At 43.5% G+C, this 144179-nt stretch overlaps 1 protein-coding gene across 6 annotated transcripts; it reads left to right on the top strand.

Annotated features, from left to right (window-relative positions):
• The first annotated feature begins 52863 nt into the window (after nt 1–52863).
• On the top strand, nt 52864–131828 carry CHST3 (carbohydrate sulfotransferase 3). Of its 6 annotated transcripts, XM_058188501.1 has the most exons (3): nt 52864–53328; nt 114438–114715; nt 123573–131828. In XM_058188501.1, exons 2-3 carry the CDS (start codon nt 114579–114581, stop codon nt 124810–124812), a joined length of 1377 nt encoding a protein of 458 aa, XP_058044484.1. In that variant the 5' UTR covers nt 52864–53328; nt 114438–114578; the 3' UTR covers nt 124813–131828. The 6 variants fall into 6 exon arrangements, with proteins under 6 accessions (XP_058044484.1, XP_058044486.1, XP_058044488.1 ...); XM_058188503.1 differs by lacking the exons at nt 52864–53328; nt 114438–114715 and adding an exon at nt 117167–117359; XM_058188505.1 differs by lacking the exons at nt 52864–53328; nt 114438–114715 and adding an exon at nt 118043–118262.
• The last annotated feature ends 12351 nt before the right edge of the window (nt 131829–144179 follow it).

The following is a 144179-nucleotide window of genomic DNA, read 5'->3' as shown; positions in this document are numbered from 1 at the left end:
CAAGTCTGGTGGCATAAGGTATTTTCACTTCTGCAATATAATGTAAATATGTACAGAAATAATCTGAATTAATGGATGTTTACGGTTGAAAGTTCCCTTATTCGTTCTCATTTCTCTCTGAGCTTCTGTTTACGTAAAAGAAATGATTGCTTTTATACTGAAATGTTAATAATGTGGATTCCAAATGTATTTAATGCCTTGCTAGCTTGTCACATCATAAAGGGATTCTATCGGGCACAAGCAACTAGAGCCAATCATAAATAAGTAAACAACACGATCCTCTTCTACCTGTGTTCTAAGAATTTCCCCAGACTGCTTGCCTTTCTCTGGAAAGGACCAGATAAGGCAAATTACCACACCAAGCAAGAAGAGGATCTTCTGCGCACTAATTCCAGTCGTGCCTTCTATAATTTTGTCAACAACAAGCTTAAAGACTCTAGATCCATGCCACCACTAAAAGATTTTAACGGCACTGAATACAATAACAAAGTAACTAAAGCAAACCTCTTTAACAAATTCTTTGGTTCAGTTTTTGTCAACAGTGATGGCAAATATCCCACATTCCCAAATCGTACAAGCAACGAGTATGACGACTTAACAAATATAGATTTTACTGAAGAAAATGTTGGCAAAGCTCTTTGTAACTTGAAACCATCTCTATCCATTGGACCTGATGGACTTTGTGCTTATTTCTTAAAAAAACTCTCTAGTAATTTAGCAGAACCCCTAAGTATAATCTTCAATAAAACTTTCGCAACCAGTTCCCTTCCCAATCTCTGGTCACTAGCCACAGTTATTCCAGTTTTCAAAAAAGGCGACCCCAGCTTAGTTGATCATTATAGACCAATCTCCCTTTGCTGCGTCGCCGCAAAGTAATGGAATCCATCATCAACCAATCCATTACTTTACACTTAGAAATACATAACCTTCTCTCAAATAAACAATTTGGCTTCAGGAAAAAATTATCATGTAATTTACAACTTCTCCACTGTAAAAACCTATGGACTACAAATCTTGATCTAGGTAAATCAATAGATGCAATATACATAGACTTCTGTAAAGCTTTTGACTCAGTAGTACATGATAAACTTCTCCTAAAATTAAAATCCTATGGCATTTCAGGACCCTTACACAACTGGATATCTGCTTTTCTGTCAAACAGACAACAAATAGTTAAAATTGGTAATGCTCTATCAAATCCTGTTCCTGTCAAGAGTGGTGTTCCTCAAGGTAGTGTTCTTGGACCAACTCTCTTTATAATATACATAAATGATCTTTGTGATCATATCTCAAGTAACTGTGTTCTCTTTGCTGATGATGTCAAACTTTTCAACACCACTGACAATACATCCACAATTCAAAAGGACCTTGATCATCTAACTGCTTGGTCTAAAATTTGGCAACTACAAATCTCAACCAGTAAATGCTCAGTCCTTCATATTGGAAGAAAGAACCCAATCACAAAGTACATGCTTGATGGGCATTACCTCACAGATGACCCCCACCCTGTCAAAGACCTTGGAGTTTTTATATCTAACGATCTAAGTGCCAAAGCCCACTGCAACTATATAGCAAAAAAGGCTCTAAGAGTTGTTAACTTAATTCTACGTAGCTTCTTTTCATAAAACACCACGCTACTGACCAGAGCATATAAAACATTTGCTAAGCCAATTCTTGATTACTGCTCGCCTGTCTGGAACCCATACCATATATCTGATATCAACACAATTGAGCGTGTCCAAAGGTATTTTACAAGAAGAGTTCTCCACTCCTCCGAAACCAATAAAATACCTTATTCCACCAGACTTGATATCCTGGGTCTAGAAAACTTGGAACTTCGTCGCCTTCGACAGGACCTGGGTTTAGCTCATAAAATCATCCGTTGTAATGTCCTTCCTGTTAATGACTTTTTTAGTTTCAATAACAATATCACAAGAGCTACCAACAGATTTAAACTCAATGTCAACCGCTCCAGTTTAGATTGCAGAAAACACGATTTCTGTAACAGAATTATATATGCTTGGAATGCATTACCTGACTCTGTGGTTTCTTCTCATAACCCCAAAAGTTTTACTCTAAATCTATCCGCGGTTGACCTCACCACTTTCCTAAGAGGACTCTAAGGGGCGTGCATAAGAGCACAAATGTGCTTACCATTCCTGTCCTATTGTTTCTTCCCCTATATATATATGTGTTTATAGTACCTTGTTTCTCCTCATATATATGTTTATATATTATATAATCCTCTATGTTATACTTGTATATATTGTTACGACGAATAAATAAAATAAATAAATAAAATAAATAAATAAAATAAGGCTTCGTGAATCTTGGGAAAGGCCACGTTTATGCTACTTACAAGGCTGTGCAATGATTCCAAGCTAGGTCCTTGTTTGACTCCTCCTTCCAGCCTAGCTGGCTGTTTCCCAACAGGTCCTTTTCTATAAGGCGTGATGCATGTTTTCAGGAGTTCCTGTTTATAAATACAAACATACCTACCTACCTATCTACCTACCTACCTACATACATACATACATACATATGTAGGTCTTGGCATATTCGGGTCTTTTCCTGTATAAGGTTGAGAGTATCTTGGCGACGTTTCGACGAGGTCTCAGTCATCATCTTCAAGCTGGTGCTTTCGGCTTTGTGCTTGTGCTCACACAAGCACACAAGCACGAAGCCGAAAGCACCAGCCTGAAGATGATGAATGAGACCTCGTTGAAACGTCACCAAGATACTCTCAACCTTACATGGGAAAAGACCCAAATATGCCAAGACCTATACCTGTGAAAACCTATGAAAACACACACACACACACACACACACACACACACACACACACACACATATATTTCTGACTGTAATATTTAGAACAACCATTAAAAGGCAGAAAATAGCTAGACTTGCTCTCCACTCAGTAGTCGGATTTTGTTGTGGCTCCAACCCCCGAACCTGGCCCCATGCCCGAAAGTGACTCCGAGAGTGAGGGGGAAGGGCCGGTAAGGCTTACCTCAGAAGCACCGATTCCTTTGGCCCGGCTCCAGGAGCCAGATCCAGGCAAGTCAGAGGATATAATGAGGCTGACATCCCCTGATTCCTCTCTTCCTCAGGCTACGCCTTCAGATGCAGCTGATAATCATACTGATCAAGCCTGGATCGACCCACGCTTCAGAAGATTAGAGAGGCGGCGTCATCAAAGGGAAGGGTGGGGCAGGAGCCCCACCCCACAGGATATATAAGGAGCTTTGGGACTGCTCTCAGTTCTACGGGAAGCAAATTAGCTGAACCGTGTCGAAGTGAGCTGAAGTCTTAATCTGTTTGAACTTTTTGGCAGGCAGCTGCATTTTCTCGGCCAGGACTGATAGGAGCCGTGAACCCACTGGCTGTAGGCCAGCTCGTTACTCCAGAGTGAGGACGGAGACAGAACAGATTTAGCCAGTTGGCACCTGTTCAGGGAAACTGATTGTTAAATTCCCCCCGCCCCATGCTATCAAAGTGGATCCTGGGCGCTGCACTGTGCTGCAATGGAGAAATGGGAAATGGAGCAGCTGGCATGAGGGAAGGAGGAGGTCACTTTCCCTCTTTCTTCTCCCTGCTCCTCTTCCTTCCCTTGTGCCGGTCGCTCCGTTTCCCATTTCTCCATTGCAGTGCAGTGCCCAGGATCGACTTTGATAGCAGGGGAGGGGGGGTAATTTAACAACCAGTTCACCCAGGGTCAGGTTGGCTGTCACGGGAGGCTCGTCCCGCATCTGCGGTGGAGCTGGAGGACGGGGATGGGCCACGCCTCCCATTACAGCCAACCTGACCCTGGGCGAGCTGGTTGTTAAATTATTTGAATCCCGCCATTGTCTCCACTCCACCCTATTCTGGATCATTTGCATTTTTGCAAGCCAGGTATAGTAGCCTTGCTGTAGGGTTTTTTTTGACAGTTTGTACCGTAGAAGTGGTTTGCCATTGGTCCCTTCTAGGTTGTTTGAATTTCTAAAGTCCATTTTCTTTGTCCTAATGTCAGCTCCCATACGATAGACATAAAACTATTTTTTTGAATAAGTTTTTTAAGAAACCATGGATGTTTTTGTCCCTAATACAAGGCATGTGGATTATAAATTGATAGCTCATTTTTCTGGGTTCATACCAGGGGTGAAATCCAGCAGGTTCTGACAGGTTCTGGAGAACCGGTAGTGGAAATTTTGAGCAGTTCGGAGAACCAGTAGCGGAAATTTTGAGTAGTTTGGAGAACCGGCAAATATCACCTCTGGCTGGCCCCAGAGTAGGGTGGGAATGGAGATTTTGCAATATCCTTCCTCAGGAGTGGGGAGGGAATGGGGATTTTGCAACATCCTTCCCCTGGAGTGGGGTGGAAATGGAGACTCTGCAGTATCCTTCCCTTGCCATGCCCACCAAGCCAGACCCCGCCCACCAAGCCACACCCACAGAACCAGTAGTTAAAAAATTTGGATTTTACCACTGGTTCATACAACACAATGAGTACCAAGGTACGATATCAATGTAGTTCAGTGCTTTTAGTTATGGAGTTTATTACCACAAAACATAATAATGGCTACTGGCTTGGATGCATTTAAAAGGAGTTTGCTAAATCCATTGCGGGCCATCTATCAATGGCTCTTAGTATTGAGAAGTCAATGTTATCTCTAAATTGCATGCAGCATAACCCCAAATACCAATTGCAAGGGAAACATAGGGGAAGATGGGGTTGTCCCTAACTCCTACTTGTGGGTTTCTCAGAGTCATCTGTTTAGTGCTTGTGAGAAATCAGATGTTGGATTAATCATCCAAAGATGATCCAGCACAGCTCCTAATCCTCTTAACTTCTGAGTTTTAGAAAGCTTTGGGGAAGCTGAAGTGAAAGAGGAACCAAAAATAATTTGCAGAATAAGTTAAAATGTTAAAATAAGTTAAATGTTTAAATGTTTAAAGAAGTTGAAACTAGTAAACACCGCAGGGTAACTAAAGTCAAAGCTCCAGTTCAGACTGTTATGGAACAGATTCAAACTCATCAGCGACTCTTGCCTGATCTAATCCAGGGATGAAATCCAGCAGGTCCTGACCGGTAGTGGAAATTATGAGCAGTTCGGAGAACCAGTAGCGGAAATTTTGAGTAGTTCGGAGAACCGGCAAATACCACCTCTGGCTGGCCCCAGAGTGGGGTGGGAATGGGGATTTTGCAATATCCTTCTGCCAGGAGTGGGAGGAAATGGGGATTTTGCAGTAGCCTTCCCCTGCCATGCCCACCAAGCCACACCCACAGAACCGGTAGTAAAAAAAATTGCATTTCACCACTGATCTAATCTATGATCTCCATGCAAAACCCAAACATATGAATGCAATCTTCCCTTATCTAATGCTTCCAATGTGATGACTACATTATCCTTAATCAGCAAGAACATTGGGGCAAATGGACTGGGATAGGGCTGTTTAATACCCTAAAAATCTGGGAGCAAATGATTTCTCACTTCATCCTATGTTGTTTTGTTATTCACTGAATTTATTGATCTGAATTTATTGATCTGGATATTTGCAGCCCAGCTATGGCAGACCTACTTACATTTTATCAGAATGCTAATATATATTCCAGGACCACCAGCTTCAGACAGCTATAATCCAGGTAACCATTATATTGCCTTAACAAGTTCAGGTTTTTCTGTAATCTCTTTGCTGCCATGTAGCGGCCATCTAAATTTTGGTAGCTCTAGTGGGAAGACTGAATAGTCAGGAGGAAAGGCCACTATCAAGGAAATGGTCAGATAAGAGAGTCCTGAGTCTGGCTCAAGAAAAAAAGGAGAAAATGCCCCAGACAAACCCCTCCCTAGCTCATGTGGAGATAAAAGAAGGAAGGTGACTTGCAAATATTCCATTGTTTTAGCTGTTACAAAAAAAGTAGTACTAAGCTCACATTAGTATATCTTTATTTTATTTTGCTGTCAGTAGCTTTAATGGATGCATTTCAGGTTCCCCCCCCCCCAATTCATTTCAGTGGCACAATTGCTACATGCTGTTTGGGGAAGTGTTCAAAACTAATTGGCTGAGCTTCCTGTGGCTGGTTAACATTTCTTTTGTGGTCTCCTTCACAAAAGGATGAGTCACCTCAGAACTTTTTTTGTTTTTTTGAAGGTGTAAGTTCAAAGGCAAAATCCATGTCTTATGTTTTGAAAGGGCTTAAGGCATTTTTCACTTCTGAAACTCTCTCCAAGCTTCTCCACAGTGTTCTTGGTTCCACACCCTTTTGAAATTATTAATAATAAATTAGTATTGGGACGCGGTGGCTCAGGGGCTAAGACGCTGAGTTTGTCGATCGAAAGGTCGGCAGTTCAGCGGTTCGAATCCCTGGTGCTGCTGTGTAACGGGATGAGCTCCCGTTACTTGTCCCAGCTTCTGCCAACCTAGCAGTTCGAAAGCACGTAAAAAAATGCAAGTAGAAAAAATAGGGACCACCTTTGGTGGGAAGGTAACAGCGTTCCGTATGCCTTTGGCATTAAGTCATGCCAGCCACATGACCACAGAGACATCTTCGGACAGCGCGGGCTCTTCGGCTTTGAAACGGAGATGAGCACCGCCCCCTAGAGTTGGGAATGACTAGCACATATGTGCGAGGGGAACCCTTACCTTTACCTTTAATGTATCCTTACTAAGACTACACCTGGAATACCGCATCCAGTTTTGCTTACAAAGAAGACGTTGAGACTTTAGAAAAAGTACAAAGAAGAGCAACTAAGATGATTAAGGGCATGGAGACAAAAATATGAAAAACGGTTGCAGGAATTGTGTACGGCTAGTCAGGAGAGAAGGACTAGTGGAACTCATGGTGGACATGAAAGGGGAGACTGCAGTCCTTCCTTTCAGGACTAGCACAATCTTCCTTTTTGTACCTGCCGAAATTCAGGGTGGGCTCTTTTGTGATGAAGGTTACAAATCAATTGCAATCAGTTCTCCCTCTTCCTCACACGCCAAGAGTTTGTGTGAATTATTCACCAGGTCGGCCAGCTTCCAACCAAAATCCACTGGTCTCTCTTGCTCAGCAGAGGGAGACAGAGGCATAGTTTTCTGTCTGTTGCAAAGTATTTTTTTTCTTTCTATTCAATCCTCAGGAAACCTCATTATGCCTTGCAGCATCTTCTGAAGAAGCAACAAGGGGGAAGAAAAGACAAATGATCATCGTATTAGTTAAAATCTAATCTATTTAGACCCGTTCCAGTCCGGCTTTCGGCCCGGGTACAGCACGGAGACGGCTTTGGTCGCGTTGGTGGATGATCTCTGGAGGGCCAAGGACAGGGGTTATTCCTCTGCCTTGGTCTTATTAGACCTCTCAGCGGCTTTTGATACCATCGACCATGGTATCTTGCTGCACCGGTTGGAGGGATTGGGGGTGGGAGGCACCGTTCATCGGTGGTTCTCCTCCTATCTCTCTGATCGGTTGCAGACGGTGTTGACAGGGGGGCAGAGTTTGGCCCCGAGGCGCCTCACTTGTGGGGTGCCGCAGGGGTCAATTCTCTCGCCCCTCCTGTTCAACATCTATATGAAGCCGCTGGGTGAGATCATCAGTGGCTTCGGTGTGAGGTACCAGCTGTACGCTGACGATACTCAGCTGTACTTTTCCACACCGGGCCACCCCAACGAAGCTATCGAAGTGCTGTCCCGGTGCCTGGAAGCTGTATGGGTCTGGATGGGGAGAAACAGGCTCAAGCTCAATCCCTCCAAGACAGAGTGGCTGTGGATGCCAGCATCCTGGTACAGTCAGCTGCAGCCGCGGGTGACTGTTGGAGGCGAGTCATTGGCCCCAATGGAGAGGGTGCGCAACTTGGGCGTTCTCCTGGATGGACGGCTGTCCTTTGAAGACCATTTGACGGCCATCTCCGGGAGAGCTTTTTACCAGGTTCGCCTGGTTCGCCAGTTGCGCCCCTTTCTAGACCGGGATGCCCTATGCACGGTCACTTACGCTCTCATGACATCTCGTCTGGATTACTGCAATGCTCTCTACATGGGGCTCCCCTTGAGGAGCACCCGGAGACTCCAGTTAGTTCAGAATGCGGCTGCGCGGGTGATAGAGGGAGCCCCTCGTGGCTCCCATGTGACACCTCTCCTGCGCAGACTGCACTGGCTACCTGTGGCCTTCCGGGTGCGCTTCAAGGTTTTGGTAATTATCTTCAAAGCGCTCCATGGCATAGGGCTGGGTTACTTACGGGACCGTCTGCTGCCACCGATTGCCTCTCACCAACCCGTGCGCTCTCACAGGGAGGGACTCCTCAGGGTGCCGTCAGCCAGGCAGTGCCGACTGGCGACACCCAGGGGAAGGGCCTTTTCTGTGGGGGCTCCCACCCTCTGGAACGAACTTCCCCCAGGACTTCGCCAACTTCCTGACCTTCGAACCTTCCGCCGCGAGCTTAAGACACATCTATTTATTTGCGCAGGACTGGACTAGAATTTTTAAATTTTGAATTTGGTTTTAATGGGGTTTTATTATTTGTATTTCTATTTTAAATATTCGGCCTTATTTAATAAGTTTTTAAATTGTTGTTTTATCCTGTATTTATACGTATGTTTTATTTTGGCTGTAAACCGCCCTGAGTCCCTAGGGAGATAGGGCGGTATAAAAATGCGAAAAATAAATAAATAAATAAATAAATAAATAAATAAATAAATAAATAAATGGAAGGAAGGAGATAAATTCTACTTTTTATCTCCTCTTTTTCCAAACTGGAAAGGTAGGGACTGGCTCCCTTTACAGTATATTAAATCTTTGTTTTCCCTCTCATTGATGCCAGTTACAAGAATTTTTGGCTTTTCCAGTTATTATTGTTTATTTATTTATCGAGTATGTATTAGATAATATACTGTATATAAGCATGAATTGAATACATAAAGTGAATACAATTAAAGGGAACATTAGGACAGGGACAGTAGGCACGCTGGGGCTCTTATGCATGTGCTGTGACCCAGGCCCAAGTAGGTAGTAGGAAACTCAGTCCGTGAGAAAACAAACTTTATTCGAACAGCTGAGAATTACATCATTCCCAGCATAGTTCAACTAAATTATAACAAATTCCTCCCAACACAAATTCCTCAGTCATATGGCAAACCTTGGTCCAATTAGGCAAACTGCCAAAGGCCTTTCTTGGCAAATGTTCAGAAGTCACAAAAATAAATGCAAGATGAAGCAGAAGACGCAGCTACTAATGCTGTTTTCCGGCAAAGCCCAAATGCCGTTACTGGTCTGTTTTAAGCCTTATGGGAGGGGCCAATCATCTCTTGGCCCTACTCTCGAGTTGTCCTTTTTGCTTGAGCTGCTCTTGCCTTCTGGCAGCTCTTCTCATGCCTGCATTAGGAACAGGCTCCTCCTGTTCCTCTGCCTCACTACTATCAGTCTCTGGAGGCTCTGGAGTCCGCACCTCACTCCCCGATGGCCCTGGCCTCACCTCAGCCTCATCGCTGTCCGACTCCATTGCCAGCTCCGCAGGCTGGTGGACCACAATAGCATGCCCCTTACAGACCTCTTAGGAATGGGGTGAAGTCAACAGTAGCCAGTCTAAGGTTAAATTTTGGGGGGTTTTGGGATGAAACCACAGAGTCAGGTAGTGCATTCCAGGCATTGACCACTCTGTTGTGAAGTCATATTTTCTGCAATTGAGTTTGGAGTGGTTCACTTTAAGTTTGTATCTATTGTGTGCTCGTGTATTGTTGTGGTTGAAGCCGAAGTAGTCATTGACAGGTAGGACATTGTAGCAGATGACTTAAGCATACCGAAGGCAGCGTAGTTCTAAATTTTCTAAACCCAAAATTTCAAGTCTGGTGGCATAATGTGAGCGGAGGAGTGGAGGACCCTTCTTGTGAAATATTTCTGGACACGTTCAATTGTATTAATGTCCGATATGCAGTGCGGGTTCCAGACAGACGAGCTGTATTCGAGAATTGGTCTAGCAAATATTTTGTATGCTCTGGTAGTGTAATATTACTAGAGAAGAAGCTACGCAAGATTAGGTTTACAATCCTTAATGCCTTTTCGGTGATGTTGTTACAGTGGGCTTTGGCACTTAGATCATTTGATATGAGTACTCCAAGGCCCTTGACAGAGTGAGGGTCTACAGGTAGTGTTAGATTCGGGCAATAACGAGGCAGGAGACCAGGATAGTGACAACAGCTCTTTACTATATGGTGAACCCAGCAGCTCGGGCTGGGAAAAACCTCTCTTTAAATACAGTTTAGCCGGAGGCTTCAACCAATCAGCAACGTGCTTTTTTCCCGCCAAAACATTTAAAGATACATTACACTCCTTCCCTCCCAGAAAACACTTTACCATTATTTACATGGGATTTACATATTATTTTTCAACGTAATCACGCAAGTAAACTGGGCGTCTCCTGACTCTTTCGGACCTGCGCAATTCATTCTCTGGGAGTGAGTCGAGCTGGCCGGAGGGACTGTCTGTTCCTCTCAGCTCCTCCTCTAGGCCATCCGGCCCTGGATTATTTGCAGAGTCGTCCCTGCTGTTTTCTGGCGGAACCTGTTGGCGTCGCTGGACCTCCTGGAAGTCAGATAAGTCCTGCGTTTGCCCCGGGTTTGAGTCAGCTGTGGATTCAAACATTGTATAGTCAGGGCCTGTTTCGTCTAATTCGTTTCGGTTATTTGGTCTATGTGGCGCTTCCATACCCGGCCATCCTTTATCTCCACTAGATATGATTTGGGACCTGTTATTTCTAGGATTTTTCCTGCTAACCAGGTCGGGCCTCGCTATAGTTGTGTGCCCACACTCGGTCGCCTATTGCCATCCCTCTTGTTTTACCGAGCCCTTTGTAACCGTCTGGTGTGTAGTTTGGGTTTAAACGGTCTAGTGGGCACCTGAGCTTCCGACCCATTAATAACTCTGCTGGGCTTCTGCCAGTTGTGACACAGGGGTTCTGTGTTGGACTGCCAGGAAAGGTATCGATTTTTGTTTGCCAGTCGCCTGGCTTGATTCTGGACAATGCTTCTTTTGCGCTCCGACGAACGTTCTGCAAGGCCATTCGTCGCAGGGTGGAAAGGCGCCGAGAGGACATGCCGGATGCCCTCTTCTGCCAAGTACCCTCAAACTGGGTTGCCGTGAATTGCGGGCGTTATCGGATACTAACGTGTCGGGCAACCCATGGGTTACAAATAGGTGCCGGGACTGAGATCACGGCTCGGCTGTCATGGATCTCATGAGAATGATTTCCAGCCATTTGAGTAGGCATCGACTACTACCAGAAAGGTTTGGCCGTGGAAGGGGGCAAAATCGATATGGATCCTAGACCAGGGCCCTGGGGTCTCTCCATTCCCGAATCGGGGCCGTTGGGGTAGCGGTCTGGACTCCTGGCAGGCCTGGCATTTCCCTACCCTCTCAGCAATTTCCGAGTCCATTAAGGGCCACCACACATAGCTTCTCGCTAGACCCTTCATCCTCACGATCCCTGGGTGACCTTCGTGAAGGAGATCCAACACCTTTTCCTCAATTTCTCCTGGGATCACCACTATCCCCCATAGCAGGCACCCCTTGAGCCGAAAGTTCCCACGTTTTTTACAAACTCTTTAAAACGCTCGCGCGCAGCGGCCACCTCTTTGTACCCAACCAATTACAGTTCATTGTAATGTCCTTATACGGCCCGAGCCACCTCTTTGGATGTGACTGGGCCAGAGTCCAAAGAGTCAATTAGCAGAACTGGTATTCCTGGAGTGGGGTCTTCAATAGTCTCTGGTAACGGGCATCTGCTCAGTGCGTCTGCATGCCCCTAAACCTTTCCTGGCCGGTGTAGCAATTTGTAAGAATCGCTGCCAGGAAGATAGTCCATCGGGTCAGTCTTGGCGAAAGTGCCAGGCGTTGGGCGTCGCCTGCCAGCAGGCCTAGCAAGGTCTATGGTCCGTGATGATTTCAAAATCACGACCAAATACATACTCATGGAATTTCTTTACCCCTGCGACTATAGCCAAGGCTTCCTTATCAAGCTGGCTGTAATTCCTTTCAGTTGATGACATGGTTCGGGAGTAGTATGCAATGGGGCTTCTGTGCCATTAGGTAACCTGTGGCTGAGCACAGCCCCCACCCATAGGGAGATGCATCGCAGCTTAACACTAGAGGTAGTGTGCCATTGTACTGGATAAGGAGGCTATCACCGTTAGGAGATTCTTTACCCTTCGAATGCCCTAGCTTCCACTTTCCCCAAGACCATGCAGCCGTCTTAGCTAATAATTTATGCAGCGGCTCTACTGTTGCCTTATTCCTTAAGAATACTGCGTAGAAGTTGACCAGACCCAAGAATGCCTGTAACTCCATTTTGTTCTTGGCACCGGGCCTTCCTGATGGCCCGTACCTTGCTCTCAGTGGGTGAATCCCTTCCTGTCTATCCGGTAGCCCAGGAATTCCACAGACTCAACCCCGATCTGGCATTTGTTTAGTTTAACTGTGAGACCGGCAGACCGGAAAATGCCCAAAACTTTTGCAGCCTCGCCCCTAATTCCTCTAGATTTTCAGCGGATACCAGTACATCGTCAAAGTATGGTACCACCCTGGTAGGCCCTGCAATAGCCGCTCCATTAGGTTCTGAAATAACCTGGAGCCACGCTTAACCCCAAACTGTAATCGGGTACACTTAAAAGCCCTCTGTGAGTCCACAATTGTCTGCGCTTGGCTGTGCTGCTATCTACGGGCAGCTGTTGGTAGGCTTGGGCCAGGTCTAGCTTGGCAAAAACTTGCCCTTGCCCCATTGAGTGCAGTAAGTGCTGTACCACCGGGAACGGGTAAGCACTCTTTGCAACGCTTTGTTAAGCGTTGCCTTGTAGTCAGCACAAATCCGGACCGATCCGTCCGGTTTGACTGGGGTGACTATAGGGGTCTCCCACTTAGCATGGTCAACTGGCACTAGAATTGCCTGGTTTACTAGCTTGTCCAGTTCCCGGTCAATCCTGGGCTTTAGGGCGACGGACTCCTAGCCTTTAGACGGATAGGGCAACTTGGGGTCTAAGTTAAGGATAGGGGTCCCCTTGTACTTGCCCAGGCAGTCTTTGAAAACGTCCCCAAATTCTTCGTGAGTGCGTCTTTGAGGTCGACTTCGTTTCTGAAGATTCTGGTCACTCCCATGCCCAATGCTCTGAACCAGTCCAGTCCCAACAAACTTGGCAGGGTTCCATCGACGATGGTGATGGGCAGAGTTTTCTTGTAGTGTCCATACTCGACGTGGACGGACGTTACCCCTCGAACAGGGATGCGATTCCCTGGTAGTCCTGTACTTTTAGTCTTTGTGGTTGCAGCTTGCGCTTTGCGATGGCGGGTAAGGCTCTCACGAGTTGTCCCAGGACATGATCGTGATCGATGAGCCGGTGTCCACCTCAAGTCGGCACGGCACCCCTCAATCTTTGCTTTGTGAAGATTTTTTCTAGGCGTGTTGATGCGTGACCCACTCCACGACAGTTTGATTTAATTCGCGCCTTTTTAAACTGACCACTCATGGGCGCTTCGCGTTCCCGCTCTGATTGGCCGGTTTGAATTTTTGGCGGGAAGGTTGGGAGCTCGACAGACCTGTGCTAGGTGCCCTTCCTTTCGCATCGCCGACAGTTGCATCTTTAAATCTGCATTGTGCGTTGGTGTTGCCCTCCGCAACTCGCGCAGTCGCCGGTCGCCTTTCTCCGGCCTCCGGTGGAAGACTCCTTCCTCATCCTCATCCTCCGATTCGCCTGGACCTCTCTTCATTGTGGACCGGGGTTGATTTCGCACCAGCCGTTGGTGTGACCTGCTTTTATAATGTTTCCGCGCTTGGGTGACATCTCGTGAGCCCTGGCTTCATCCAGGGCGTTTGCCATAGCGTAGGTTGCTTTTAGCCAGCAGCCGCCTCGCAAACGGATGTCCCTGACCCCGCGGATGAGTTGCTCCAGCAATGCCTCGTCCAAGTCTCGATACTCACAATGTTTTGAGGCTTTTCAGGGCTGCCATGTATGCTGATGGACTCGCCTTCTTGTCTGCGCTCCCAATTCAAACATACTTGGATGGCATCGGTGCAAATGTGCTTTCAGCAGAGTCTGCAGAGTTTGCCACGGTACCGACTGTACCGGCGTTGGCTCAGCCAGGATTCTGCGTGTCGAAACTTCTGGACCGCAGTGGCTCAGGAAATAGGCTCGCTTCCTGTTGTCGGAAACTCCTTGAAGTTCGCTTTGCTTCGAGGAAACACTGCGAGCCATGTATGACCCCATTTCTCCTTAGCTGGGTCGAATGGCGCTGTGTGTAGCCGGACATCGCTGCTTTCCGCCTTGTTTTGCTGGGTTCGCCTTCCTGGTGAGTTCAGCTCTTTCCTGGCGCTCCTAGCCTCGAGATCCCACCTTCGTCGCCAGTGTTAGATTCGGGCAATAACGAGGCAGGAGACCAGGATAGTGACAACAGCTCTTTACTATATGGTGAACCTAGCAGCTCGGGCTGGGAAAAACCTCTCTTTAAATACAGTTTAGCCGGAGGCTTCAACCAATCAGCAACGTGCTTTTTTCCCGCCAAAACATTTAAAGATACATTACAGGTAGTTCTCATTTTATAACCATAACTGAGCCCAAAATTATGGTTCCTGTTAGATCTGATGATAGAAGAGACGGACACAGCTCTTTCAATAATAACGGCTCTTTATTAGTAGACCAGTACAACCCAACAGAGTGCTAGCTTGGCAGTGTCCTCTTTGAGGGCTGCCAGACAGCTTAACCAATGAACTTTAAGTATTTTCCCGCCTTTTTGGAGGACCTGAGTGAAAACTATAGCATACTCCTTTTAAGTTACATAATAGTTCCCATGGCAGACATTTAGGAAGTTAGCACCCACCCCTTCCTAGGAAAATGAGATATTTTAGGAAATATTAAAAGGGCAGAATATTTCACCTAAAATGGAGGAGAAACTCAGCCCCCCCCCACCTTTGTCAATGGGCCATTAAGGCCTGGGCTAGTCTAGTCTACATAACAAAGATCTACCTCCTTCAAGCAGAGCCATAGTAGGAATTATCAAAAGCCGTTTCATTACATCATCACCCAGCAAGAGTCAACCAAGCCTGGGACTCAGAAGACAACCTACAAAGTTACCCCTGCATGGCTCCATGGAAGTCTGACAACCAATCAGAACACAAGCTCAAATTCAAAGCCCAACCGAGGGCATAAAACCCAGGCACTCTCAGCATCTCTGCCCTTTTTCTGCTCAGGAACTCAAACCATGTGATCCTGTTCATCAATAAACCTTCTTTCCAAGCAACTTCCATGAATCCAGTGTCTTTTCCCCCACTTGGAACTGAACCCAGATGGACATTTCTTCCAACCTAACCATAACTGAACCCAAAATTATGGTTCTCATGGCAGTCATTAAGCAGTGACCGCACCCAATTTTACAACGTTTTTGCATCAGTTGTTAAGTAATGTGGCGTTCATTGAGTAAACCTGGTTTTCCCAGTTGGTCTTTTTTTGCTGGAAACCAGCAAAGAACCTCGCCAAATTGTAGTCATGTGATTACTGCAAACAAATGCCAGCAAATGCGAGCCAGTGGCCAAATGTCAAAAATGCAATCATGTGACTGGTATGTGTATGTGTGTGCATGCATTTGTATGTGTGACCATCAGAACTTTGATAACGGGTCATAAGTAGCTCTGTGGAGGTCTCGTGTAACTTTAAACAGTTGCTAAGTGAGGACTGCAAGGGTGGCTTAGTGGGCAAGACGCTGAGCTTGTCAATTGAAAGGTCGGCAGTTCAGCGGTTTGAATCCCTAGTACTGCCGTGTAATGGGGTGAGCTCCCGTTACTTGTCCCAGCTTCTGCCAACCTAGCAGTTTGAAAGCACGTAAAAAATGCAAGTAGAAAAATAAGGACCACCTTTGGTGGGAAGGTAACAGTGTTCCATGCGCCTTTGGTGTTGAGTCATGCCGGCCACATGACCACGGAGACATCTTCTGATAGCGCTGGCTTTTTGGGTTTGAAACGGAGATGAGCACTGCCCCCTAGAGTTGGGAACCACTAGTATGTATGTGCGACATGAATCTTTACCTTTACCTTAAGTGAGGACTACCAGTACTTTAAAAAGAATGAGAGAACAAAGATGGATCCCGAAGCTGCCTAGTTATTGTGATCATCTGAAAAACACATGTGCCACCTGAATATCCTTTCCCCAGTTAGATATAGTGCAGTTCTATTTATTTTAAGGGATGCGGTGGCTTAGTGGCTAAGATACTGAGCTTGTCGAATGAAAGGTCGGCAGTTCAGCGGTTTGAATCCCTGGTGCTGCCGTGTAACAGGGTGAGCTCCCGTTACTTGCCTCAGCTTCTGCCAACCTAGCAGTTCGAAAGCATGCAAAAAATGCAAGTAGAGAAATAGGGACCACCTTTGGTGGGAAGGTAACAATGTTCAATGTGCCTCTGGCATTGAGTCATGCCGGCCACATGACCACAGAGATGTCTTCGGACAGCGCTGGCTCTTCGGCTTTGAAACAGAGATGAGCACCGCCTCCTAGAGTCGGGAATGACTAGCACATATGTGCGAAGGGGAACCTTTACCTTATTTTCAAGTGTCTATATATATATCTATGGATATAAGTATATCTCGGCATATAAATTAAGACTAAATGGCAACTTAACAATGCGAAACAGTACTTTCTTTTCAGTGATGCCCAGGAAGCCTTGTTTAAGAGTCCACATCCAATTTCTGAGATGAGAACTAAGCAACAACATTAAAGGCTGTTCTGCTAATTGATTTTCACTAGATAGAAATTTCTCCATCACAGGTTAAGCCTTCCAAAACAAGTACTTCATGCTGTTCAGAAGCCCATCTGAAAACACCTCTTAAAGTAGGCAGGTTTACGTGGCTATTTTGAAAGCTGCTCCCAGCTATCTCCACCTAAAGGGACAAGGATGGACCAGACACTATATATCTCTTCTTTGCCATGGTCTACTGAAAAATAGAAAGGGACATGGTGGCTCAGGGGCTAGGACGTTGAGCTTGTCGATCGAAAGGCCAGCAGTTCAGCGGTTCGAATCCCTAGTGCTGTGTAATGGGGTGAGCTCCTGTTACTTGTCCCAGCTTCTGCCAGCCTAGCAGTTCGAAAGCACGTAAAAAATGCAAATAGAAAAAATAGGGACCACCTTTGGTGGGAAGGTAATGTCATGTCCCACTCCTCCGCTGACGGCCGGGTCAGGGAAATCCGAATCAGGCGTGCCTCTGCAGCTCTGCCGAAGTCCTCGCAAAGTTCTCAGGGCAGGCAGGAGACCAGAAAGTGACTTCAGCAAGATATGTTTAGACTTTGCCTGACTCAGAGACTGCCAGAAAGCAGATCCTTCATATAGGCCATGGGGTGTGGCTCCATGACTCAGCACTTATCCAGGCCTGCCCCTCCCTTCCTTCTGTTGCCTCCGCCTATCAAGTCTTCTGATGCGAGGGTCACTCCAGTCGGCAGCTGTTGGTAATAGACCTTCCTCAGGCTCACATGCTGTGGAGGAGGGGGAGGGGTCTAGTTGCTCCGTTTGCCTGGGCATGGAGCCAGAGCTGGGGGCTGGAGGTATTTTTATATATATAACTTTTTTCTAACATTACAAACAGAAAAAAAAATACATTATTCCACCCTTGTGCTATACATAAAAAAGGAAGATTTGGGTCTTCGGATATGTCCTCATGATTGCCAAAATCCACGTTCTTGAGGTACAGGTACCGAGGCGTCCAATTTTCCAAGCCCATAGTCCACGAATGGTTTCCAAATCTTCCAGAAAATATCTTCTTTATACACACCACTTATAATTTTAATATCACAGGTCATTTTATCATTTAAAGCTAATTTCCACATTTCAGAATTCCACTCTTCTATTCTAAAAATCACATCTAGTTTCCAATATCTAGCTATTATAATTCTACCTATTATAAGGATTAAAGAGCATAATTACAAAGTTGTTTGGAAATGGTATTTGACTCCAGTAAGATTGTCACAAATGGATAAAAAAATTAGTAAAAAATGTAGGAGATGTGATATGGAATTGGGGACTTATGAACATATGTGGTACAAATGTGATAAGGTTAAAAAGTTTTGGCAACAATTGGAGAAAATGATATTTGAAATGATGGGGAAAGTAATAACATTGAGAGTGGAAACTATATTATTGTTGGTAATTAAGGAAATAGAATTAACAAAATATGAAAAAGAATTGATTAGAATTATGATTATAATAGGGCTGGAGGTATTTCTTCCTCTTCAGCCTGTCTGGGCATGGAGCCAGGGCTGGGGCCGGGAGGCATACTAGGACATTCTTCAGCGTTCGGAAGCAGATAAGAAGACCCCAGCTGCGGTGAGAGCGGGCAAGATACAACAGGTAACAGCATTCCATGGCATTGAGTCATTTTTCTATCTGTATTTTTCAAACCAATTTAACCCTAATTTTCAATAATTTCTTTATTCCTCCTTTCATTTTCCATAACTTTTATCCAATCTCTAATAATTTCTATATTTTCCTCTTTAATCACTTCATTACGTTTTATATTATTTTTAATCGCCAAATTCCAATTGTCTCCCCAAAAGATTATATCCGAATTAAAATTTTAACAAATTTATTCCACATTTTACTTAATCCTTTAACCAATAACTTCTAATTACACATTTTGAGTTTGCTTTATCTAATAACCACCTTGATCCAAATTTCTCTATATCCCTTAACTCTAAGTCTCTCCAATAGTTATCTTCACCTTTAAATATTTTTACCACTATCCGGATACCATACGCACAGTAATAATTAAATAATTTGGGGATTCCTAATCCACCTTCCTTTTGATTTTGATACCACATTTTCTTCACTAATCTAGGTCTTTTGCCACCATTACAAAATTTATCCAATTTTTTCTGATATCCTTCAATATCTTTCTCTGTCAAATTTAGCGGTAGCATCTCGAATAAAAAGTTGAACTTGGGCAGCAACATCATCTTACACATTGCAATTCTACCAAACCAAGACAACTTTAACATTTTATATTTGTCTATCTTCTTCTCAATTTCATTAATCACCACATCATAATTAAGTTTTTTCAATTCTTTAACCTTGAGTGAAAGCACTATACCCAAATATTTCAATGTATTTTTAATCCTTATCCCAAATTGCTCTTGCATATTCTCACACTCATTACCATTACTATCCATCAATAATTCTGACTTTGACCAATTTACTTTCAGACCTGTCATTTCCTCAAATTCTATCAAATGCTTATATATCTTTTTCAGGTCTTTCTCTACATTTTTCAAAATAATTAAAGTATCATCCGCATACAAATTTATCTTATACCCCTTATATCCTTCTAATTCTTCATCTTTTTCTATCATTTTTGTCAATATTTCCATAGCCAATAAAAATAATGTTGGGGACAAGGGACATCCTTGTCTCGTACCTGCTTCTAATTTTATCTCTTCAGTTAATATTCCATTCACCTTCACTCTTGCACTGCTTTTTTGATACAATTTTGAAATAACATGTATAAACTTATTACCAAAGCCTAAAGCCTCCACAATTACTTTAATAGTTTCCCATTGTACGGAATCAAAAGCTTTAAAAATATCCAATGATACTATACCAATTTTATCACCATTATATTCAGCTACATCTATAATATTTAATACTCTTCTAACAATATCACTCATGTATCTACCCTTCACAAAACCTACTTGGTTATAGCTTATATATCTATCTATAAATCTATTTAATCTATTACTTATAATAGCAGTAAATATCTTTGCATCCTGATTAATTAAAGAAATGGGCCGATAGGACTCAATCCTTTCTAAATCTTTATCTGGCTTAGGAATTAGGGATATCACCGTTCTATTCCATGACGAAGGTACTTCTCCACCATGTAATATTCCATTGAATAATTTTTGCAATCTTGGTATTATTAATTCTTTAAATTCTTTATAGAACTCAGCAGGTAATCCATCCTCAGGAGACTTCTTCGGAGAGCGCTGGCTCTTCGGCTTTGAAACAGAGATGAGCAACACCCCTTAGAGTCGGCAACAACTAGCACGTATGTGCGAGGGGAACCTTTACCTTTTTACTGTTAAATATCCTCCCAAACTGAACATCCATTATCATATTTCCAAGAGAAATCTCAGGGTTTGTTTCTCGAACAGAAGATTATTGTCACCGAGCAAACCTCATTTGCTTTGAAATGGAGTTTTACAAAGACTGGGCTCCAGCACAAGAAACTCCCAGAAGAACATCTGAAATTCCAGTTTTTTTCTTCTTTTGTTGAGGCGTGTCTAATTCTGAGGCTGCTCTGGACAAATCCCTGCAATTTTCATGGCGAGGTTGTTCTCAGAAGTGGTTAACCATTGCCCCCTTTCTAGGGCTGAGAGAAAGTGACTGGGTCAAGATCATCCTGCTGGCTTCGTGCCTAGGTGGGACTAGAACTCATGGTCTCCTGGTTTCTAACCTGATGCCTCAATCACCACACCAAACTGGCTCTCAAAATTCCATGAAGCACATGCAAAATCAGAACAGCTCCAGTACTTGATTCCTGCCCCATTATATTTATGTGTTTGTGTCTGTATCTTTAATTAGAATAGAATAACAAGAGTTGGAAGGGACCTTGGAGGTCTTCTAGTCCAACCCCCTGCTTAGGCAGGAAACCCTACAGTATAGCATTTCAGACAAATGGTTATCCAATCTCTTCTTTAAAACTTCCAACGTTGGAGCATTCACAACTTCTGGAGGCAAGTTTTTTCCACTGGCTAATTGTTCTAACTGTCAGGAAATTTCTCCTTAGTTCTAAGTTGCTTCTCTCCTTGATTAGTTTCCACCCATTGCTCCTTGTCCTGCCCTTAGGCCAGTGGTGGGTTGCCCTCGGTTTGCTCCGGTTCTGTAGAGCCGGTAGTAAAAATCTTCTGGCATTCGGAGAACCGGTAGTAATGGCTGGCTGGCCACATTCCCGAACCGGTTCCCCGATCATCAGAGGTTTGTGGGTTTTTTATTTTTAAAAGCCTTTTTTCTTCAGCCAAAAAAAGGCTTTAAAAAAAAAAAACAACCCTCTGATGATCGCGTGGCTGAGCAGGGATCATCAGAACCCTTTAAAAGGTTTTGGGGGTTTTTTTCGGCCACAGAGGTTGTTAAAACAAAAGGTTTTAAAAGGCTCCTCTGGCTATCCCAGCGGAGTTAAGAGTTTCTGGGCTGCGATTAAGCAACTTCAGCTGGGATCCTCAGAGGAGCCTTTTAAAAACTTTTTTTCCTCTGTCCCACCCAATCCCCCTCCTCACTTACTTTATTACAGCTTCTTTCGGGCTAGCAACTAAATCAGCTAGCAACTCAAAATGCCTGCTTGGAATCCATCTGCTCAGTCAGCAACTGCTTTGCTGGCTGAAGAACTCTGGGAGTTGAAGTCCACAAACCTTAAAGTTACTAAGGTTGGAAACCCCTGATCTAAAAAATATAAATTAAATAAAATAATAAAATATTTGTGCAGCTTTCTGAGATTTGGTGTGTTTCTGTAGTATTTCACTCTAACTACACAAACACACAGAATCTCACAAAGCTGTATGTGGCATTTTGTGTGTGTATGTGTGTGTGTGTGAGTAAGTTGTGTTGTGTTGTGTGTGTGTAAAGAGTGAAAGTTGGTTTTTGAGCTTTTTGTGGCTTTGTGAGGTTCCTGCTTGTAGCAGGGGCCATTTTGGGTGAAGTGTAGCTGATTTTATTTATTTATTTAATTAATTTTGTCATAACAATATACACAAGCATCACACAAAAAGATTACATAATATGTAAACATATATATGATGAGAAACAAAGAAGTATAAGCATATATATATAGGGAAAGAAGCAATAGGACAGGAACGGTAGGCACGTTTGTGCTCTTATGCACGCCCCTTAAAGTCCTCTTAGGAATGGGGTGAGGTCAACAGTGGATAGATTTTGGTTAAAGCTTTTGGGGTTATGAGAAGAGACCACGGAGTCGGGTAATGCATTCCAAGCACAGACAATTTTACATTTCGTGTGAGTCAGTTGTGTTGTGTGTGTCTAATGTGTGAAAGTTGGTTTTTGGTACCTCTTATTGTTTTGTATACTTTATTATTTTTATTATTTATTGTTATTGGCCACGCCCACCCAGTCACATGACCAAGCCACACCCAGTGTCACATGATCATCAAGCCACACCCACAAAATAAGCCACGCCCACAGAACCGGTAGTAAAAGTTTTTAGAACCCACCCCTGCCTCAGGTGCTTTGGAGAATAGCCCGACTCCCTTTTCTTTGTGGCAGCCCCTGAGATATCGGAACACTGCTATCATGTCACCCCTAGTCCTTCTTTCCATTAAACTAGTTATACCCAATTCCAGCAATCATTCTTTATATGTTTTAGCCTCCAGTCCCCTAATCATTCTTTATATGTTTTAGCCTCCAGTCCCCTAATCATTCTTTATATGTTTTAGCCTCCAGTCCCCTAATCATCTTTATTGCTCTTCTCTGCACTTTTTCTCTCTCTGTGCATGCATGTATGTGTGTGTATATAGCAATGGTAGTTTTTTACTACCGGTTCTGTGGGTGTGGCTTGGTGGGCATGGCAGGGAAAGGATACTGCAAAATCTCCATTCCCACCCCACTCTGGGGCCAGCCAGAGGTGGTATTTGCCGGTTCTCCGAACTACTCAAAATTTCTGCTACTGGTTCTCCAGAACGAGTCAGAACCTGCTGGATTTCACGCCTGGTGTCTAGACAGATTGGGCTTTGTTCCTCATGAAATTCCATTTCTTTCTGATACCATTTTGGTAAGCAATGCTGATCTGTTGATTCAGGCAAAGTATTAATAGCTCAGTGATTAATGATAGTTCAAAAGCCTAGCAGGATTCCCTTTCAAGATTTCAGCAGTTCTATTCAATCTAAAATGTCAAATAAGCATAAATAGAAGCTTGATACATTGACTTTTGCCTTCAGCCTCTCTTTTAAGCTGCATCATGTCCAGCATTTACAACACTCAAAAGCCATTTCTCCACAGCATAATTTTAACCGGTGGTGTGTACTTTCTTCAGTTTCTATGGCTACCTCCCCTTAAAAATTGTCGCCTTTCCATTCCATTTATTATCCCACATAGGAAAAGGTCTTTCAATAATATAGTGAAACTTCAATTTTAATGGGGCATTCAATGGATTGAATGGACCATTCATTTCTCCCGAAGACCCTTTACATACAAAGCTATATCATTCATGTCAATTTTCATAATTTGTAGCAATTTACCTTCTCAAGCCAGTGAGGTAAAGTGACATGAATGGTGTCATTTTCATAATAACATCATAATCAGTGGTGGGATTCAATTTTTTTAACAACCAATTCTGTGGGCGTGGCTTATTTTGGGGCATGGCTAGCTGGTCATGTGACTGGGTGGCGTGGCTGGCTGGTCATGTGACTGGGTGGGCGTGGCTGGCCAGCCATGTGACCAGATGGGCGTGGCTGGCTGGTCATGTGACTGGGTGGGTGTGGCTATGGGCATAGAAACTACTCAGAGGGCTAAAAAAAGTCATTTTTGACCAATCCTCACACTTTTGACCGGTCCTCGCACTTATAACCATCCTCACATTAATGCCCATTGCAGCATTTTTAGCAACCATGTCACTCATTTCACAACTGCTTCTCTTCACCATGGTTACAAGATAGGGCGCAAAATGTAAAATGTGAGGACAGTTGTAGGTGTGAGGACCGGTCAAAAGTGTGAGGACAGGTCAAAAATAACTTTTTCAGCCCTCTGAGAAGTCCCTATGCACAAAATGCTGCAAACAGGCATAAATGATGACCAAGTCATAAATGCGAGGTCTGTTCAAAGGTGTCAGAAATCACTTTTTTCAGCCCTCTCGGTAGTCCCTATGCACATAAAAATGCTGCAACAGGCATAAATGATGACCAGTCATAAGTGTGAGGACTGGTTAAAAGTGTGAGAACCTGTCAGAAATCACTTTTTTCAGTGCATAGGGACTACCGAGAGGGCTGAAAAAAGTGATTTCTGATAGGTTCTGACACCTTTGAACAGACCTCCCATTTATGACCATCTTCACATTTATGCCTGTTGCAGCATTCTTAACTGTGTCACTCATTTCACAACTGCTTCTCTTCACTACGGTTACAAGATAGGGTGCAAAACGTAAAATGTGAGGACAGTCGTAAGTGCGAGGACTGGTCAAAAGTGCAAGGACAGGTCAAAAATAACTTTTTCAGGCCTCTGAGAAGTCCCTATGCACAAAATGCTGCAACAGGCATAATGATGACCAAGTCATAAATGCGAGGTCTGTTCAAAGGTGCCAGAAATCACTTTTTTCAGCCCTCTCGGTAGTCCCTATGCTGCAACAGGCATAAATGATGACCGGTCATAAGTGTGAGGACTGGTTAGTGTGAGAATAGTCAGAAATCACTTTTTCAGTGCATAGACCACCGAGAGGGCTGAAAAAGTGATTTCTGATAGGTTCTGACACCTTGAACAGACCTCATTTATGACCATCTTCACATTTATGCCTGTTGCAGCATTCTTAACGTCACTCATTTCACAACCGCTTCTCTTCACTACGGTTACAAGATAGGGTGCAAACGAAATGTGAGGACAGTCGAAAAGTAGGACTGGTCAAAAGTGCAAGGACAGGTCAAAAATAACTTTTTCAGCCCTCTGAGTAGTCCCTTGCACATAGGGACAACCCAGAGGGCTGAAAAAAGTGATTTCTGACAGGTCCTCGCATTTTTGACCAGTCCTCATACTTATGACCGGTCATCATTTATGCCTGTTGCAGCATTTTTAATAGCCATGTCACTCTTGTCACAACTGCGGTGCTTCATGTGACCAGGTGGGCATGGCCAGGTGGTCATGTAACATAGCTTCTTTGCCCTAATGACAGTTTGCTGCACTGTTCATAAGTGTGAAAAACGGTCATAAGTCACTTTTTCAGTGCCATACTTATTAAACCAATTATCAGAACAAATCCATTCTCCCTCCCTCTTTCTCTCCATCTTTCTCCCCCCTTTCTCTCAATCTTTCTCTCCTTAATCTCTCCTTCTCCCTCCTTCTCTTTCTCTCCATCTTTCTCCCCCCCTTTCTCTCCTTCATCTTTCTCCCCCTTCTATCCTTCATCTCTCTTTCTCTCCTTCATCTTCTGCCCCCCTCTTTCTCTCCATCACTCTTTCTCCAAATGGGGTAGGGTAGGCTGGCCCTGCCCTGGTATTCTAACATTTCTTTCCTGAGAATTTCCTGTATATGAATCCTGTTGTGGAGTCTCATAAAATGACACTGTTTTCCCAATCAAGTAGTTATGTACGATTTTTTATTTAAAATGCATCACAGTAATTGTCAATTACACCTGCCCAGAGAGTCATCTCAGTTCTTCCACAATTGGGATAGAGTTATCATACTGATTTATGCTTTGTTGTCTTTGCAGTAATTGGTAAATTAGCCATTAGCTCTTGGGTATAAAAACATATCTCAGAATTATGGCTGCATTATAACCAAAAATCTATGCTGCTCCTGAAAAAAATTACCTTTAAAATTGGAGGGCGAGAGGTTGCATGTCCCATCTTACATTTGCTGGCAATATGGTAATTCTATTCTTCGTTTTGGGGGAAAAGATTGTCTTCAAGGTTTTTTTCTTTTCATTTAGCCATGGTATGAATGGGAATTGGAAAAGAGCAGTATATTTTTGATGCATACTTAAAACAGTTGAGCAAATGAACTCAAAATTAGGAGTGCACTATAGGCGTTTGAGAATGAGCTGTGTCAACTTTGACACAGAAAGGATGGCAGTAAGAGCAATTTTATTCAGCTCAATATGATAGAAAAATAGAAAGATGGATGGATGGATGGATGGATGGATGGAGATAGATAGAATAGAATAGAATAGAATAGAATAGAATAGAATAGAATAGAATAGAATTTATTGGCCAAGTGTGATTGGACACACAAGGAATTTGTCTTGGTGCATATGCTCTCAGTGTACATAAAAGAAAAGATATGTTCATCAAGGTACAACATTTACAACACAATTGATGGTCAATATATCAATATAAATCATAAGGATTGCCAGCAAAAAAATAGTCATACAGTCATAAGTGGAAAGAGATTGGTGATGGGAACTATGAAACGATTAATAGTAGTGCAGATTCAGTAAATAGTCTGACAGTGTTGAGGGAATTATTTGTTTAGCAGAGTGATGGCCTTCGGGAAAAAACTGTTCTTGTGTCTAGATAGATAGAAAGAAAGAAAGATAGATAGATAGATAGATGATAGATAGATAGATATTATCAATATGATGCCCAGTGATATTTTGGATAAAGCTCAACAAGGTGTCCATTTACTGTCTGGTTCATGTACTGTCTGGTTCCGTTCTGCAACCCAACAAGAAAAACACAGACTTCAGAGGATAATTAGAACTGCAGAAAAAATAATTGTTACCAACCTGCCTTCCATTGAGGACCTGTATACTGCACGAATCAAGAAGAGAGCCGTGAAAATATTTGCAGATCCCTCGCATCCTGGACATAAACTGTTTCAACTCCTACCCTCAAAACGACACTATAGAGCACTGCACACCAGAACAACTAGATACAAGAACAGTTTTTTCCCGAAGGCCATCACTCTGCTAAACAAATAATTCCATCAACACTGTCAGACTATTTACTGAATCTGCACTACTATTAATCGTTTCATAGTTCCCATCACCAATCTCTTTCCACTTATGACTGTACGACTATAACTTGTTGCTGGCAATCCTAATGATTTATATTGATATATTGACCATCAATTGTGTTGTAAATGTTGTACCTTGATGAACGTATCTTTTCTTTTCTTTTATGTACACTGAGAGCATATGCACCAAGACAAATTCCTTGTGTGTCCAATCACACTTGGCCAATAAAATTCTATTCTATTCTATTATTTAGGATATATCCCAGAGGCTGGATTCATTTCTGTATACAGGGGCTATATTAATAAACCAGGATCCAAAGTCTGCAAGGACTGTTGGCAGGCCTTCTGTCTTGCAGCCCCTTTGTTGCAACTTTAGATGCTAGTTTATTAGTACAGCCGTCGTATTAAGTGACAGAGCCAGTGAGAACAAGGCTAAAACATTCAATCTTTTGCAGAGAGCTGGATTTTGGGCAGAAGGTGAAAAAATAGCTGTAGGGAGTCAAGTGTCGGCTGAATAAAACTATCCAGCGAGGTGCTTCAATGGGCTGGCCAGTGAGACGCTTGGATGCAGGCAGGCTTCGGCCGGCAGCTGCTTGGCGCTCGGATCGGGAGTGCAGTGAGGTGCATAGATGGGGGGAGAGTGGGCAGCTGCCCCCCCCCTCCGATCTATGCACCTCTGCCCTCTGGCTATTTTACACTACCACTTTCATTATCCCAGATTATTAACCATGCTTGTCAAATGCATCAAGTTTGACTATCCCAGCCTAGTCAATTCAAATTGTAAGAAAATACATGAAAAAAGTGGGAGGTTTATTTATTTTATTTATTTTATTTATTTATTTAATTTTTATACCGCCCTTCTCCCGAAGGACTCAGGGCGGTGTACAGGCAAATAAAAGCAGACAAGACAGTATTATATAAATGCAAATTAAAAAACAAAAACAAAAAACGTGTCTATCAAAATACGCCAGATTTACCCCCAATGGTTGAAAAGGAAGTTCTGAAGGCACTGGGTAACTGGGACCTACTCAACTCGGCGAAAGATCACACCGAGCCTCCCTACGGATGAAGGAAGAAGAAGGCCGGCCAGAAGGGAGCCCTTTGGTTACCTGCGTCCGACTCTCCTCCCTGAAGCAGGGCTGGCGGCGCTCCTGAGTGGCCCAGCCCTCTAGCACGAGGGTCCGAGGCCGGGCTGGGCCGTGGGCGGAGGCGATGGAAGGCTATGCTGGGACGATTTCCCGCGCCGCCTGCCTTCGACCATGGAGCCATAGCAGCCGCAGCCCCCTGCTGCCATTGTTGCTGCCGCCGCCGCACCCACTTGGCTTCTTGGCGGCAACAATGGAGAACTGGGACCGCTGATGGGCACTGGGTAACTGGGACCTACTCAACTCGGCGAAAGATCACACCGAGCCTCCCTACGGATGAAGGAAGAAGAAGGCCGGCAAGAAGGGAGACCTTTGGTTACCTGCGTCCTGACTCTCCTCCCTGAAGCAGGGCTGGCGGCGCCTGAGTGGCCCAGCCCTCTAGCACGAGGGTCCGAGGCCGGGCTGGGCCGTGGGCGGAGGCGATGGAAGCTATGCTGGGACGATTTCGCGCCGCCTGCCTTCGACCATGGAGCCATAGCAGCCGCAGCCCCTGCTGCCATTGTTGCTGCCGCCGCCGCACCCACTTGGCTTCTTGGCGGCAACAATGGAGAACTGGGACCGCTGATGGGCACTGGGTAACTGGGACCGCTGATGGGCACTGGGTAACTGGGACCGCTGATGGGCACTGGGTAACTGGGACCGCTGATGGGCACTGGGTAACTGGGACCGCTGATGGGCACTGGGTAACTGGGACCGCTGATGGGCACTGGGTAACTGGGACCGCTGATGGGCACTGGGTAACTGGGACCTACTCAACTCGGCGAAAGATCACACCGAGCCTCCCTACGGATGAAGGAAGAAGAAGGCCGGCCAGAAGGGAGCCCTTTGGTTACCTGCGTCCGACTCTCCTCCCTGAAGCAGGGCTGGCGGCGCTCCTGAGTGGCCCAGCCCTCTAGCACGAGGGTCCGAGGCCGGGCTGGGCCGTGGGCGGAGGCGGAGGCGATGGAAAGCTATGCTGGGACGATTTCCCGCGCCGCCTGCCTTCGACCATGGAGCCATAGCAGCCGCAGCCCCCTGCTGCCGTTGTTGCTGCCGCTGCCGCCGCACCCACTTGGCTTCTTGGCGGCAACAATGGAGCTGGAACTGGGACCGCTGATGGGCACTGGGTAACTGGGACCTACTCAACTCGGCGAAAGATCACACTGAGCCTCCCTACGGATGAAGGAAGAAGAAGGCCGGCCAGAAGGGAGCCCTTTGGTTACCTGCGTCTGACTCTCCTCCCTGAAGCAGGGCTGGCGGCGCTCCTGAGTGGCCCGGCCCTCTAGCACGAGGGTCCGAGGCCGGGCTGGGCCGTGGGCGGAGGCGATGGAAGGCTATGCTGGGACGATTTCCTGCGCCGCCTGCCTTCGCGGAGCCTGCCTTCGACCATGGAGCCATAGCAGCCGCAGCCCCCTGCTGCCATTGTTGCTGCCGCTGCCGCCGCACCCACTTGGCTTCTTGGCGGCAACAATGGAGCTGGAACTGGCCGCCGGGCAGCCGGCGCAACAGTATCCCCACCACCCCCAGGCCCTGTCGGGCGGAGGTCCCTGCCCAGAGATGCTGCAAGTGGCCGAGGAGGCTTTCCGAGGCAGCTGCCTACCCCCCGATCTTTGCACCTCACTGCGCTCCCGATCCGAGCACCAGGCGGCTGCCGGCCGAAGCCTGCCTGCATGCAAGCGTCTCTCTTGCCTCTCTAGCCAGCCTGGCTGGCTAGAGAGGCAAGAGAGACGCTTGCATGCGGGCAGGCAGAATCCCATCACTGAACATAATGCATATGCATACATCCAGTGGTGGCATTCAGCCGATTCGGACCGGTTTGGGCAAACCGGCAGTGGAGACCTGCGGGTGGGCCAGCCCACCTGCCCTGACACTATGCCATCCTATTTAGCCACGTTTTCTAAGCCGCGCGTATGCATGTAAGCCACGCGCACGAGCAAAGCACATGCGCAGAAGGCCACGTGCATGTGTGGAAGGCGCGCACTCACATTTTCGGTGTGCGGCGAACCGGTAGTAAAGTTATATAAAACCCAACTCTGCATACATCATGGTGAATAAGGCAAAGTTATCAATAAATTTAAGTGCCTCTATTGACTATTTAGATGCAACTCACACATCTCAGAGCTGTCAGAATAATGTTCTCCATTGTATCCAAAACTTTGTAAGTGCTCTATTAAATTGAAATATTACTATACTGTTTATGCTCCTCCCTTTTCTGAATGGAAAGCTATTCCAGAGAGTAGTCTCCTTTTGGAGGAGGGTGCAAGAGAAAGTGCAACATTCATATAATATTTGGATTATTGTAACACTCTAGCTTTTTTAGTAGAATGACTCTTTCCAAGGGTAGATCAGAGTAGACCCCTTCTTGAGTGTAATAAGGCGGTGGATATCATCAGAATTGAGACTAGAGTCGCTCAGAGATTATAGTTTGGGAATGTTTATGTATGTTACTTTTCAGTTCTGCGGGTATCATCTTGACAGGTCACGTTCATCACTCAACAAGGCAACAATATGCATCTCGTGTTCAAGAGCTGTTCAAGAGCACCCAGTAGAGTCGTCAGTGCCTGTATTGTTTTACAAACACACACATTCTTTACATTTTCCACACACCCATCATCTACGAGTCTACATATGTTCTGTTTCAGGCAGAGAAGTAGGAGAGCCATGGTAACCTTTGGTAGGAAAACTTAAAAAGCAGAAGTCTGCTAACAGTTTTTCTGACTAAATTTTTTTTTATTAAAAAGCACATGTACTTTCTTTTTTTCTTTTTTCTTTTTCTTTGAAAAAGTTTTACAAAAATTTTTTTTCAACAATTATCTCCACCCCCTCCCCACCCTCCTCCCTTCGACCCTTCCCCCCACCCCCGAGACTTCCCAGAGCAAAATACAGGGTATTACATCTAACAATCATAAGCTAAAATACAACAATAAACCATCCTTTCCTCTTTGCAACCTTAACTCCCCTTTCCCATTTAAACAAATACACTAATACAGTACAATTTCTACAATCACTCATAAGCTATTTGATACTTTTTAGTCTGATATTTGTTTTGAATATAATCAATCCAACTTCTCCATTCCAATATATATCTTTCTTGTGAATAGTCTTTCAAATACGCTGAAATTTTTGCCATTTCTGCTAAATTCGATACGTTAAGTGTCCATTCTTCAATTGTAGGCAAATCTTCTTTCTTCCAGTATTGTGCAACCAATAGTCTCGCTGCTGATATTAAATTTAAAATCAGTTTAGTCTCTATTACTGTACAGTCTGTAATTATACCCAATAAAAATAATTGTGGTGTAAACTTTATCTTCTTACACATGTACTTTCATGAGCTACAGCTCGTTAAAGCGTATGCATTTTAATACGAATGGTTAGTACGAAACGGTGCTACTGGAATCCTAATTCTCTCTCTGGAAAGAGGTCTATTTCTGCAAAGCCCACCTCAATCTTTAGTTAGTCTTTAAGATGTCGTAAGGCCGCCTTGGATTTGCTGCAACACATTTAGGTGGCTCTCTTTCGGAGAATTTTAAAAGTGGATATTTTAAATTTGTATCTATTTTTGTACTGTGCTTCTCAGAAAATAAGACCGAGTCTTATTTTCTTTTAGAGTTGAAAATAAGCACTCCAGCTTATTTTTGAGGTAGTCTTACTTTTTTTGAGGTGCAGCAGGCCTCCATTCTGAACTTTCAGCGTTCGGAATGGAGGCTTTTTGGTGAACAGGAGGAAAATGGGGAGGGGGTTTTTCCTGCCTGCCATTCTTCCCTCAGTCTGTGCTGAGTTTGAGGAATAGATGACAGGCAGGAAAATCCCCCCTCCCCATTTTCCTCCCATTCCCAAGAAAGCCTCCCCCGAGCCTCCCAAAAAAGAGGGAAAAAGCAAAGCAGCTGGCCACGGAGCTGCTGGCTTCGGGGAAGTGGCCCAACAAGCAGAAGCGCTGAGCCCAGAAAGAGAACGGCAAAAGCGTTATTTGCGCTGCCCCAAGGGGTCAGCAGGTTGCAGCCAGACAGTTGCCCTCTCCCCTCCGCACTTGCACCCGCACCCGCACCGCCACTTGTTCTGGCTACACCCATCCTCCCAGGCTTATTTTTGGGATGGGGTGATATTAGGCCCACCCCCACAAAATTAGGGTTGGGCTTATTATTGGGGTGGCTCGTATTTTTGGAGAAATGCTGTATAAATTAGCATATGCAGATTTAATGCAAACCTGTTGTATCTGCGGGCCCCGAACCTGGCCTCCTGGCAGAGAGTGACTCAGCGAGTGAGGGGGAAGAGCCGACAGGGCTTCCCGCTGCAGGACCTTCCTCTCTGGCTTTGCTCCAGGTTCCAGAGGCAGGCCAGGTGGAGGAGGAGGAGCTGAAACGGCCTCTTTCCCCCGACCCCTCCTTTTCCCTGGCAACACCCCAAGAGCCAGCTGAGGAGAATCAATCTTGGCTAGATGCAAGGCAGCGACACCAAGGGAAACATGCACAGCAAAGGAAAGGGAGGGGCCGGCTCAGGGAGTGCTGAGTCACGAAGCCACACCCCACAGGGTATAAAAGTGGGTGGAGCTGCCATTGGGCTTCATGACGGACAAAAAACTGACTTTTGGAAACTTTGGATGCTTTATTGCGAGACTAAGGAATTGGCTTCTGGGTTTCTGTTTATTTCTGAACTCTGGGTTGCTCCAGCAATGGACCGCAGTTGCACTGAAGAGATAGGAGGACTTGGCAGGCGATCGCAGGTTCGTTGCCAGAACTGATATCTGTGGTAGGAATAAATTGCTGGTAAATATAGTCAGCTCGCGTGTCTTTTGGGTTGTGGTTGAGGGGGACAGAACAAAACCTTTCCCTTTTTTGTTGCATTTTTTGAGTGCCCAGCATGAGAGAAAAATGCAGAGAGAGGAAAGTTCCTGCTCCATTGTATCATGGTCATCGTCACCAACCTGAATTTTTTTTATTCCTGCCATGGACAGGAATGTCAATGCCTGCAAGCTGGGGCAGTGGGTTATATGTTGGGATTCCTTCTCTTGGCTCTGCAATCAAAACAAGGCATTCTGACAGTGGTGAAATCTGAACCAGTTTATTACCGGTTCGGTTGCTGCGCATGCGCCAAATGTGAGGTGCGTGCACGTGCACATGTAGTGCATGCCAGAAGGAGGCATGGGAAGGAAGGTAAGTAGAACAGCACATGGGGGGGGGAGTGATCAGCTGTGGCGAGCGATCGTCTGAGCCTTTTTTAAAACTTTTTTTAAAGCATTTTTAAACTACCTATTTGAGCGAATAGGTAGTAAAAAATGCTTTTAAAAGGTTAAAAAAAAAAGGTTCCAAAGATCACGAGTCACAGCTGTGATTGTCGGAACCTTTTTTTAACTTTTTTAAAATGCTGTTTCCAGAGAGTAAAAAATAGTAAAAAAATGCCTAAAAAGCAAAAGAAAAAAGAAAAAAGTTTCAACGATTGCGCGTCGCTCAGCTGATCGTCTGAACTTTTTTTTTTTTTTACATTTTTTACTACCAGTTCAGCGAACCGGTAGTCTTTTTTACTACCCGTTTGGGCGAATCAGACCGAACCGGTAGTCTTTTTTACTACCCGTTTGGGCGAATCAGACCGAACCGGTAGCATTTCATCCCTGCATTCTGGACATTTGTATGTGTATTAAACACATTCACAATATATTGTGGAACCCATACCATGTATGGAACCCATACCATATATCCGATATCAATACTGTTGAGCGTGTCCAAAGGTATTTTACGAGAAGAGTTCTTCTCCGAAACCAATAAAATACCTTATTCCACCAGACTTGATATCCTGGGTCTAGAAAACTTGGAACTTCGTCGCCTTCGACAGGACCTGGGTTTAGCTTATAGAATCATCCGTTGTAATGTCCTTCCTGCCAATGACTACTTCAGTTTCAACTATAACAACACAAGAGCTACCAACAGATTCAAACTTAATGTCAACCGCACCAGTTTAGATTGCAGAAAACACGATTTCTGTAACAGAATTATCTATGCTTGGAATGCATTACCTGACTTTGTGGTCTCATCTCATAACCCCAAAAGTTTTATTAAAAATCTATGCACTGTTGACCTCACCACATTTCTAAGAGGACTCTAAGGGGCGTGCATAAGAGCACAAATGTGCCTACCGTTCCTGTCCTATTGTTTCTTCCCCTATATATAGTATATATATATATACTACCTTGTTTCTCCCCATATATATGTTTATATGTTATATAATCTTTTGTGTTATGCTTGTTATCCTTGTGTATATTGTTATGACAAAATTAAATAAATAAAAAATAAAAATAAATATTGCTGTCAGGTTAAATTAACATTGAAATGTTCCCTTTTCCCCCCTCCCCAGACAATAAATCCACGGCAGGCATTTCGAGAAATGTCTTTCAGCCCAGCAATGCCTTAGAAAAGGTTAAATCGTGTCTTGACATACCATAACCATCTGTTTAGTTGTTCTCGTTGAGTCAATGATCACATATTTTAAATGTGCGTCCAGGTGCATATTTGTGACGTTGCTGGTCTATCTTTAGCTTGGACCCAAATGTACATATTCAGAGCTGCTTGCAAGATAATTGGAATCAGATGTATTTTTCCCCATTTCAAGCCTAAGGCATTTTGGTTGCTTTAGCAACTTATTCCCTCTGCTTCTTTTCTGATGTCATTTTTTTTTGGGACAGCATTGCTTTCTAACATAGTGGCAGGAGCTGCCAGAATAAGGAAATGTAGGATGCCTGGAAAAATAGCCTAAATGCACATATAAGAAAACGAGGGCATATTCCAGCCAGTTTGTCATAGGTACTATGGTCTTCAACCCTGAGTTGAAGGCAATATTTTTGATGGATTGATTCAATGTCATTTTAGCATCCCAACTTTGTACTAGTATATCCCAGAGGTGGGTTTCAGCAGATTCTGACCAGTTCTGGAGAACCAGTAACGGAAATTTTGAGTAGTTCGGAGAACCAATAGTAAAAATTCTGACTGGCCCTGCCCCCATCTATTCAACTGATCAGGAGGAAATGGGGATTTTGCAGTAACCTTCCCCTGGAGTGGGGTGGGTATGGTGATTTACGGTATCCTTCCCCTGCCATGCCCACCAAGCAATACCCACAGAACCGGTAGTAAAAAAAAATTTGAAACCCACCACTGGTTATATTCCTTCCACTTGGCGGGATGAGAATATGGAAAAAGTGGGAAGTCTGTAGATTTGCAGACAATCAATACAAAAGAAAGAAAAGGAGATACAAAGCTTCTGATTTTCTTTACAGGAGTTGTAACTGTGAATGATGTCGACTTAAATGACATCTAATTTTATTTTCCTTTTTTTTTTTTTGGCCTATCTAATGCCTTCACCTCTTGTTTATTTACTGTGCTTTTCAAAATGTCGCTTGCTCCAAAGGAAGAGCAAGATGAGTTATGCATGCTCATATGTAAGAACGAAGCACAAGAAGTAATTGTATACATTGCTATGTTTCCTCTCCCAAAACATTTTGTTTTTCAATTGTGCACAAGCAGCCACAGGCTGGGTGAAACCAGGTTTAACAGCAGTAACTGTGAGAGGGATCTTGGAGTCTTAGTGGACAACCAATCAAATATAAGGCAACAGTGTGTGGCGGCAGCCCAAAAAGCCAATGCAATCCTAAACTGCATTAACAGAGGGATACAATCAAGATCAAGTGAGGTACTAATACCACTCTATAAAGCCTTAGTAAGACCACACTTAGAATACGGCATCCAGTTTTGGTCACCACATTAAAAAAAAAAGATGTTGAGACTTTAGAAAGAATGCAGAGAAGAGCAACCAGGATGATTAGGGGACTGGAGGTTAAAACATATGATGAATGGTTGCAGGAACTATGCATGGCTAGTCTAGTGAAGAGAAGGACCAGGGGAGACATGATAGCAATGTTCCAATATTTGAGGGGCTGCCACAGAGAGGAGGAGGTCAAGCTATTTTCCAAAGCACCTGAAGGCTGGACAAGGAATAATGGGTGGAAACTGAACAAGGAGAGATTCAACCTGGAAATAAGGAGAAATTTTCTGACAGCGAGAGCAATCAACCAATGGAACAGAAGTTGCCTTCAGAAGTTGTGGGAGCTTTATCACTGGAACCTTTCAAGAAGAGACTGGACTGCCATCTGTCAGAAATGATGTAGGGTTTCTTGCTTGGGTGGGGGACTAGATGACCTACAAGGTCTCTTCCAACTCTGTTAATCTGTCTAATCTGTCAGTACTTGTTCAATGATAGCCATTCAAGGCAACTGGAGAGCTGCAGCTGAGGCCTCTCTGGTGATGGTAAGATCAAAGTCACCTGAAAATGTGGACCTATTTCCTTTGCAAGATGCATGTGTTTCTAAACTTGGCCACTTTAGGATGTGTGGACTTCAGTTCCCAGAAGTCCCCAGCCAGTTAAGTGGCAAAATTGGACCAACAATGCTTTTCCAAAAGGCAACTGGACTTTCTTGGTTTTTTGTTTTCTTGGAAAATGTTTTGCTTTTCATTCAAGAAGATGAATGGATGAGAAGTGAAATGTTTGCAAAGAAAAAAAACCCTAAGAAAGTCCAGTTGCCTTTTGGAAAAGCACCTTTGGGACAATGATGACCTGGATGACTAAGAATCTCCCTAGGCATTCGGCCAAATTGGAAAAACACTAATCTACAGAATAACTCTTCAACATGATTCTGTTACTTTTGTTCTACAGCTTAAAAATAGTTTGCTGTTTTATCAATGGTTAGACAATAAAAACAGAAATTAGAAACAGGGAAACAAAAGACCATTTTAACCAAGATTAGTGAAATAAAGAAGATATCTTAAGAGAGAGAAGCAAACATTATAATTATCATGTTTAGTATTATCATTTTAATACTATAGAATTAATAGCTGTAAATTTTGCTTATTACTGTATAAAGATATCTGTATCTGGATGACACACTGTTTAATTGAAGATGGAATTATTATATTGAAATATTTAAAAAAATAAAAAAAGAATTAGGGGGAATATTAGTAGTTATAATTTCTATATAAATTGAAAATAAGTAATAATTAGATGGAAAGTTGAGAGGTTGAAAGATGTTATTACTATATATGTTCAAGAAGATCATTGACATTAGAATGGAACATTGAAGTATTGAATACTTTAAAATAACCAAGTACATTAATATTAGGATTATATCTAAGGGGCTGGCCCAAAGAAGAGGGAGTCAAGCTATTCTCCAGAGTGCCTGAAGGCAGGACAAGAAGCAATGGGTGGAAACTAATCAAGGAGAGAAGCAACTTAGAACTAAGGAGAAATTTCCTGACAGTGAGAACAAGTAATCAGTGGAACAACTTGCCTCCAGAAGTTATGAATGCTCCAACACTGGAAGTTTCTAAGAAGATGTTGGATAACCATTTATCTGAAGTGGTGTAGGGTTTCCTGCCTAAGCAGGGGTTTCGACTAGAACAGGAGTCTCCAACCTTGGCAACTTATGGATTTCAACTCCCAGAATCCCTCAGCCAGCAAAGCTGGCTGAGGAATTCTGGGAGTTGAAGCCCACAAGACTTAAAGTTGCCAAAGTTGGAGAGCCCTGGACTAGAAGACCTCCAAGGTCCCTTCCAACTCTTCTCTTCTCTTCTCTTCTCTTCTCTTCTCTTCTCTTCTCTTCTCTTCTCTTCTCTTCTCTTCTCATTTGATTAATATAATAATTGACTGTTATTTGTATTCATATGGACCATACCCAGAGGCCACACTGTTCATGTATTGATGTTGATATATGTTTAAAAATAAAAACCCAATAAACCTTGGGGGAAAAATAGCTTGCTATGAATGCATCTTGACTAGATTTGATTTGAGGCATGCAATTTCTTTGCTATGGGTCCAGCTCACTTCTTACAGACCTTGACACTTGCTGGCTACCAACAGCTACATCGGATAGGGATGATGTGGTAAGCATGGGAAGAGTTCCAAGCCAAACACAAGGCCAAGAATATTACTGCTTGACTGAATTCTGAACTTTGCCTAGTTCAAGTCAACCCATTTTCTCTCATGGCCATCTCCTGTGTGAGCTCACTGTAGCACTCGTTTAATTGCCTTTAAAGGGCATTCATGCAAGTAATGTTGTTTGTGTCTATTCAAAAGGAGCAAATGGTGCTTTGTGTGTGGGGGTAAACCCCACTGTGACTCAAAAGTGATGTGAAACTAACAGAATAGTGAGAAGCCGATGCATGTTTAATACTTCTTGCATGAATTAAAAAACAAATCTCCCAATTTCTTTCCTTTCCTTTTTTTTTTTGCATGAAGAGAAAGTCACAAACAGCAGGCAGGCTCGAAAAATGCAAGAATAACATCGTCCTTCTCTAAGACCAGCCCTAATATTTTTTTTAGTGCTCCAGCTTTCCATGTGGAGCAGGATATTCCCCATTGGTAAGTAGTTCTCAAATAACAAGTACGTCCAATTACAAAACGCCTGGCCCTTTGCGTTGACTGCCAACATCGCTGTGACTTTTAATTGTATCTTTTATGGCCCTCGCTTAACTGTAACATGGAAGGTACACATTTTCCTACAACGCTAGAAATAAGTTGTAATTGTGTCTCTGTGGAATTTGATCTAACCACAAAACCTAAGCTTCCGATCAACACATATTCAGTGCTGCAAGCTATGAGCATGCAGAGGTCATGCAGGATGTCCCATGGATGATGCCCACTATAGCCAGGCTGGATGTGCAAGGACATCATTATTAAGATGGGAAACCTTTTGATGTTCAGCATTGCTATGATAGTGCTATTTTTCTGCAGTGTATATATTTTGTGCCCATCTAAGGGGGAAGCCCAACTTCCCAAGGCTTCCCCTTTGAAATCTAATAGCCAAAGGACAGGGTTCACCTGCACATTTATTGAGCTTTCTTAAAATAGCTGATTTTTCTTTAAATTGGCCACATCTTCAAAACGTTTTTAAGGCGGGCAAAACATGTGGGCCCACCACTTCTGGAGGCATCACTTTATCATCCTTCCCTGGTCTAACCTTGGAGGCAGAAGGACAAAAAAATAAGGTGATCCCTGGAGAAAAAGCTGTGTTTGATTTATGGCTTAGCACAATGCTTCCCAACCTCTTCCATTCTATGGATGGCTACACTGAAAGCTTTTGAAGACCGCCAGTTATAATAACAAACAAATGACAGAGTCCTTGAGCGATGCTAAGCAATTATATTGTTCGCTTGGTTCTGGCTTAGGTCTTTGGTCTCCACCATTATACTCAGATAATCACCACATTCCTTACCCTGCTAGATTTTTTTTGATTTTTTTAAATTTAAGAATAAATAAATGATAGGCCAGTAGACTGTGCAGCAACAAGCTGAAGCATCTGTGTATTTCAGACATTGTCTGTGCACCTGAAGTAGGTTAGAACAGGGGTATCAAACCCGATTTCATTAAGGGCCCCATCAGGGTTGTGTTGGGACTTCAGTGGACTGGGGTGGGTGGCCAGATCAATATCACTCGTGTTGGGGCGCCTGTGGTAGCCTGAGCGCCCTGCCAGCCAAAATGGGCTCCCGAGCTGTTTTCAACTGTGACGGCCTCCTGCAACTCTCTGCCAGTCAAAAACAGAGCTCGAGAGCCATTTTGGCTGGCAGAGGCATCATGGGTCGGTCCTTCGCTGTTTCCAGGGCAGCCTCGTGGACCAGATCTAAGTACTCCATGGGCCGCATCCAGCCGCGGGCCTTGAGTTTGCCACCCCTGGGCTAGAAGAATTCTTTGGTGCTGATGGCTGCCACCCAGGACTTCCTTTCTTTGGAAGCATGTTCACCTGCTTGGGAAAAAGAGAAACATAAGCTGAGCTCCTGAGAACCAGTTCGGTGTAATGATTAAACACCAGGCTAAAAACTAGGAGACTGTGGGGTCTAGTTGCATCTTAAATACAAAGCCAGCTGGTTGATCTTGGTCCAATTGTTCCTTCTTGGTTCTAAGAAGATGACAATAGTAAACAACTTTCAAAAACTTGACTAGGCAGTCACCAGAAGTCCAAATTGGCATGAAAATACACACATAAGCTGTGCACCAGCTGATAAAATCTCACAAGGCTAGAAAGAATGGAGGGGAGCAGTCTCTTAATTTTCTTCTAGGTGTTTTTTGTGCAAAACACATCCTGTGTATCAACTAATATTGGATGTAGTGATGAATTTATCCAGTATAGCATAATCTGGCTTTGTTTTGCTATTGATTGATTGACTATGTACCATCCAGTCAGTGTCGACTTTTAGCAACTGCATAATAGACATTGACTCCAGCCAGGTCCTTCAGATCTTCCAATGCTATACTCGTAACTTATTTTGACAACTTGCATTGACTGTTCCAGTGGTGAAATTCAAATTTTTTTACTACCGGTTCTGTGGGCGTGGCTTGGTAGGCGTGGCGTGGTGTGGCGTGGTGGGCATGGCGTGGCTTGGTGGGCATGGCAGGGGAAGGGTTCTGCATAATCCCCATTCCCTCCCCACTCCTGGGGGAAGGATATTGCAAAATCTCTATTCCCACCCCACTCTGGGGCCAGCCAAAGGTGGTATTTGCCGGTTCTCCGAACTACTCAAAATTTCCGCTACCAGTTCTCCAGAACCTGTCAGAAACTGCTGAATTTCATCCCTGGACTGTCCTCTTATTTTCTTTCATTCAAGTTTTGCTTTTATAGCTTAGGAAAAGAAAACTCATAATCTTGAAATCAGATTTTTCTAACCTGGGACACTCCAACCGCACCCGCACAATTTCCAGAATTTCGAATCAGTGTAGGCAAAACTAAGTCATAATTCTAGGGACCTTTCTTCTCTTCCTCCTAAATGTGGCACAACTATGCTTTGACAAGATTATTTCTGTAGCGTCCCCATAACAATACCTTCTTATCATCTTCAGCCCAAGACCGGGCTAAGCAATTTTTAGTTGTTATGATATTCAAGGAGTATTGTCCCTGTTATTCTAGCACCATCCAAGGATAACTTCAAGGTTTGCAAAATCTGTAAGGCTCTGTCCCGATAAAGAGAAGTCAGATGATGGCAGTGATTGGGAACAGAGGCAACACAGATCAACAACAGCGATAGTAAATTTCATGCCAGCTCAGTTTTCAAGGATGAGTGGAAAGTACTTCAAAGAGCCCAGAAGCTATAATCCCCGCGCATCACATTGGGAAGCCCTGTTGTAAATAAGGACTGTTAATGCCATGGTTATATTCCCCACATGATTACTTCACATCGTGACATTATGAGCTTGCCAGAAAATCTATAGTACATAAAAAGTATTTCAGAAAGGATTTAATCATTTTTATTGGGATGATTTAAAAACCAGAAAACCTTTTCCACTAGAAACCCAGATGCCTCTGCTAATATAATTTGGCCTTGAATTGCACAATACAAAGCTCAGAGGGAGCCATAAAATCTCTGACTATGATGTCGAATAGAATTATATATACAAGAAGTGCCACTGCCTTAAAAGAAAAAAAAATGCCCAGGTCTTCCCAGAGCTGGATGTGAGATACCTATCCACATCTGGAAGATGAATATTTCATCTTTCTTGGGTTTAAAATGTTTTTAGTTCCTATCCGTTTTAAATCTTCTAAGCGCACATACAAAAAAAGCAGCAACTGGTTCACAATTTACTTTTTAGAGACTTGAACGTGGCACTGTCAGGAAGTTAAATGAGAGTCTAGCAGGGTCCATAACAAGCCATGCTAATGTCAACATGACCTGTGCAAAATGAAGCCATTGTACAAATGTGCAGCTTCACAATGATGATCACAATGATAATTTCTGACACATGTACACAGGTCTTGTCATTTGCATGCATGATGATGCCATTGTCAGGGTTCCAAGTAACACCCCCAACAAAAGAAAACTCCAAGGCTTGGATTTCCTCAAAGTTCCTTTTTATTAGAGATGTCATACTGGCACATCTGGGAAAACCCGAATCTGAAAGTTTCCAAGTTTTCCCCACTCAAGTGAATGTTCAAGTCCCTGCCCATCACCTTAATGGCCATCACATGGTCCAATCATCCACCGTCCAAACTGAGGACTCCAGATGCCAGGGGAATGCGTCCTTGACTTTCTGAGAAAGGAATGTTATTTTGACTACAATCATCTATACTCCATGTAATCCCTCCTCCCATTTTCCCACAGAAAATATGTGGTAGGCCTGAAGGCCTAAACATAAAAGATGGCTTCCAGGCCTGACAGTCATGACATCTCCTGTGTCTGTGGAGATTCTTAGTCATCCAGGTCATAGTTGTCTCAAAGATACTTTTTCAAGAGGCAACTGGACAGTTTTTTCCTCTAGGAAGAAGACGACGTTTTGCTTCTCATACAGGAAGCTTCATCAGCTGTGAATTGATGAAGCATTTTGGATGAGAAGTGAATTATCATCTTCTTCTTCCTCAAAGGAAAAAAACAACCCAGTTCAGTTGCCTTTTTGAAAAAGCACCTTTTGAGAACTCCCCATGTTTCTACCACCACCACCTATCTTTAGTGTCCTCTGTGACACAGAATGAGTGAATAATAGGGGTTATAATAACCAAAGCAAAAATGTCAAATGGGTGGGGTCACTTTTCAGAAAGTATGAATTTTTATTTTTAAAGTCTCAATGCAGAAAGCGTCAGGTCCAAAACCAAGAATGACACGTGGTGATTCTTCCAAGCTCTTTCTTTATTGTTCTTTTTAAAAAACAAACAAAAAACCTTTGTTAACATTTAAAAACTTAAAATATAAATAAAAATACATCTATAACACATCCGTAATAATTCTTAACTTTGTTCATCTATTCCCACATATTCCTACTTAATCGATATATTTAAACACATTTTGTATCTTATTTTATTCTATACATTCCTTATTTTCAATTTCTATCCACTGATGCCAATTTTCCCAAGTTAAGTGGTATTCCGAGTCTTCCTTATTATTTAATTCTAAAGTAAGTTTGTCCATTTCTGCACATTTGAAAATTTTCCGGATTATTACACAGTCTGTTGGTATAGTAGACATTTTCCAGGCTTGTGCGAGTACGATTCTTGCTGCTGTGGTTACATGAATAATCAAATATTTAATCCTTTTAGGGTAATTTCCTTTAATAATCCCCAGAAGAAAAAGTTCAGGCTTCAATCTTTATTGTTCTTTATTGTTTTGCATGTAGAGACGAAATCTTGCCAGACTGAGCACTCCATCTAGGGCCGCATCAGGGTTGTGTGTGACATCAGGGGCGTGGGAGGGCGTGGCCAGCTCAACTTCACTCGTGTTGGGGGCTCTTGAGCTCTGTTTTCGGCTGCAACAGTCTCCTGCAACCCTCTGCCAGTGAAAACAGCGAAGGACCGGCCTGAAGTACCTCTGCCAGTGAAAAGGGGTCAGTCCTTTACTGTTTCCAAGTCGGCCCCGTGGGCCGGATCTAAGTGTCAACCCTGAAGCTGGTCTGACTGATGATCTGGCCTACAGGCCTTGAGTTTGACACCCCTGTTCTATATCTATAACATCCTCTGGGAAACTATTAAGGAGGAGTTGTCTTCAGCCTCTTTCTCTCACACAAAATACCTGGGCTGAGCTGCCTCTTACTCCTCTGGAATGCACCCCCTCCCTCCTGGGGACCCACGTCCTCAGTACAATTCAGCACATTAAAAAAATCACAGTTAATTTTCAGTAATCAAGATCAGCAATTGCAAAAAAAAAAAAAAAAGATCTAAGAGCAAATCATTTAAGTACTTCCTGTTCTCTTAATATTTAATGGATGGCAAGTTCTTATTTTTCCAAACTGGGGCACCCAGAAACAGTGATATGTGTGGGATGATAAGAGGTTCCCGAGATGAGAAATATTCTCATTTTCATTTATGCCTCATACCTTCATACCTCATTCGATGACACAAAAACTTTCAAAATTAAATCTCTACCCTCAGTAATCTAAACAGGTTTGTGATTTGTATAGCCATAAATGTGTATTTATATTGGTTTATACATGGATGTACATCATATTTAATATGCCAAAATCTAGATATCTACTCATTTTCTCACTTGTGCTTGCATATGTTCAACTGATGATCCTATAAGATATTGTGAAACACTCTTTGTCTTATCTTTGGGCGTTATCTGCGAATGGCAGATATAGAATTTTTTTATTGGCCAAGTGTGATTGGACACACAAGGAATTTGTCTTTGGTGCATATGCTCTCAGTGTACATAAAAGAAATACGTTCATCAAGAATTATAAGGTATAACACTTAACAATAGTCATAGGGTACAAATAAGCAATCAGGAAACAATCATAACGATACAAGCAACAAAGTTACAGTCATACAGTCATAAGTGGAAGGTGATGGAAATGATGCGAAGATTAATAGTAGTGCAGATTTAGTCAATAGTTTGACAGTGTTGAGGGAATTATTTGTTTAGCAGAGTGATGGCGTTTGGGAAAAAACTGTCCTTGTGTCTAGTTGTTCTGATGTGCAGTGCTCTATAGCGTCATTTTGAGGGTAGGAGTTGAAACAGTTTATGTCCAGGATGTGTGGGGTCTGTAGATATTTTCACAGCCCTTTTTTTGACTCGTGCAGTATACAGGTCCACAATGGAAGGCAGGTAGGTAGCCATTGTTTTTTCTGCAGTTCTAATTATCCTCTGAAGTCTGTGTGTCTGTCTTGTTGAGTTGCAGAACCCAACAACATTAAGAATAGAGGAGAACAGATTTTGTGTCATATGATTTTCCCAGGATTTCTAAACTGGACTCTCTCTCTTCAGTATGGTAGATCTGTTTCTTTGCTGGTCTGGAACTAATATTTAATTAGCCTGGTCTACTTCTGCATATACAATAAGAGGTGCCATTTTGTCTTTGGCCTCAGAATTCAAGTACTCTGTGTCTGCCTCTGCCTGGTTCAGAAAATAGTTAAAACGCACAAAAGGTGATGCTTCATTTACCAGCAGTATCTGCAGTAGAAAAAGCCACAGCTTGCCATAAATCATTTAATTCCCCAAATTCTTTCTTTGTGTGACCTAACAAGACTGCCTCATTTACACCCATGATCATTCCGGTTGCATGCAATCCAGAGAGGCATGCTGCTACATGCTGTCTTTAAGCAAGTGCCTAGATTTAAAAGAAAAATAAATCACAGAGAGAGAGAATAACTGGGGCAATCATTTAAAAGTCACCCCAAAGCAAAATAGCCGGTATTTGAAGTCAGGAACTGAGGGAAACAGGCGCTAGTCAGAAAAGTTCTATTTGCTTATTGGTTGCTAAAGCAGTGAGATCAACTATTAAGGCAGATAAAATACACTTTTATCTCCAGTGTATGTTGAACATGCTATTTCAAGCTTGTGGGATTAGTGGCAAAAAGCTGTCAAAGAAGAGAGGAATGGGACAATACGCATTAAATGAAGATTAGTAATCTGAAAGGGTAGCTTGTCTACTAAGATTAATTGCTTTTGGATTTTCACATAGCCCTTCCAGAGCACAAACGACAAAAGAAATATTTTGGTGAATTAACATTGCAAAGATACCTCTATGGCATCCTTTCGGACCTCAGGGACCAGTAAATTCATAATTTTAAATCCCGTGGACCACTAATATGATCTGCCTAATGACTGGCTGGGTGGGTTAGGTGGTCCTGTGACTGGATAGGCGTGGCCAACTCGATGTCACTCACTTTGAGGGGTGCCTCGACAGCCTCTACTCACCCCTCCCCTCCCAGCCACTCCTCGCCTCCCCACTCGGGCTCCTTAGGGCCCCAACAGGAAGCAGTTGTTGGAGCTAAGCAGCCACCATGAAAATGAGTTGGCAAAACAGCTCAGTTCATATTGGATCTGACCGAGAAGGAGGCTCAGCAGAAGCACCTCACTCAGGACTACAAGCATAGGCTTTCCAAGCAGAGGGAAGACCTGCAGGAGTGCAAGACCAGTACCGGTGCCTAGAGGCTCAGCGGGTTGAGATGGTCAGCCAATTCCTGGACATGATGCAGTCCCACTGGAACAAGGTCCCCCAGCTCTTCACCACCAGTGTCACTTCCCTCCAGCCTTCGTCCAAAGCCCCACACTAGGAAGCTAATTTCTGTCCCCCTCTGACTCACACAAAAAGACCCCAAAGGGGGAGACTCTCTGCAGCAACACAGATATTCATTGCATGTATCTGTCCCAGGAGCTGTAGTTTGAGGACCCCTGATTTAGTGCAATATAAAAATGCAAATCATTTTTCTGGGGACCACCAAAATTTTCTCACAGACCACCAGTGGTCCATGGACCATCAGTTGGTGAGCGCTGCTCTTTAAGTAATTCCCAACTTATGACCACAATTGGGACTGGAACATCCATTGTGGAGAGATACAGTCATTAAGTGTGTCATCATGTGATCAATTTTATGATTGCTTTTCTTCTTCTTCCTGTGCCATATCTGTCATCGGATGTCGGCAATCCTGTTGGCGATCCTATTTTTATTAGCAGCCACACGGAAAAGTGCTGCTGAGTTTTGTCCAAACCAGTCCCTTAGATTTTGAAGCCATGAAATTCTTCTTCTGCCTGGACCTCGTTTGCCTTCAATGATTGCTTTTGCCATAATCAATAAGCAAATCCAGCTTCCCCAAGTGACTTTGCTTATTGGAACACCCCTGGGAAAGTCGGTAATGGTGATCATGTGACCCTGGGAGGCTGCAATGCTCATAAATATATCCTGGATTCCAAGCATCTGAATTGTGATTGCATGACACCACGATAGTCATAAATATGACGACCAGTCACTAAGGTCCAGGTCATTAAGCAAATGTTTGTAAATTGAGGTCTACCTGTATTGTTTATTATTATGAACAGCACGACTAGGACAATCGGGAGGCAGATTCAAAAATCTCTAGATGGGTACTAAAGCGTAGGGACTTTTATTTACATGAACGTATGGAAACATACTGTAGTGCAATACCACGAGGACCATGAAACGAATAATAAATACCACTTACCTAAATCTATGTAACAGGTGTACTATTGTATAAGAATATATGCAATGCTAAAAATGAATAATTACAAATGGCTAGCCAATACTTTACCAAAATCTACAGGTATTTCAAACTGCATATTAATGGAGTGGCTGGGAGGTGCAGTGGCTTAGTGGCTTAATGATGCTGGAGAAGGTCTATACTCCAGCAGTTAGAGTTCCACCACCCTGCGATGGCGTGAGTTCCCGTCATTTCCTTCAGCTTCTGCCAATCTAGCAGTTTGAAAGTATATAAGTGCAAGTAGATAAATAGATACCACTGGTGGGAAAATACAGCGCTTTGAGCGACAACACACATTCAACCAGTGTCGGACAAGCCCGAATTGCAAAGTCCGAATGCACGGTGATGTTGGTGATAGGAAAAGCCATGGAGGATGCTACAGAAAGCGGTCAAGCCTATTGAGTGTGGAGCTCGTTCGCCCCCTTTGGTGCACTCTGGATAGCATGCAAGCGTGAACTGAACAGAATAGCAATTGTCGGCAGCCAAACAACTACTTTGTATTAACACTGTAGTCTCCTGGCTGTTGTGGTTCGTCAGTAGCCTATGGAGCTGGCAACTGAGTCAGGCAGCAATGAGGCTGAGGTGAGACTAGGGCCATCGGGAAGTGAGGTGCGGACTCCAAAGCCTCCAGAGACTGATAGTAGTGAGGCAGAGGAACAGGAGGAGCCTGTTCCTAATGCACGCATGAGAAGAGCTGCCAGAAGGCAAGAGCAGCTCAAGCAGAGAGGACAACTCGGGAGTAGGGCCAAGAGATGATTGGCCCCTCCCATAAGGCTTAAAACAGACCAGCACCGCCATTTCAACTTTGCTGGAAAACAACGTTGTCGCTGTGTCTTCTGCTTCATGTACATCTTTGTTTTTGTGGCTTCTAGACATTTGCCAGGAAGGGCCTTTGGCAGTTTGCCTAATTGGACTAAGGTTTGTGAGATAACTGAGGAATTTTCGTTGGGAGGCATTTGTTTTACTTTGAGTTGAACGACACTGGGAATGAAGTAATTCCCAGCTGTTTGAATAAAGTTTGTTTTTCCATGGACTAAGTTTATTACTACTTACTTAGGCCTGGGTCACAACACTGGCTAGTATAGCATCGCCATATGCTAAATAAAAATAATGGCGTGACTATGTATACTAGCAGAGGAATTATTGAGTCTGTCATTTGCACCTCTATAACTGTCTGGTTCGGTTCTGCAACCCAACAAGAAAAACACAGACTTCAGAGGATAATTAGAACTGCAGAAAAAATAATTGCTACCAACCTGCCTTCCATTGAGGACCTGTATACTGCACGAATCAAGAAGAGGGCCGTGAAAATATTTGCAGATCCCTCGCATCCTGGACATAAACTGTTTCAACTCCTACCCTCAAAACGACGCTATAGAGCACTGCACACCAGAACAACTAGACACAAGAACAGTTTTTTCCCGAAGGCCATCACTCTGCTAAACAATTAATTCCCTCAACACTGTCAAACTATTTACTAAATCTGCACTACTATTAATCTTCTCATCGTTCCCATCACCAATCTCTTTCCACTTATGACTGTATGACTATAACTTGTTGCTGGCAATCCTTATGATTTATATTGATATATTGACCATAATTTGTGTTGTAAATGTTGTACCTTGATGAATGTAACTTTTCTTTTATGTACACTGAGAGCATATGCACCAAGACAAATTCCTTGTGTGTCCAATCACACTTGGCCAATAAAATTCTATTCTATTCTATTCTATTCTATTCTAGCATATGGGTACAGAGACCAGAGGGAGAGCCACAGACTGGACAACTGGCATGTAAAAGGTATCTCAACCCACGGAAGGAGGGATAGGGTGGGAAACATTGAAGAAGGGACCCACCTAAGGAGAGTGAAAGGAAAAGAGGGAAGAAATACTTTCAGACTTGCAAGATTCTGTTGAGGTAACCTTACAATGAAGTACTAGGTGATAGTGGCCTGGCTGTGCTTCTTGTCTGGATTACCTTGCAGACTGTAATATTATGGTGCAGAGATGTAGATAGGACATGAAAGGGATGATAGAGAGGACTGAAATGCATTGCCTTAACCGTCCTGATTAATATCTAAGATCATAAATTGTAACTAACAGTTACCTCATCTAAAATACATTTTAAAACTGTGCCAGTAACTGTCATTGGCCATTTATGGGCAGAGTTTACATGTAAATTTTGCTACTTTTAAGGAGATAGTTATTTTAGTCATCTAGCAATAGCATTTAGACTTATATGCCACTTCACAGGGCTTTATAGCCCTCTCTAAGTGGTTTACAGAGTCAGGATATTGGCCCCCAACAATCTGGGTCCTCATTTTACTGACCTCAGAAGTATACAAGGCTGAGTCAAGCTTGAGCCGGTGAGGGTCGACCTCCTGGCAGTGGGCAGAGTTTGTTGTGTCTTGCCCGCTCTCACCGCAGCCGGGGCCTTCTTATCTGCTTCTGAACATGGAGGAATGTCCTAGGATGCCTCCCGGCCCCAGCCCTGGCTCCATGCCCAGACAGGCTGAAGAGGAGGAAGTATCTCCAGCCCCCAGCTCTGGCTCCATGCCCAGGCAAACGGAGCAACTAGACCCCTCCCCCTCCTCCACAGCATGTGAGCCTGAGGGAGGTCAATTGCCAACAGCTGCAGACTGGAGTGACCCACGCGTCAGAAGACTTGATAGACGGAGGCAACAGAAGGAAGGGAGGGGCAGGCCTGGATAAGTGCTGAGTCATGGAGCCACACCCCATGGCCTATATAAAGGACCTGCTTTCTGGCATTCTCTGAGTCAGGCAAAGTCTAAACATATCTTGCTGAAGTCACTTTCTGGTCTCCTGCCTGCCCTGAGGACTTTGCTGGGACTTTGGCAGAGCTGCGGAGGCATGCCTGATTCGGATTTCTCTGACCCGGCCGTCAGCAGAGGAGTGGGACACGACAGAGTTTGCCTGCAATTCCGCATTCTAAGCACTGCATCCCCACGGTAGTCCTTGACCTGTATTAGATGGGCCACAATTTTTCCCAAAATTTTTACTGGTAAGTGAGACAATTGTTAATTGAATGTTGCCCCATTTTGCGACCGCTCTTGCCAGTTAATGCAGTTAAGTTAGATGTTAACACAGATGTTAAGTAAATTTGGCTTCCCCATTGACTTTGTTTGTCAGAAGATCGCAAAAGGTGATCGCATGACTCCACAACACTGCAACCGTTATAAATATGAGTCAGTTGCCAAGCATCGCAATTTTGATCACGTGACCATGGGGATGCCACAATGGTCATAAGTGTGAAAAGCAATCGTGTCACTTTTTTCAGTGCATTGTAAGTTTGAATGGCCACTAAATGAATCGTTATGTGTTAAGGACTACCTATAGACATTATCAATCAAAATTATCAGAATGTCATGGAACTTTAGTTAAAAGAGGAGTCAACAGCTGGTGGCAAATGGCACTACAAAACTGACACTACAAAACTAAAGAGGAATATGGTTGTGACTTTGATTGCACCCATGAAACAGCAATAATATTCTGTTGAATTGTATATACCCTGCTTCAGGGGTGAAATACAGCAGGTTCTGGAGAACCGGTAGCGGAAATTTTGAGCAGTTCAGAGAACCGGCAAATATAATCACTGGCTGGTCCCCGAATCGGGTGGGAATGGAGATTTTACAATATCCTTCGCCCAGGAGTGGAGAGGGAATGGGGATTTTGCAGTATCCTTCCCTTGGAGTGGGGTAAGAATGGAGATTTTGCAGTATCCTTCCCCTGCCACGCCCACCAAGCCACACCACACCCACCAAGTCATGGCCACAGAACTGGTAGTAAAAAATTTTTGATTTCACTATTGCCCTGTTTCCCCCCCAAAAAAACATCCCCTGATAATAAGCCCAAATGGGCTTTTGAGTGCATGGTAATAAGGCCAAGCGCTTATTTCAGGGTTCCAAAAAAATAATAATAATAAGACAGGGTCTTATTTTGGGGGAAACATGGTATTTCCCTTCCAAAACAGCTGAGGAGGGCATTAATAGGGGCTGGAACTAAAGCTCTCCTCAATTTAGGGGCTGAAGTTCAGCGTAAGTGTGAAACTATTTTGGGAGCTAAATTTTGATTATCAGAAGCAACTTCCATCAGATGCAGAAACGATCATTTTGGGTTAACACAGACAGTTATAATGTAGATGTATAAAGAAAAGAAGTGGTGAGATTAGAAGGAAATAGATGAGATACCTACAGTAATAATTATTTTAAAAAGTAGGTATAAAGGACATAATTATAGTGACAAGTCAACATAAAAAAAATCCAAGTCTCCTGTAAATTAATCTTGACTCCTGTTGAGTTTGTACAACACACTCGTGTCATTTTCTTGGCAACAACGTGGAAGGAGCTTCCTATTGGTTTCTTCTAAGATTTGTGTGTGACTTTCCAGTCTAGCCTACCTCTGCTTCTGAACTTGGCCCTAGATGTCTTTGAATTTTAGGCTGCCCCTGCCCCTAAGCTACCTTTGGATAGGATTGCCCAGACCAGGCCATGGCTCTTGGGATCTGGTGAGAGGAGTGGATCACACATTTGCAAACCGAGGGACAAAAGAAGCAGCTGCAAGTAGCTCAATGTTCACCTTTTCCTGGTGCTCCAGGATGCCGGCTGGGACGGGTGCAGGTGTTCAGATGAACAGGCACATTGTGTGGTGTGCAAGCCAGACAAAAGCTGCTGATACAGTTCTAAAGAAGAATTATTGAGTCTGTCATCTGCACCTCTATAACTGTCTGGTTTGGTTCTGCAACCCAACAAGACAGATACAGACTTCAGAGGATAATTAGAACTGCAGAAAAAACAATGGCTACCAACCTGCCTTCCATTGAGAACCTGTATACTGCACGAGTCAAAAAGAGGGCTGTGAAAATATCTATAGACCCCTCACATCCTGGACATAAACTGTTTCAACTCCTACCCTCAAAACAAAGCTATAGAGCACTGCACACCAAGACAACTAGACACAAGAACAGTTTTTTCCCCAAAGGCCATCACTCTCTAAACAAAAAATTCCCTCAACACTGTCAAACTATTTACTAACTCTGCACTACTATTAATCTTCTCATTGTTCCTATCACCCATCTCCTCCCACTTATGATGGCATGACTGTAACTTTGTTGCTTGTCTCCTTACGATTTATATTGATATTGTTTCCTGATTGCTTATTTGTACCCTATGACTATCATTAAGTGTTGCACCTCATGATTCTTGAGGCATATATCTTGTCTTTTTATGTAAACTGAGAGCATATGCACCAAAGACAAATTCCTTGTGTGTCCAGTCACACTTGGCCAATAAAGAATTGTATTCTATTGAATTCTATTCTATTCTATTTACTGAGGTGTCAAGAGTGGGGAGATTCACAAGATACCTAGTCCTGGAATGGTATAGGGTCCCTTGCTTGAGCAGGGGGTTGGACTATTTAGAAGACCTCCAAGTTCACTTCCAATTTTGTTTTATGCAGGATCCAGCCTGGGTCGGTCACTGGGAGCAGAGGTTTTGTCTTCTGAGCTTTTGAACTTGTGCTGGAACCCATCGTGAGGGAACTTCTCTCTACCTCTCTTCACAGTGACTGACCCACATGGGATCCTGCAACCTTATTCTGGGACATTATATATATAAAATAGGGGTTATTTGCCTTCATGCGTGTATTTTATATAGCTGAATCATTTCCCCCCCTCACTAGATGTTCTCTCCCATCCCAAAAGTCTTCCACACCCCACCCGGCTTCGGCGCGCGCTTCCCGCTGAATCCCCAAGGGCGGCGTCAAAGGGGCGCTTTTGCTCCCTCAGAAAGAAGCCCTCCAGGCAGCCCCCCCCCCATCCTTGCGCAGCGCCGGCGCGCAAGCGCTGGGAAGGCGAGGGCGCGTTTGGGCCCGCGAGCGCCTCGGACAAAGGCAACAGAAGGGCCCTTGTTAGCTGCTCCCTGGAGATGGAGGAGGAGGAGGAGGAGGAGGAGGAGAAGGAGCGGGGTGGGGTGGGGGAAGCGAGAGCGACCGAAGTGGCGGGGTGGGGCTCGCCTCCCCCCCCCCTCTCTCTCTTCCCCCGCCTCTCCCCCTCCTTCGTTTACATCAGCAAGGGAGAGAGAGAGAAAGGGAAAGGAGGAGGAGGAGGCGGCAACTCACTTTTGCCAGCACTTTGCAACTCTCTCAGCCCGAGGCAGCCCCTTTTTTTTTTTTTCTCCCCCGCGCGCCAAGCCGGCCTGAGCAGCGCTTTGCCCCGCTCCTGGAGCTCCGTCGAGGCGCGCGCCGCGGGAAAGGCTGCGGGGATCCGGCGAGGGAGAACCGCGGGGGCGTCTTTGTAGGGGCAGCCAAGGGAGGAGGACGACGAGGAGGAGGAGGGGCTCGGCGCTTTCTCTCGCTCTCCATCTCCCCTCACGCCTGACCTCCGCTACCCCGGCCGACTTGGGGCAGACTTGCCCGCAGATTTGCCGGCAGGGCGAGGAGGGAACCCGCCCGTCGGAGGAGGAAGGCGAGCGGATAGCAAGCGCCCCGACTGAGCGGAGGGTCCCGGCTCGTCACCGTTGTGGGGAGGAAAGGCATCCGGGGAGCCGACGCGGGACCTTCCCTGGGAAAGAGGCGGCGCGGACTCCGTGGCAAGCCGGGGTAAGGCTTGGAGGAGAAGCGCCTCGCTTGGCGCGCGCCGCGCGGGTTTTGCAGCCGGCTGTGCGCCCTCGCCTTCCGCCCCTTTCACGCTCTTTTGTTTCTTGGTTAGCGAGGCGGGTGTGAGGGGGGAGGAAGAGTCCCTTTGTTGCTTCGGGGGTGAGTTTCTAGCTGCTTTCTCGCGTCGGGAAGAAGGAAGGGAAGAAAAGGTGGGGGGGAGGTTTTGCACCGGTGCATCCTGCCATTGATAAAGCGCCCGGCTTCTCTTCCTTGGAAAGGGGGAAAAAGAACGGGAGAAGCAGCCTTCACCAAGTTTTGCAGGAAGGTTAAACGCCCCAGAGGTCGAAATCTTTCTCTTTTCTTTTTTTAAAGCAGATGCGTTATAATAATCCTGGATAAGGTCCAACATCATCGTGGACAGCCGATTTCCGTTCTGGTTTGCTTGGCTTAACGAGAGAAATAAACCAGGGTTGTGATTTTGACCCAGCTCTTCATCTGGGAATAGAATAGAGGCTGGGAGGGACCTTGGAGGTCTTCTAGTCCAGCCCCCTGCTCAAGCGGGAGAACCTGTACCATTTCAGACAAGTGACTGTCCAGTCTCTTCTTTAAAACCTTCAGTGATGGAGTGCCCATGATTTCTGGAGGCAAGCTGTTCCACTGGTTAATTGTTCTCACTGTTAGGAAGTTTCTCCTTAATTCCAGGTTGCTTCTCTCTTTCTCTCAAAAAGAGGGCTGTGAAAATATTTACAGACCCCTCACATCCTGGACATAAACTATTTCAACTCCTACCCTCAAAACAACGCTATAGAGCACTGCATACCAGAACAACTAGACACAAGAACTGTTTTTTCCCAAACACCATCACTCTGCTAAACAAATAATTCCCTCAACACTGTCAAACTGTTTTTGACAGTGTCAATCTGCACTACTGTTAATCTTATCGTTCCCGTCACCCATCTCCTTCCACTTATGACTGTAACTTGGTTGCTTGTATCCTTACAATACTGATATTGTTTCCTGATTGCTTATTTGTAGCCTATGACTATCATTAAGTGTTAAATTTGTACCCTATGACTATCATTAAGTGTTGTAAGTGTTGTACATTGATGAACGTATCTTTTCTTTTATGTACACTGAGAGCATATGCACCAAGACAACTTCCTTGTGTGTCCAATCACACTTGGCCAATAAAACAAAAAATTATATATTCTGTTCTTTGATCAGTTTCCAACCATTGTTTCTTGTCCTGCCCTCTGGTGCTTTGGAGAATAATTTGACCCCCCCCTCTTCTTTGTGGCAGCCCCTTAAATACTGGAATACTGCTATCATGTCACCCCAATTCTTCTTTTCTTTAGACTAGCCAGACCCAAAACCTGCAGCTGTTCTTAGTCTCCAGGCCTTCGATCATCTTAGTTGCTCTTCTCTGAACTTTCTCCAAAGTCTCAACATCTTTTTTGTAGTATGGTGACCAAAATTGGGTGCAGTATTCCAGCTGTGGTCTTACTAGGGTTTTGTAAAGCAGCACGAATACTTCACGTGATCTTGATTCTATGACTCTGTTTATACAGCCCAGGATTGTATTAGGTTTTTTTGGCTGCTGTTGCACATAGCTGGCTCATACTCAAATGATCACCCAGTAGGACTCCAAGGTCCCTTTCACAGTTTCTGTTTTTGAGCCTGGTCTCATCTAATTTGTACTTATACCTTTGATCTTTCCTGCTTAAATGTAAAGCTTTGCTTTTCTCCACACTGAAATTCATTTTATTGGATAGGGCCCATTGTTCAAATCTTGAAAGATGATGTGAGTGATGGGCACTTAAGTTGGTTTGTTTGGGGAAGGGGGTGAGGCTGTGGGCTATGCAAAGTAATCCCAATCAAGGATGCTCTGAAGTTAGATGACATCTTTTAAATTAGAAAGCTTCTGGGAAATTGGGGTGACTATTGTGAAATAACTGGTTGAGTGAAGCAGAAATATGTTTCTCAAGACTACACAGTGCAAGGTGACAAGGAGAAAACCTCTGAGCCAATTATTTTTCTTTGCCTTTAACACAATGGATATATAAACTCCCAAAGCTGCTCGTTTGTAATCTTCGTTGAATTTAATGGGTTTGTATATGTGGAAGGCCTTTCCATCGGATGACCTCATTTTTTTCCTAAACAATACACATTTCCACCTAGGAATGGAATGAATCTATATGGAGCTTATCAGAACAGAATAACAGTATTGGATGGGACCTTGGAGACAGTCTAGCAGCCCAACTGTCTGCTCAAACAGAAGTCCCTATACTATTTCAGACAAATGTTTCAGACAAATGGCTGTCCAGTCTCTTTTTTAAAGCTTCAAGTAATGGAGCACCCATAACTTCTGAAGGCAAGCCATTCTATTGGTTAATTGTTCTCACTGTCAGGAAATTTCTTAGTTCTAGGTTGCTTCTCTCCTTGATTAACTTCCATCCACTCACAAATGCATTCGTTAGTTCCCAACCATATCACAAATGCTTATCCTTGTACATCATCAGTTGTAAACTTAGCTACTCAAAGTTTATCCAACTGCTTCATGGAAATAACTATAGTCAACGTACAATTATATATGATCTTGTATATACAATACAATATACAAGATCACATATAATTGTGAAATGGAATTGTTGTGAAATGGAATGGTCATGAAATAGCATGGCTTTTTAAATTTTTTTCAGTTTTGTCAGCAAGCTTGGTACAAAAACCATGTGATTCTTGTTTTATGTATGGAGAATTAGCATTATTGAGAAACCCTCCCAGGATTATGTATGTCCCATACCTGTAATCAAAATATATTGAACATTAAAAATTAATCAGGTGGTCTTAATATTATTCTACCTGATGTGCTAGCTTTTGGTATGCAGAAAACTGTACATGCAAAGGACAATTAAAAGAAGAATGTATAGTAAGATTTTGTCTGGCGTTAAAAAGTCTCATTTAATTTGCATATCAAGTTAGTGAATTAGGGCATCACTTTTCCAAGCTCCTGATGCATAATTTTGTGAAAATCTTTTGCTGATTTCTCTGAACTATGTGTCTCCAGAGTCTGTTCCTTATCCTGAACTTGGCTGGTCCGCTGTGTGGATTCAGTGATGAATAGCTCAGCTCTTAGGTGATTTGAGATCTCGTGTGCTCATTTCAAGTTTCAGTAGGATCATATGTAAGCACAATGAAAAGAAAATGGATATCATAGAAGATAGCATCAATCTTATGGCACAATTCTTTACCAGAAATGAAGATTACAATACACTTACAATATGCATGTGTATTAAAAAAGGTGTGTTCTGTTCTGTTTTATATGATTTTGCTACTTTTCCTAAGTGCATAGCTCCTGGTTTTGCTAATAGTAGGCAACTGTAACAGTTATAAGACAGTAAGCTCTGTACTGAAATCTGTAAATGTTCGTTTTGTTCTACAGCCATTTATTTATTTATTATTTCAATTTCTATACCGCCCTTCTCCCGAAGGATTCAGGGCGGTTTACAGCCAACTAAGAACGACAAATATAAAAATTAAAAACAAATTTAAAAGATCAATTTAAATAGGCTGAAAATTCTAAAAACTATTTAAAAAACCCCATTAAAAAACTATTAGGCCAGTCCTGCACGATGAAATAAAAGAGTCTTCAACTCACGCCGGAAGGCCCGGAGGTCAGGGAGTTGGCGTATCCCTGGGGGTAGCTCGTTCCAGAGGGCTGGAGCCCCCGCAGAGAAGGCCCTCCCCCTGGGGGTCGCTAGTCGACATTGTCTGGCCGACGGCACCCTGAGGAGACCCTCTCTGTGGGAGCACACTGGTCGATGGGAGGCCACCGGTAGCAGCAGACGGTCCCGTAAGTAACCCGGTCCTAAGCCATGGAGCGCTTTAAAGGTGAGAACCAACACCTTGAATTGCACCCGGAAGGCAACCAAAACCAGTGCAGCCTGCGCAGGATAGGTGTTATATGGGAGCTTCGAGCCACTCCCTCAATTATCCGCGCGGCTGCATTTTGGACTAGTTGAAGCCTCCGGGTACTCTTCAAGGGGAGCCCCATGTAAACAGCGTTGCAGTAATCTAGGCGGGAAGTGACGAGGGCGTGAGTGACTGTGCATAGGGAATCCCAGTCCAAGAAGGGACGTAACTGGCGTATCAGGCGAACCTGATAAAAAGCTCCTCTGGCGACGGCTGTCATATGTTCTTCTAACGACAGCTGTGCATCCAGAAGGATGCCTAGATTACGAACCTTCTCCGTGGGGGCCAAAGACTCGCCCCCCAACAGTCAGCGATGGCTTCAGCTGATTGTACTGGGATGCCGGCATCCACAGCCACTCGGTCTTGGCTGGGTTGAGCTGGAGCCTGTTTTTCCCCATCCAGACCTGTACGGCCTCCAGGCACCGGGACATCACTTCAACGGCTTCGCTGGGGTGGTTTGGGGTGGAAATGTACAGCTGCCTGTCGTCAGCGTACAGATGACACCTTACCCCAAAACCACGGATGATCTCACCCCGCGGCTTTATATAGATGTTGAACAAGAGGGGCGAGAGAACCGACCCCTGTGGCACCCCACATAAGAGGCGCCTCGCGGTCGATTTCCCCCCCCCCGCCAACACCGTCTGCGATCGGTCAGAGAGGAAGGAAGAGAACCACCGAAAAACGGTGCCCCCCACTCCTAACCCCTCCAGCCGTCGCAGCAAGAGACCATGGTCAATTCATTCAAAAGTTTCCAATTCTTATCTACATTCATTCAGACAAAGCTTTGTAAAAATGGTCATTGCTTTTTAGTGAAATTTTTTAAAAATATGCAAAAACAACAAAGTATAGATTGGTCTTTTGCAGATGAATGTAGAAATGATACACAAAAAAGAGTTTCATTAAATTATTACCTTCACTATTAATTTTGGATAGAAATGACTGTTGTGCAGTTGTCTATAAATAAATAACACTCAAATTCCAGAGAGAAGTGGGAGACAACTAGTGAGACATAAACAAAATAAAAATAAATGCCATAATGGAACTTGATGAGAGCCAAACATTTGACGGAAAGATTGGAAATCGCCAAGGATCTGGAGGCCTAAAAATTAAGAGACAAAAAATTTCCTTATTTTTCAACTTTGGACTACAGCATGTGGAATTCCATTTCTACAACATGCTTTTCTGAAAAAGAAATGCTTCATTAAAGCTAAAACCGCATACTAATTCAAATTACTAGCAGATTTCATTTAAAGCAGCTCTAATGTGTGTGTATGTATATCCTGAAATTGTGATAAAATTAGTGTTTATTGGACTGAAAGACAACAGCTTATGGTTACCTTTGGCCTTACGAAGCGTTTTCCTTTAACAGTGTTTTTTAATTGAAGCGAATTGACTAGCATGAAAAGTAAGCCCATAATTTGGTGACTGGTGGAAACAAAGGATGTTGAGAATGTGCCTCTGATAGTAGTATCTCTTGCATTATTTCCTTTCAGATTACCCCTAATAGTTTTGGAGTGCTTTATATGCTTGTTTGTCTTCCTGTAAACCCCAAAATTGAGTTCTCCACAATATACACATTGATGTGCAAAAGAAAGAGAAAGAGGGAGAGTCTTAAATTGTTTATGTGGGAATTGTTTCATGACCATAAAAAAAACCCCTAGGTTTTCTCCAAAATTTGCATAATGCAATAACATCTCTTTAAAGATGGGGAAGAAATGATTGGGGTGACAGAACGGTGAAAACATTTGTGCCCGGTGGTTATGCCAACTTTGAAACAGTCATGTTTCCCTAAACATGGATGTAGCCAGCAATAACACCAGTGAGAGCTGGTTCTGACAAAGTCACTTGCTTGAAACTCAGCTAATCTGATAACGTAAAAAGAGACATGTAGAAACTTTCCACCCCAAAAGTGGGAAATCTCAAAGCCTGTTGCAAAGGTGTAAGAATCTTATCCCTGATTTCCTTAAGTATATCGCTAGCATGTGATATATGGACATATATCTGGAATTTTTCCTAATACTTTCACTAGTCAATTCAGGAAAATTACTTATTAAATGACATGGTCGTTTAATAAGTAACTGGAGATGAGTTAGAATGCACAATGATTGTGGTCTCATTTGCATTCATGGTACGTCCTCAGAATGAATAACTGTAGACCCAGACTGCTAAAGTAGTTATGAATTCCTTGTAGCATGTATCTAGCAAAATTCTTCTGGGAATAGAGAACAAGAATTCTGCTGCACAAATTTGTTTGAATGTGCAATTGTAATACTGATATATTTTTTAATATGTTCCTATGTCTCTAGAATTCTTACATTATTTTAGAATTTAGAGCAAAAAAAATAAAAATCCAACCTGGGATTTCAATTCAACAACATAATACCGTTACCTTTAATTTTTGCATGAGGTATTATCGATACTACAAAACTTTATTTGGAGTAGGATTTTTGTGTAAAAACTAACAAAAACTAATAACATTTTTTTTGGTAAACTTTATTTTGCAGAAGTAATGTATTAAGAACAGCAAAGTTTGCATGAGAGAAATCATACATACTGTGTTTCCCCCCCAAATAAGACCGGTTCTTATATTAATTTTTGCTCCAAAAGACACACTATGGCTTATTTTCCGGTTAGGTCTTATTTGGGGGGAAAAATATAGTACTAAATGCCTCCGTCTGCTGATGATCTTAACTGGGGCTTATTTTTGGGGTTGGGCTTATATTATGAGCATCCTGAAAAATCATGCTAGGGCTTATTTTCCGGTTGGGTCTTATTTTCAGGGAAACAGGGTATATGAGGTATAATCTCCCTACTTTTGGGAGAAGGAGGAGTTGATCCTACCAGAAAAGGTTAGTATGTACTGATTATTTATGACCAATTTATTGAGGCAGGATGGCTATAGTATTTATTACTGTATTCTTCAGGTTCTTAACAAATAACTCTCTAATTTCAGTCTTTTCTATCTTTTCTAATAGATCATTTCTATTTTTCTTTTTAAAACTGTTCCTGTCTATTCAACTGCAGATCTGTCTATCTATTCTATAACATATTCATTCAAACTTGATAGGCTGGGTTTCAGGGTTCTTTTGAACATGTCAATGAGTTTAAACTCATAAGACTTTTTATAATGGTCTGTGTCACCCCATGCAGAAATTAAGGAGAGTCGCGATGCAATATGTGGTAAACAGCCTGACTTGGTCTTTAGAATTGCAGATGACAACTAGATGAGAGCATTAAATGTTTCTGGGTTAGAGTTCTCTGCATCTGTGGTCCTGTGGAATTTTGCAGCCCAGATCTGGCAGATATTGAGGAAAGTTGAGGAAAGCTGTGGAAATATACCTTCCCATCTCATTGAATGAGTGGAAGTGTAGGTCAAAAAGGAGGAAGGAGTATTAGGGATGTCCATCACCTTGAATTATATATAAAAGTGGCATAAATATATATCTGTTTATATATATATAAATAGCTGTATGTGTGTGTGTGTGTGTGTCTGTGTCTGTGTCTGTGTGTGTGTATGTTCCAGCATAACTCTGGAACACCTCGAGCAGTTTCAACCAAACTTGGTACACAGTTGACTTACTCTCTGGAAAAAATGCTGTGGGGTAAGACACCCTTAACACCCCTTGGTGTGTATGTGTGTGTGTGTGTCCCAGCATAACTCTGGAACGCCTGGGCTGCTGAAATGAAAAGGAATAAATTATAACTATACTGTCAAATCACAGTACTTTTGACAGTGAGTGTGTGCATTTTGGATTCAAGTTCTGTAAAGATACAGCCTGTTGTGCCTTAAAATGGCTTCTACTGTACAGCACAGTGGCATTGCCATGGTAACAGCTTCACAGTTCTCCACAAGGGGGCTCCCCCTGATAAAAGAGATTGGGATTAATAAATACCCAGGCAATGCCAGGTTATCAGCTAGTAAATACTAAAATAGAGCAGTAACCTGGACCTGCCTGTTATTTTTTTTTTTAAATGTTTGGTTAGGAAGTAAAACCCATTGGCAACTTGGAACTTTGTTTTCGAATAGGAGACTAAATGTTATTGTCCAGACTGTGGGCTGGCCACGGAACAGAGGACACACTGAAAATCATCCACTGGATTGCATCATTCTTCATTCCAACTTTTCCCCAATAATGAGAGTTGTGAAATTCTGTCTTCATTGGAATCCCGCAATGGGCGACAAAGGATGAATGTTCCAGCTAAGCTTCTTGACAGGCTTCCTCTTCAGGTCTGACCGAAGTTTGAACAAGTTTCATCCCTAGCTTTGCAGCCTGGGCTTTTGCCACTGTGATTAGAAGCTTTGACTTCTGTTGACATTGCTGATTGCTGCAGCCCAAGATTGGAGAAAAAAGACATTCTTCTGTTAAGAGCTTGTGAGGACTTCTGCGAATATTCCTGTTAGTATTCCAGAAGCATTACCCAACATAAATCCCTAATTCATCCCTAGCAGAATGGGGTGTTGTACATGTCTAAATTGGGGTATTTTATCCTACTTTTGAACGTCAAGGGGAAAAACCGTGTAAGCCATTGCTCCGATGCAGTATTAAGACTAGTTGCCCCTGCCAATTACAAATTAGGAAGATTTATTTTGGATGTTGAAAAACAGGATTATTTCGCCTGGAATGATTTACAGACCTGAGTAGATACTTAGATTGCAAACGGACAAGGGCCTCCTGGAAATGGCTATTCAGCCAGATGCTTTCTGGGGTATTCATCATGACAAAGGATTGATTTACATGAGTTTTTCTTAATTCTGATCTTTGCCTCTGAAGAACTGGTGGTGGAACGGGGTGTGGGGGGAGGGGAATGAGCACATGAAAAGTTAAAAGAATTTGCAAATGCAGTTTGCAAATAGTTTGAATGAACAGGCACCCCATTCAGCAATTTCTCTGGGCTTTTAGCAGACGGGTGGGAAAAGACTGGCACCCTCCCTCCCTCCCTCCCTCTCTCTGCTTCAACCAATCTGCAAATAAAGGTGTTTTTTTTACTTTTCAGAAGAGAAGAAATATGTTTTATTAATTATTTTTTTTAAAATTCAGTATTTGAAACCAGAATATCCTGGGAACGCTGTATTGTCAATGCACAAGAAGAAGGCGTAGCGGGGGGAAGATATTTTAAAAGTTTATTTTATGTAAGGGAAAAGAAAGCAAAGGAACAAAAGTCAGGTGTAGCTATGGAGTCCTTTGATTATAAAAGTCTGTGATCAGGCTTATTCACAGCTGAGCAATATATTCCCCAATCATTTATCATCATCAGAAAGAAAGCAGAGAGAAATCATGTTTCTCATTGATATCCCCGGCTCTGGGACTGACCCTAACCCAATCTATAAAGGTGATTTTAAATATATATTGTCTGAGTTGATGGGTCCCCTGGGAATTTATATCTACCTATCTTTTTTATGTTAAAAAGAGAGTGGTGGCTCAGTGGCTAAGATGCTGAGATTGTCAGTCGAAAGGTCGGCAGTTCAGCAGTTCGAATTCCTAGTGCCGCGTAACAGAGTGAGCTCCTGTTACTTGTCCCAGCTTCTGCCAACCTAGCAGTTCGAAAGCACGTAAAAAATGCAAGTAGAAAAATAGGGACCACTTTTGGTGGAAAGGTAACAGCGTTCCGTGCGCCTTTGGCGTTGAGTCATGCTGGCCACATGACCACGGAGATGTCTTCGGACAGTACTGGCTCTTCGGCTTTGAAACGGAGATGAACACCTCCCCCTAGAGTCGGGAACGACTAGCACATATGTATGAGGGGAACCTTTACCTTTACCTATCTTTTTTTGTTAACCCAGGAATTCTTTCAAATTTGTTTTTATTCTATTTTATTTTATTATTTTATTGTGTTGAATGCTGCTTGGCTAGCATGAGGCAAATGGCACAGTGATGTTTAGAAATGCTAATGAATCATGGGCAAAAAAAATAACAATCAAAACCCTGCCTTTTTAATCAGAGGGTTCGCTCAATTCTCTCATTGCATTTATAATTTGATTGGTTGGGTTCCATAGGGAGATGAAAATCAAAATATAGGCCTAGTGATGAAACTGAAAGTCGAGAAAGATCTGATCTCATCATAGGACAACCAGAATAACAGAGTTGGAAGGGACCTTGGAGATCATGTAGTCCAACCCCTTGCTCAAGCAGGAGAGTCTATACCAGAGGTGGCAAGCTCAAGGCCCAGGGCCTGCAGGGTGCTTAGATCTGGCCTGCGGGGCTGCCCTAGAAACAAACTATCAAAGAGGGCATAAGGTGAAATAAGGAAAAAGAGCAAACTGAATATTATTTGACATTGGACTTATTTTATCAAAGGTTAGATAACAAAAACGGAGGTTAGAAACAGGGAAACGAAAGAAAAAGATTAGTGAAATAAAGGAGATACATTAAGAAAGAGAAGCAAATACTGTGATTCTTGTTTAATATTATCATTTTAATATTATAGAATCAATATGTAGGTAATGAATATTGTAAATTTTGATTATTATTTTATAAAGATATCTATACCTGGACAACGCACTGTTTAATTGAAGATGGAATTATTATATTAAAAAAATTTAATAAAAACAAAAACAAAAGAGGGCATAAGGGTTTAGGAGAACTTGAACTGGGTTTGCACACCACGCTAAATTTTATTATCGAAGTAGCATGTCTTTCTAATTTCACCCTAGAATAAATCAAACTAACCAAATCTGCTAGTTTGCCCAGCATGCCAAACTTCAGGTAACCTCACCAAGGTTAACAGTAACCAGGCTTACCACATTAAACAGCTGAGGTGTTCAGCTGAGCTGAATAAACACATAGTATGAATGTGCAACCCAGCTGGTAGACAGTAAACAAACATGACCCAGAGTTTGACTTCCTGTGATCCAAATAAAAAGAAAATATCAAGAGTTTACCCACAGTTTTCACTATGGCATAATATTTATAATATTTTTAATATTTTAAAATTTTAACTGGGGTTTTATTATTATATGGTTTATAATTTTAAATTTTAAACTTTTAAATGTGGCCATTTTTTTCCCCTAAATATGCTCGGTTTTAAATTGTCGTTTTAATTGTACATTTCTGTGTTTTTTTATCTTTTGGCTGTACACCGCCCTGAGTCCTTCGGGAGAAGGGCGGTATAAAAATTTAATAAATAATAAATAAATAAATAATAAATGATTATAGACGACATCTGCTGATCTTAGAACATCGAACAGAATTGTAGGGCTGGAAGAGACCTTGAAGGTCTTGTACTCCAACTTCCTGCTCAAGGTAGGAGCCTTATACCATCCCAGTCAAATGGTTGTCCAGTCTATTTTTGAAAACCCAGCAATGGAGCACCACAACCAGGGTGGGCTGCTGGGGGTTCGCAGGGGTTCGGGAGAACCTCTAGGTAAGATTCTGTGCAGTTCAGAGAACCCCCCAAATCTTATTCCTGGCTGACTCCGCCCACCCCACTCCTCCCCTCTCAGAGGGGAGTCTCCACATAACCTGTTTTGGATGCAAGTAAGTGCAGGGTAAAATGCAAGTAGAAAAAATAGGGACCACCTTTGGTGGGAAGGTAACAGCGTTCCGTGCGCCTTTGGCGTTGAGTCATGCCGGCCACATGACCACGGAGACGTCTTCGGACAGCGCTGGCTCTTCGGCTTTGAAACGGAGATGAGCACCGCCCCCTAGAGTCAGGAACGACTAGCACGTATGTGCGAGGGGAACCTTTACCTTTACCTTTAAGTGTAGGGTGCACACGGAGGCTCGGGGAGGATGAAAAACGGGCCTACTGGAAGTTCGGGAAGGCCAGAAATGGGCCTGTTTCTGCCCTCCAGAGGGCCTCTGAAGCCTCGGGAGGCTGTTTTTGCTTTCTCAGAGGCTCGAGGAAAGCCTTTGTAGCCCGGGGAGGACAAAAATCCTCCCCACTCCCGTGGTGCAGGAGGTCAACTAGGCTACATCCACCATGGTCATGCCCATCCAGCAACTGAGCAGAGAACCCTTTGCTAAAATTTTTGAAGCCCACCCCTGACCACAACACAAGAAGGCAAACTATTTCATTGATTATTCTTACTGCCAGAAAATTTATCCTTAATTCTAAGTTGGATCTCTCTTTAACAACCTTCCACCCATTACTTTTTGTCCTGCCCTCTGGTGCTTTGGAGAGTAAGTCAAATCACTTCTTCTCTGTAACAGAGAATGTAACCTTAATTAATTCAGATTCCGAAAGTATATAATTCCTTTACTGCTATCGCTTTTTAAAACCTCGCTTTTCCTATTGCTTAACCATCTATTCAGGGTGTTACTTCTGAGGAGAATAACCAACCCAGCTTTCTCCAGAGGAAAAAATTGATAGTACAGATATCCACAAGTCAATTGCTCTTCTACTGAGACAAAGGAGGAATGAATATTTGATCCTGAAAATCTGTGCTCCCGTTTACCAAGCACTGGAATGCTTTCCTCAGTTTAAGACTGATAAGACAGATATATCCAATTCTTCACAAGCATCCCCAGGAGTTTTCATGTCACGCTTGAATTTTCATGGTCCCATTTGGTTTCAGTAAGAACAAATAAAATCCCCTCTTTTCTCTTTGCAGAACAGTGGCAGTTGTAAAAATGACTCTATATTTGTGCGCATCATTTAGGGCAGGGGTGTCAAACTCAAGGCCTGGGGCCCAGATTCGGCCCACGGGGTGCTTAGATCTGGCCCGCGGGGCTGTCGTGGAAACAGTGAAGGACCGGCCGCATGCGTGGCCCTCCCGAGCTCTGTTTTTACTGGCAGAGGGTTGCAGGAAAACAGCTTGGGAGCCCGTTTTCACTGGCAGAGCGCTTGGGCCACAACAGGGGCCGACATGAGTGATGTTCAGCTGGCCACGTCCCCTGGCCACGCCGAGGCCAAACACAACCCTGATGTGGGCCTCAATGAAATTGAGTTTGACACCCTTGGTTTAGGGCAGTGGTAGTCAACCTAGTCCCTACTACCCACTAGTGGGCGTTCCAGCTTTCATGGTGGGCAGTAGGGGTTTTGTCCAATACTGAAGCACTTTCCTTTTTTAAAATTTAATTGACTTTTTAAAAAAAATTCATAGCATTATTTAAAAAAAATTTCATTAGGTTTTCATAAAATTCCCTGTGATCATTTAAATGTTTGAAAATATACTATTTGTATCGCCCGTGCATAAATTTAGTTCACGTTACGTAAGTGAAACTAAATGGCTCTATAGTGCGACCTCAAACAAAAGAGCCTCGTCCCAGAATAGCTCGCACATCTCCCCCCACAACACCCAGCTGTAACAGACAAGCAGAGCTGGTAGCCAGCACCCCCCCCAAACCCAATCCACGATGCGCGAGAGGCATGCGCAGATGACAATACACGGCACATTACTGTGGAACCGGTGGGCGGTTAGAAAATTTTACTACTAACAGAGATACAAAAGTGGGCAGTAGGTATAAAAAGGTTGATTACCCCTGGTTTAGGGGTAAGCAGTAATTTTAATTTTAGAAACTTTGACATTAAGGGTCTTGTATGTAACTCTTTGGAGCAGGGGTGTCAAACTCAGGGCCCCGTGGCTGGATTTGGCCCGCGGGGTGCTTAGACCTGCCCCGCAGGGTTGCTCTGGAAATAGTGAAGGACCAGCCCTCCCTAGCTCCATTTTTGCTGGCAGAGGGTTGCAGGAGGCCATTGCAAACCAAAACGGAACTCGGGAGCCCGTTCGCTATTTCCAGGGTGGCCCTGCGGGCCGGATTTAAGCACCAAGTTGTAAATCAAGGACTATCTGTAATATGAAGCATATAAAGCTCTATAGAAGATCAGACCATTAGAGACCACATTTGAATGAGGACTCACAGAGCATAAAGTAGATCAAATCAGATTATTGGTTCATTCTAATTCAGTCATTGCCTCAGGGTTTTTTTGCTTTGATTTTAAAAAACCCAGATGTTATTTTATTTATTTAACAAGGACAGCACTGAACCCTATTCCTCTCAGGTCATGTAATGACATATTTTTCAGAACAAGATATGTGGCTTTTTGTGAAGCTTTTAGGTCTTATGTGCACACATCAGTGGTGAAATCCAGCAGGTTCTGACAGGTTCTGGAGAACTGGTAGCGGAAATTTTGAGTGGTTCAAAGAACCGGCAAATGCCACCTCTGGCTGGCCCCAGAGTGGGGTGGGAATGGAGATTTTGCAATATCTTTCCCCTTGAGTGGGGGGGGGGAATGGAGATTTTGCAGTATCCTTCCCCTGCCATCCCCACCAAGCCACAGCACCCCCACCAAGCCTTGCCCACAGAACCAGTAGTAAAAAAATTTGGATTTCACCACTGACACACATGTATCATTCAAGTAGCCAAAAAATGAAATAAATCATCCCCTTCTAAGCCAAATGCTGCATCTGCTCTGTAATTTTACTAGCTTCTTAGGTGATTTCAAGTTTGAACGACTATTTTCTAACAGTATTACAAAAAGGCATTATTGCGGGGGGGGGGATGAATGAATAAGTTTTTTGAAAATTTGTGAACTTTCTAGGCGACTCATGCTCACAATGGCCTGGAGCCATTCATCTGAAAGTTGGCAGGCTTGATCTACTCAGACAGACAAGTATGTCTGCAGATTTCACCTCGTCCAGCCAAGAAATATAAAAAGTACCAGTCATCTTTCTGAAGAATTCATCATCCGTTCATCTTGGAATGGGTAACTTTGCCAGAGAGGAAGAGTGGGGGAGGGCAGGCAGGGCAAAAATAGAATATTTTGGAAGGGAGGCAGGAAGTAGGCAGGACAAATGTGGTGCGTGGTTGAGATTATATCTTTTTTTTTCTTATGAATTTGGGGATGGATAATTCTTAATCTTGGGAGTATTCTACGTGAATGGCTTTTTTATCTCAAACCTGTTAGCACAATCAAAAGAGACTGTTTTGGGAAGCATAAAAGATGGGAACTGTAACTGTAACTTGTCCTCCCCAGATATAAAAACATGAAAAGTAAAACTGCCCAGCAGTCTTTGTCACCTGCATGTTTGAAAACGGGCCAAATTACTACAAAGGATTTATATTTAATTCAAATTCTGTCAAGCATGAAGAAGATTTCTTGATACTCTATGACAGTGTTGATGAATCTTTTCGGCACTGAGTGCTGAAATGGAGGCGCGTGCCATAAACTGCAAGAGTAGCCATCCGCTGTGCATGTCCATGCTGGGAAGATCTTCCGGTTTCCAGTGTACGCATGCACCCCGGCTACCTGGTCTTCTGGTTTCTGGCGTGCATGCGTGCACGAAGACTAGCTGGCCAGTGCGCATGTGCACACCGTAAACTGGAAGATCATCTTCCCAGCATGCGCATGCGCACCGGGCGGCTGCTCTTCCGGTTTCCGGTGCTCCCACGTGCGTGAAGATCAGCTGGCTGGCGCGCCGGAACCTGGAAGAGCAACGGGTGACGGCTCATGTACCCGGAGAGATGGCTCTGCATGCCACTTCCTGCACGCATGCCATAGGTTCACCATCACAACTCTATGATAATGGGAAGCAAAATCCCATTTGGATTTTCACATTATCTGCTTGTGTCTATAGCTACAAAATTCAGAAATGTGGAGGCAATTCTTTCCCTTATGATATTCTGCGGAAGAGAAAGTTGGACTTTGAAGAAGCAGAACATCAGTGCTTTTGAATGTTGGCATTGAAGAAGATCTGAGAAGACCACGAGTGGCCAAGAAAACAAACAAATGGACCATCAATCAAACCACTCCATAGTTCTCATTCAAACCACAAATAACCAGGCTCCAATTGTCAAATCTTTTTTTTTATTTACATTTATATCCCGCCCTTCTCCGAAGACTCAGGGCAGCTTACACTATATTAGCAATAGTCTTCATTCTATTTGTATATTTATATACAAAGTCAACTTATTGCCCCCAACAATCTGGGTCCTCATTTTATCTACCTTATAAAGGATGGAAGGCTGCGTCAACCTTGGGCCTGGTGGGACTAGAACCTGCAGTAATTGCAGGCTGCTGCTGTTAATAACAGACTGCATTAGCAGCCTGAGCCACAGAGGCCCGTGGACAGATTACGTGAAGTCTGTCAGCTCTCTTGAGAATTCTGGGAAAGGTGGAAGGAAAAAGGAGAACTAGTAAGGTAGATGAACTAAGTTACAGTACCATTTGAAGATTTGGCAAAAATAATACAAAGCCAGTAAACATAATTAAAGAAGTGTCAATATTGTTGGAGAGAAGAAACAAACATATGTAGATATGAAATATTTTGAGAAAAGCAGCAGTTTTCACTGCATCCAAAAAAATTTGAATTCGCAAACTTCTCATAAATGTTTTCTTGCCTTCCAAGAAATCACAAGTCTGTATTCAAAGGCTAAATCAATTCCCAACTTTTTAAACACCTGTCGGTTTCAGCAGGGAATTCTCCCTCCTTGCTAAGATACCAGATCAGAATTTGTTCACAGCTTATCAGCAGCAGCAGCAGGTTCAGGCAAGAAGAATGCAACAGATTAGACAAGCAGTGTTTCTCAATCTCCAACTCAAAGAGATGTGGACTTCAATTCCCAGAATTCCCCAGCCAGCTGAGGAATGCTGGTTAGGGAATCCTGGGAAAGGAAGTCAGAGGTGGGCAACACATAAGGTAACAACCGGTTCGCCCAGATGTGAGCGCACATGCATGTGCGTGACTTCCAAAATACAGCATTTATATAGGACGTCATACCGCCGGGGCGGGAGGGCGGGTCCAGCCGCTGCTCAGAACTACCAGTTCGCCTGAACCGGTCCGAACCGGCAGCATCCCACCTCTGTATGAAGTGCACATTTCTTCAAGTTGTCCAGGTTGAGAAATATCAGACTAGGGAGGAATCATAGCTAAAGATTTATTTATTTATTTATTTATTTATTTATTTATTTATTTATTTATTGTTTGAATTTATATACCGCCCTATCTCCCAAAGGACTCAGGGCGGTTCACAGGCATATAAAACATCAATATACAAATTAAAATAATCATTAAAAAACTTATTCTACTGCCCAATTAATTAAAAATAAAAATATAAATATTAAAATCAATTTAAAAACCCCTCTAAATTTAAAATCTAAAAAACTAAGCCAGTCCTGCACAGATGAATAAATGTGTCTTGAGCTCGCGACGGAAGGTTCGAAGGTCCGGAAGTTGACGGAGTCCTGGGGGGAGTTCGTTCCAGAGGGCGGGAGCCCCCACAGAGAAGGCCCTTCCCCTGGGTGTCGCCAGACGACACTGCCTAGCTGACGGCACCCTGAGGAGTCCCTCTCTGTGAGAGCGCACGGGTCGGTGAGAGGTATCTGGTCGCAGTAGGCGGTCCCGTAGATAACCCGGCCCTATGCCATGGAGCGCTTTAAAGGTGGTCACCAAAACCTTGAAGCGCACCCGGAAAGCCACAGGTAGCCAGTGCAGACTGCGCAGGATAGGTGTTATACGGGAGCCACGAGGGGCTCCATCTATCACCCGCGCAGCCGCGTTCTGGACTAACTGTAGCCTCCGGATGCCCTTCAAGGGAAGCCCCATGTAGAGAGCGTTGCAGTAATCCAGGCGAGACGTCACGAGGGCGTGAGTGACCGTGCATAGGGCCTCCCGGTCCAGAAAGGGGCGCAACTGGCGTACCAGGCGAACCTGGTAGAACGCTCTCCTGGAGACGGCTGTCAAATGATCTTCTAGAGACAGCCGTTCATCCAGGAGGACGCCTAAGTTGCGCACCCTCTCCATCGGGGCCAATGACTCGCCACCGATGGTCAGCCGCGGATTTAGCTGACTGTACCGGGACGCCGGCATTGGAGGGATTGAGTTTGAGCCTGTTTCTCCCCATCCAGACCCGTACGGCCTCCAGACACCGGGACAGCACTTCGATGGCTTCGTTGGGGTGGTCCGGTGTGGAAAAGTACAGCTGGGTGTCATCCGCGTACAGCTGGTACCTCACACCGAACCCACTGATGATCTCACCCAGCGGCTTCATATAGATGTTGAACAGAAGGGGCGAGAGGATCGATCCCTGCGGCACCCCACAAGTGAGGCGCCTCGGGGCCGACCTCTGCCCCCCTGTCAACACCGACTGCGACCGGTCGGAGAGATAGGAGGAGAACCACCGATAAACGGTGCCTCCCACTCCCCATCCTCCAACCGCGCAGCAGGATACCATGGTCGATGGTATCGAAAGCCGCTGAGAGGTCTAATAGGACCAGGGCAGAGGAACAACCCCTATCCCTGGCCCTCCAGAGATCATCCACCAACGCGACCAAAGCCGTCTCCGTGCTGTAACCGGGTCGGAAACCGGACTGGAACGGGTCTAGATAGACAGTTTCATCCAGGTGCAAGGAAACTGATATGCCACCATACTCTCTACAACCTTCGCCGTGAAGCGAAGGTTGGAGACCGACGATAATTACCTAAAACAGCGGGTCAGGAGGGCCTCTTGAGGAGGGGCCTCCCCACCGCCTCTTTCAAGGCGGCCGGAAAGACACCCTCCACCAAAGAGGCGCTCGTAATCGCCTGGAGCCAGCCTCGTGTCACCTCCTGCGTGGCCAGCACCAACCAGGAGGGGCACGGGTCCAGTAAACACGTGGTGGCATTCAGCCTCCCAACAACCTGTCCATGTCCTCGGGGCGACAGGGTCAAACTCATCCCATAAAATGTCACCAAGACCACCCTCAGCCGTCACATCCGTATCACCAATCTTGGTCCAAACCATCCCGAAGCTGAGCGATTTTATCGTATAGTTACCCGTTAACCTCCCCACCCCGCCCCTGTAACGGGTCATCCCGCACCCTCTGGTGTAGGGGGGAGCGGGTCACCCGAAACAGGGCGGCTGGGCGGTTATCTGCCGATGCAATGAGGGAGGAGGCGTAGCTACGCCTCGCCTCCCTCATTGCCACTAGGTAAGCCCTAGTATAGGACTTCACTAGTGTCCGATCAGCTTCTGAACGGCTAGACCTCCAGGAACTCTAGGCGTCTTCTCCGGCGCTTCATCCCTCTCAGCTCCTCAGAGAACCAAGGAGCCGGTTGGGACCTGCGCCGGGTCAGAGGCCGCAAAGGCACGACCCGGTCTAAGGCCCCCGCCGCGGCCCGTTCCCAGGCCGCAACAAGTTCCTCAGCTGAGCCGTGAGCCAGACCCTCAGGAAATGGCCCAAGCTCCGTCCGGAACCCCTCCGGGTCCATCAGGCGCCTGGGACGGAACCAACGTGTCGGCTCCGTCTCCCTGCGGCGGTGAATGGCGGTCAGAAAGTCCAGACGAAGAAGAGAGTGATCTGACCATGACAAAGGTTCAATGACTATTTCCTTTAAGTCCAGATCTCTCAACCACTGACCAGAGACAAAAATCAGGTCCAGGGTGCCACCCCCAATGTGAGTAGGGCCATCAATTACTTGGGTCAGGTCCAAGGCCGTCATGGAAGCCTTGAACTCCCGAGCTACCGTCGATGACGAGCCGGACGATGGCAAGTTAAAGTCCCCCATGACTAAAAGTCTGGGGGTCTCAACTGCCACCCCGGCCAGCACCTCCAGGAGCTCGGGCAGGGCAGCTGTCACGCAGCAAGGAGCCAGGTACGTGATCAGCAAACCCATCTGGCACCTATGGCCCCATCTCACAAAGAGGGATTCGCACCCGGCAATCTGAGGTACAGTGGTCTCCCTCGGCTCTAGACTTTCTCTAATCACAACCGCCACCCCCCCACCCCTACCCTGGGCCCTCGGCTGATGGAATGCACGGAAACCCGGCGGGCACATCTCAACAAGGGGCACACCCCCTTGAACTTGATGAACTTGAACTTGCTTTTTAGCATGTTGCAGTTCTCGATCATTTAAAAAATAGATGGTGGCAAAAGTGTGTGAATAAATAGTCTAAAACTCTGATCTTTTTTTAGTTCAAGAATTCTTCTACGGAACACTGAATTGTCTTGGGAAAGGGGAGCTTCGAACACTGAATGTTTCCCCCCTCCCCCCCAGTTTTCTTACTCATCCTGTCATTGAAAGACACTTCCTGTCTTGTAGCATGACCCTCTCTCTATATATACACACACAAGGCTATAGACAGCCTCTCTTTTTCCTCACTTGATTATTTTTTGAACTGACTTGGTCCTTTCCGTTTTCCCAGGTCTGGCAAAAGACAAGCCTTCTCACTAGCCCACACTTTAATTCCCCGGGAAGACAAATAATGCTAATTTATAATTACCCTTATTAGGCAAGATAGTGGGAGCACCCAGCTGCAAGAGAGAAGAACTCAGTTGTTGGGGCCTGTAATTGCCTTGCCAGAGAAACTATTTTGAGCATTAGAAGGAGGGTCTTATTACCAACAAGAATCAATGTACAGGTAGCCCTAGACTTACGAACACAACTGAGCCCAAAATGTCTGTTGCTAAGTGAGACACTCGTTGAATGAGTTTTGCCCCATTTTACAAACTTCCTTGCTACAGATGTTAAGTAAATCACTGCAGTTGTTAAATTAGTAACATGGTTGTTAAGTGAATCTGGATTCTCCATTGGCTTTGCTTGTCAGAAGGTTGTGAAATGTGATCACCTGACCCCGGGACATGGCAACCGTCATAATTATGAGTCAGTTGCCATTTTGACTGAATTTTGACTACCTGATCATGAGGGCTGCTGCCTTGGCCGTAAGTGTGAAAAATGCTCGTTAAGTCCCTTTTTTCAATGCTGTTGTAACTTCGAATGGTCACTAAATGAACGGTTATATGTCAAGACATTACCTATACCCGTGATGGTGAACCTATGGCACATGTGCCACAAGTGGCATGCGGAGCTGTATTGATGGGCACGTGAGCTCAGCTCTGGTGCACATGTGTGCGCTGGCCAGCTGATTTTCGGGCCTTCTGGGCTCACCAGAAGTAGGGAAACAGGCTGTTTCTGGTCTCCGAAGGGCCTGGGTGGGTGAGGAAGGCCCATTTTTCACTCTCCCCAGGGCTCCTAGAAAGGCTCTGGAGCATGGAGAGGGTGAAAAAATGGGCCCATTGTGCCATCGTGTGCCAAAAGTGGGAGTCACGGGGGGGGGGGTCACACGTACATGTGGGGGGGGGGTTGCAGAGAATTATGGGTGTGGGCATGCATGCGCACAACCCCCCGCAGTCTCCCCGCTTTTGGCACGCAACGGCAAAAAGATTAGCCATCACTGACCTATACTTTGTATTCACTATCCATATTGCAGGTAGCTTTCGACTTACGACTTACAGTTGGGACCAGAATTTCCATTGCTAAGCAAGATGGTTGTTAAGTGAGTTGCTCCCAATTTTATGACCTTTGTTTTGTGATGGTCATGCGATCATTAAGTGAATCGGGCTTCCTCCGTTAATTTTGGTCTTTGGAAGCTAGCTGTTGTGTCTTGCCCGCTCTCACCGCAGCCGGGGCCTCCTTATCTGCTTCCGAACGCTGAGGAATGTCCTAGTATGCCTCCCGGCCCCAACCCTGGCTCCATGCCCAGACAGGCTGAGGAGGAGGAAGCACCTCCCGGCCCCAGCCCTGGCTCCATGCCCAGGCAAACTGAGCAACTAGACCCCTCCCCCTCCTCCACAGCATGTGAGCCTGAGGGAGGTCAATTGCCAACAGCTGCCGACTGGAGTGACCCTCGCTTCAGAAGAATTGATAGGCGTCGTCGTCAGAAGGAAGGGAGGGGCAGGCCTGGATAAGTGCTGAGTCATGGAGCCACACCCCATGGCCTATATAAAGGATCTGCTTTCTGGCATTCTCTGAGTCAGGCAAAGTCGAACATATCTTGCTGAAGTCACTTTCTGGTCTCCTGCCTACCTTGAGGACTTTGCTAGGACTTTGGCAGAGCTGCAGAGGCACGCCTGATTCGGATTTCCCTGACCCGGCCGTCAGCAGAGGAGTGGGACACGACACTAGCTGGGACTGGGGCAAAGGGCAATCAGGTGACCCTGCAACCATTGTAGATACATGCCAGTTGCCAAGCTCCCGAATCTTGATCGTGTGGCTGCGTGGGATGCAGCAACAGTCGTAAATAACTCATTTCAGTGCCGTTATAAGCCCGATTGGTTGTAAGTGGAGGACTGCATGTTCTTGGTCCTCGTCCTCTATTATAGGGTCAAAACTTGGTATGGTAAGAATTAATATACAGTTCTTACTTGATTCTCTGTGATGTGTAGAAAATTATAGTCCGAAAAAAATTATCAGATTGTAATTTAAGACTGTTGCAGGATGCCTTACTTTTAATGAATGAGAGCTGAATGCAATGAAATTTCATTTTAATGTATGCTGATTAGTGTACATTTAAAGCAGGGGTGACAAACTCAAGGCCCTGGGAGCCAGATCCAGCCCATGAGGCTCTTAGATCTGGCCTGCGGGGCTGCCCTGGAAACAGCAAAGGACCGGCCCACAGTGCCTCTGCCAGTGAAAATGGAGCTTGGGTGGGCCGTTGGTGGCCCTCCCGAGTACAGTTTTCACTGGCAGAGGTTGCAGGAGGCCATCGCAGCCGAAAATGGAGCTTGGGAGCCCGTTTTCACTGGCAGAGTGCTTGGGCCACCACAGGCATTGACGTTGAGCTGGCCACACACACCCTGCTCCCCCTCGAGGTCAAACATAACCAGGGGTGGGTTTCAGCAGGTTCTGACCAGTTCTGAAGAACCGGTAGCGGAAATTTTAAGTAGTTCGGAGAACCAGTAGTAAAAATGCTGACTGGCCCTGCCCCCATCTATTCTCTGCCTCCCAAGTCCCAGCTGGGAGGAAAAGGGGCTTTTGCAGTAACCTTCCCCTGCCACGCCCACCAAGCCACGCCCACCAAGTCATGCAGAGGTGGGTTTCAACAGGTTCTGACCAGTTCTGGAGAACCGTTAGCAGAAATTTTGAGTAGTTCGGAGAACCGGTAGTAAAAAGTCAGACTGGCCCCGCCCCCATCTATTCTCTGCCTCCCAAGTCCCAGCTGGGAGGAAAAGGGGCTTTTGCAGTAACCTTCCCCTGCCACGCCCACCAAGCCACGCCCACCAAGTCATGCAGAGGTGGGTTTCAACAGGTTCTGACCAGTTCTGGAGAACCGTTAGCAGAAATTTTGAGTAGTTCGGAGAACCGGTAGTAAAAAGTCAGACTGGCCCCGCCCCCATCTATTCTATGCCTCCCAAGTCCCAGCTGATCGGGAGGAAATGGGGATTTTGCAGTAACCTTCCCCTGGATTGGGGAGGGAATGGAGATTTTGCAGTATCCTTCCCTTGCCACGCCCACCAAGCCACGCCTACCAAGCCATGCCACGCCCACTAAGCCACGCCCACAGAACTGGTAGTAAAAAAAATTGAAACCCACCACTGAACATAACCCTGATGCACTCAATGAAATCGCGTTTGGCACCTCTGACTTAAAGCAACAATAAAGTTTTATTCTTTTCTGTTCTATTACGTTCTAGTGCATTGTTTAGCTATTCCTGTTTGATTAAAGGGTTGTGTGTCACTTGCCTTTTGCACACCCATCTCCCAATTCAATTAATATTAAAAACTAAAATATTCAAATTGCACTTAACTCCGGTTCCCTTTAGGGATGCGAACATATTGTGTACTTTTCATGGCAACAGCACAGATCTGGTTTGTAAATGCCTGCTTCCAGGATATCTTTCAGCTTCCCAATCTGGCCTATATTATAATAGTTTTGTTAGAAATCTGGTTACAGCTTATCTGAGAAAACAAGATTTGGAAGCTTTACAATAACTTCCTTTGTTTCAGCTAATAATGGACCATTTATGGTCTTTAATTACCCAAAAAGATTAGATCAAAGCAAAAGAACTGAGCCTTACATTCTTCTATAGCAGTTCTAATGGGAAATTAATACTTTTTAATAAATATAATAGTAGCATTTTAGTCAATGATCAGCAATTTAAGATATATTTCTTTTAATATATACACTATTCTTATGTTGTTGCCAGTCCCACTATATAAATTTAAGCTCAAATATGCTTTTAAAATTGGAAATATTTTTCTGTTGTATTTTATTATTCTTATTCTTATTTTTGATTGTTAAAAAAATGTTCTAAGTGCAATGTCCAATATTTTTGATTTCTTTCCCTGGGATTTGTTCTTAACAGAATGGGTGGGTGAGGGGCAATAGTGGGTTCCTTTGCTACCGATTCGGAACAGGGAGCACGGATGCGCGTTTGCTTCTCTCACTTGCGGCACTTCTGCGCATGCGTAGAACATTCTGCTCATGCACAGAACCTCTGTGATGACGTCCAGATGGGTGGGCGGAGCCTCCCACCGCCGCCACTACTGGTTCGCCTGAACATGGTAGAAACTCACCACTGGTAAGGGGCTAGTGCCAAACAGACCGATTCTTGCCCCCATTTTCCAGGTCTGCCTTTGTGGAATCTGCTTTCCTTCTCTGACCTGGTTTCTTGAGTTTTTCCTCAGAATAGTTCATCGGCTGCTTGCTCCCCTTCTCTCTCCTTGTTCTAGGAAGGCTTGCCACACTGTTTGCTCCAACCGCAACACATCCAGTGTGAGAGAACTACAAAATGCACCACTGTAAAAAAAAGCTGCAGAAGTTTATAGAAAGGAATAGCGAAGAAAATAGTTGGGAAATTGCTAGGTTTGAGCGTGGGTTTTGTTGTTCAAATTATCAAGTTTACACAATTGCAGGTCAAAAAGATTCGGAGCAGTAGGACATGGATTGACCGTATGTGGTGTGTCAGTTTTGGGTTCAGAGCCCTCCTCCTTTCCAGCTCTTTATTGCTTGTATACACAGCGTGCTCACAACGCACAGATGTCTTTCGCCCAGTTCTGCCTCCAGCTTCAAACGTGATGTGTTCTTAGCCATTTGTTCTGCGCGCTGCAGCTGTTGGCGCTACAGCACATTTTCGTGGATGATATAAATGGCCCTTGTGATTTCAGGGTTCACTGCCTGTGGCTTCTTCTAAAAACCAACCCAACCTTGATATCTCAGCTTCTGTTTGTTACTTTATGCATGGACATATTGGAGGCATCTTTTTTCACAATCATAAAGGTATTTTTCAAGTCTCATTTAATACGCCAGAACAGAAATCCCACACCGGGCACCCCCCTACACGTCTAGGGTTTTTGGAACATCTATTGCAGTGGTGTCAAACTCTATTTCATTGAGGGCCGCGTCAGGGTTGTGTTTCACCTTGGGGGGGTGGGGAAGGGTGTGGCCAGCTTGACGTCACTCGTGTCAGGAGTGCCTGTAGCGGCCTGAGTGCTTTGCCGCATGCGGCCCTTCTGAGTTCCTTTTTCGCTGGCAGAGGATTGCAGGAGGCCGTCCCAGCCGAAAACGGAGATTGGGAGCCCTCTTTCATTGGCAGAGGCACAGTGGACCGGTCTCTCACTGTTTCCAGGGCAACCCCGCAAGCCGGATCTAAGAATCCCGCGGGCCGGTTGCAGCCTGCGAGCCTTGAGTTTGACATCCTTGATGTACGAGGATATTTATCCCCCAGCATGATTTATCTAATGTTTTTCTAATTCTCTCTGCTTTTAATTTCTCCCAGGCAGTGGTTATTTAATAATGAAAATATTTTTGGAATATCTGCAGTCCTAATTTTGACTATGTCAGCAGTCTGTGAATGGAAGTTGATAATTATTTTATAATGGGCAATAATTCATGATTTTTTCCCCCCTTGCTACTTCTCAGAAAGTTGGGAAGTTCCAAGAGTTCTTTACAGTATTTATTCTCTTTGGAGGAATAGGGCACTTTATAATGTCTTTGTAATATTTGGCTTACGTGCAAGTTATAATTCTCACATATGCAATGGTACAGTAATTATTGAGTCACTTTGTGGCAAGATGGGTGGCAAACAGCAACAATAATAATAATTAAAATTGAAGGATATAAACTGTTTTGCAGCCATATCATTCCTATATTCCAATATTCAGTATCCTGTGTAGGAACCTTTTAGCATTTTTGCTAAGTCCGCTGTTTGTATTTTTCATCCTTCTCCTTCCATTGCCAGTGTAGTCCTCAACTTATAACAGATCACTTAATGACTTCAAAGTTACAATGGCACTGACAAAAATGACTTACGGTCATTGATGACTATCTCCATGGTCACGTAACTGATTCATATTTATGACGCTTGCGGTGTCCCAGGGTCATGTGATCTCCATTTGTGACTTTCTGACAAGCAAAGTCAATGGGGAAGCCAGATTCACTTAACAACCGTGTTACTAACTTAACAACTGCAGTGATTCATTTATCAGTTGTGGCAAGAAAAGTTGTAAAAATGGGGCAAAATTCACTTTAACATCTGTCTCACTTAGTGTTGTGGTCCGCCAGCAGCCTGCAGAGCTGGCAATGGAGTCAGATAGAGATGAGGCTGAAGAAGAACAGGGGCCAGTCCTGGAAGCTGGGGAAGGCCCAGATGAGAGCTCTGTGTTGGAGGTAGAGGTGGGGCCAGGGCCATCGGGGAATTATGTGTGGATTCCAGAGCCTCCAGAGGCGGACAGTAGTGAGGCAGAGGAACAGGAGGAGCCTGTTCCTAATGCACACATGAGAAGAGCTGCCAGAAGGCAAGGGCAGCTAAAGCAAAGAGGACGACTCAGGAGTAGGGCCAAAAGATGATTGGCCCCTCCCATAAGGCTTAACAGACGAGCAACAGCATTTGGGCTCTTTGCTGGAAAACAACGTTGATAGCTTTGTCTTGCTGCATTTGTTTCGTATCGGTGTCTTCTGAATTTTTGCCAAGAAAGGCCTTTGGCAGTTTGCCTAATGGGACCAAGGTTGGTGATAGGACTAAGGAATTGTGTTGGGAGGAATTTGCTTTAATTTAGTTGGACTATGCTGAGAATGAAGTAATTCTCTGTCGGTTTCATTAATTAAGGTTGACTTGGGACAAAACAACGATTTCCTTGCACCTTTTTAGCAACCAGCTTTAAAGGACGCTTTGTAATAGTAAGAACTATGTACACACAATAATGTGTGTACACCAGCCTTGTGCTGAAAAATTCACCTTTAGGTAGGTTCTGCATTAGTCACGTTGGACTCTGCCCAAGCTCCTGGCTTCCATTCTGTCTCCAAGGAACAGAGTTTGAACGTCAGTGAAATTTTGAACATGCAGATATGATTATGACCTCAGTTTGACAACAATTGAAGAAAGGGATTCTGGGTGGTATAAAATAGTTTCTGAAATGTGTGTGTTTGTGTGTGTGTGTGTGTGTGTGTGTGTGTGTGTGTGTGTGCGCAATTTAGAACGGGGTCTCCAACCTTGGCAACTTTAAGGCTTGTGGACTTCAACTCCCAGGAGTTGAAGTCCACAAGTCTTAAAAGTTGCCAAGGTTGGAGATCCCTGATTTAGATGGTTATAATCTTTACTTTACTTTAAAAGTAAAGGGTGATAAAAATAAAAGGAATTGAATCGTGACTACACTCATCGTTTTTGAAAGGTGGCATTTAGCAAAAAAAAAAAGAAGCGTGTCATGTAGTGTTAAGTCATGCAGTGTTACAGGCGTTAATTGGTATGATAGGCTTATTACAGATCAAAGCAGTAATCCTATAGATGGGGCCCTGCAGTCCCTAGGTGTGCTTTGCCTGGCCACCTGGTTAGCCTGGCCTTAAGTGAAGCATCCTCCTCTGACCATATTTATAGGTATTTGGATAGGTATATAGGTATATAGGATTTGAAACAATTGAAGGACAGCTCTGTGAGAGGATTTATTCTGGCAATCTGTGCAGGAGTGCTTGCAAACATGACTTTAGTCTGCATTGGTGGCGCAGTGGCTAGAGTGCAGTACTGCAGGCTCCTTCTGCTGACTGCCGGCTGCCTGCAATTTGGTAGTTCGAATCCCACAGGCTCAGGATGGGTAAAATTAGGACCCAACTTGTTGGGGGCAATATGCTGATTCTATAAACTGCTTGAAGAGGGCTGTAAAACATTGTAAAGTGGTATATAAGTCTAAGTGCTATTTGCTATTTGCCAAGCACGGAAGGCTTTGGACAGGTAGTTGCGGCCACCATCTTGACTTTCCTTAACATTGTCCTCCTATGCCAGTGATGGCTAACCTTTTTGCCGTCACGTGCCAAAAGTGGGGAGAGTGCAAGGGGCCGCGTGCGTGTGTGCCCACACCCATAATTTAATGCCCCTCCATGCCCCGCCACCACACATGACTCCCCATATTCCTCCCCTGCTTTTGGCACCTGACGGCAAAAAGGTTACTGGTGGGCCCGGTAGGCCCATTTTTCGCCCTCCCCAGGCTCCAGAGGTTTTCTTAGAGCCTGGGGAGGATGAAAATGGCCTACCCCTCCCAGAGCCCCTCTGGAGGCCAAAAATGTCCCATTTCCTGACTTCTGGTGGGCCCGGAAGGTCTGTTTTTTGCCCTCCCCAGGCTCCAGAGGCTTTCTTGGAGCCTGGGGAGGGCGAAAAAAGCATACCCCCTCCCCAAGGCCCTCCCGAGGCCAGAAATGGCCCATTTTCCGACTTCTGGTGGGCCCGGAAGGCCCGAAAGCTAGGGCAACACTCACGTGCCCACATATATGGCTTCGCATGCCATCTATGGCACACATGCCATAGGTTCACCATCACGGTCCTATGCTCCTTAATGCAAAAAAAAAGATATATGTCTTCATTCATGTCAAATCTTCCCAACACTGACAGACTTCAGAAGTGGGAAGAATTTTATTTCTATAGTGCACTGAAATATCCATGCACGAATGTTTCTCTTATGTGCTGGTAAATACCATGTGGACCTACCTGTTCCAGACAGTCCTTTTGTGCAGGCCTTTTGGTTTTTCAACTCTCTTGGCCTTCTTTAGTCCCTTACCGACACTGTACACAGCAAGGAATACTTTACTGTCTAAATGACTAGCAACTGATAAATGAAATCCATATAATTTAGGAAACCAAAAAGCAGCTATTATCTGCATAGCTGACTGCTCAATAGCTTCTAACAGACCTAGATAAGAAATCATAATCATGCAGGACTTTGTCAGTGGCGTGTAAAACAAAGGTAATAGAAGCAGGGGTTCAAAAATCAGGGGGCTGCCTTGCATTCCTACTTCCCCATGCACAGTTGGAAGGGATTTTGGAGGTCTTCCAGTCCAACCCTCTGCTCAAGCAGGAGAGTGGCTGTCCCGTCTCTTCTTAAAAACCTCTAGTGTTGGAGAACACAACACATCTGAACGCAAGCTGTTTCACAGATTAATTGCTCTCACTCTTAGGAAATGCTTCCTTAGTGCTTACCACGTTGCTTCTCTCTTTGATAGTTACTTCTTGTCCTGCCCTCAGGTGATTTGGAGAATAGGTTAACCCTCTCATCTTTGTGGCAGCTCCTCAAATATTGAAAGTTAACTTCAACTGCTGTGTTCACTTCAATTGCTGTGTTGGAAGTTGTCTTTGGGAATCTGGTAGATTAGGGGTGTCAAGGTCCGCGGGCCGAATCCGGCCTGCACGGTGCTTAGATCTGGCCTGCGGGACTGTTCTGGAAACAGCGAAGGACTGCCAGCAAAAACAGAGCTCGGGAGGCTCCAATGGCCTCTTGCAACCCTCTGCCAGTGAAAACGGAGCTCCGTTTTCAATGGCAAAGCGCTCTGGCTGCCACAGGCGCCCCCCCGACATGAGTGACGTTGAGTTGGCCACGCCCTTGGCCCTCAATGAAAAAGTGTTTGACACCCCTGTGGTAGATAATCTGCTCAGATTTACTCTCCCTGTCATTAAGGGCCGGATAGCTCAGGCTGGTAATAGCCTGTTATTAAGAACACAGAAGCCTGCAATTATTGCAGGTTCAAGCCCGGCCCAAGGTTGACTCAGCCTTCCATCCTTTATAAGGTAGGTAAAATGAGGACCCAGATTGTTGGGGGGGCAATAAGTTGACTTTGTAAAAATATACAAATAGAATGAGACTATTGCCTTATACACTGTAAGCCGCCCTGAGTCTTCGGAGAAGGGCGGGGTATAAATGTAAACAAAAAAAAAAAAAAATTCCCATTACGGTACAGCTTGCATTCCAAATGTCCAAAGTTTTTATTTGAGAAAGCCCTCCAAAACATTTCCACATTAATACAAAAAAAAAAACTCCAGATGGTTAAATATGTTAAGAATGGAAATAGGGAAGATTCCAGCCTTATTTTATTCCCCGAAGTTTGTAGAAACTGCAAGGATAGATTAGACCCCTACATTTACAGGAAAATGATGCACTTCGGGACATAAAAGGAAGAGATGAGATTGCTAAGGGTCACTAGAGTGTCATCCATCTGTGCTTCAATGTAAAGTCTGAACAAGCTGATACAGATGTAAAAGGCAGCATCTTGAGTAGCATTATTTACAGTATTCCTGATGAGATTACCATAATATGTTTGCAAAGCTATTTAGCACATTAAGCAGTTGCTGCTTTCGTATTCCAGACCTTCATTCACTGATTGCTTTGTACAGCGGATGCTCTGTAGATTCCCTTCAGATGGAAAGTTCATCCAAAAAGTGCCTGAATTCTTGGTGGGGGAAAAAAATAGGGAACTGGCGAATTGGCAGTTCTTGTTTTAGAACCGGGAGACGTTTTTATCCAATTGAACTGATTGCCTGCTTGCCCATTTCCATATTCATTAACGTGGCTTCAGTGGAAGCATTCCTGATTTGCATAAAGTTTCTAACATCTTTTAGTTCTCCAGAACAATATTTGTAGGCTCCTTGCCACAGCTCCATGGCAACAAGGCTGCGGCAGGAAGAGTCATCTTCCTTTCCCAGATGGACAGCAGAAACTGTAACTTTGCCTTTTTTAAAATTTACTTCTTCATCTAATGTTTTGGAATATCCACAGATCTCATGGCTAGGGGATCATAGAGTCACAATTGATGGTATGACCACTCTTAGATTACTGTATTACAGCCCAGAGTAACTTTCATGTGAGATGGGCAACTACACCATCACCAATCTCTTTCCACTTATGACTGTATGACTATAACTTGTTGCTGGCAATCCTTATGATTTATATTGATATATTATCATCAATTGTGTTGTAAATGTTGTACCTTGATGAACGTATCTTTTCTTTTATGTACACTGAGAGCATATGCACCAAGACAAATTCCTTGTGTGTCCAATCACACTTGGCCAATAAAATTCTATTCTATTCTATTCTATTCTATTCTATTCTACACAAATAAGATAAATATACAAATACACAGATTGGTTGCATGTGGCTTGCACATACTAAGTAGCCATCTCTTGTTTCAAACTGTTTGTTTCTCTATCTTCAAATATAGCTGGCCAGTCTTTTAAATGAGCCAAGTATATATATATTTAATTAAGAATTTTAAATCATTTTTTCTTCTAGTATCAGAACCAAGAAGTCCAGGTAATGAACCAAGTGCATCAGATTTTCGTATGACAGTGTGATAATGATACCCAATTATGTCTTGATTGCATCTGCATTTGATTTTGATAAAGATATTTCTTCATTATAAAAATTCTAGCACGGTATGAAAGAAGTGTATTACAGTAACCATGCTGCTTTTAAAAAATGCTTAAACTAACCACTTCTTTTTAATCAAAAATCAACCATAAATGTTCACAGTTTATCATAGCTGGTTGCTCTGAAGCTCTAAACAGTGATAGGATTTTTTTTAAAAAAAAAAGATAGTTTAATTTAAGCAAAATTTTAATAAAGTTTAGGTAATCTAAAATGTAATTGGGACCTAAAGAGAAAATTATCACTATCAGCTAATATAGAGGAAATATTGCAATAGCATGGTAATATAGAAATAATAGCAATCAAGTAGAATATAGGATAGAGATAATAGAAAGCACTTGCGTACAATTTGTAAATTTCACATTTCGCTTCTATATTTTGCATTTTTCAAAATATCTCCCCAACTCTTATAGAGTTGTCCAAGGTCAACTGCTTTTGTAGCTCTTTTGAGTCTGAGTCAATCTAAAAGTTTAAAAAAGAACTAATGACAGTAGCCTTTATTGTTTTGATGGTGACCTATGATTCCATGCCCCAAGAATGTCTCTGGGAAATAATTAACTACTACACATTTTCTTAAACACTATTACACAAGTTAAAGAAAATGTCTTTGTTGAACCTATCTCAGCTTGCAAAAGTGTTAAGTAAGGCTTCCCCCTCTTCAATTTTTTTAATATTAACAATATTGTTGAAACATTTGCTGAGCCAGAATTCATTTCTTTCTTCATTGCCCACCAGCCCATATCTACAGGTATTGGCTGGCCTCTTGGACCCAAAAATGAGTACTTACAACCCAAATTCTAAATTCCAACAGCCAGTACCTCCCGCATCAGGTGATTGTATTTTGGGTGAGCAACAGGCTCAGACTTAGCAGCTATTTACGCTGTCCCCCAAGTCATGGGACTGCAATTTACATTTCCTTCCAGTTTCTGGCAAAAAGTACTCATTGCAGACAATGGGTTTGCTTAGTGACTGGCCATGGATTTACTTAATGACCATGGTGATTCGCTTAACTGTCACAAAAAATATAAAATCAGGTTGGTCATGTGATAAATTAAGATATCATGTGGCATCTTAACGACTATAATTCTGGATTCAATTGCAACCATAAGTTGAGGAGTACCTGTATTTCTCATGCTGATGATGCAGCTATTCTGTCTGTGACCCTAAGACGCCTATAAAGTTGCCCCTAAACTGTATTGCTTTACTGCTGCAAAGATTGCCTTAATATCTATCCCAATGCAAAAGTATTGGTATTGTCCAGGAATCATTTTTAAAACCTAGTTAGATCAGAGGTGGGTTTCAGCAGGTTCTGACCAGTTCTGGAGAACCGGTAGCGGAAATTTTGAGTAGTCCAGAGAACCAGTAGTAAAAATTCTGACTGGCCCTGCCCCCATCTATTCTCTGCCTTCTGAGTCCCAGCTGATCGGGAGGAAATGGGGATTTTGTAATAAACTTCCCCTGGATTGGGGAGGGAATGGAGATTTTACAGTATCCTTCCCCTGGAGTGGGGTGGGAATGGAGATTTTACAGTATCCTTCCCCTGCCATGTCCACCAAGTCATGCCCACAAAGCCATGCCATGCCCACAAAGCCACACCCACAGAACTGGTAGTAACATTTTTTGAAACCCACCACTGAATTAGATGGACAGTTAATGGCAAAGTTATCAAACGGGTTGAATCTTTTAAGTAGCCAGGAATATATTTTCAATCTTCTACCTGCTGGTTTATTCAAGCAAGGATGCTTTTACTAAGAGCCCCAAAAGCATCCCTTACAACTATCCCATTTACATGTCAATCTGGGAATAATCAATAACCATGTCTCAGACCTATTAAAGCCAAAGGTCTAGGGTGCTCAGTTGTGTCTCTATATGGAGTCTTCTAGTTTAGAAGCAATTCAGTCCCTATGTTTAAAAATCTTATTTCAAGTATCTTATTCAATATCTAAAGCTCTGCTATGACTGGAACTAAGCTGTGTTTCCCTTGTAAAGGGATTAAAATTTCGTTGTCTTAGATTTTGGCTGAAACCTAAGGGGTACTTTCTTGATCCGCCTCACAGTGCTAGACAAGTAGTTCGTTACTCTAAGAAGACTAATTCTGATTTGGTGTGCTGTAGTTTTTCCTTGCCAGCATTGTCTGCTTCAGGCTTTGGTAAAATTTTGGCTGAACTGAAGCAGAGAATTTGGGATTTAGATCAGAGGTGGCATTCAGCAGGTTCTGACTTGTTCTGAAGAACTGGTAGCGGAAATTTTGAGTAGTTTGGAGAACCGATTTTGCAGTAACTTTCCCCTTCCACACCCACCAAGCCATGTCCACAGAACCGGTAGTAAATTTTTTTGAATCTCACCACTGATTTAGATACCCAAAATGATAGAGACAACGTTAGCCACTCCATTTATAGCAGAATTTCCTCCTCTACCTAGACTGTTCCTTGGAATTTCTTCCAACTTGCGTATGTCCCTCATAAAAGACACTGGTCTGAACTGTGGTGACCCCGATTAGGACAACCCCAAGTAAATATACAAGCCTGTCCTGTGACGGCTGTGAGGTTGAATCTGTTTCCAGTGTGCTATGAAAACGTTTCTACTACACCCCATGGATGTAAAGTTTAGTATTTCCAATAATTAACCATTCTAATCGCCTTTGCAACCAAAAGGTCATTTCCCTCTTTTAGATGGCTGTTCTTCAGAGACCTCTAAGAAAGTGACAAAATTTCTCTTAGAAGCCGTCTGAGTCCTCCCTCATGTTATTGTGAGGTATTAATTGTTTCAGAGTTTTCTCATAGTGTTTATTTACTATATTGTTAGTCTTTTTCTCGTGCTTGGTCTGGATCATAAATAAACTTAGACTGTTTTTTGTCAAACATAGTTTATTTGATCTTTGGGAGGGCAGAATATGAGCTGCATATACACCATCTTCTGAAGAATAATAATAATAATAATAATAATAATAATAATAATAATAATAATAATAATAATAATAATAATAATAATAATAATAATAATTATTATTATTTAATTTCTATACCGCCCTTCTCCCGAAGGACTCAGGGCGGTTTACAGCCAGATAAAAAACACAATGAAAAAATACAATATACAGCTAAAACCAATTTTAAAAAACCTATTCAATTTGGCCCATTAATTAAAATATACATTAAAACCATAAAAAACCCCATTAAAATTACTAATAGTTTTTAATTTTATGCCAGTCCTGCACGGAAGAATAAGTACGTCTTCAGCTTGCGGCGGAAGGTCCGGAGGTCAGGGAGCTGTCGAAGTCCTGGGGGAAGCTCATTCCAAAGGGTAGGTGCCCCCACAGAGAAGGCTCTCCCCCTGGGGGTCGCCAGCCAACATTGTTTGGCTGACGGCACCCTGAGGAGGCCCTTCCTATGGGAGTGCAGGGGTCGGTGGGAGGCAAACAGTGGCAGCAGGCGGTCCCGTAAATACCCTGGTCCTAAGCCATGGAGTGCTGATTTGAATCAGCAGTGAGTTTCAAAAAAATTTTTTACTACCGGTTCTGTGGGTGGGGCATGGCTTGGTGGGCATGGCAGGGGAAGGATACTGTCAAATTTCCATTCCCACCCCATTCCAGGGGAAGGATTCTGTCAAATCTCCATTCCCTCCCCAATCCAGGGAAAGGTTACTGAAAAATCCCCATTTCCTCCCGATCAGTTGGGACAGACAATAGATGGGGGCCGGGCCAGTCAGAGGTGGTATTTACCGGTTCTCCAAACTACTCAAAATTTCCACTACCGGTTCTCCATAACTGGTCGGAACCTGCTGAAACCCATCTCTGTTCTGAATTCACTTATCTCATCCTCCCTTTTCTGTTCACCTGCTAAGTGAATATTTCAGAATAAGAAAACTTCTTACTTTTCTTTTGTTCAATATTATGGCCTTTCCTCCTGTGCGGCATTTAGTCAGTAACCGACCAGCTAAATTAATTCAAGAGACAATCTCCTTTCCACTTCAGTAAAAAAGATAGCAGAGAAAAGCTTACAAACACACTAAATCCACACTTTATGTAAAAAATCTGCACCTTCTCTATCACAGTTGTGAAAAATGGCAGCAGCTAGAGGCAATGGCAGCTGTTGCTGACTGAGATAAATGAGGCTGAAGACAAGCAGCCAATTTTATAAGAGCTGAGAATAGTTTGAAAAAGGCTGGGCTTTCTATGGTCTATCTATATATTTGTCCTCTGTTTCTTTTGCCTTAGTTAGCAGGTAGAACTGATTTTTGAAATTATGCATAAACCTGCCAAGTATGATTAATGGAACAACGGTGGGAGGCATAATACAGAGAGAGAGAGAGAAAGGACTTTAATCTTGACTTCAATCTTCTTCCTCTCTGCATTTTTTCCTCCCTTCTCTCTACTTGCTTTGCAGCATCCTTCAGCTCTAATTAATTACTGCAGATCCAGGAAGTTTTGGCCAGAAGGAGAACAGGAAAAAGGATGGGAGGAGAAGAGACAGCCGCCTTAGAATGTATCTTTGGCTTCAAATGTGATTGCCAACTGCATTTCAAGTTTCCAGCTTCCTCCAGAAATTTTTTTGTTTGTTTGTAATGATAATATTCGCAGCCTGTTAAACTTCTTTAACTTCCAATATGTGAAGGACGAAGGAAGCTGATCTTAAAGAAGGGGCTTTGGCCATGTTACATAGTCCTGGTCTCCTTTCAATAACCATCTGAAGAATCCCCCCAGGTGGCGTATTCCTCAATCCGTTCCTTTTTTCTCATAATGTTCTACGTTTCATTCTTTGTATGCTTCACTTTTCTCCCCCCCTCAAAGCAGGAAAGATGAAGAGCCCAAGAAAAGAGGTTGAGAGAGTTTTGTGATTTCAGATGTGAGCTCTTTTCTGATGCAATTTCTGGCAAGATTTTTCTGGCTTCCACTCAAGGTTTCATGGTATAATGGGTTATAATCAAGTATGAGAGCTAATAATCCATGTAAGTATTGCGCCACCACAAAGCTGCCATTCCATTGCATGCAGATAATCAAATGATACTCTAGATGTAATAAAGCTATTAGCCTGTATGTGCACGTTGGGAGGGGGGAAATCCCAAAGCACATATAAAAAAATGTAGACATTTGATTTAGCAGAAGTAATATTGCAAAAAAGTCTTGTTCTTTCCGGATAATTGCTTGTTACTTCAGAAAAGCCAACTGCCCCCATTTTTCTCATCACTGGAAATCCTAGGGAAATCCTAGGGAAAACTCTGGAAATCCTAGGAACGTCCAGAATACATGTGGGAATTCAGGCAGACGGAGTCTTTGATAAGTCTATTCCAAAACAAGGTATCGCCTAATGAAAAGTGATTGCAGGGCTTGCTGATTCAAAATCTGATCGATTTTGCATCCTCCCTGAAATGCAAGAAGTGGAATGTTCCTAGCAAAGATCAAAGAGAAACACCTTTGCCTTGCCATGGGTGAAAGCAATGAATGGAGTCTGCTGTAATCCATCATTTTCTGATAGAATGATTAATGCAGGGCAGCTGTGGGTTGAAGGAAATGTGTAACATTCATGTGTATTTGTGGAAATTGTGTGAAACAAAGACGTGTTTCAACAAAAACTCTTTAAGAGAAGTTGTATGGATATATGTATAAAGAAAACTACCAGAGTACCGTGTTTCCCTGAAAATAAGACCCTGTCTTATATTTTTTTGAACCCCGAAATAAGTGTTTGGCCTTATTTTCAGGGATGTCTTATTACTTTGGGGTTCATGGAGCAAGATGGGGCTCTTCTTGCCAGCTTACCTGATTTCTAGCCATGTCTGCCTAACGGTAACCAGAGGAAATGGTGGGAAACAGCTGTGCTTGCGTTTAAATATTTTGGGGGAGGGCTTATTTTCGGGGGGGGGGTTGTCTTATTTTAGCGCAAAAGCCCGATTGGGCTTATTATCAGGGGATGTCTTATTTTAGGGGAAACAGGGTTGTTTCATGGAAATAGTTTGGAATATCCTGTAAATTGCATAAAAATGTATTACCATATTTTTTGGAGTGTAAGACGCACTGGAATATAAGATGCACCTTAGTTTTTGGGGAGGAAAATAAGAAAAAAGCTGATTGACAGGTAGATTGGCCTCTCGGAATACCCCCAATCAGCTGTTTCCACAGAGGTAAATTTTAGCAACAGGTTCCTTGGTTGTGAGCTCTGTGCCTTGCTTTTTTTTTGCTTTTTTTTCCTGCCTCCGAAACTCCATTTCAGAAAAAACTTTTTTCTGCCTCTGAAAGCCTGCAAAATAGCTTCAGAAAAAAAGCCTCTGAAGCTCTGTTTGGGAGCTTCTTTGCTGAAGCTCCGTTTGGGGCTTTTTTTCTGAAGCTCCGTTTCTGATGCTTTTTTCAACCTCTGAAACCTCCGTTTGAGAAGCTGGTGGGGCTGCATTCGGAGTATAAAACAACCCAGATTTTCACCCTCTTTTTCAGGGGAAAAAGGTGCATCTTATACTCCGAAAAATACGGTAATATGTGCAAGGCTGTATTCAAAATCAGTATAACCCCAACTTTGTATTTTCCAAGGTTTTATTTATAGACTGAGAAATTAAAACCAAATAATGTGTGAATTTGTACAGGACTGTCACAATTTGGAATTATTAACATTCTAAGCAAAGATAGAGACATTTCAGAATTTTGGATAAGCAGGGGGAAAAAAAGTATGAATCATTCATTTTTCCACTTGTGATTCTACATGGCATCTGGCTAGGTGAGCTGATTCAATACACTTATAGGCAACATGATAAGTTCAAATCAATTTTGTGCTGTTGCCTGCACTCCAAATTCTGAATAGAACAAACATCAGCACAGAGGGCTCCTATCTGAATACAGATTTACAACCTTGATATAAAATGCTTTCCCAAATCTGAATTTCTCAAATAAAATCAAACACATCTGGAGGATGATGGGTTGATTGTTTTGGAATTTATCAAAATAATTTTATTTGTAGTATTGATGTGATGATATAAATACTTATATAGATGAATATTACTTCATTGCGGAGACAGGATTTAATAGGAAAAAAACTCTCTTAAAATGTTCAAAAGGGCAATAAATTGTCTTTTGTTCAGATCATTTGTCTTTTGTCCAGCTTATTCTTATTAGTAAAGTAACTTCTTTCCAAAAGTATTTCTTTCCAAGGAAGCCCAGATAAATTTATAGGAACAAAAACCATGGAACTGTCTTTCATAAAATCATATAATGAAACATTATAGCCCAAACGATAAAAAGAACAAAGCCAAATTCTGCTATACAACAATTAAAATTCATTTGACAGTTTTCCTGAAAGTTTCAGGATGAACAAGCAGATCTTAAACTGTATTTTTTTTTTAATTTGCATTTATATCCCACCCTTCTCCGAAGACTCAGGGCGGCTTACACTATGTCAAGCAATAGTCTTCATCCATTTGTATATTATATACAAAGTCAACTTATTGCCCCCAATAATCTGGGTCCTCATTTTACCTACCTTATAAAGGATGGAAGGCTGAGTTAACCTTGGGCCTGGTGGGACTTGAACCTGCAGTAATTGCAAGCAGCTGCTGTTAATAACAGACTGCATTAGTCTGTTGAGTCATCAGAGGCCCTTTAAGTGCAGAAACCAGCCATATGTCCCATATAAATAGTCACGATAATTCCACCAAGAAGTACCTGCAGCTTAGAAGAAGCTGCTTTGGTCTTACATCCTTTAGGGAGTTAGGAGCTAAAATCAATGAATTAAACCTGATGTCAGGGTTCCAAGTAACATCCCCAACGAAAGAAGACTCCAAGGCTAGAAATTCCTCCAAGTTCCATTTTATTGAAGATGTCATATTGGCACATCTGGGAAAACCCGATTCTGAAAGCTTCCAGGTTTTCCCCACCCAATAGAAAGTTCACGTCCCTGCCCAGCACCCACATGTCCATTACATGATCCAATCACGCCCCATCCAAAACTGGAGATGCCTCCCAGTCACCTCATAGCAGCTGCAGGGCACCATGGCCTTGACTCTCTGAGAAAAGAATGTTATTTGACTACATATCACCCATACTCTATACAATCCCCCCTCCCATTTTCCCCACAGTAGAAAATGTGGCAGGCCTGAAGGCCCAACTGTAAAAGATGGCTTCCAGGTCTGTCACACAGGAAATCTGTTTCATCCAAATGCACCTAGAACTGTGAGGTCTCTTCTTTCTCAATCATTTCTGACAGGGATACATCCCCACTGCTGCTCACCCAAGTCTCAGCAATGCATGTTAGATCTGCGCCTTCATCCATTATCAAACATGAGAATAAGTCTTCCACTACCAGTTTCTATTTCCTGCCTCTGGTTAGCAAAATCCTAATTGCCAGAATAGAATTCTGCCCCTAATGGTAAGAAGAATTACCAGTATACTTCCAGGTACAATTCGAGCTGCTGGGCTTTAATTCTAAAGCCTTCTATGGTGCATTGCCAGGTTTTCTGCAGGATCATCTACCTCTAATTACAGTAGTGGCCAAAATTGTGGAAAACTTTTGGGAAAAGTGTATTTTCTAAAACTAGCTAATAACACCTTTTTTTTTTTTTGGGAGTAGTACCATAAAATTGTATATCAATGGAAAGATAATTTAATCAAGAATGTAATGCAATAACTTTTATTAAGGATTTGCTATTAGAATAGCAGTTACAGAATAAAGGAGAAAACTGAAACACGTAGAAAAAATGAGATATACAAAAATTATCACCATGGAAAAAATGAGATATACAAAAATTATCACCATGTCAGTTAATACTTAGTTGGGTAACCTTTAGCATGAATTACGGCCATATAACATCTTTCCATGGAGTGAACCAAGACTTTTAGTTCTGCAGCTGTTATCATGTGAAACCAAGATTGAATGATTGCTTCTATTAACTGGGTTTTATTGCTGTGTCACTTCTGACTAACAAGTTTCTTTAGTCAGCTCCATTGATTTTCAATTGGGTTAAGGTCTGGGCTATTCCCAAGCCATTCCAGCAGTGGAATAGGATTATCTTGAAACTCCTCCCCCCCCAAAAAAGTGTTGTTATTAGCCATCAAACCTCAAAAATACACTTTTCCCAAAAGGTTTCTACCCATTTTTGGTCACTACTGTATGTCTTCTCTACCCAGGAATATCTAGCTGATGGAATACTCTGGGCCCCATTGCTTAGGTGAGTGTTTTTCAACCTTGACAACTTTAAGATGGGGGACTTCAACTGTCTGGGTGGGGAATTCTGGGAGTTGAACACCAGTGATCTTAAAGTTACCAAGGCTGAGAAACACTGAATTAGGCAGTGCATCTAGTCGGATCCAAGAGATATATCCCTTCTCTCTTTTTGTTCTCATTTTTTGGAACATCACAGCCTTGAGAGTTTACTCTTGTCTGCCTTCGGAAAGCATTCAAGAGCTGTTCTGTTCCTCAGGCAATGGATCTGAGAGCCGTTTGGCCCATTGGATGAGATTTATTTATTTATTGCATGCACATTGAATTTTCCTGGCATTTTATGCATTTGTACATGTCTGTTTTGGGTTATGTTTTTAAGGATGTGTTCCATTCTTCTTGTTTTTATTGAGTCATTGTTGTTTATTAATGATACAGGAATTCTGAGTGAGCTATATCAACTAAATCTCACCAGGCTCAAGGTTAACTCAGCCTTCCATCCTTCCGAGGTGGGTAAAATGAGGACCCAGGTTGTTGGGGGGCAATAGGCTGACTCTGTAAACCACTTAGAGAGGGCTGTAAAGCACTTAAAGCGGTATATGAGTCTAAGTGCTATTGCTATTGCTAAGTAAATAAAATTACAATAATGCTATTAGGAAATGAAAAATGTGAACTAGGACTTGCAATTCATTGGGAGAGTATCTAATTATGGGGAAATTATTTAGCTATATAAAATACATGAATGAAGGCAAATATATCTGTTCCAGAATAAGGTTGCAGGATCCCATGTGGGTCAGTCACTGTGAAGATAGGTAGAAAGAACTTCCCTGAAGATGATCTCCAGCACATGTCCAAAAGCTCAGAAGACAAAACCTCTGCTCCCAGTGACCGATCTAGATTGAATCTTGCATAAAATAAAATTGGAAGGGATCTTGGAGGTCTTCTAGTCCAGGAGTCTCCAACCTTAGTAACTTTCAAGCTTGTGGACTTCAACTCTCAGAGTTCCTCTGGGAGTTGAAGTCCACAAACCTTAAAGTTACTAAGGTTGGAGACCCCTGTTCTAGTCCAACCCCCTGCTCAAGCAGGAGACCCTATACCAGGGGTAGTCAACCTTTTTATACCTACCACCCACTTTTGTATCTCTGTTAGTAGTAAAATTTTCTAACTGCCCACCGGTTCCACAGTAATGCGCCGTGTATTGTCATCTGCGCATGCCACTCGCGCATCGTGGTTTGGGTTGCAGGGCGGCGGCTACCAGCTCTGCTTGTCTGTTACAGCTGGGTGGTGTGGGGGGAGATGCATGGGCTATTCTGGGATGAGGCTCTTTTGTTTGCAGTCACACTATAGCACCATTTAGTTTCACTTACATAACATGAACTAAACTTATGCGCGGGCTATACAAATAGTATATTTTCAGAAATTTAAAAGCCTTCAATCTTGGAGTACTCACAACTTCTGGTGGCAAGCCATTCCATTGATTAATTCTACTGATAGGAAATTTCTCCTTAATTCTAGGTCAGATCTGTCTTTGATAAGCTTCCATTCATTACTTCTTGTCCTGCCCTTGGGAGCTTCGGAGGATATGGTGTTTTGCTTTGTTTTTTGTAATTTGAATATGTTACATTATTTTTTAAAATCCTCTTAATCTATAGCCTAGATTATATTTACCTGGCAGTTCTACTGGACATATCAGTGCATATTTGTCCAAAACATTTCATACATTAAATGTGACACTTGAATTTATTTGCGGAAAAAAACTAGCTCAATATGGATCCTCAACTCATATCCGCAGCTATTTAAAAACATGCACCTGCCTGCCACATTTTATGAAATCTGTTTAAATACAGCAGCCATGTAGAGCATGAATCAGTCCAGAGGGAATATATGGAATTTACACAGGACTGAGAATAGCTGTTCTTGAGCAATCTGACCCTTGTGAATTCCAGTGTGAATGGTTTAAAATGCATTCCACCACCAACAAGTAGTTTCCCTTTGTTTTTTACATGTCTCCAAATCCCAAATTCCAAGGCAACGCAAGTGTTTCAGAATGCATATAGTAGAGAATTCATTTATAAATGCATCAATAAATATGGTTGAGAAAATGCTTTAAAAAAATACTTATCTACATATTTATAATTGGCTCCTGTGCAAATTATTAAAAAAATTCTTGCAGTGCCGTGGAACAAAAACATAGAGATAGAGATGTAAGACATACAGACCTGATATGAACTGTAAATCGAACGATTCATTCACTCTTACAAGCAGCTCATTCCTAAATAGGTCTCTAGGGCCTGAAGAGCTGGCTATTCCTGTCCTCTTCAGCTGGTTTTCACCCAAAGACTTTCTCTATCGTGTTATTTGCAATGACTGATCAGCCTTCTACTTCAAAATAAATTGTGTATATTTAAGAAATGCTATTTGCTTTCCTCTCCTGTATCCATTTCTTTTACATTTTAATTGCAAGACATCTCAGCAAGATTTTTCCCTTATTTTTTAAAAATCTCTGCATACAGTATTTAAAGCCAGCAGTGTGCAGCAGCTGCTAAAAAAGCCAACACAGTTCTGGGCTGCATAAACAGAGGGATAGAATCAAGATCATGTGAAGTGTTAATACCACTTTATAATGCCTTGGTAAGGCCACACTTGGAATATTGCATTCAGTTTTGGTCGCCACGATGTAAAAAAGATGTTGAGACTCTAGAAAGAGCGCAGAGAAGAGCAACAAAGATGATTAGGGGACTGGAGGCTAAAACATATGAAGAACGGTTGCAGGAACTGGGTATGTCTAGTTTAATAAAAAGAAGGACTAGGGGAGACATGATAGCAGTCTTCCAATATCTCAGGGGTTGCCACAAAGAAGAGGGAGTCGGGCTGTTCTCCAAAGCACCTGAGGGTAGAACAAGAAGCAATGGGTGGAAACTGATCAAGGAAAGAAGCAACTTAGAACTAAGGAGAAATTTCCTGACAGTTAGAACAATTAATAAGTGGAACGACTTGCCTGCAGAAGTTGTAAATGCTCCAACACTGGAAATTTTTTAAGAAGATGTTGGATAACCATCTGACTGAGATGGTGTAGGGTTTCCTGCCTGGGCAGGGGGTTGGACTAGAAGGCCTCCAAGGTCCCTTCCAACTCTGTTGTTATTATTATTATTATTATTAATGTATTTTAAGATGCATTGGTAGGAACCCAAATATAAGGCTTTTGACCCTAAGCATGCTTAACTATAATCCTGAATAAGTCTTATGGATTGAACTAGGGTAAGGCCCCAGCTTTCTAAGAATTATTTAAGCGAGATAGTGATATTTGCCACATTTTCTACAACGAAATACAGTGTTTCCCTGAAAATAAGTCCCTATTTTATATTTTTTTGAACCCTGAAATAAGCTATGGTTTTATTGCCATGTGCTCAAAAGCCTGATTGGGCCTATTATCAGGGATGTCTTATTTTGGGGGAAACAGGGTATAACTATAGAGAAGCAGCATATACATTTTATAAATAAATAGTTTTTATATGGGCCTCTGGTGGCTCAGACTGGTAAGACAGTCTGTTATTAACAGCAGCTGCTTGCAATTACTGCAGGTTCAAGTCCCACCAGGCCCAAGGTTGACTCAGCCTTCCATCCTTTATAAGGTAGGTAAAATGAGGACCCAGATTGTTGGGGGCAATAAGTTGACTTTGTATATAATATACAAATGGATGAAGACTATTGCTTGACATAGTGTAAGCCGCCCTGAGTCTTCGGAGAAGGGCAGGATATAAATGCAAATTTTAAAAAAATGATTCTAGAAAATTAGTATGGCACTCTTTCTGTACTGCTTTATAAAACATATAGAAACTGTTTCCAAAATGTTGTTATCCCTACATGTAATTGGTTTTATATGTAGTATTAAGGCACTCCTTTATACAGGGCATGGAATGGACCAGACACAATCTAGGCAGAATGTGTTCCTCAGTATATGCAACAAAGGGCTAAAGAAATACAGTATCTACCATTTTTTTCTTTTCTCTTTCTTTAATGTTTTCTCCTGATTCCACATTTTTTTTTCTGAGATAAGAAACAAACAGCTGAGAGTTAAAATAACACCAAGTACAGAAATCAAATACGGATTTTTCATTGAGGATAAGTGAACCCTTTTCATACCAAATTCCAATATTTTGTCCAATATTAAAAGATAGAATTAAGAATTGGGGTCTGTTCAACAAAAACCTAAGATCATCCATTTTCTGGCTCTAGCAAGTGTTTAATGGCTTTCTTTGATTTAAATAAGAACTTGCAAAAGGATTACAGCTTGATTGACTCAATGGAAAAAAGGTTTAATAATCCAAATTGATTTTTAAAATAGGTCTTCCTGGTTTTGCTGCTCACTACCTAGATTCAAACTGTTGTAGGGTGCTATAATTGTAAAGTGCCAATGAGGCTGTAAAATGCAGATTTATTTTCATTTCTCAGCTCTTAAAAATAAACCACACTGGAAATGTTTTGAGGTTTGACGAAAAAAGGAAGATTTGCTTTCTGCCTGTAATAAGAATAAAGTATATCCAGAAGGCAGTTTCCCTTGGGGTGCTTCCTACATGTAAGAGGTGCAGATTTTCTCAGGGGAGCAAAAGTACCAAAATAGGTTCAGCAGAAGAATTCAACCCTGAGCTAGAAATATTCTCTTTTATTGGTACTCACTGCACCTTGTGCAATGGGTATCCCTGCCCACTGAATGCCAGGGGCAGAAGAAGGTGAGGAATGCAGAGGTGTTGGGGCTTCACAGACTGTTCTGACCCAGTCTTAGCAGAAGCAAGAAACAGGACACCTTGTCACCAAAAAACCCCCCTCTTTATTTACCTCTTGTGAATTAATGGCATTCACCCACCGAAAAGTCCAGGCAAGAGTCCTGCAAGGAGTTAATGGTAGCAACAGACCTTATCAGTTCCTTGTGATAATTGCAAGGCCGTGAGCTCCCAGCCGAAAGGCTGCAAATAAAGCTCTGGCATCAAAAAACACAATGAGCAAAATCTCCAGAAATACAAACTCCTGTCTCCTATGACAACCACTCCCCTTTCCTTCTATTTATTCCCCAGCCAGGGAGGGGCCATTCAGCATCCACGTGTGCTTTGCTTCCCGAGTCAATTCCTTGTCCTCCGTTGTTCACTTCTCCTAACTGCTCTCTGCATACGTGCATCTGGACCAGGCCCCAGCTGTTCTTCCTCCTCACTCATCTCAGCCTCCAAAGGCAGATGCCTCTCCGGTGGCTGGGAAATGTCGGACGGCCCTGGCTCTATCTCTCCGTTCGATGCAGAGCAGCCATCAGAGCCTTCTCCAGACTCCAGAACTGGCCCAAGTTCCTCCCCAACCTCCTCATCGTCCGAGTCTGCCACCAGCTCAGCTGGCAGCTGGTGGGACAAAAACACATACATTAAACCATGTGGTGGACAAGAGGGATCATGGATCTGATCCAGCAATGATGTAACTAGACTGCACTTATAATTTTGTGAGAACTGTGGATCCTGCCTTCCCACAGAGTTGTCTTTTAGGCAAAACTGGTGGTGAAGAGAAGGCATCAGCAGGAAAGGACCAGGGGAAGGAGAAGGTATGGATAAGGTAGCCTTTGGAGTGGAGATTTGCTTGCCTCTAGAGGGTGTGGGTGCTCCAACATCACAGGTTTTGAAGATGAGACTGGACAGCCATTTGTCCGGAATGGTATAGGGCAGGGGTGTCAGACTCAACGCCCGGGGGCCAGATCCGGCCCTCAGGGTGCTTAGATCTGGCTCCTGGGGCCACCCTAGAAACAGTAAAGGACCAGTCCCCAGTGCCTCTGCCAGCTAAAACATTTTCACTGGCAAGAGGGCGACATGAGGCTGTCATGGCTGAAAACGGAAGTTCGGGAGCCTGTTTTCGCTGGCAGAATTGCTCGGGCCACTCAGACGCCCCCAACACGACTGACATCAAGCTGGCCTTGGCTACTTTGGCCACACCCATCCCAGCCCCCGAGGTCAAACACAACCCTGATGCGGCCCTCAGTGGAATCGAGTTTGACACCCCTGGTATATGGTCTCCTGCACAAGCAGAGCTAGACTAGTAGATCCAGTGGTGGGATTCAGCCAGTTCGCACCACTTCGGGAGAACCGGTTGCTAACTTTCTGAGCAGTTTGACAAACTGGTTGTTGGAAGAAATCATTAGGGCAGAGAACCGGTTGTTAAATTACTTGAATCCCACCACTGAGTAGATCTCCAAGGTACCTTCCAACTCTGTTATTCTATGTTCTACAACTCTGTTTTAATCTTCCAATTGGGTTAAATTTAAATTTACCGACAAAGAAATAAATTTTCTTTGTCGGTTCGAATCCCAGAAGGGCATGACTAGCTGATGAGAGCTAAAAAAGCTTGAAATAGCTCTACTAGTCTCCCTTTATCTCTTTCTCGGTAAATTTAAATTTAATAAAAAAATAGTTTGGTGCGGAAGCGACTGCCTGTGAAGGCTCCTGGATTAGGGCTGAAAGGTGAAAGTGGGAGCAGTATGCTCCGTCTCATATTTGGGCAGACCAGGTTGCCCTGATAGACTGGTCTCATCGGAAAAATACTTTTTCTTCCAATTGGGATTCTGCAACTTTGATACTTGTTACTGGATCTGGGAACCATACCATATACCAAGAAGCACATCATTTAATTAAGACCAGTAATGTGTGATCAAGAACAGCAGCAAACAAAACAAAACAAAACAAAAACTACAGGCATACAGATTCGGTGTGCAAGTGTGCTATTTACTCACTGAATACATTCCTTCTAGCTGCTGTTTTCTGTTAAAGTTGGGAAAAGTATCAAATAATATATTTCAAGGAAAATAGTTTCAGAGCTATTTTGCCAGGAAACAGTTTTTTAATATATTGCTTTAATGCAGAAAGCAGCAAAACAAACACCAGATTCAAAGAACAGAATGGACATTTTGGGGGGAGAAAATAAACCAAAAAGAATGTAAAGATGTTGAAATAAATGGATATAAAGCAAAACGTTCAAATCTCAAAACAACAAATTAAACTTGGATGGGATCTTCTCCAATGATAGAAGCCCATTAAACTCAATCCAGCGTTATTTATACTTTGGTGGATATCAAATTTTAGGAATACAATTTAACATTACATGTCATATGTCCCCTCAAAATGCCATGAACAATTATTAATCCCAAACAGCTTCCCGTGCAAAAAATAGAGAGTGAATGAAAGGTCTTATTGGACTACTCTTGGTTAGACTAAATTTTAGACTATTGCAATTTAATTTATGCAGGACTGTCCTGGAAGATGATACAGTGGGCGCAGAATATGGGGGACCATTTGCTGATCAGTATTAGCTGGTTTCACAAAATAACCCCAGATCTGGAGCAACTGCATTAGCTGCCGGTAACTTCTGGGACCATTTTGAAGTACTGATGATTACGTATAAATGCTTTTATGGCTAGTTCTCTAGTTACTTCTGGAAACGCCTTGTTCACGTAGAATCTGCTCCTTTGTTTACCAAATTGAAAAGGAATCTGGATTTGGGACATCAACCTTCCCTTTCTTTGGAACAACTTGCCCCCAAATTCAAGCAGTCCTCTTTAGAATAGAGAGACAGTTTGGGGTAATAGTTAAAGCACCAGACTAGAAACCAGGAGCCGTGAGCTCTAGTCCCACCTTATGAAAGGTTGCCAGTTCACTCTCTCTCAACCCATAATGTCAGGCTCAGGTGACAAGTCAGTTGGTCACAATCTATGAATCAATGTTTGGTTGATCCTGCACTTGCAGGAAAATACTAAAAAAGTCCTCCTAAAGGTTTTCAGAAGCAAACAGTGTATTATCAAAAGACCCCAATAAAAAAACCCGAAGAGCAATAAATCTTACGTTTAGGATTCAGAGGTTTATTTTCATGAGCAATTTGGAACATGAATAGCCAACATAGCAATGCAATTCCACAACAAAATTGACATTATTAAACCATTGCAATGGGATCCAATGACACATAGCAAGTCCTACAAGGACTGCTATCGGGCAAAGGACACCATTCTCATCTCAAGTCACATTTCTGATATCTTCTTTTTTACTGACATGCACATTCCATAGTTTCACTTTGTTGTGTCTTGTCCGCTCTCACCGCAGCCGGGGTCTGCTTATCTGCTCCCGAACACGGAGGAATGTATGCCTCCCGGCCCCAGTCCTGGCTCCATGCCCAGACAAGCTGCAGAGGAGGGGGCACCTCCCGGTCCCAGCCCTGGCTCCATGCCCAAGCAGGCTGCAGAGGAGGGCGCATCCCCCGGCCCCAGCCCTGGCTCCATGCCCAGGCAAACGGAGCAGCTAGACCCCTCCCCCTCCTCCACAGCATGTGAGCCTGAGGAAAGTTTACTTCCAACAGCTGATTGGAGTGACCCTCGCATCAGAAGATTGGATAGGCGGAGGCAACAGAAGGAAGGGAGGGGCAGGCCTTAATGAGTGCTGAGTCATGGAGCCACACCCCATGGCCTATATAAAGGATCTGCTTTCTGGCAGTCTCTGAGTCAGGCAAAGTCGAATTTATCTTGCTGAAGTCACTTTCTGGTCTCCTGCCTGCTCTGAGGACTTTGCTAGGACTTTGGGCAGAGCTGCAGAGGCAAGCCTGATTTGGATTTCCCTGACCCGGCCGTCAGCGGAGGAGTGGGACACGACACACTTTCCCATTCTTTCTTATATTCTTACTGACTGTCACTCTCTGCAAACACCTGTGTACATCTCAAACCTCTATCCATTGGCTACTTTCAGTTCTCTATTTCCCACAGTTTCAAGGTCCTGATTCCAAATATATCTCAAAACCACGTACTTTGCAGAATCACATTTCTCAGCAACAGCTCGGCGGGATTACAAACAATTCTGATACGCTTTGAAATCTTTCTATCTAACCCTTTGGTTTATGTAGCATTTTTAAGGGCCTGCTATCCTTCTGAGACCTATGGCCTCTGGTAGTCCAATAGGCTATTTGTCAGTTTCTCCTTGAGGACAACACAAACAAGTGATCATATAGTACCTAGCATATCAGTGGTTTAAATGTTTAGTTTTAATGAATTAATTGATAAACCAAAACATCCTTCATTTAAGATGAAAGAGGACAGCTACTTTGATTAAAAGGTGTTTCAGAAGGCAAACACATAAAAGGTGATAAAAAGGCTGAACAATATGAATGGTGAGACCTGCAACCCTAAAAACAGCATGGGATTGAAGAGGAGCAATGCAGTGCTGGTCCGGGCTGTAGGCATAAGACCTCTACTAATGCAGGCTGTTTCTTGCTCTCGTTGCTGGGCTTCCATGAAACAGTTCTTTTATCTCTTGTAATTGCAAGTAGAGACAAGTTGATTTGATGCTGATGTCTTGGTTGAAGGGAGGGAGGGGAAGCAGAGGTTAATAGCACTTGCTCCCTTGTTGGGCAAAGCTTCAATCTTAGCCTTGGTGCATCCAGATGGCTAAGGCTGAACAACTTCCTCGTCTGGGGTTGGTATTTTTTGCTAAACACTTTTATTAGTATCGGTTTCTAATGGGCTTGGCTTTTTGGAGTATTTTATAGAGGATTTATTGCCTTTGCAGCAATCTGCTTAGGAAATGTGAGAATTGGTGGCATACAAATGAAAGAATAACAGAGTTGGAAGGGTCCTTGGAGGTCATCCAGTCCAACGCCCTGCTCAAGCAGGAGATCTCAATACCATGGCTGTCCAATCTCTTCTTAAAAATCTCCAGTGTTGGAGCAACCACAACTTTTGGAGGCAAGCCATTCCGCTGATTATTAGGGGAAGCCCAAAAGTTAACTGTAGACAAAAAACCATTAAGTACAATTCCGACTGGAATTATAAGCAACAGGCATGTTGACAATTGAGGACGAAGATAGCTTTAATCAGTGGTGGGATTCAGACGGGTTATGTCAGATTCGGGCGAACCGCTAGTGGCAACTGCGGTGGGCCCCGCTCAACCGCCTGGATGTAATGTTATCCTATTTTTGCCACGCTTTGAAGGCCATGTGCATGCATGGAAGCTGACGCAGGCAAGTGAAGCGAGCACGCTCACATTTGCGAACCGGTAGGGAAGATAAGTGGATCCCACCTCTGGTTTTAATAGAATATTTCTGGGGGGGGGGGGCAAATTGTAAAAGGTGGACATGGAATATGGAACATCTCCCCTTCCCCCTTTCCACAGCAGGCTCAGCAGGGGTGAAATCCAGCAGGTTCTGACAGGTTCTGGACAACCAGTAGCGGAAATTTTGAGTAGTTCGGAGAACTGGCAAATGCCACCTCTGGCTGGCCCCAGAGTGGGGTGGGAATGGAGATTTTGCAATATCCTTCCCCCAGGAGTGGGGAAGGAATGGGGATTTTGCAGTATCCTTCCCCTGGAGTGGGGTGGGAATGGGGATTTTGCAGTATCTTTCCCCTGCCACACTCACAAAACCACGCCCACAAAGCCACGCCACGCCCACAAAGCCATGCCCACAGAAACGGTGGTAAAAAGAATGTGGATTTCACCACTGAGGCTCAGTAGCAGTAACGTGTCTGCAGATGAAGAATAGACAGATGAGGATTTCATTTTATTTTTTTGAATGGAGAAAGCGGGCAGCTGTTCAGTGAAGTGTAATTAAATAACTCCTTTCAAAGAACTGGCGGTTCTCGCCCCCCCTGCCCCCCTTTTCAAGATGTGCCTTAGCTCTAGGCCCCTTCTCTTCATTTGCAGATCAGAGTTGAGTCTTTGGCTTCTGCAAATAAACAGCTGGCTGGAGGGACAAGGTGGGCTGCTAGAAAGAGAGTTGCATTTCAGAGCTGGGGGCAAAGGATTCTGTAAATTATAGAGGGGAAGTGCAGCATGGAGTCTTTGGAAGAGATTTATTTTGGAAACAGAGAAATGTAAAGAGCAGAGGTTGATGGATGCTCTCACCAGCTGCTTCTCCCAGACAGGATGGAGGTTGCCAAGAGAGGGAGCCCCCCCCCTATTTTTTTAATGGTTCTCTCTGAGTTGGACCCTTGTTCCAACAGCAGAAGAGAATGGCCTTCAAGGCTTGATGTAAACACCAGGTCTCCATATGCTGCGCATTCCAGATACTTCCACTCTTATTTAAGTAGCACACTCAAAGAGAAAAATCACGGGATTATAAATTTTCCACTGCAGCGTAGTCCGACATTTCCTACGCAGGTTAATTAATGGATGGTTGTCTCTGCTAAAGTCCTATCTTGTTCTGCCTTCCTTGGTTACAATCCAACAGACGTTTATCTGGGGGTAAAACCTGGTAAAACACATGGGGAATACGTATCTTTTTTGCTGCTAAAAAGTGGGTGAATTTTTATGGTGATGAAATATTTCGTTATTTGTTCTACACCGGGGTGTCAAGGCCTGGAAATAACAAAGGACCAGCCTGTGGTGCCTCTGGAAGCCAAAACGGGGCACGGGGGGGCTGCGCATGGCTCCTTCGCACCCCGGTCGGCCAGCAGGGTGCTGCAGGAGGCCATCCATGCTGATGCGGGGGTGCTTGTGCAGCCCCTCTGTGGCCCATTTCGGCTGGCAGGCTGCTGCAGGAGGTGCCCTTCCCATCTCCCCCCATCCCCAGCTAGCCTGCAGAGAACTACAATGCTGACCCGGTCCTTGAAGAAATCCAGTTTGACACCCCTGTTCCACACTGATTCTTATTATTGTTTTTGTCTGGGGGTTTTGTTTTTTTTGGTAGTTGATGTCTTTTCATTACTTTAGCAAGAGTTGTAGTTTAAACAATTTTATTTTTATTAATAGGTGCTGTTCCAACCCCTCATTTCTTTAATGATAATTCTCTTCTTCTTCCTCTTCCTCTTCCTCTTCTTCTTCTCCTTCTCTTTCCTCTTCTTATTCTTCTCCTCCTCCTCCTCCTCCTCCTCCTGAAATACTGCCGTATTATACTTCTCAGCTTAATACCTACTCTGAGGCAAGGCCCAGCAGCACCATCTTTTATACTTCAGAAATGGGTTCATTATTTACAAGCTTCTTAAGCATTGCTGTTGCAAGACTGCCCCTTCAGTCTACTTATATTTATTTTCTTTGAGGTCAACAATTTAATGGCAATTTGTTCAAATAATACTTTGTGCATGTTCCTTATCAATGTTTTCTTGGCGCAAAAACCGAAGGCAGCTTTCTGGCCATATCTTACGTACGCCAGTATAGAATAGAATAGAATAGAATAGAATAGAATAGAATAGAATTTTTTATTGGCCAAGTGTGATTGGACACACAAGGAATTTGTCTTGCTGCATATGCTCTCATTGTACATAAAATATACCTTCATCAAGGTGCAACACTTACAACACTTAATAAAAGTCATAAGGTACAAATTTAACACTTAATGATGCAACACTTAATGATAGTCATAGGCTACAATTAAGCAATCAGGAAACAATCAATTACAGTATAAATCGTAAGGATACAAGCAACAAAGTTACAGTCATAAGTGAAGGAGATGGGTGATGGGAACAATGAGAAGATTAATAGTAGTGCAGAGTTAGTAAATAGTTTGACAGTGTTGAGGGAATTATTTGTTTAGCAGAGTGATGGTGTTTGGGAAAAAACTTCTTGTGTCTAGTTGTTCTGGTGTGTAGTGCTCTATAGTGTCGTTTTGAGGGTAGGAGTTGAAACAGTTTATGTCCAGGATGTGAGGTATCTGTAAGTATTTTCATAGCCCTCTTTTTGATTCGTGCAGTATACAAGTCCTCAATGGAAGGCAGGTTGGTAGCCATTGTTTTTTCTGCAGTTCTAATGATCCTCTGAAGTCTGTGGCTGTCTTGTTGGGTTGCAGAACCAAACCAGACAGTTATAGAGGTGTAGATGACAGACTCAATAATTCCTCTGTAGAACTGGATCAGCAGCTCCTTGGGCAGTTTGAGCTTTATGAGTTGGCGCAGAAGGAACATTCTTTGTTGTCCTTTTTTGATGACGTTTTTGATGTTAGCTGTCCATTTTAGATCTTGCGATATGGTAGAACCTAGAAATTTGAAGGTTTCTACTGTTGATACTGTGTTGTCTAGTATTGTGAGAGGTGGAAGTATGGAAGGGTTTCTCCTAAAGTCTACCACCATTTCTACAGTTTTGAGTGTGTTCAGTTCCAGATTGTTCCGGTTGCACCACGAGGCTAGTTGTTCAACCTCCAATTCATCATTGTCTCAAATGAGACCGATCACTGTTGTGTCATCTGCGAACTTTGGTAGTTTAACAAATGGATCGTTAGAGATGCAGTCATTGGTATATAGAGAGAAGTGGGGAGAGCACACAGCCTTGGGGGAGCCCTGTGTTAATTGTACAGATGTGATTCTGCTTAGTTTCACCTGCTGCTTCCTGTTTGTTAGGAAGCTTGTGATCCACTTACAACTCTATTCAGGTTACCTGTAGCTGGTTATCTATAGTTTAGTTAGAAGGGTGTCGGGATTGATGGTGTTGAATGCTGAGCAAAAGTCTACAAAGAGGACCCTTGCATAAAGACTGACATACAGAAATGGTACTATGTTGGATACTTCCTGAAGGAAAGAGAAAACAAGGCCAGCCTCAGAAAACTTAGCAGCAAACACTTCAGAAGATCTTAAGATTATTAATGTCCTTTGAGACGATATCGAAGATGCTGCGAATGATCAAAAACCACTGGAAAACTCTTGCTGCCCAATGTGCTCTGCACAGGGCCTAATAATAATAATAATAAAATAATACAGTAATTTATCTAATTCAGAGTGATGTAATATAGACTTGCTTATATACGCAAGATTTCCTTAAATCTTTCCTAGCTCTACAACTGACTGAAATTGTCCCAATGTCAGGGTTCCAAGTAACATACCCAATGAAGGAAGACTCTGAGACTAGAGTTCTATTTTATTGAAGATGTCATATTGGCACATCTGGGAAAACCCGAATTTGAAAGGTTCCAGGTTTTCCCCACCCAAAAGAAAGTCCCTGCCCAGAACCCACATGTCAATCACATGATCCAATCAGGCCCTATCCAAAACAGAAGATACCTCCGAGCCCCCTCATGGCAGCTGCAGGGCATCATGGCCTTGACTCTCTGAGAAAAGAATGTTATTTTGATTATATATCACCCATACTCTATACAATCCCCCCTCCCATTTTCCCACAGTAGAAAATGTGGCAGGCCTGAAGGCCCAGCTGTAAAAGATGGCTTCCAGGTCTGTCACACAGGAAATCTGTTTCATCCAAATGCACCTAGAACTGTGAGGTCTCTTCTTTCTCAGTCACCTTGAATAAGGATGATATTTGAGTCTTACGGTTTAATGGAGTATTTTTTCCCCCCAATAAATAGTTGCCATTTTGAGCATGCCGGGGCAAGTGACTGTCAAGGCAATCTCTCTTGCTTAACACTGGAGGTGAATCTGAGCAATTCCATCGGTAAAAAACAAAGCATCTTGAGGCAAGAAATGACACACAATGAAGAAAATGGATCTCTTCCGTTTACACTCCAAGGCTCTCTGCCTCTCTGTTTTATCAAATTGGATCTTTATTTTATTCATTGAGTAGCACAGGCATCTTCAACCTTGGCAACTTTAAGCCTGGTGGACTTAAGTCCCAGCAAAGCTGGCTGAGGAATTCTGGGAGTCCACAAGGCTTAAAGTTGCCAAGGTTGGAGACCCCTGGACTAGCAGACTAAACTCCATTATTTGATTAGAACAAAATACTCACTGAAGAACAGTCATAGAAGCACTATGCCAAACAACAAAATAATACAATACGTTCATATCTACTAATACTATACCTCTTAATTAAGGAAAAAAATAACTCTTATTGTTAGTACCACTATATTTATTTATTTTATTGATTGATTAAATTTATTGGTAATTTATCTTTCCACAGGGTAATTCTGGGCGACTTACAATATATCACTCTATTGTTGTTTTTAGTTGTGAAGTCATGTCCAACCCATCGTAACCCCTTGGACAATGTTCCTCCAGGCCTTCCTGTCCTCTACCATCCCCCGGAGTCCATTTAAGTTCATACCAACTGCTTCAGTGAGTCCATCCAGCCACCTCATTCTCTGCCATCCCCTTCTTCTTTTACCTTCAATCTTTCCCAGCATTAGCTTCTTCTCCAGTGAGTCCTTCCTTCTTATTAGGTGGCCAAATATATCACTCTGTAATTCCCATTAAATCTATATTTGGGGCTAAAAACTGCTGGTTAAAACTAAAGTATTAAAACAGGATGGGATCAGGTACAAATACCAGCAATAAAATCTTAGAGTACTAGTCGTTTCACACAACTTACTAGGCCAAAATGTGATGAACAGTTTGTAGCTCTGTATATGTAAATATCCAGTTCAGTACATTTTCTGAATGTAAACTCCCCCCAGCCGATAGTTTTAATTATTTATGGATTAGCATATTGAGCAAATATAGATACTGGTGAAATTACAATGAAACATAACTGATACACAAACCCTTGTTCAAAGCACCCTGACCTCCATGTTCAATTCAAGAAAGCAAGACTTATTTAATTGCAGGCAGTAGCATTGGGCAATTTCAATTCAATTTATTGTGTGGTCAGAGACCAGCCTGGATAATAAACAAAATGGAATTTAAAACAGAGTTAAAATGCATTTATAAAACAAGCTAACTAACATCTATAAGTGAGATCCAGCCTATATTAAATGATAATTTATTTATTTTTATTTATTTATTTTGTCACACAGTATATATAAGCATAAGCATGAAATTACTATACAATATATAAGCATATATATAAGTATGAGTATGTAATAACTATATTAATTGGATATAACGAAAGGAAACAATAGGACAGGAACGGTAGGCATGCTTGTGCTCTTATGCACGCCCCTTAATGGGGCGTGGATAATGTAAATAATGTAAATACTACAATGATATTACCATATTTTTCAGAGTATAAGACGCTCCGGACTATAAGACGCACCTACCTTTTTTGGTGAGGAAAACAAGAAAAAGGAATCTGCCTCTGCCTCTCAGCAATTTTGCCTCTTGCAGCAAACAGCAAATAACCTGCTTTACTTTCATTTTCATTTTCAGCATAGCTTGATTAGCACAAGAAAAAAAACCTGCTCCCAGCAATTTACCTTTGGAGTTAGCAGCAGAGGCAGCAGAGGCCCGCGCACCTATAGGCCATGGCAATCCCTGCAGCCTGAAACAGCTGAGAGTTGAGAGACCAATCAGCTTGTGCTAATTAGGCTGTGCTGAAGCTGAAATGAAAGAATGTTTCTTCTTGCTGCTTGCTGCAAGGAGGTAAATTGCTGGGAGGCAGAGGCCAAAGGGTGGGGGCCAGTGGGTGGGAGGGGCTACATTCAGGGGATAAGATGCACCCAAATTTTCACCTCCTTTTAGGGGGGGGGAAGTGCATCTTATACTCCGAAAAATACGGTAAATATGATAACATGTACAATGACAAGTATTGGCAAAAGCAAAAATATCTAAAATTTAAGTGGATTAGTGTTTCAAGGAATGCATTGTGGGACACTAGAATTTGCTAGGTTAAGCCAGTGCCACAGTTTAACAAACCAAAGGACTAAAATGGGTTGGGCCCCTTTATGACCTTTGGACTTCAACTCCCAGAATTCCTGAGCCAGCCATGTACAAACAGGCTAGCTGGCTCAAGAATTATGGGAGTTGAAGTCCACTGGTCATAAAGGGGCCATAGTTGTCCACCCTAGACTAAGAAATGAAGAATTTGAGAAAACCAGTCCCATGGAGTCAGAGCTCTTGTGGGGGAAAAAAAACTGCTTGGCCTTTTCAAGGACATGTGTTTTCATTTCAGTATGCCAACTTTGCAGTTTATATATTGTCCACATCAGTGGTGGGTTTCAAATTTTTTTACTACCGGTTCTGTGGGCGTGGCATGGCTTGGTGGGTGTGGCTTGGTGGGCGTGGCAGGGGAAGGTTACTGCAACATCCCCATTTCCTCCCGATCAGCTGGGACCTGGGAGGCAGAGATAGATGGGGGTGGGGCCAGTCAAAATTTCCGCTACCGGTTCTCTAGAACTGGTCAGAATCTGCTGAAACCCACCTTTGGTCCACATTAGAAGGCTGTCTCTTTAAGCCTTCCATCAAGCAAGTGTTAAACCCTGGGAGGAGCGATTTGGCTATATAGCCCCAATAAGCTTTCACTGCACTCTGAGTTTGTTGGAAGAAAAATGCCCCCTGGAAGGTAATTACTAGCTCTTTGTGTCTCTATGGCAAGATAGCAAGTTTAATATTCTTAGGATTGATCGTTTTTTTTTCTTTAAATATGGTAATTAATCTAGCTAACAAGAATCAGCTTGTTTTCTTTTGCTTCTTTTAAAAGTTGGCCTCAGTTGTCAAATATGCTGGACCAGCATTGTTTCTTCTGCCGTGTGATATTGTCTGTTTCTCCATTCTGGCAGCTGCTTTAATGAAAGATGGTCTGAAGCAAGGGTCTCCAACCTTGGCAACTTTAAGACTTGTGGACTTCAACTCCCAGAGTTCCTCAGCCAGCTTTGCATGCATTTACTTAACTCTGGGAGTTGAAGTCCACAAGTCTTAAAGTTGCCAAGGTTGGAGACCCCTGGTCTGAAGGCAATTTGCTTCCTACAGCAGCAACATCCTTTTTTCCCCCCCCAGGCTGCCTGAAGGCTTGAGAGAGAAAAAAGCTGCTTTCACGAATAGTTAAGAGCAGCTTGCAGAAGATCTGAAATATGTAATTGCTAAAGTGTGCCCTGTTGTCTTCATTAACCGCACGCCTAATGAATTTTATCAGCCATGATGGCAAAGCCACAGCTTTGATTCTCAGAAAATTAATGGGGGGAAAAAACAGTCTCCCAAAAGGCAGAACAGGGAGGAAAACAAAGAGGATCAGGTTACAGCTCTAAGTATTATTTCACTGCTATAATGTTCAGGCATATATATATATATTTTTTAAAAAAAACGCTTTTCTATATCTATAAAATAATAAACACGTGAGGGAAAAGTGTGGGCTAAATGTTTTTGATAAGCTAGTTTTTTTCTATGCAAGAGGGATATTTTTAATGTAAGGAGAACAATTTGACAAACTGTTTAGCCAGCAAGGTTGGCATACAAGTAGTCCTTGACATATGACCATTCGCTTAGTGACTGTTTGAAATTATGACTGATCTCTTTGCGTGTATTTATAACCCAGATTCAAAATTCTGGCAATCCTGCCTTGTCCAGTTGCACTCAGCAACTGACCTGCATTTACAGCTGTTTGCAGCCGCCTGCTTTTACAATAACCAGGTTTTATGATGTTTTTACAAAAAAACAAAACAAAAAAAAACCAGAAATAAATGCTGGTTTTTGCAAAAACACCATGTGGCAAACCCTGGGTTCACTTAATGACCACATTGTTTACTTAATGGCAGCCTTTGCTTAATGATGCTATGGAAAAAACTTGCAAAATCAGGTTGATTGTACGAGGTGATCTGACTTATAACCAGGATGGGCAGGCTTCATTACGCTCATAACTCAAGGACTACTTGTACTTTGGGTTTGTTGTTTTATGCTGCTTAACACTGAATTGCAAAGAAATAAAATTGTATATATATTTTTTTGGGATGGACGCCTAAATCAAGGACATGCCCCACAGACCTCTTCAAAATGAAATCCTAACCATCAAAGAGCTAGACAAGACCACTCTTTCTGCACCCAGAAGTTAAGACATATGCATTACACTAAGTCAAAATGTGGTTGGTTTGTGGCTTAGCATACTGTGTTCACATCAGCCCTTGTGATACATAAGACATGTGTCAGCATTCCAGAAAACCACCCAACTCCAAGTAAAACTCTGAAGCAAGCATCTTTCAAAGTTCTAGTTACTAGGATAGTTACTAGGATAGCTTTGGAAGCCATATTAGGCCAGAAGCTTCCGTGCTGCCAACATGGTTTGTGGCCTGACAGTATGAACTCCGCCCCTGTAAATCAATGAACATATGACCACAGGGATAGTGTTGTGTCTCGCTCGCTTTCCCCGCAGCCGGGCCCCTCTTATCTCCTTCCGAATGTTGAGGAATGTCCTGGCATGCCTCCAGGCCCCAGCCTGGCACCATGCCCAGACAGGCCGAACAAGACGAAGGGCCTGAAGTGCCTCCAGCCCCCAGCCCTGGCTCCATGCCCAGGCAAAAGGAGCAACTAGACCCCTCCCCCTCCCCCACAGCATGTGAGCCTGAGGAATGTCAATTACCAACAGCTGGGGCCTGGAGAGATCCTCGCTTCAGGAGAATTGATAGGCGGCGTCAGCAGAAGGAAGGGAGGGGCAGGCCTGGATAAGTGCTGAGTCATGGAGCCACACCCCATGGCCTATATAAAGGATCTGCTTTCTGGCATTCTCTGAGTCAGGCAAAGTCTACCTTGAATTGCTGAAGTCACTTCCTGGTCTCCTGCCTGCCTTGAGAACTTTGCTAGGACTTTGGCAGAGCTGCAGAGGCACGCCTGATATGGACTTCCCCGACCCGGCCATCAGCGGAGGAGTGGGACACGACAGATAGTTTCACAGTCATAGTGTTAGGCCTGGAAGCCCTCTTTTGCATTGGTTCTTCAGGCCTGCCACATTTAGTGCTGTGGGAAACTGGGAGGGGGGATTGTATGGAGTAGGGGAGAAATCTAGCCATAATAACATTCCTTTCTCAGAGAGTCAAGGACATCTTGCCCGCACCTGGGGTTGTGTGACTGGGAGGCATCTCCAGTTGCGATGGTGTTTGGATTGGACCACGTGATGGACATGAGAGTGATGGGCAGGGACTTGAACTTTCCTATGAGTGGGGAAAACCTGGAAGCTTTCAGATTTGGGTTTCCCCAGATGTGCCAATATGAAATCTCTAATAAAATGGAACTTTTGAGGAATTTCTAGCCTCGGAGTCTTCTTTCGTTTTTTTGTCTAGTGTAATGAAGAGAAAGACTAAGGGTGATAGGTAGCAGTCATCTAGTACTTGAGGGGCAGAGAAGATGGGGTCGACTTATTCTCCAAAGCATCTGAGAACAGGACAAGACGTAAGAGATGGAAGATCATTAAAAAGAGATCCAACCTAGATCTAAAAAGAAATTTCCTGACAGAATAATTATTCAGTTGAATAGCTTGCCTCTAGAAGTCATGGGTGCTCCATTACTGGAAGTTTTCAAGAAGAGAATGGGCAGCCATTTTGTCCAGCAGGGGATTGCACTAGAACAGGGGTCTCCAACCTTGTCAACTTTAATCCTGGGGGACTTCAACTCCCAGAATGCCCTAGCCAGCTTTGCTGGCTGGGGCATTCTGGGAGTTGAAGTCCCCCAGGCTTAGAGTTGACAAGGTTGGAGGCCTCTGCGCTAGAAGACCTATAAGGTCCCTTTCAATCCTGTTATTGATTGTTTCCTGATTGCTTAATTGTACCTTATGACTATCTTTAAGTATTGTAAATGTTGTACCTTGATGAAGGTATCTTTTCTTTTATGTACACTGAGAGCATATGCACCAAGACAAATTCCTTGTGTGTCCAATCACACTTGGCCAATAAAAAATTCTATTCCATTCTATTCTATTCTATTCCATTCCATTCCATTCCATTCCATTCCATTCCATTCCATTCTATTCTGTGTTCTGCATCAGGATGAATTCAAATCACAGCTTACCATAATGTGTGAGGCCAGCAATTATCCAAGAAAAGGCTTGAATCTATATGCATTTATTTTGCCCTTCAGCCTAACGTTCAATCCATTCTATCTTCTCCTTCTTTCTACAGGAGAACATCTCCTGAAGAAGATAAACTAATCCCAGACACTGCTTTCCATACCTCCGAAAAACCGCAGGACAAGGAAAGTTTCATTTTTCCTCCGCGAGGGGATTTTTGCTGGCAGGCTCTTGAAAAATACATTCTTTTCCCATGGATAAAATCCTCACCTTGTCTCAAGACATCTGGGAACTGCTTCACCGCCTGAGGATGAAGAGCAAGTACGCCATTCTTCTGGTCTTTGTGGTAGCCCTTGTCATAATTGAGAAGGAGAACAACATCATCTCAAGGTAGGGAAGGGAAGGAAAAGTGGCTGTGCTGGAAAAGAGGCTTTCTTGGTCTTCTTCTCTGCCCTTCAGGCTGCACATTGTATCTTACCGAACTTGCCCGCCCCAACTTGCTACCACCAGTTCAACCTGTCTTTTGGAACCAGGTAAAATATTAACACTTCCCAGTCTGAAATTAAGTTGCATCTTTATTCACGAATGCGGCCGGAGGACTCTCTTAAGCATGGACTGAGATCAGTTATCAGTCAACAATGCTTTATTTCTCAAGCCAAAGGGAATGAATATGAATACACACTCACTCCCTAACCAACGAATAAAATATAAATTGAATACAATGTAGAAGCTGAATGAATAAATAAATCACTTGTACACAACTGTCCCATCTGGCTGAGATCACGTATCACAAGCATGATTGGTTCATTTATTCATTTATTTCATTTATTGAATTTTTATACCGCCCTTCTCCCGAAGGACTCAGGGCGGTGTACAGCCAAAGTAAAATACAAAATATATACAATTAAAACATATTTAAAATGGACCAAATTAGTAGACGGCTGACAAATTAAAATAAATTTAAAATTTAAAATTTAAAATATAGATTAAAACCCCCAATAAAATCAACCAATTCATGCCAGTCCCGCTTGAGTAAATAGATATGTTTTTAGTTCACGACGGAAGGTCCGAAGATCAGGCATGGCGTATGCCAGGGGAAGTTCATTCCAGGCGTCGTGCTCCCACAGAGAAGGCCCTACTCCTGGGGGTCGCCAGCCGACATTGTTTGGCGGACGGCACCCTGAGGCGACCCTCTCTGTGAGAGCGTACGGGTCGGTGGGAGGCATAAGGTAACAGCAGGCGGTCTCGTAAGTACCCAGGTCCTAAGCCATGAAGCGCTTTAAAGGTGGTAACCAAAATCTTGAAGCGCACCCGAAAGACCACAGGAAGCCAGTGCAGACTGCGGAGCAGAGGTGTTACGCGGGAGCCTCGGATGGCTCCCATTACTACTCGCGCAGCTGCATTCTGGACCAACTGCAGCCTCCGGGTGCACCTCAAGGGCAGCCCCATGTAGAGAGCATTGCAATAATCCAGCCGAGACGTAACCAGAGCATGAGTGACTGTGCATAGGGCATCCCGGTCAAGGAAGGGACGCAACTGGCGCACTGCGAACCTGGTAAAGGCCCTCCTGGAGACGGCCGCCAGATGTTCATCAAAGACAGCCGTCCACCCAGGAGGACACCCAAGTTGCGAACCCCCTCCATTGGGGCCACTAACTCGCCCCCAACAATCAGCTGCGGTTGCAGCTGGCTGTACCGGGATGCCGGCATCCACAGCCACTCCGTCTTGGAGGGATTGAGCTTGAGTCTGTTTCTCCCCATCCAGACCCGTACAGCTTCCAAACACCGGGACAGCACTTCGACCGCTTTGTTGGGGTGGTCCGGGTGGAAAAGTACAGCTGAGTATCATCAGCGTACAGATGATAACTCACCCGAAACCACTGATGACCTCACCCAGCGGCTTCATATAGATGTTGAACAGGGTAGGCGAGAGAATCGACCCTGAGGCACCCCACAAGTGAGGCACCTCGAGGGCGACCTCTGCCCCCTGTCAACACCGCCTGCATCGTCGGAGAGATAGGAGGAGAACCACCGATAAACGGTGCCTCCCACTCCCAATCCCTCCAACCGCGCAGCAGGATACCATGGTCGATGGTGTCGAAAGCCGCTGAGAGATCTAGTAGGACCAAGGCAGAGGAACAACCCCTGTCCCTGGCCCTCCAGAGGTCATCCACCAACGCGATCAAAGCCGTCTCCGTACTGTAACCGGGTCGGAAGCCGGACTGGAACGGGTCTAGATAGACAGTTTCATCCAGGTGCCGGGGGAGCTGCCATGCAACCACACTCTCTACAACCTTCGCCACAAAGTATTGTAAATGTTGTACCTTGATGAAGGTATCTTTCCTTTTATGTACACTGAGAGCATCTGCACCAAGACAAATTTCTTGAGTGTCCAATCACACTTGGCCAATAAAAATTCTATTCTATTCTATTCTATTCCATTCCATTCCATTCCATTCCATTCCATTCTATTCTGTGTTCTGCATCAGGATGAATTCAAATCACAGCTTACCATAATGTGTGAGGCCAGCAATTATCAAGAAAAGGCTTGAATCTATATGCATTTATTTTGCCCTTCAGCCTAACGTTCAATCCATTCTATCTTCTCCTTCTTTCTACAGGAGAACATCTCCTGAAGAAGATAAACTAATCCCAGACACTGCTTTCCATACCTCCGAAAAACCGCAGGACAAGGAAAGTTTCATTTCCCTCCGAGATTTTGCTGGCAGGCTCTTGAAAAATACATTCTTTTCCCATGGATAAAATCCTCACCTTGTCTCAAGACATCTGGGAACTGCTTCACCGCCTGAGGATGAAGAGCAAGTATGCCATTCTTCTGGTCTTTGTGGTAGCCCTTGTCATAATTGAGAAGGAGAACAACATCATCTCAAGGTAGGGAAGGGAAGGAAAAGAGGCTGTGCTGGAAAAGAGGCTTTCTTGGTCTTCTTCTCTGCCCTTCAGGCTGCACATTGTATCTTACCGAACTTGCCCGCCCCAACTTGCTACCACCAGTTCAACCTGTCTTTTGGAACCAGGTAAAATATTAACACTTCCCAGTCTGAAATTAAGTTGCATCTTTATTCACGAGTGCGGCCAGAGGACTCTCTTAAGCATCGACTGAGATCAGTTATCAGTCAACAATGCTTTATTCCTCAAGCCAAAGGGAATGAATATGAATACACACTCACTCCCTAACCAACGAATAAAATATAAATTGAATACAATGTAGAAGCTGAATGAATAAATAAATCGCTTGTACACAACTGTCCCATCTGGCTGAGATCACGTATCACAAGCATGATTGGTTAAATCAGGGGTCTGCAAACTTGGCTCTTTTAAGACTTGTGGACTTCAACCTTGGTAACCTTAAGATTTGTGAACTTCAACTCCCAGCAAAGCTGGCTGAGAACTCTGGGAGTTGAAGTTCACAAATCTTAAAAAACAATTTGCAGACCACTGAGTCAAATAAGCCACATTTGATAGGATTTCTATAACAAAGCTGTGGGTTAAAAAGGACAGGTCCTGAAAATCCTACCACAGGTAGGAATTCATCAACATTAAGCTAACGTTGAGCTTGTCGATTGAAAGGTCGGCAGTTCAGCAGTTCGAATCCCTAGTGCTGCGTAATGGGGTCAGCTCCTGTTACTTGTCCCAGCTTCTGCCAACCTAGCACGTAAACAATGCAAGTAGAAAAATAGGGACCACCTTTGGTGTTCAGTGTGCCTTTGGCCTTTAGTCATGCCAGCCAAATGACCACGGAGACGTCTTCGGACAGTGCTGGCTCTTCGGCTTTGAAACGGAGATGAGCACCGCCCCCTAGAGTCAGGAACAACTAGCAGATATGTGCAAGGGAAACCTTTACCTTTTAAGCTACCTAGGTTAGACAATAGAGGTCTACCTGAAGAAGTAATTTGATTTTTTTTTAAAGACAAAAACTTGTAAGTATTTACATTATTTTTCTATGTACTGTATATCTTTACTTTTTTGTTCAGGTTCTATGAGTGAATACATAATTTAACTCTCTAATTTAGCAGGAATCCATCTGCAATGTTAATTTAGGGCTACATGTAGACAGGCCCTTCAAACAACATTGAGCATCCAAATTACTAAAACTCGGAGGCATTGTGGTAAATCATTTATGGTAACAGGACTGAATGTTTAGGATATACGATCAGAGGCAATAATAATATAATTATAAGTAAGTATAGGAGAAGTACTTTCATACTTTCTTGCTACTACTCACATACATTGAAGAATCAGTTTATAAGGCTACGGCTGGACCGTGCAGGGCAGTCATCTAGAATGGCAATCATCATTGCATACAAACAGGATTGGAAAGCTTCAGAATGCCTTAAAATGTTGCCAGAATCTTTTTGAGAAGTTACCCAATTTCAGTTAAAGAATTAGGAACTATACGATCCCGTTAAAAGCAGCAATTTTATATGTACACAAACACATGCTCATTAATCATCAACTATATTAAGGAATAGTACAGTTACAAGCCCCCCAAAAATTAGAGAAACCACATTCAGTCTGCATTTTCTTGCAAAACTCTTGTCTTTTGATCTGGATTCCAAAGCCAACTGTAGATTACTTTCCAGGGGATGGAACTACCTATCCACACTAACTGAATTCCTGGATATAGAAGGGATGAATGTGATCCTTAGATCACTGTTTCTCAACCTTGGTAACCTTAGGATTTGTGAACTTCAACTCCCAGAATTCCCCAGCCAGCACACTGGTTGGGCATTTTTCGGAATTGAAGTACACACATCTTAAAATACTCAAGGTTGAGAAACACCGATCTAACTCTAGGACAGTGTTGGCCAACCTTTTCGGCACTTGAGTGCTGAAACGAGGGGTGCGTGTGCACATGTGGATGCTGGAAACCAGAAGAGCAGCCACGCGGTGTGCCTGCACGTGCCAGGAAGATGATCTTCCGGTTTCCAATGTGCGCATGTGCACCGGCCACCTAGTATTCCAGTTTTTGGCACGCATGCACGTGCAAAGACCAGCTGGCCAGTGTGCCAGCATGCGCTGGAAAACAGAAGATCATCTTCCCAGCGTGCGCATGCATGCCGGGAGACTGCTCTTCTAGTTTACAGCATGCACGCGTCCCCCTATTTTGACACTCGGTGCAGCCGCCCGGTGCGAAGATGATCTTCCAGTTTCCAGTGTGCATCAGGTGCCTGGGACGGAACCAACGCACTGGCTCCGTCTCCCTGCGGCGGGGAGCGGCGGTCCGAAAGTCTAGGCGAAGGAGAAAATGATCTGACCATGACACCGATTCTTTCACTATATCTCCTAAAACCAGATCATTAACCCACTGACCAGAGATAAAAATCAAGTCAAGCGTGCCTCCCCCAATGTGTGTAGGGCCATCAGGTTAAATCAGGGGTCTGCAAACTTGGCTCTTTTAAGACTTGTGGACTTCAACTCCCAGAGTTCCTCAGCCAGCTTTGCTGGCTGGGGCATTCTGGGAGTTAAGTCCCAGGCTTAGAGTTGACAAGGTTGGAGGCCTCTGCGCTAGAAGACCTATAAGGTCCCTTTCAATCCTGTTATTGATTGTTTCCTGATTGCTTAATTGTACCTTATGACTATCTTTAAGTATTGTAAATGTTGTACCTTGATGAAGGTATCTTTTCTTTTATGTACACTGAGAGCATATGCACCAAGACAAATTCCTTGTGTGTCCAATCACACTTGGCCAATAAAAAATTCTATTCTATTCTATTCTATTCCATTCCATTCCATTCCATTCCATTCCATTCTATTCTGTGTTCTGCATCAGGATGAATTCAAATCACAGCTTACCATAATGTGTGAGGCCAGCAATTATCCAAGAAAAGGCTTGAATCTATATGCATTTATTTTGCCCTTCAGCCTAACGTTCAATCCATTCTATCTTCTCCTTCTTTCTACAGGAGAACATCTCCTGAAGAAGATAAACTAATCCCAGACACTGCTTTCCATACCTCCGAAAAACCGCAGGACAAGGAAAGTTTCATTTTCCCTCCGCGAGGGGATTTTTGCTGGCAGGCTCTTGAAAAATACATTCTTTTCCCATGGATAAAATCCTCACCTTGTCTCAAGACATCTGGGAACTGCTTCACCGCCTGAGGATGAAGAGCAAGTATGCCATTCTTCTGGTCTTTGTGGTAGCCCTTGTCATAATTGAGAAGGAGAACAACATCATCTCAAGGTAGGGAAGGGAAGGAAAAGAGGCTGTGCTGGAAAAGAGGCTTTCTTGGTCTTCTTCTCTGCCCTTCAGGCTGCACATTGTATCTTACCGAACTTGCCCACAACCACAGTACCACCAGTTCAACCTGTCTTTTGGAACCAGGTAAAATATTAACACTTCCCAGTCTGAAATTAAGTTGCATCTTTATTCACGAGTGCGGCCAGAGGACTCTCTTAAGCATCGACTGAGATCAGTTATCAGTCAACAATGCTTTATTCCTCAAGCCAAAGGGAATGAATATGAATACACACTCACTCCCTAACCAACGAATAAAATATAAATTGAATACAATGTAGAAGCTGAATGAATAAATAAATCGCTTGTACACAACTGTCCCATCTGGCTGAGATCACGTATCACAAGCATGATTGGTTAAATCAGGGGTCTGCAAACTTGGCTCTTTTAAGACTTGTGGACTTCAACCTTGGCAACTTTAAGACTTGTGGACTTCAACTCCCAGCAAAGCTGGCTGAGGAACTCTGGGAGTTGAAGTTCACAAGTCTTAAAAGAGCCAAATTTGCAGACCACTGGGTTAAATAAGCCACATTTGATAGGATTTCTATAACAAAGCTGTGGGTTAAAAAGGACAGGTCCTGAAAATCCTACCACAGCTAGGAATTCATCAACATTAAGCTACTAAGACGTTGAGCTTGTCGATTGAAAGGTCGGCAGTTCAGCGGTTCGAATCCCTAGTGCTGCGTAATGGGGTCAGCTCCTGTTACTTGTCCCAGTTTCTGCCAATCTAGCACGTAAACAATGCAAGTAGAAAAATAGGGACCACCTTTGGTGTTCAGTGTGCCTTTGGCCTTTAGTCATGCCGGCCAAATGACCACGGAGACGTCTTCGGACAGTGCTGGCTCTTCGGCTTTGAAACGGAGATGAGCACCGCCCCCTAGAGTCAGGAACAACTAGCAGATATGTGCAAGGGAAACCTTTACGTTTTAAGCTACCTAGGTTAGACAATAGAGGTCTACCTGAAGAAATAATTTGATTTTTTTTTAAAGACAAAAACTTGTAAGTATGTACATTATTTTTCTATGTACTGTATATCTTTACTTTTTTGTTCAGGTTCTATGAGTGAATACATAATTTAACTGTCTAATTTAGCAGGAATCCATCTGCAATGTTAATTTAGGGCTACATGTAGACAGGCCCTTCAAACAACATTGAGCATCCAAATTACTAAAACTCGGAGGCATTGTGATAAATCATTTATGGTAACAGGACTGAATGTTTAGGATATACGATCAGAGGCAATAATAATATAATTACAAGTAAGTATAGGAGAAGTACTTTCATACTTTCTTGCTACTACTCACATACATTGAAGAATCAGTTTATAAGGCTACGGCTGGACCGTGCAGGGCAGTCATCTAGAATGGCAATCATCATTGCATACAAACAGGATTGGAAAGCTTCAGAATGCCTTAAAATGTTGCCAGGATCTTTTTGAGAAGTTACCCAATTTCAGTTGAAGAATTAGGAACTATACGATCCCGTTAAAAGCAGCAATTTTATATGTACACAAGCACATGCTCATTAATCATCAACTATATTAAGGAATAGTACAGTTACAAGCCCCCCAAAAATTAGAGAAACCACATTCAGTCTGCATTTTCTAGCAAAACTCTTGTCTTTTGATCTGGATTCCAAAGCCAACTGTAGATTACTTTCCAGGGGATGGAACTACCTATCCACATTAACTGAATTCCTGGATATAGAAGGGATGAATGTGATCCTTAGATCACTGTTTCTCAACCTTGGTAACCTTAAGATTTGTGAACTTCAACTCCCAGAATTCCCCAGCCAGCACACTGGTTGGGCATTTCTCGGAATTGAAGTACACATATCTTAAATAGCCAAGGTTGAGAAACACCGATCTAACTCTAGGACAGTGTTGGCCAACCTTTTCGGCACTGAGTGCTGAAACGAGGGGCGCATATGCACATGTGCATGCTGGAAACCAGAAGAGCAGCCACACGCTGCGCCTGCACATGCCAGGAAGATGATCTTCCGGTTTCCAATGTGCGCATGTGCACCTAGTGTTCCAGTTTTTGGCGCGCATGCATGTGCAAAAACCAGCTGGCCAGTGTGCCAGCATGCGCTGGAAAACAGAAGATCATCTTCCCAGCGTGCGCATGCATGCCGGGCGACTGCTCTTCTAGTTTACAGCATGCACGTGCGCATGCATGTCCCCCCATTTTGACACGCGGTGCAGCCGCCCGGTGCGAAGATGATCTTCCGGTTTCCAGTGTGCACATGGGCACCGGGCGGCTGCTCTTCCAGTGCTCCCATGTGCGTGAAGACCAGCTAGCCAGCACACTGGGTGACGGCTCACATGTCCAGAGAGATAGCTCTGTGTGCCACTTCTGGCACATGTGCCATAGGTTTGCCATCACGGTTCTAGGATGTGCTAAGTTCCTTGCAGGCCAGAGAGATTCTGTGGAAGATGCTCAGTCGTTCCTCAGCAGACAATTGAGAGGGGAAGATGATTCTGAAAATAGAAGAGAAGAACCTGGCTTGGATGAAGAAACCCATTCTATCCATCTCAGAATAACATGCCTGCTGTCTCTTTAAATATCACTGCTGTTCTTGGCCCTGATCGGGGTGAAATCCAGCAGGTTCTGAAAGGTTCTGGAGAACTGGTAGCGGAAATTTTGAGTAGTTCAGAGAACCAGCAAATACCACCTCTGGCTGGCCCCAGAGTAGGGTGGGAATGAGGATTTTGCAATATCCTTCCCCCAGGAGTGGGCAGGGAATGGAGATTTTGCAGTATCCTTCCCCTGGAGTGGGCAGGGAGTGGAGATTTTGCAGTATCCTTCCCCTGGAGTAGGAAGGGAATGGAGATTTTGCAGTATCCTTCCCCTGGAGTGGGAAGGTACTGAAGATTTTGCAGTATCCTTCCACTGCCATGCCCACCAACCCCCAGTTTTGCCCACAGAACTGGTAGTAAAAAAAAATTGGATTTCACCACTGGCCCTGATGATTGTATTCTTTCTCTTCACAGGGTTTCAGACAAACTGAAGCAGTCTCCCCAGTCCCTGCCGGAAGCCAACAGCACTGATTCCGGGTTGATGCCGCCAGAGAATGGCTCCCTCTTGTCACTCAGCGCACTGGACCTTGCCTTCTCCCAGCTGAAGCACCGGTTGCAGAACATCACTTTGCAGCTTGGGGGCACTCTGTTGGCCCCCACTCAAAAGACCCGGAAACATGTTCTCCTCATGGCCACCACCCGTACCGGCTCTTCCTTTGTAGGAGAATTCTTCAACCAGCAGGGCAACATTTTCTACCTCTTTGAACCGCTGTGGCATGTAGAAAGGACGGTGTCTTTCGAATCGGGCGGCGCCAATGCGGTGGGATCGGCCCTTGTCTACCGAGATGTTTTGAAGCAGCTGTTCCTCTGCGACCTTTACATTTTGGAAAACTTCATCATCCCATTCCCAGAGGATCACCTGACTCGGTTTCTCTTTCGGCGTGGTTCAAGTCGCTCGTTGTGCGAGGAGCCTGTTTGCACGCCCTTTGTCAAGAAGGTCTTTGAGAAGTACCACTGCAAGAACCGCCGCTGCGGCCCCCTGAATGTGACCCTGGCAGTGGAGGCCTGCCTGCAGAAGGAACACATGGCCCTTAAGGCTGTCCGAATCCGACAGCTGGAATTCTTGCGTCCGTTAGTCGAAGACCCCCGCCTGGACTTGAGGATTATTCAGTTGGTGCGAGATCCTCGTGCGGTGCTGGCCTCCCGCATGGTGGCTTTTTCGGGTAAGTATGACACCTGGAAGAAATGGGCTAATGAAGGTGTAGCAACCCTTAACGAGGATGAAGTCCAGAGATTGAGAGGCAACTGTGAAAGCATCCGACTCTCGGCTGAACTTGGTTTAAAGCAGCCGGCATGGCTTCAGGGTCGCTACATGCTGGTCCGCTATGAGGACATTGCCAGATCCCCCCTCCAGAAAGCCAAGGAGATGTATAAATTCACCGGCATCGCTCTCACCACGCAGGTGGAGGACTGGATCCGGAAGAATACACAGGCCCCTCAAGATAGCAATGACATCTACTCCACCCAGAAAAACTCCTCTGAACAGTTTGAAAAGTGGCGATTCAGTATCCCCTTCAAACTCGCCCAGGTGGTACAGAACATCTGCACACCAGCCATGAAACTCTTTGGCTACAAATTGGCCAACAGCGCTGAGACTCTTACAAACAGATCCATTAGCTTGCTAGAAGAGAGAAGAAACTTCTGGATCACGTAAATCCACCACTTCATTGGTGGATTATTATTTTTTTTCAGTCGTGGCGTTCTTTGAATTGAGAAAGAGAGAATGCAAGAATATATTTATATATATTGAGGAAGGAACACATGGGCAGGAAGTGTTGGGGGAGAAGTTGCTTCCACTCATCTCGAGCGAAGAGCTTTTGGCTTTATCTGGAAACAAGCATCACTTACGGGCATATTTGACGCTTCCAGGTGGATTATAATGGGACCACAACACTGGCATAAGGAAGTATTCTGAAGCTAACACAGAGTGGAGGATTAAACTCTGTGCCCCAGTTTCCCTACCTCATGTCCACATGCTTTCTGTCTGGAGATGTTGTCTCTCACTTTCACCGAACATCCAAAGAGCGTGAATGTTTTATATTTAAAATAAATTTATCACTTGGAAGAAAAAAAACCATGGGCTTCTTGGCTTGCCGAGAACCTATGAGAGAAGCAGAACGTTGCACTGATCTCGTCTAAGGAAGCCTTAAAGAATCTGTCAACCCGATATCTGGGAAGGGAAGGAAAGAAACTTATTTAGCACAACTGAAAGAGCGAGAAAGCTGACTGCTTCATGGGTAGACAGAGTGTGTTTTGTACACCTTTTCCCTCAGACCCTCAGATAAATTGAGGCCTTGTTTAAATGGAGGAGGTGTGACTGGAGAAGAGAGATGCATGGCATAGAACAGAGGTGGCTCTACCTGTAAGTAAGGAGACTTCGGGCCACACACAGTTTTATGCACTTAGTATTGTTTTTATCCTAACTCACTCAGTGCTTTGAGAGATTTAAAGCAAACAAAGCAATGAAATATTCTAAGAGAAAGAGACTTGAACATTACTCACCCTACATCTGTGGACATGAACTTTTCTTACGCAATTAGTTGTTATGCCGTCCATTGGCCTTTCTTTTTTAAGTCTTTTTATCTGCTTTTCTTACTTATCTCTGAATCAGTTGCACCAACCTTCATCTGGTGTCTGGGACACTAAAGTGAAGAACGCCACTTTCTCATCCAATGAAAGAAAGCGGTGGCTTTAATTGTATTTTTCTCCTTCATCCCTATAATTGTTTCTATCCTTCAGTGTGATGTTGGAAATTGCCAGCATTTCCCTTCTGTAATTTCTGGGGAAATGGTTTTTCTTCCAAACCACATTTGTCGAAGCAGAAAGAGGAAATCTTGGAAGGGAGAAAGCAGCTGGACTTGGTCAAGAGGAAGGCAGCAAAAATAACCGGAAGAGAAAAAGGCCCTCTAGTTGCCACTCTAATATTCCTCTGACTAATTTCCAGTGCTGGATCATGCAGGAAACATCTAATGAATTTCATTTAGCTGTTCGTCAGAAGCACTTATGAACATGGTAGAAGGTATAATTCCTGACTGGGAATTTGGTATTTCATCCCGCAGTGGAAACCGTATCAGAATCTTGATTGCCAAAAAAACGAAGTACCCACTAGGGCAGTGTCGGCGAACCTATGGCACACGTGCCAGAAGTGGCACACGAGGTATGTGTGGCCTTGCTGGCTCCTCTTCCGCGTTCCTGTGATAACACGTGCGTTGGTCAGCTGGCTGTCGCGCACGTGGGAGCGGCAGAACCAGGAAGAGCGGTGTTCTGGCACATATGCAGAGGCCGACACCTGACCTTCTGGGTTGACCTTGCGTGCATGCGCAATGTCCAGCTGTTCGTCAGGCACGCTTCCATGCCAGTACCGGGTGTTTGGGTGCCGGCTCACGCATGCGCGATGGACCGCCAGTCTTCCAGGTATTGCCGCTCCCACATGCACGAAGGCCAGCGGGGCCACGCATACCTCGTGGGATGGTTTCACGTACCAATTCCGGCACGCGGGAACGTCAAAGCTTCGCCATCATGGCACTAGAGGGTAATTCAATCTGGTTTTCTCTGAACCTGATTGGAGTCCAATACACACACACACACACACACACACATTCCCAGGAATTTTATCTGAGTGGTAACATTTTCAACATATTCAATTCTGGGAAGGGTTGACATGGATTATCACATCCCATTTTGAGTTAATAAATGGATAGATTAATATCAGGGACCGAACACATACACAAACAAATATTTGTCACCTCTCTCTGCAGTTTCATTAACAATCAGAGTCACATGTGACTGTCTGGCAGTGCTAATTTAACACCTAACCTCCACATTTTCTTATCTGTAGTGAGAAGAACGTTTAATGCTCCAGCAGTTTTCCTCCTTTTCCCTAACAAAAAAAGACAATCCTTTAAATAACTTATTTCTTCTTGTCCATGGATCACTGCTGTGAATAGGCTACCGCATTTGTTTTGATACACTGCGAGTAACAAAGATCGATATGCCCATGATTTGGTTTCATGGCATTGACGGAGTGAGCAGGAATGGGCTTTGCTTAGATGTGGCAAGAATGTGTAATCACGAGTATGCCTTTCCCCTCTTTGTTTCGCCTGCAAGGACGAGTACCAGCTTCCAAACAGGGTATGATAATGCAGATTTATCTCTGACTAAACCAGTTCTGAGATACCATTAATTTCCTCCAAGGTGCCAAATCAGAACTTTTAAGGCTGTATGGCCCCACTGCATGTCTGAATTGCAGACAAAGCTGGATTGTTTACGAAAAAAGTTATCAAGAAAGAAAAAGATGGAGCATCGGCTAACAATCCCACAGTTGATTCCAGCTTATGATTTGATTTTCCCACTTACATTAGTGGTGCCATGTCTCACATGATTCATACACTGTGTCAACTTACCCTCAAATATAAATCATACCAGTCTTTCACTTAGTTAGTTGTCCCATCTCTCTTAACCCACGGCAAAGATGTCTCATCCCCTTGCACCACAAGTGTACTCTTGCACATACCTTTGTGTCTCTGACAAGTCTTTTGATATCCCTCTATAACCAGTGGTGGGATTCACTTATCTTCCCTATCGGTTCGCAAATGTGAGTGCGCTCACTCCGCTCGTACGCGGATGCGCACAGGCTTCTGCGCATGTGCAGTATGCACGTGTTACGTCAGGTAGGGTGGGCGGAGCCTCCTGCCATCGCCACTACCGGTTCACGCGATCCGGCTGAATCCCACCACTGTCTATAACCTTGGATGAGCTCTTTTTCAGAACCACATCGAATTCTCTTAAAGGAAGCGTGTTGAAATATCCCTAACTATCCTACAAAAACATTCTGAATTAGATGTTTCAACCAGCACTGTATTAGCTGCACAATAGTGTTTTTTTTCCCCCTTTGTGGTGGACTATTCTTACATTTCTCTGTTTGGTGGCGACGCTGGTAGAGCTGGGAAATTTATCTTAATTTTATTATGATTATTTATGTGAAAGAGCTGGGCTGGATTAAAAAAAAACCCCAGCAAATTCCTGCCTTATTTTGAACATTCTGTTCTTTTCTTTTTGAAAGCTGTAAACTCTGGGGTTCGTTCATTTATTTATTGTATGGAGAAGATAACTGTTGCTTTGGTAGAAGGAAACAAAATTGCACAAAAATAAATAAAAACAATTTCCCCCAAGAATCGGAGGTCAACTTGATTTTCCAAAGTAGGGGGGTCAATTTATTTTCCAAAGCACCAGGGGGCAGGACAAGAAGCAACGGATGAAAACTAATCAAGGAGAGAAACAACCTGGAATTAAGGAGAAACTTCCTGATAGTGAGGACAATTAGCCAGTGGAACAGCTTGCTACCAGAAGTTGTGGGTGCTCCATCACTGGAGACTTTTAAGAAGAGACTGGACAGTCACTTGTCAGGAGAGGTACAAGGTTTCCTACTTGAGCAAGGGATTGGACTAGAAGACTTCCAAGGTCTCTGAATTGAAGAAAAAAAATTAAGGTGATTGCAGTTAAATAATTTGCATTTATATTTTTCCTTTTTAAAATGCAACTCCTTTAATTTTGAAGAAAGATTTTATTTAAAAGAAGGAACAGGATAGGAAACAATTTCATTCCATTATTCCTGTATAAGCTTGGAGCATTACACCTTGGAGCACTGTCTTGGAAACTGATTAAAAAAGCGATATGCCGCCCTAAGTAATATTTTAATTTATAGACCGCCCTTCTCCCGAGGGACTCAGGGCGGTGAACAGCCAGTTAAAATACAGGAAAACAGACAATATTAAAAAACAACCCTTAAAAAACTCATTCAATTGGCCAAAACTAAAACACAATTACACCCTATAAATTATTAAAAATTTAAAACCCCAATTAATCAAATTAAAAAAATTTTTTTAAAAAATCAAGCCTGTCCAGCGAGACGGAACAAATAGGTTTTAAGTTCGCGGCGAACTTAGTATATTTTCTGGATCCTCTCTTCAACATAAACTTTTTTTGCTGCACAGAAACAAATGATTTATTTTTTTTTCCATAAAAAGAAAAATGCGCAGCTGCAATCACACCAACATTTTAAAGAAAGTATGCCCAACGTAGTGCGTAGAATATCCTTTTATTCTCTTTTAAAAACACCCTTAACATTTAATGAAGGTTGGAAGAAAGGAACGATATTGCGTGCAGTTATATTCCACCAGCACCAAAACTCAACACACATTTCTGTATTGAAGCCAGCAGGCCTTACGTATCCCTGCATTTGCGAGGTTTGTGGTCAGACTCTATTTATCCTTCCCCTATGAGGGATTGGTTGATCTGAAATGAAATGATCTGTGTTTTGTATATGGTTTCGCATGCAATTGGCAAAGATCAGCTGGCAGCCAGAATCTAGACTGCATCTTCTATCTCTGGACAGCCATCTTGCTAATCCTGAAACCAATTAATTCTAATTCCCCCTTCTGCATTTTGGCAGACGCGGAAGTTTTTAGTTCTGCAAGACTGAGGGTGTCTTTATAGAGATTATTTATTTAAGTTTATATGGATACTATGCAGTCATACTGTATGAAGTATGTATGTGGGCTTCAACGCCATAATCCCTGGCAGTATTCCTAATTCCAAAAAGGATGGAAAACAAGCCAAGCCTGGAATCCGGTCTCAGGGTAGGAGCAGCAGACCCATAAAGGGATACTAGAGGCATTTGACCTTCCTAGAACAAGGGTATAATTCAAAGGAAGACTTTTAAAGAACTTTAGTGAACATATCTCCACTCTGAGAAAGAGGGAAGGAGGCCCTGACCTTTTAAAATAAAAGCCAATAGCTTTTAGTCTGCTAAATTATAGCAAAGCAAGTTTTCCAACATCTTCCATCACCACTTTGTTTTTGGACAGTTGATGCCCTAACACAGTGTTTCTCAACCTCTGCAACTTGAAGATGTGTGGACTTCAACTCCCAGAATTCCCCAGGCTGCATGAGTCCCCATCCATTATAGACGCATTTGGATTACCATACCTGGTCCATACAAATTGGAACGGGCAGTAGATGGCAGCAAAGGAAGTTTTCTCTATCTAGTATCCATGACCTACACCAGGGGTGTCAAACTCAATTTCTTTCAGGTGCCGCATCAGGGTTGGGTTTGACCTTGGGGGTGTGTGGCCAAGGTGGCCGTGGCCAGCTTGATGTCACTTGTGTCAGGGCGCTCAGCCAGAGAAAACGGGCTCCCGAGCTTCCTTTTCGGCTGCAACAGCCTCCTGTGCCCCTCTGCCAGCAAAAATGAAGCTCGGGGGTGTGTGTGGAGCCCTTCCGGCCTCCATTTTTGCTGGCAGAGGGCTGTTGCAGCTGAAAACAGCCTGGCCAGGCCTCACACAGCCCTCCCGAGTTCCGTTTTCACTGGCAGAGGCACCGTGGGCTGGTCTTTCGCTGTTTCCAGGGCAGACCCGTCCTACACAATCTCCACAAACTTTCAGAATACCAGTGATGTATGGACTTAAGCCACTGAATTCTGAGAGATAAAGTCCGCACATCTTGGATTGGCCAAGTATGAGAAATATTGTAGTATACAGCCCACGTTCCTTTTAAGAGCTGAGAGATAGGGGTACCATTCCTCCACTTTCTCTTCTTGGAGTGTGAGTGGACTCCCCCCCCCATTTTTACCTAGTGCATGCCCTGTTATACAGATAGTCCTTGACTTACCACCATAACTGGGACCAGAATTTCCATTGCTAAGCAAAATGGTTACTGAGTGAGTGGTGCCCAATTTTACAACCTTTTTTTTTGACACGGGTGTTGTTGTGATCCAGACCCCAGTAGGTATTAGGAAACTCAGTCAGTGTAAAAACAAACAAACTTTATTTGAACAGCTGAGAATTTACTCATTCTCAGCGTAGTTCAACTAAATTAAAGCAAATTCCTCCCAACACAATTCCTCAATCCTATCACCAACCTTGGTCCAATTAGGCAAACTGCCAAAGGCCTTTCTTGGCAAAAGTTCAGAAGTCATTGATACAAAATAAATGCAACAAGACGAAGCTATCAACAGTGTTTTCCAGCAAAGAGCCCAAATGCCATTGCTGGTCTTTAAAGCCTTATGGAAGGGGCCAATCATCTCTTGGCCCTACTCAAGCAAAGAGTTGTCCTCTCTGCTTGAGCTGCTCTTATCTTCTGGCAGCTCTTCTCATGTGTGCATTAGGAACAGGCTCCTCCTATTCCTCTGCCTCACTACTGTCAGTCTCTGGAGGCTCTGGAGTCCACACCTCACGCCCCGAAGGCCATGGCCCCCCCTCAGCCACCGACACAGAGCCCTCATCCGGGCCTTCCCCAGCCTCCAGGACTGGCCCACGCTCTTCCTCAGCCTCATCACTGTCCGAGTCTGTTGCCAGCTCCGCAGGCTGCTGGTGGACCACAACAGGTGTTAAGCAAGTCAACTGTTATTAACTGAATTCTACTTTACTCATTGACTTGTCGGAAGCCAGCTGAAAAACTTGCAAATGGCAGCCACATGATCTCAGAAAGCTGCAACTGTCCTAAGTATGTACCAGTTGCCGAACACTTGACTTTTGATCACGTGAGCATGAGGGTGCTGAGACAGTCCAAGGGCCAGGCCCAAGTCACTTTTTTCAGTGCTCTTCTAACTTTGAACACTTGCTAAATGAATGATTGTAAGTCAAGGACTACCTGCATCCTATGTCAGGGGTCTCCAACCTTGGCAACTTTAAGACTTGTGGACCTCAGCTCTCAGAGTTGAAGTCCACAAGTCTTAAAGTTGCCAAGGTTGGAGACCCCTGTCCTATGTTTTATTTTTCAGTTATACTGACCACCAAGAGGCACCAGGAGACCCAGTTCCATCCGTTATTAGGACTTTTCAGATGCAGGTAGCTAGATGATGTTCTGGGGGATTCAAACCAGTGGTGGGTTTTAAAAATTTTTACTACCGGTTCTGTGGCGTGGCTTGGTGGGTGTGGCATGGCTTGGTGGGCGTGGCTTGGTGGGTGTGGCATGGCTTGGTGGGCGTGACATGGCTTGGGTGTGGCATGGCTTGGTGGGCGTGGCTTGGGTGTGGCAGGGGAAAGATACTGTAAAATTTCCATTCCTTCCTCACTCCAGGGGAAGGTACTGCAAAAATCCCCATTTCCTCCCAATCAGCTGGGACTTGAGAGGCAGAGAATAGATGGGGGCAGGGCCAGTCAGAATGTTTACTAACAGTTCTCCAAACTATTCAGAATTTCTGCTACCGGTTCTCCAGAACTGGTCAGAACTTCCTGAAACCCACCTCTGATTCAAACCTGTTCAGATCCTAGTAATAGTCCCATGTAAGCAAATTAACCTAATGTCAGACCTGGAAGCCATATTTTACTTTTGTGCCTTCAGGCTCCAGGCCTGCCATGATCCTACTGTGGGGAATTGGGAGTGGGGGGGGATAGCCCAGAGGGAAGTAGGTTGTAGCCATAATAAAATTCTTTGTAGAAAAGTCAAGGCCAAGGTGCCTGGCAGTTGTGCCAAGAAGAGGAGGAGGATATCTTTTGTTACGGACTGAATATGATTGGAGACATGGTGGACATGTGGGCAAGGTCTTGAACTTTCTTCTGGGTGAGGAAAACCTGGAAGCTCTCAGATTCGGGTTTTCCCAGACGTGCCAATATGACACCTTTAATAAAAGTTAGCTTTGAGGAACTTCAAGCCTCGGAGTTTGATTTTGTTGTGGGTGTTACTTGGAACCCTGACATCTAAAGCAATTGAATTCAGTATTGCTGACCTAATAGTTTCCTTCTTCATCCTTTAAAATTAATATCTTATCCCTCCAAACTGCAATAGAAGATTTGGGCTCTGAGAGAGAGACTGAGGCTGCCAAGTTGTGGTCGATTTTCCAGGCAATAAAAAGCTGATTTCTTGTGCTTTAATCTGTCATCTCATTAACTCCTTTGTCCCAGTTTCTTTCTAAATCCCAGAGCGATAAAAGCTCTCCTTTTTAAGCCTGATCGTTAAATGGACAATACTCTGACAGAAACAGCCTGTTTCAGTTGCTTTAAAATCGGAATATCTGTGGAGAGGATATATGACATGTCACACATTTTAAAGCTGCAGGGGTTTCTTGCATTGAAGAAAGAATAATAAAAGAAGAAAGCAGAATCAGCTACGTTCTGTGGCTGGAGATTGTGCCCAGCTGGTCTTTGGCAGCAAGAAATAAAACTAACAAACAATATATACTGAAATATGTCCTCTGTAGGTAAATAAAGATGGAAGTGGGTTACAAAAATATATTAATAGCTCAACACAACAACAGATTCCAGTGTTCAAGTCTATCACGGTTCTTCTTGATTCTAAGGGTTAGTTATTCCCCCAGCTTGATATCATCTGCACAATTGATTAGCTCTCCTTCTATCTCCTCATCTAGATACTTTATGAAGATGTTGAAGGATACTGGGCCTAAGGCAGAACCTTGGGGTACCCCGTTGCTTAATTCCCTCCATGTAGATGTACCATTGAGAACCTGCTGAGTGTGGTTGGTCAGCCAAATCCTTGTGGCGAGATAGATGCAAACAAATGTAATAATTAATTAATTTAAAAAATCGATACAATCTATTCCACATTGTTCTATCATCCCAAGAAGTAGGTTGTAGTCTACCTTGTCAAATGCCTCACTGAAAACTGAATGACGCCAGGTCTGGAAGCTATCTTTTGCATTGGAACTTCAGGCCTGCCACACTTACTACTGTGGGAAACTGGGAGGGGGGATTGTATGGAGCCAGGGTGATATATAATCATAATAACATTCCTTTCTCAAGAAGTCAAGGACAACTTGCCCTGCACCTGGAGGATTGGAACTGGGAGGCATCTCCAGTTGGAACGATGTTTGATTGGATCATATGATGGACATGAGGGTGCTGGGCAGGGACTTGGACTTTCCTTTGGGTGGGGAAAACCTGAAAGATTTCAGATTTGGGTTTTCCCAGATGTGTCACTATGACATCTTTAATAAAATGGAACTTTGAGGAACTTCAGGCCTCAGAGTCTTCTTTCATTGGGGATGTTACTTGGAACCCTGACAAATGAACTGTTTGCAGCATTTCCTTTATCCACTAATTTAATTTAATATTAATTAATTTAATATCCTTAAGATTTATATTGACTGTTTCCCTATGACTATCATTAAGTGTTGTACCTTATGATTCTTGACGAACGTATCTTTTCTTTTATGTACACTGAGAGCATATGCACCAAGACAAATTCTTTGTGTGTCAAATCACACTTGGCCAATAAAAAATCTATTCTATTCTATTCTATTCTATTCTATTCTATTCTATTCTATTCTATTCTATTCTATTCTATTCTATTCTATTCTATTCTATTCTATTCTATTCTATTGCCCTATTTGTTTCTAGGTGCTAATAAATTCACTGCTCGATTACCTTTCCAGGATCTTCCCAAGTATTGATGTCAGGCTGATTGGTCTCCGGATTCCCCCCTCCCCCTTTTGGTAGATTGGAATCACATCATCTCTTTTCCAGTCTTCTGGTAGTTCCCTGGTGCTCCAAGAGCTCTGAAAGATTATCATATTCAGTGGTTCTGAGATCACGTCTGCCTACTCCTTCAGAACTCTGGGGTGTAATTCATCTAGTCCAGTGATGGCTAACCTTTTTGCCATTGTGTGCCAGGATGGGAAGCGGGGGGGACAACACACGTGTGTGCCCACACCCAATTCTATGCTCCGCCCCCTGACACTCCACCCCCCATTTTCACCCTCCCCAGACTCCTAGAGAAGCTCTGGAGGCTAGGGACAGCAAAAAAGTGCCTTCCCCACCATCCCCCGAGGCCCTGCAGGGGCAGGAAACAGCCTGTTCTGGTGGGCTGAGCTCGCGTGCCCATTGATATGGCTACAGGTGCCACCTGTGGCTCGCGTGCCATAGGTTCGCCATCACGAATCTAGTCCTTGGGATTTGAATTCATCTGGAATAGATAGGTGTTGTCTTAGCATTAGCGTGCCTCTTTTGACTTGTATTCCAATTCTGTCTCCTATGGGTGCTGCTTTTAGTTTGCACTATTTGAAGGGCTTTTGGGTCCAATATAAAAATTGAATGAGTAAATTTGTTAAAAGGGTATTCATGCATTGGATTTGTGTTCTTATTTTACATCGAAATGGGGTACAAGCTAAAATGAGATTTCTCTGGTGTTTTCATCCGGCTGATGTTTTAGGCAACACGGAGGATGCCACAGCTAGTAAAACGTAACGTTTGCTTCACATTGTTTAGGAGTGCGGTTTGCTTTGGAAAGAAATGCCATTAATAGGGCTTAGGGTATTGCAAACCAAACAGCCTCAACATACATTTTAAGATGTGAAAAAGATTAAAAGAAATATAGGAAAATGCATCATACTGAATCTTTTAACAAGAGGCAAAAAGGAGCAAGTGATTTTCTATATGCTTATTTTTAACCCTTCCCAGGCATTCTTGCATCCTTATTGCTTCTTGACCGTTTTTTAATTCCTTATCAGAAATAAGAAAGGAGTAGGAAAAGAGAAGTAAAAGTGAAGCCCTGTTTCATGTTTCATTCCTTGAAGGGGAAGTGATAGTTTTCCAAGCAAACCTGTAATATGATCCTTTAGAGAAGTGAAATATGTAATTCATGTTCAAGGATGAGTTACTTTGCAGACGAGCAGGGCTGTTCTCATCTCATCCAGTCCTGATATTGACATATATACCGGTAAATATATTTTATTTATTTGCCTGCCATCCTTTATTATTTTTACAAATAACTCCAAATTGCAAACATGTCCAACAGACCTTCCTCCTCCAATTTCCCTATGACGTTGGTTGGGCTGAGAGAATGACTAGTCCAACAACACGAAACTGGGAAACTGAGAGTTTGAATTCTGCCTGAGCCATGAAAACCAGTTGGGTGTTGTTGGGCTAGTCATTCTCTCTCAGCCCAACCAACGTCTTGGTGTCTTAACCCCCTAGACCAAACTGGTTGTATTGCTAAGTGCAATCCTTACAAATGGGGGAATAATGATTTCTATTCTACTAGTAAATCCTTTCTTTCAAAGATACGCCAGAAAGAGGAATAATTATGAATTATAATTCAGTTGAATTACCTGATACACTCAAGGGTGTGGTACAGTGGTTGGATTCAGCCGGTTTGGGCTGATTCAGGTGAACCAGTAGTTAAATTGCTGGCTGGCCACCCCTCCCCACTCCATCCCTTCCAGGAGTACCCACGGGCCCCATTTTGGCTCCCAGGTAAATGCAGGGAGGCCTACTTGGCCCAAAACGGGGTGTGTGCGGGGTGCAGCATGCCCCCTGTGGCACATTTTCACTCCCAGGGGGTGAAGGAGGTTGAGTGCTGCCTGTCACACCCCCTGGCCACGTCCACCTTGGCCATGTCCATCCAGCCGGTCATTAGGGCAGAGAACCGGTTAAATTATTTGAATCCTGCCACTGGATTGTAGTAATACGTACAACCGTGCAGTCCTGTACATAGGCAAAGTAGTTATGGCAAATTCTCTTGAAACATTACAGCCGAATATCTACCAATAAAAAAGATTATGTGGGAAATGGGAAAAACCAAGACGAGTAAGAGGAATTCTAAATTAAGATCAGTCTCAATAGTCGCCTAGTATCAGTCTTGCTTTCAAAACATACATGGAGTTGTGCAGATTGGTTGAAAAGAGAGGAAGTGCCTCTTGCTGAGACATTGTTAGGCAGAGCCTATGTTCATTTCCTCATTTTTTAGAGCAATAGTGTCCCATTTTTATAGGAAGCAATAATAAGAAACACCATCTTTGGAAAGACTCTGGTTTGCCCCACTGCTGTGCTCAGCAAACCTGAAAATTCACGTTCGGATGTCTCAGTTTGCTCTCTCAAAGATCCTATTGTTGGAACATTTAAGAGGCAGACTAGTTCAACCCAGAGTTCATTTGAGGCACGCAGGATCAGGCTCAAATGATCCTATTTCAGACACTTTACGTGAAGACCCAGCTCTCTGGAAAAAGGTCTAATGCTTGGAAAGGGGAAAGGGAAGGGAAGAAGAGGTTGGCCAAGTAATACCCCCAACGAAATCAAACTCTGACACTTGAGTTTCCTCAAAGCTAATTTTTATTAGCGATGTCATATTGACACATCTGGGAAAACCCGAATCTGAGAGCTTCTGGTTTTTCCTCACCCAAAAGAAAGTTCAAGTCCTTGCCCTTCATCCACATGTCCATCACACAAACCAATCGGGTACCCTCCGGAACAGAAGATACCTCCGTCTCAGCATAGCTGCTGGGCACAACAGCCTTGTCTTTCTGGAAGGAATGTTATTTTGACTACATATCATCTTCACTCCATACAATCCCCCCTCCCATTTTCCCACAGTAGAGTTTGTGGCGGGCCTGAAGGCTCAAAGGTAAAAGATGGCTTCCAGGTCTGACACAGTGATGGATAGATTATCTTGGAAAATATCTATCAATGTGGGCACTAGGAGTTGCAAGTGACTTGATGGCACATATACTCAATTTTCACCCAGTCAACTGCTACACAAAGGTTTCGTGTGATGGACATGTGGATGAAGGGCAAGGACACAAGATGTGCAGTGGCCTGCGAAATGCTCTATAGAACATTGTTGAGCCTTGTTTACATATTAGAACAGTGCACACCTCAAAAATGATTTGAAAGTGATTTGCTTCAGAATGTACAGCAGCATGAGCATAGTACCTTTTAAAGAAGCTATGTCTTTTTTTTTAAAAGGTTTTCACATAACCTGGAAAAATGATGCAGTTGTTTTAAAGAGCTGTTGATCTCACATTGCAACATGTTCTGAAATGCTTCTTAAACATGTTTAAAATATGCAAGCTTTGTCTTCACTTCACATCTGAAAGGAATGCTATGTTAAGAACATAAGCATAGATACATCTGGTGTGATTGAATCTCGACTAACCATAATCAGCCACTGCTTCTGAGATGTCTGCAAGCAGGTCTGAGATAGCCTTCTGCATTTTCCTAGCAATCTCTATTTAAAAACATGTTTCTTTTCATGCTGGAGATTGTTGTGTCTTGCCCGCCCTCAGAGCAGCTGGGGCCTTCTTATCTGCTCCCGAACACGGAGGAATGTATGCCTCCCGGCCCCAGTCCTGGCTCCATGCCCAGACAAACTGCAGAAGAAGGAACACCTCCCGGCCCCAACCCTGACTCCATGCCCAGGCAAACGGAGCAGCTAGACCCCTCCCCCTCCTCCACAGCATGTGAGCCTGAGGATGGTTTATTACCAACAGCTGATTGGAGTGACCCTCGCATCAGAAGATTGGATAGGCAGAGGCAACAGAAGGAAGGGACGGGCAGGCCTTAATGAGTGCTGAGTCATGGAGCCACACCCCATGGCCTATATAAAGGATCTGCTTTCTGGCAGTCTCTGAGTCAGGCAAAGTCGAACTTATCTTGCTGAAGTCACTTACTGGTCTCCTGCCTGCTCTGAGGACTTTGCTAGGACTTTGGGCAGAGCTGCAGAGGCAAGCCTGATTCGGATTTCCCTGACCCAGCCGTCAGCGGAGGAGTGGGACACGACAGAGATAGCACATAAACACCAGGACTAGCAGTCAGCCTAGAGCAGGGGTAGTCAACCTTTTTATACTTACCGCCTACTTTTGTATCTCTGTTAGTAGTAAAATTTTCTAACCGCCCACCGGTTCCACAGTAATGCGCCTTGTATCATCATCTGCGCATACTTTTCATGCATCATGGATTGGGTTTGGGGGGGGCACTGGCTACCAGCTCTGCTTGTCTGTTACAGCTGGGTGGTGTGTGGGGAGATGTGCGAGCTATTCTGGGACGAGGCTCTTTTGTTTGCGGTCGCACTATAGCGCCATTTAGTTTCACTTATGTAACGTGAACTAAACTTATGCGCGGGCGATACAAATAGTATATTTTCAGAAATTTAAATTGTCACGGGGAATTTTATGAAAATCTAATGAAAATGTTTTTAAATAATGCTATAAAATTTTTTTTTAAAGTCAATTAAATTTAAAAAAAGGAAAGTGCTTCAGTATCAGACAAAACCCCTATCGCCCACCATGAAAGCTGGAACGCCCACTAGTGGGCAGTAGTGATCACAGAAAAAGAAGTGCAGGACCTATTTCACAGACAAAAGCCAGGAAAAGCTCCAGGCCCAGACAAGATAACTCCTTCTTGCTTAAAAGTCTGTGCTGACCAATTGGCCCCCATCTTCACCCATATTTTCAATAAATCACTAGATATGTGTTATGTTCCTTCTTGCTTCAAACGCTCTACCATCATCCCGGTGCCGAAGAAACCCACCATCAAGGAACTGAATGACTACAGACCAGTTGCTTTAACATCTGTAGTCATGAAAACCTTTGAAAGGCTAGTGCTTTCCTACTTGAAAACCATCACGGATCCGCTGTTAGACCCCTTGCAATTTGCATACCGAGCAAATAGATCAACAGATGATGCTGTTAATATGGCTCTGCACTACATCCTACAACATCTTGAGTCTCCAAAGACCTATGCAAGGGTCCTTTTTGTAGACTTTAGTTCAACATTCAATACCATCATTCCAGACATTCTTCTAACTAAGCTAAACCAGCTACAGGTACCGGAACAGACTTGTAAGTGGATCACAAGCTTCCTAACAAACAGGAAGCAGCAGGTGAAGCTAAGCAAGATCACATCAAATACCTGTACAATTAGCACAGGGGCACCCCAAGGCTGTGTGCTCTCCCCACTTCTCTCTGTATACCAATGACTGCATCTCCAACGATCCATCTGTTAAGCTACTGAAGTTCACAGATGACACAACAGTGATCGGTCTCATTCGAGACAATGACGAATCCGCATATAGACGAGAGGTCGAACGACTAGCCTTGTGGTGCAACCAAAACAATCTGGAACTGAACACACTCAAAACCGTAGAAATGGTGGTAGACTTTAGGAGAAACCCTTCCATACTTCCACCTCTCACAATACTTGACAACACAGTATCAACAGTAGAAACCTTCAAATTTCTAGGTTCTATCATATCGCAAGATCTCAAATGGACAGCTAATATCAAAACATCATTAAAAAAGGACAACAAAGAATGTTCTTTCTGCGCCAACTCAGTAAGCTCAAACTGCCCAAGGAGCTGCTGATCCAATTCTACAGAGGAATTATTGAGTCTGTCATTTGCACCTCTATAACTGTCTGGTTCGGTTCTGCAACCCAACAAAAAAGACACAGACTTCAGAGGATAATTAGAACTGCAGAAAAAATAATTGCTACCAACCTGCCTTCCATTGAGGACCTGTATACTGCACGAATCAAGAAGAGGGCCGTGAAAATATTTACAGACCCCTCACATCCTGGACATAAACTGTTTCAACTCCTACCCTCAAAACGACGCTATAGAGCACTGCACACCAGAACAACTAGACACAAGAACAGTTTTTTCCCGAAGGCCATCACTCTGCTAAACAAATAATTCCATCAACACTGTCAAACTATTTACTGAATCTGCACTACTATTAATCTTCTCATAGTTCCCATCACCAATCTCTTTCCATTTATGACTGTATGACTATAACTTGTTGCTGGCAATCCTTATGATTTATATTAATATATTGACCATCAGTTGTGTTGTAAATGTTGTACCTTGATGAAGGTATCTTTTCTTTTATGTACACTGAGAGCATATGCACCAAGACAAATTCCTTGTGTGTCCAATCACACTTGGCCAATAAAAATTCTATTCTATTCTATTCTAGGGACCAGGTTGACTACCACTGGGTTAGAGCTAGATGGCTTACCTAAGCACATTGGAAGCTGATTAATAGCTGGCAGAATTTGTATCTATTTAAAAACCTAGAGGTTGAAGACAAAGGAAAAGGACCCCCCCCCATAGATCATCTCAAACTGATTGGTCCTACATCTAAGGAAGCAACCCTCTCTAAGATGTTATTTAGACCCAGCTTGCTTCATTGTGTAGTGATGCTTCAATCTATTCCCTTTTCTATCTATTGGCATCTGATTACATAATCATTAGGTATGCCAAGAAGGGGGAGAATTAGACATATGTTTGGGAAAAAATAGTCTGGCAAATCAGTTCTATAAATCCATTGCATCAAAATCAACAATATGTTTTGGAATAACTAAATAACTAAAAGCTAATACATTGATTATTGCTTCGGTACATTGCAGTTTGTCTGTATGTCCATCCATTATTCTCAGGGGAATGGAGTGACGAGAGAGGAAGAGAAGGGTAAGTACCTTTTGAGAAGAATGATTGCTTATTTCCTAATCAACAATCGCCAATTTAACTAACGTCTCTATCAATCTATTCTTGTGCAGTGCCCACATCATTAACATCCCATTGTGCATTCTTAGCATCTTGGAATGAAGGCAGAGAGCAGGCTGAGATTCAGGATAACCATTCATGCAACGCAAACATAAAAATATGGGCGAAGTAATAATACTTCCAATGTGCATGGGTGCATATGTATGCATTCATGAACTTTAAACCGAATTACTATAATTTAAGATTTTAAAATGGATTGCATCTCCTTTGGTGAAGTAGACAATGTGCTCATTTGGTCTGCTCTTCTCAGGTTTAAATAAAGTACACTATAAATAGAGGTACAGGTGAACTGGGAGGAAGGAGATGCAGGTTCTTTGTCCAAACTCTCAGTGCATCCTTCTTCACAAGGTTGTTACTATGAGAAAGATAGGAGGGAGTCCTATGTATGCTGCCTCGAGCTCTAATAGAAGAAATGGGATATAAATCAAATTGATAAGGATAGTTGGCCAGCCTTGGATGCACTAGAAAGAAAAGACAATTATCTGACCACACAACACAGTGAAACTCTTCTGCCCACATTATTTAACCCTTTCTATCTACCTTTCAACAGTCATGATGTTCACACAAACAAAAAAAAAGACCATCCAAAATTATACCACTTTAGCTTGAGGTCGGATAAAAATATCTAGATTAAAAAAAGCAGTGTGTAGCCAGTGCAATCCTAGGTTGCATTAACAGAGGGATATAAGATCACACAAAGTATTCGTACCGGTTTATAAAGCCCTAGTAAGACCACGCTTGGAATACTGCATTCAGTTTTGGTCACCATATTATCAAAAAAAGACATAGAAACTCTGTAAAGAGTGCAGAAAAGAGCAACAAAGATGATTAGGGGGCTGGAGGCTAAAATATAAAGAATGTTTTCAGGAATTGGGCATGGGTCAGTGGTGGGTTTCAATTTTTTTTTACTACTGGTTCTGTGGGTGTGGCTTGGTGGGTGTGGCAGGGGAAGAATACTGTAATATCTCCATTCCCTCCCCACTCCAGGGGAAGGTTACTGCAAAATTCCCATTCCCTCCCAATAAACTGGGATTTGGGAGGCAGAGAATAGATGGGGGTGGGGCCAGTCAGAATTTTTACTACCGGTTCTCCGAACTACTCAAAATTTCCGCTACCGGTTCTCCAGAACTGGTCAGAACCTGCTGAAACCCACCTCTGGTATGGGCAGTCTAATGAAAAAGAAGAAAAGAAAAAGTGGGCTGACATGGTAGCCGTTTTCCAAAATTTAAGGGATTGCCATAAAGAAGAGGGAGTCAACCTATTCTCCAAAGCACCTGAAGGCAGAACAAGAAGCAGTGGAGGGAAACTAATCAAGGAGAGAAGCAACCTAGAACTAAGGAGAAAATTCCTGACGATTAGAACAGTTAATCAGTAGGAACAGCCTGCCTTCAGAAGTTGTGGTTGCTTCATCACTAGTGGCTTTTAAGAAGACAGCCACTTGGTTGGAATGGTATAGGATCGACTAGAAGACCTCCAAGGTCCCTTCGAACCCCGTTATTCTGTTAAAAAAGGTTGACACCTTTTTTGACACCTCTCTCTCCCTAACCAGCCAACACCCCTGGAGTTTCATATTTGCAAAGCGAATTCAGTCCTTCTCGATTGTAATAATTCCCAATATGCCAACCGCAATCAAGGGCATTCATTTGTGCAGTTCTAGTAATGCCTTTCCATCAGACAGGCTGTTGACGTGTGGTTCAAAATTAACCAGACACCAGCGGGAGGTGGCAGCAACTTTGCTCCTGGTCTTCTTAGCTTCCTTTCGCCTGCTTTGCTATTCTGTTTGGAGATTCTAAATGACTACCCTACAATTTGATAGAATAGAATAGAATAGAATAGAATAGAATAGAATAGAATAGAATAGAATAGAATAGAATAGAATAGAATAACAGAGTTGGAAGGGATCTTGGAGCAGTGGTGAAATCCAATTTTTTTTACTACCGGTTCTGTGGGCGTGGCTTGGTGGGTGTGGTGTGGTTTGGTGGGTGTGGCAGGGGAAGGATACTGCAAAATTTCCATTCCCATCCCACTCTGGGGCCAGCCAGAGGTTGTATTTGCTGGTTCTCCGAACTGCTCAAAATTTCTGCTACCAGTTCTCCAGAACCTTTCAGAACCTGCTGGATTTCACCCCTGCCTTGGAAGTCTTCTAGTCCAACTCCAGCAGGAAACCCTATACCACTTCAGACAAATGGTTCTTTAAAACTTCCAGTGTTGGAAAATTCACAACTTCTCTTCTGGAGACAAGTTGTTCCACTGGTTAATTGTTCTGTCAGGAAATTTCTTCTTCTAGGTGAGTCTCAGCAAAAGCAAATTCTGTGAAAAGGCCTCAGAATTTCACCTAGAATAACCTGTGTGGAAAAAAATATATAGAAGAAATGCCTAGAGACCGTTGACTTTTCAGTTGAATACTGTTTTGCTTTAGAAAATTATACCTGTAAGATCATGGAGGGTTTGCTAGATTTTATAAGTCCAAATATTTCCATTATCCTAAATATAATGCCAACATCCTCACACTTCATCCTAGCCTGTTTTACCAGTATGACTTTTTGCGGTCTCAAGTTTTATATCAAAAGAGAACCCCAAGACAAAACACTTTTGCAAATCCTGAAACTATGACTTCATCTCCCACCTACTCATAGGTAGAACATGCAGAGGGTTGCAGATAAAGGGGCCAAGAGAAGAGTTCCGATTAACAGCACACCATTCTGATGATTTCTGTCCCTCAAGCAA

Source organism: Ahaetulla prasina, chromosome 6 (genome assembly GCF_028640845.1).
Source record: "Ahaetulla prasina isolate Xishuangbanna chromosome 6, ASM2864084v1, whole genome shotgun sequence".
Classification (NCBI taxonomy): Eukaryota; Metazoa; Chordata; class Lepidosauria; order Squamata; family Colubridae; genus Ahaetulla; species Ahaetulla prasina.
Note: the sequence above shows the minus strand (reverse complement) of the source record. Positions and strands in the feature narration are given on the sequence as shown.

What these genes read in the sequence shown, in the direction of transcription:
- CHST3 (XM_058188501.1), top strand. Translation starts at nt 114,579, where the DNA reads ATGGATAAAATCCTCACCTTGTCTCAAGACATCTGGGAACTGCTTCAC. An exon ending in GAGAACAACATCATCTCAAG is followed by an intron (nt 114,716 to 123,572) that starts GTAGGGAAGGGA and finishes TTCTCTTCACAG; the next exon opens with GGTTTCAGACAAACTGAAGC.